This window comes from Pagrus major, chromosome 6 (assembly GCF_040436345.1).
Source record: "Pagrus major chromosome 6, Pma_NU_1.0".
Lineage (NCBI taxonomy): Eukaryota > Metazoa > Chordata > Actinopteri > Spariformes > Sparidae > Pagrus > Pagrus major.
The window spans coordinates 21277827-21422005 of record NC_133220.1 but is presented as its reverse complement, the minus strand read 5'-3'; the positions used below and the strand labels follow the sequence as shown (position 1 = coordinate 21422005).

The window sequence follows — 144179 nt, the reverse complement described above, 5'->3', positions numbered from 1 at the left end:
AAAAGCTACAAGGTTGATACAGATACAGATACAGAGAAAAGTGTGTGTGTTTGTGTGCGTGTCTGGATCAATATCAAACAGTGCTGTGATACCATATTCAGCCTGGAGGCCTATCAGAGAGAATGTCAACACCCTCCGGTGATGACCCCACCAAAGACACACACACACACACACACACACACACACACACACACACACACACACACACACACACACACACACACAGTCCCTGCGTCACCTTTTTCCCAATTCATTATTAACAAGCTCGCCAGGCCTCATTAGCACCAGGCCACACAATGCTGCTTCCACAAACAAAACAAAACGCTCCACAACAGTAATTGCCTTCTTATTCCATGTCTCCGCTTCCAAGCATCCTTCTTCAGCTGACACCTGCTGTGGAGAAGTTTAACAGGAAACAAATCGACACACACACACACACACTCTGACTAGTGATGCTTTTTTTTTTTTTTTTGACAATTTTCCTCTTTCGTTCTTAAGTTAGCCCGATAATGATTTTAAAACAATAACAACCTAATCAATTATGGTCTTGAATAAAAGTTTTTCAATATTTTTTATAAAAAGAGATGGTAAACACACGTGCAATCTCCTGGAATCTGGCACATCCGTCACCACTTGTTCTTGTAATGACAATCTCGTATATCTTCATTTCTGCCTCGACTCGAGCTGTGGACTTTTCTTTGCACTGTAGGTCTTCTGCACTACCCTTAACAAAAACATGCTTAAGAGAGATGAAATAAAATCTGAAGTAAGAAAAAGAGAAAACAGGAAAAGGGGGATGAGGGAGAGACAGCAGGAGGAACAACAAAAATAGGTAAAATAGACAGAAGGGATGCTCCACTGCTTGGCTGACACACATGGGGTCTCTGCAGACTGAGAGGATGCTAGGAGAGGAGAGGAAAGAGAGAAAGAGAGCTGTGTGGGGTGGTGAGCAGTATCCAACACCCTCCTCCCTCACTTCAAGCCTCCGCCTCCCTCTACCCCCACTGTGGAACTGTATGCTTGGCTTCTCCTGGTTTCTTTAGCATTCCTCCCCATCCTCTTCCAAAGCCTGGGAGAGGACCGAGGCAGACAGCAGGGCTTGTCATAGTCACAGGCCCAGGTCCAGGCAGTATGTGTGTGTGTGTCTATATGTGTGCATTTGTGGCGTAGGTGCATATGAATGTGTACTGTATGTGAATGCATTTATACATTTGTTTTTCTAATTATTTTGAGTATGTTGAATGCGCTACTTTGCCTGTATGCCTTAATGAAGACAGATGTGAATGGTGTTCCACAATTTTTTGGATGGAAAGAAATGTCAAAATTGTTTCAACACGTTTTCAACACGTTGAAATATGTGAAATTCATATGTGAAAAATGCAAATTACTTCTTAAAATATACAACCATATCTGAGATTATTTTATTTTCACATGTTAAAATCTTAGTTTGTGTGAAAATAGCGGCCAAAACGGCCAGCAGTAGTGCTTAAACATTGGCTTGCCAGCTGTACTTTTCCCTATAAACACAATGTTTTCTGTGGCTTGCAGCTATGTCTTGGATACATTACTTAGTTTCTGCAAAGTGGGGTTTACCATGGGGCTGCTCGCGGAGACCAGACAGGTTCACTCTCTCTTCCCCAGGAACACTATGGCTAAGAGAGAATTCGAAGGAGAAGTATAACTAAAGAAGAGCAATAGCAGGCCGGTCAGGAGGGACTGCGACAGCAGAAGAGGTCAGTGTGTTTACTGGGGAAACTTTAGGTCACAATCTCCTGTATTAGCACCAACGCTGGCTGTTCGTTATACCTTCCCCTTCTCATCCATTCTAGCGTCAACCATGACGAATTGAGCTGGAAGTACACCAACTTAAATGAATATATTTTGCGAGATCTGGCAATGGATTTGCGAGATCTTGCAAAAGTAGGTAAATTTTTAATTCAACCTTCAATTTTTTTTACACCATGTCCCTTCCAACAATCGCACGTAAAATGTGAAATTCACATTCACTGAAAAAGTAACTTTGCAATTGCAATGTTTTGTTTCCACATGTGGAAATTCTGATTCAAATGTGAAAAAAAGCTTATTGCTTGTGTCACACATTTTTACATGTTAAAATTTTCATTTGCATGTGAAGAAAATGAAAGGGAAAAAATGTCTGGTTAACATATTACATGTAAAAAGACAAATTTCACATGTGACATTTTTTGTCATTTCATTACAAAAATGTTAATGAATGTACATGCTTGTGATTGTGTGTTAATTCCATGCGAACATGCATGTGTATGCCTCAGTGTGTGAGCCAACATGTACACACAAAGTGTGCATGTGGCCTGTCAGTGTGAATGAATAGGAGATCTTAGCTGGTGGACAGCATTGGCAGAAAGACCCCTGTGACTTATAGACGCTTAAAAGCTCACACCAGGGACTTCGGCTGGACGCACACATCCTCTGCCAACAGTCGTCTCTCCAATATCTATAAATTATTCACCAAGTCTCCACTGACGGGACAGAGATCCTAATGAGAAAAATGTAGCAGGGAGACACTCAGCCGTGTCAGTGTGTGCACGTGAGTGTGCGTAAAGTGTAAATAGGCACCATGTCATTACATATGTAGAGGGTGTGTACTCGTATGTACATGTCCATGTGTGCAGGGTGTGTATTAATTAGCGATGGCGCCGCTGGACAAGAGGAATGATTAAGTCTCTCTGTGTAATTAAGTCATGGTGGAATAGGAGAAATTCACTCAGATCTTTAACACTCGCAGTCTTTAACAGAGTACATCATGCTGATGAGTAGGTACGCAAACACATGTTCTCTTTCTTTCCTTTGCTCTTAATATATATACATATATATATATATACATATATATATATATATATATATATATATACATATATATATATACATATATATATATATATAAATATATATATATACACACACATATATATATATGTATATATATATATATATATATATATATATATATATGCAAATTTTGACTACTGTGATGAGTAGGTACGCAAACACATGTTCTCTTTCTTTCCTTTGCTCTTAATATATATATATATATGCAAATTTTGACTACTGTTTTCATGCTAACAGTTTCATAGAATGAGAGGAGAAGATTGATATTAATCTCATGTCTGTGCACTATGTGCGAAGCTGGAGTCGGTAACAAGTGTAACTATTACTGAAGTCTTGTTGTCATAAAGAAGTTGGGAGGTTTAGTATCATTGTGTCTGTACAGAGAATCATTCCAAAATATGTGCTCAGTAAATGTTTCTGTTACACCCAGCTGCACTTCAGCTGCATACTTAAAAATAAGTTTGGAGGGTTACAGTTCACTGAAATTCTGTCACCTGTCCACATTAGTTTTGAAGTTATCCCCTTCTAATGACACAATAAGATAATGGGGGCAGCCATTTCTGGCATCTCTCAGCAGCAAACTTACAAGCAATTACGAGAATGTACCACAGTTGAAGCTCATCAAGGAAACATCGAATCACAAGGGGATTTTAATACTAAAAAGACATTAACTTTAGAAAATACCTTAATTACTTTGAGCTTGATTTTGTCCCAACATTTAGTTACATTAGGAAGGGATCACTTCATGGTCTTTATGGAGAAGATGTTTGATTACAGCCACCTATAGCTCTCTCAAGGAGAGAGAGTATTGTAATAAGACAGGCTTGAAAAAAAATCCAAATCTATCTTTAACACGTAGACATGAGACGTGCATCATCTAACTCTCAGAGAGAACTTTTTCTAAAATGTCGAACTTCTTTTCTTGGCCGCTAACAGTTTTGCAGTGGGACGTGGCAAAGCAAACAGACAGAAGAGCAGATGACACAAATACATTGAAGTTTCTATCTCCCCTACCTGTCGACTTTCTCCTTCTCCTCTCAACAACCCTGCACACCTCTCGCTGTCTCTCTGTTACCTTGGAGTCTGGCCGTCATGCTCCTGTGGCTCCACTCTAAAGGTTACGCTGTGTACCCACCGTCACTGCCTGTCACTCCCCCTCCACCACCACCACCACCACCACACATACACACACACATGCTCCATCAGTCCCAGGCCCTGTCAACGATATACCGTCCATAGAATCGCCAACCTACCAAGTGTTTGCCTTTGCAAAGAGGACGTTGTGGTGAATAGAGTTAGAAAGTCTGGACAGGCTACAGGTTAACAGCTCTGGTGAGAGAGGAGGTAGAGTTTGGGAGTGTATTTAGATTTAAACACTGTACAGAAGGAATGTGCACATTACACAGAGTATGCTTGTCCTTCCGCAGTCTGCTGGCCTTGGCACATGGAATTAAAATGCTGCTCACTTGACAGAAATCAAGGAGGTCCACAGAGGCCTCATCTCCTTCCCGCCTCCCTCTTCCGACATCACTCCCTCCTTTCTTTCTCAAAGATGAGTCCTCTGCAAAATGAGGAGAAGGGAGTGTCTGGTGAGGAAAAAGGGGTAAGACGAGGGGAGGAACATCATATTACAGCAGTCTGATGGGGGAAAAATGAAATGCAGTTTGTTACAAACTCTCTGTCTCTGTCAATCTGATGACAAGATATAGTCTGACAGTGTACTTAGACAATATAAGAGACCTAGTGGCTTTTATCCTGAAGATTCTTCTGCAGATAATCTTGAGTTTCTGTGTGCTTCACTATTTTATTCACTGCTAGGTATTGTATACTTGACTGCTAAATTCATGTAATGTGGGTAGAATGCGAAGACCAATTTGTATTCCAATTTATAATGTTCACAGATTCTTCAAAAATGGTTTCCAGTGATTTGTAAAGAACATTTCGTAGTGTTTATTATTGATTTCACGTAGATGTATGTGCCGGTGATGGTGGCTTTGCAGCCATTTTGCCAAGGGTTTGTTGACACTAGTTCAGACATTCCCAATATCTCGGACTCTGTATTAACACTAAGAAGCTTTTTCAGAGAGTAAACCCTGATTTTTCATGTTCCCTGCAGAATGAATTGTAATCTCTTTGACTGGCTCTCCCTTCAAAAGGTCAAACTTTTATTTGTATGATACTTTGATGTATGACCTAAATACCTGTAAAACTAATGCAATTCACAGGAGCCTCAGCTGTACTTTATGAGTAGTACTAATCTGACTAAACAGACAAGTCTCCAACTCTCCCTTCCCCCTCACTTACTTTTTACACTGCTGTGGCAAAGATGTTAGCAACATGGCTACCGCTAGCAGCCTGGAAACTGTAAAAGCGAGAGTACAAACACCTGTTTGTATTAAGTAGGCAGGTTTTGTTACCTACTGATTTTGTAGAAGGTCTCAAGTCCTGGTGGTATTGGTAAACACATATCAGTGGGGGAACAGAGATAGAGACAACACCAGCGCTCTACATCGAGTGGTTCTGGGATAGTGGCCGGGGAAAACAATGCCTATACCGGTTTTGGCTGCACTTCCTTTGTGCTGCAATATGACCTTTGTTTTTACAGGGAACCAATCTATAAGTCATTTTTTTCTACAGCTATTACACTGTCCAATCATTATTTACTTAAGAATAATGTTTTAAAACAAATACGTTGCTTTCTTGAATCTTAGAAACTTTCTCTGCTTATTATCTCAGGTCTTCTTCACACAATCTTGACTTTCAGTGGTACATTTCAATAGGGAATATTATATATTCAGAAATCAGAAACTGAGGGAGATGGAAAAAAGAAATGCTCTTTCCACATTCACAGGCCAATGGATCCATCTGAATCTGAATGTGGATTTTAATACCTGCATAGACACATTACACAAATACACACACCCACAGACATAGTTTATAAATCCTATATGTATTGAAACATCTTTGTTTTGTAATTTCTCGGTGAATGACATTTTGAACTGGGTGAAATGACACTAATCTGACCTCCGTCCTTAAAAATAAAATGCCTCACTTTCTTAAAAAAATCACACAAACAGTATCACGGCTGCTCCTTTTCGTAGCTCTGTGAAGTTCTTTGTTTTTGTTTTTTTTTAACAATAAACATTGTTTATTCATTTATCCGTCTCTCCTTCTCTTCTCCTCTCATCCTTCTACCCCCGTCTGTCTCTCCTTCATTCCTCCTCTCTGTGGGCCATCCGTGGAGCATTCAAGCGCTCTGACGACATGCACCGCTGAATTCTCAACATCTTGTCTCGTCACGGCAATTACACACACACTCACACACTCAAACACACACACACACACATACACACACTCAGCATTTAACATACTCAGTACACTCAAAACGTGTTCCAAAGTGTCTTTTTTATTGAAGTATACAGTATACTCTTTGAAGTCATATCACTTATACAAAAAAATACCTTTTCTGGTGATCCAGAATGAGAAAAACTCCTTGTATCTCAGTAGTTTCAACTTTTCCTATCCAAGAAAAGACAACCACACACTGCCTCACACTCCAGCAAGACAGATAGTTGAATTCAGTGTTGGAGAATGAGAGAGTGAGCAGGTGGTCTGAGAGGTCAGGGCAGGGACCAGTCACTGACCCCCTCCATACTACTGTGAAAGGATAAGGGTTAATTAACAGCAGACTTTAATCGCCTCTGATGAATGATTCATAGCTTCCTGGTCTATAGTCAGTATTTAAAACACACGGACGGAGCCAGAGCAGGCATGAATTATTCAGATCCTATGGTGCCCAGCGCCACATTTCACTCACACTGAGCAAAGACAGAGCTGAATTTCAGCCTGTGAGCATCTAGCTAGCCTGTTGATAAAGAGCAAACAATTAATGTTTTGCAATGCTGTGATACATTTCAAAATCTGACAAACGCAGAGAGAGAGGTTAAAGAGATAATGACTATGGCAATTTCCTGAAATGAGGCCATTGTGATGCACGGTCGTTATTAGGCAAAAACAGAGGAAGACAAAGAGAGACATGAGAGGCAAAGAGAAATGTTGGAAGACTGCCTCTGAAAAAGATAGATGAACGGAAAAAGAGAGAGGGAGTAAGTTTGGTCTGGTGAGATTTACTGTGGTGGCTGTGAATGCAGGAAATAATAAGTCACCAGCTAAGCAGCTCCGATATATTCTTAAAATCCATGGCTGTCTTGTCACTGCTTTTTCAAGACATCATTCAACGGCCTGTTCACTCCTTAGATAAACTTTGCTTCAGCCCACAAAAAGATAAAGGTCTTCAGAGAAAATATAGGCTTTATTCAAAGGCATGGTAAGGTACAGTAGTGACCAAGAAGTCAGGGGATTGGGAATTAAAGAACAAGACTAGGTAGAAACATGGTATATGGCTGGACCGTGTGTGGTCAATGTACTCTTAGGGACATAATTGTGGACTGTCTGCGCCTATTTATTTTGAAAGAACAGCAGCCAAAGCTTCATCACTCAGTAAGTCAGGACCAGGCTTAAGGCTGGCCCTGCTTTGCTGTGGTCCAGCCAAACAAACATGGTACAATGATGCAGGAGTTGATAGAAACAAAAAAAACAGAGCCAAAAGAGAGTAAATTCTGGACTTAAAGTGGCCAGAAACACAGCTCAAGTTAATGATAATGTTGCTCTACAACTGCTGGAGGTGGAGTTTAGCAGCTTAAAAGTTGTTTATAAGTCAATATTGTGCTCAAAACTTGTTTCTTCTGCCCCTTAGTGGCCACAAAATCAATTATAGCTAGTTTACTTAAACACATAATATGTAAGTCTTGTCATTCAGGGTCTCAATCCGAACAAACCAAAAGACGTTTGCCGAGTGTTGTGTGAGGAGAGGTGGGCGGGAAATGCAGAGCTGTTGCTCAGCTGCTCAGAGCCAGACCTTCTGGAGGAGTAAACGCCTGGACTCATATCAGATTCTGCTCTGATCCAGAGCCGTTTACAGATTGGAGGAGAGCTCAAAGATTACTTTTTAATTTTTTGGGTTTAAAAAGCGGAATTATCTTCACTCCCATTTATCAATCTGACCGCAACAGTGATCTGCAGAGGTGTCCTCAGTTGATGGTAATGTTGACTGCAGACTGGAGCTGGAGGGGAAATGTACTTTACTTCATGAATGTTAAGTTACAAAGAGGACACAGACACACACTCACTGGCTTTTGTTTATTTAAAGATAATTTTTTTGGCTTTTAGCCCAACAATGAAGGGCTACAGGTCTGAGGTCTCAGCCTTTTTATGTGGGGCTAATGCTCTACCAGGGTTGCAGCTAATGCACAATAAAGTAATCTGGTCATTTGGGTGAATAATAACTAACGCAAGTAAAATGATTCCAAGGTCAAACTTTATGAGTGACATACAGTGAAAATTTGAGCTCATCATTAAACAATTACCATGTTGATGAAAATCTATCTGACGTGACTCAGGAACAAAATTTTCATGGATGACGTAATGTTTTAGTTTCATTGACATATGTAGTACACAGCTCAACAAGATATACAACCAAGGTCTGTTTGTTTTTTATACATTTTGTTACATATGTTACAAATTCTATCTTTGAGCAATGCAGAGGCAAACAGCAATTAAAACCCTATTTAATGTGAAAAATACCTGAGGAATATACATTACTCCTGTTTTAGTGAGTATAAATGACAAGAATCACAAAAATGATTAAAAAAAAAACCCTCTTACATTTCTTTTTATTCTCCTCCCTGCTTCTAAACAAAACAATTTCTTCCATAATCGACAGATACAGGTTCAAAACAAACCAGACAAGAATGTGGCAAAATAGCAATGTAGACTAAATTAAGAAAGAAATCTAATGCTGCCTCACTACTACAAGTATATGCTCGGGATAATGAGAGGGCAGAAGTATAAGCCGGTTACTAATCAGGTTATGTGCTGGGGCAGAAAACTCAAGGAAAGTGATTAGTGGAGAAATGAGGGATGACAGAGTCTGGGAAATTCTGCAGAGCACACTGAAAATAGTAAAAGAGACATAATCTGATGTTTAGGAGGAAAGAGAGCGATAATACAGGAGCAATGACACCTTTTTCTTTGACATTGTACATTGGATTTTAGAGTTACAGTTGGAAGAGAAGCTGATTTCTTGTCCAGACATGGCATGATGACATGTACTTACTGCCCACTGGCCTGCTGTGGTTAATCTCTTGTTCTCCTTTGCCCCCTCATTGGGAGTCTTGAGGTAGCTTTCCTTTCTCTTAGACCCAATAGGCATTAAAGGATGAGGAATTGACATATGTTTATCCAGCTTTTTCAATACGGGTATCATTCAAATTAAATATGTCTCAGCAAAACATTATCTACAGTAAAATGCACCATTAAACAGTTATAATGTCTGATGAGTCATTGCCGTTGTCAGCTAATCACTGAAAAGATCAATAACCAGTCATGAACTCACAGGAGCCATTCATCCCTAGAGTTCCAACATGAGGAAGCCCAATTAAGCTGAGAGTGAAAAGAACAAAGCTTCTTTTGCAAGAAACTCTGAATAACCATAGCTCCAGCTATGATCATTTCCTGCACAACTGTGGCCAAAGTTTTGGTTTAGCAACCCACTCAAGCACAGGATAAATGAAATGTCGTCAACCACAAGATAAAAACAAATGAGGCCACTACACGTGTGGTTTGTGGAGAGAGCAAGAGGAAGAGAGTGAGTGCTGGAGGTAAAGCTTGAAAAGAGAGAGAACGGTTGAGACTGTGTGGGAGGAAAATAGAAATAGTGCAGGGAGGAGATTTGTTACTGTAATTGTGTCTGGAGCACTTGTTTACCCTGCAGCAAAGACAGGTAGAGGCTTCAGGTTAAGGACACAGATGGATAGATCAGTGTGAGAGACATATTATGAGATGGATAGCTTTTCACAGTTAAATTGCACACTTAGGGCAAATACAGGAAGATGGATGGCTAGTTTGCCTCAGCATGTAATGTGGATTCTTATCTGCAGACAAAAAAACATACCCACCATGTACTTGAGTGTGTTTGCATGTTGACATTACGTCTGTAATTTGGTTGAGAACTTAGTCCCAAGCTGACCTTTCAATATGTTTACATATACAGGATACTTCGCACATCTAGGGGACGAGTACACCAAAATCTGCAACCAAACTCCTACACACTGTCTAACTTACATTCGGCAAAAATACATTTATTTGCAATGTTTCTGTACAAGACCTTCATCAGATACTAGACCTTCATCAGGCAAAGATAAAAGTCTGAAAGCTGAATTCTGAAACTGAAAATGAAGTGCTTTCCAAAGCTTCAGGCGCCATCAGTCATGTGATATTCTTCATTCCATACAAGCTCCGGCACAATGTATTGAAACAGTGTGCTTCACAGGAGTGAAACTATCTTCGAAGCTTCGGTATCACCTGCCCATCTCTAGGGCCATCCACTGATATGGGCGAATGTGTAGGCTGAAGTTGCTGGAGCGTAAATGTCCTCAAACCAAATAAGCAGCAGGTCAGAGCCACTGTTGTTACTCTAAACTCTGATATAGTGACATCATGGCTCCCATCCAGTGGATGTAACATGCAATCCAAATAGCCATGTCAGCTAATGATAATCCCCTTGACCTTGGCTTACTATAAAAAACTTTTAAATATATTTTCTGTACAGTATAAGAAGTGCATGGAGCTTTGGGGTCTGAAAAGTGAAGCTAATGCAGGTCAGTTCTCAGACAGTGGTTGAAAGGACTATCAAGCTCTCTTTCTCAGGAAAACATAAGATTTTAAATAAAGATAAAAAATCACAAAGACAATACAAGGATTTGGGGTTGATTCATGGACTGAAAGGTTACACATGACTGTATCCATTTCAAAATAGATTTTTAACATCACTGAAGCAATATCAAAATAAAACAAGCTATTCAATAGATTTAACTCCTGTATATGTATTTATTTTTCCTGCTGATTCTGTGATCAGGAGCATGTCCCTCTGTGTCTTTTTCTAAGTGTTGAAAATGCTGAAACGGGATAACCCCATGTGTGCAATATGGTTTATGCCGTATGTTTCAGCATTCATAAACCAGTTCTAATGAGGTAAATCCGATTAGGAATACATCAAAATCAGATGTTTTACTGTAGATGTAATCACACAAAGCCTCCAAAGAAAAAATGTGTGTGTGTGTGTATGTGTGTGTGTATTAGAGAGCATTGTCCAGTATATCAGACAGCCCCTGTCATGTTCATGTCGCAGCAGCAGGGTATAGGAGGTGTTCTTGTCTCTGAGTGATGCGATGGCATGAACAGCATGGTTTAAGAGCTAAAAGAAGGTCATCGATGTCTCGCTTCACTATCTCTCCCTCCTTTTCTCTCCTCTCTCTGTTGCCCCTGTCATCCCTACTGGATGATCCCTCGCTCTCTCTTCCACCCCGGCTGTCTTTCTGTCCTTCGTCACGGGTTGCTGTGTTCCATTTCTTTTTCTTTTTTCCCCCCCTGCATCCTGCTCCGTTTTGAACTGCACTCCTCTGGACTGATTTTATTTGTGCTAAATTCACGGTCCATGGAAAGAAGTATTTGTAAACTGTGAAAGTGAGAACTGTTAGATATCTACAATACAGAGAAAGACAAGTGTCCCACACCAGCTCAGTTCTGTCACTCAGTCCAAGGGAATAAGACATGCTTGGAGACATCCTGCAGAGTTGCCAGATCCATCTCCTGTCATCATTTAGAGAGGCCGTGACCTCTGAGCAGCAAGGGGACCACCGCTGCTAAATTATTCACGACACAATTTAAAAAAAAAAAAAGTTTTGAGAATGAGAGGCTGTGGGTCAGTGTACGGGCAATTTGGTGGGTTTAAATGAACTGTTGACTGTTTTCACAGCCACTATATGACAGAAGACTGCATCACCTGACAGGCTCTTGCAAATGAATATCAGATTAAATTCCACTGTATCACCTCTGGACATCTTATATCTACATCTATGAATTGTAGCTGGGTGTACTACAGCGCAAGGTTGGGTGTGCAGTTTGCTTATCTAAAATGACGTGGGAAGTCAATGTGCTGCACACCAATGTGACCTGTAAATGTTGCACATAAATCAGACGAAGAGTCTTCAGCCATGCAAGCACTGTGAAAACGGTGCTTTGAGCTGAATGCTAATGCTAACATAGAAACATGCTTTACGATTTTAAAACATGCTGATGTTTAGCCAGTGTTTTGTTTAACATGTCCACAATCTTAATTTAGCATGTTAGCATGCATAACACTCGCTAATGAATGTTACTGTAATAACTTTAAGTACACTAATTGCTACATTACAATAATAATGATAAAGTTCAATCAGATATTATTTAAAATCATCTTATCTTTTGTACTAATTTAGGCACTATAAAGACAGAAATGAACATATCATAGTTTGACTTTTCACTTCCTGTCTTTGTTTGTTTTCCCGCCCTTTCTCGTACTCACCTGTGTTCTTTCAATAGTCATTCCTGTGTATTTAAGCCTGTATTTTCTCTTCACTGTTTGTCGGTTCGTCTGTGTGTCACACCTGTTGCCCGGTCCTCTGCACTCCTCGTGTCTAACCTGTGTTGGTGCTCGTTTTCCTTGTGTCTCCCTGGTTTGTACTGGTTTGGTTAGTTTTTGCACTTGTGGATCAATGTTTTTTTTGCTGCAGTTTTAATTATCTGCCTTTTGCTTTTATGGACTTTCCTTTGCCTGCCTTTTGGGTTTTCTTTTTGGATTTTGGACTTTGAAGCCTCATATATTCCTATGAAAGCTGTTTATAGTTCAACTTCCTGGGTGTAAAATTACCCAGTTTTTCTGCACTACATCCGCTTGGCATGTTTAGCCTTTCACTACTTTGAATGGGAATAAAAAAATCAAATTAGGGTTGTGTTGCTCAGAAACATGTATCCAGCATTTTACAATGGCTTCTTTTACAATTTAAGCTTATGGGAAAAAGTCTTTTTGGGTCAGTGTGCATCATTTGATGTAATTACGTGGCCAAATTGGTTTGGTTTTAAGTGATGCAAGAGCATGTGAGAAATAATTGGATGTTCTCTTTCCAGAAAATTCAATCTTTGCTTACTTACCAAACATAAAACACGTTGATTATTGAAGTTGTCAACAGAAAGCTATAAACTGACCTCTGTTTGTATAAAAAAGTCCTAGTCTTACTTTTACATGACATTTACAATGTTGCCTCACATCAGTTCCAGACTTGTGTGTATGTGTGTGTCTCATTCACCCCGTGTGGTCTTGGTTTCCCTAGGGTAGAGATTCAGAACAAAGATTCCCTGGCACGGCCAGCAGGTTGTTGGGACAGACAAGGGTTTTAATTAATGTTCATTGTGGGGTGGAGGATTTGTGACACAGTTGCTCTGTAGGGATTCAGTAGCTGATTTTGATCTGTGAGTAATGAACTGTATACATGGTACTCTTATTCTGCGTCTCAGAATTTCATTCAACTTCCTAACATGTCACTGAAACTGTGTTGCAGCTGCTAGTTTTCACACTCTGTGTTAGTCATGCTTTCAAATCTGGCACCATTAAAAGCACAAACTTTTGACATCTTATACCATAACTGAGGTGGAGCCAAAGAGGAGGGAAGTTAATAGGTGACATTTAATTTTGCTGTTTAGAAGTATTTTTTTATTTTGTCAAACAGCCATATGTCTGTGGCAAAATATCTAATTACAGAGTACCAATGCGGATATGAATTGGAGTGATAAATCATTATTTACCGATGTGAGAGGGCTTACTTAACCTTGGAGTGCTGGCAGAATTAAAATGTGGATTTCAGGGGGAAAACCCACTCAGTATGCTGACCGTGCCGTGGAAGGAGAGCAAGAGGGGGGAAAAAAAGGAGTGCAAGGGCTGAAGATGGAGATGCAAGTAAAACCGTCAGGAAAGGGAACAGGTGCAGGGCACAGAACAACACACAGAACGACAGCAAATTGAGAGACGAGTGTTGTGCGGAGAATCTTTGGAGAAGTAAGTCAGGAGGAGATAAAGGGATGAGATTGAATCAGCAGCTGGGAGGTAAGGGACAGGTAGAGGAGGGATAGTTTGGTTTGGAGGGGAGGAAGTGGGAGAGGAGGAAAGGGGAGGGTGTGTGTGGAGAGCACAAGACAGATGACAAATTGTGATTAATAGATGGGGTCCGGGGCAGCAGTGTGGAGCGCAACTCATTAATAGAGAGAATTAGAGAGGCTGTGCAACTCAATCTGCACACTGTCACTCGCAATCAAGGACCATAATCAGATCTGCACGCAGACAGAGGTAGATGTACGAGAGGAGGGGGATACATGCACACACACACACACACACACACACACACACACACACACACACACACACACACACACACACACACACACATTTTTTCCTTCCTACACAGGGATTGTCCACAGGAGCATTCAATCCCCAAGCCTAAACTATCCTGAACACTTAACCCTGTGACCAAAACCCAATCATAACTCTGCTCTTAACCTTAAACTGAACTCATGACACTAAATTGGCATTTTCAGGAGGCGAAGAAGTGAGGATTTTCCATAAACTCATTGTAATTAAATAACAAAAAGGTTGTTCACAGAACAAGCTTTACAGCTCCCTACTAAAGGGAGCTTGATTTGTCAACTAAGATCGAGAATGACCTTTCAGTCTTGAAATAACCTATAGGAGCATAGGCCACATAGGCAGGACATTATCTGTCAGTGCCTTTCTCAATGTGTATGACATTTTACAAAAAATAATTGATATGATTGATTTCTGAAAATGTTTATGCCACCCACAAAAGTCATGTTGGCTGGTGAGTTAATACTGCCATGACTGGATATTTATGTTGTGTTTAGCACAGAACAATGATGATTTCCCTTTCTGACATTTTGATTTTTTTTAGACATGTGGAAAAGTGTCCAAATGAGTGAAGATCCTTGTTAGTCAGGTCATAGCGTTTGTGAGTCTGAACAAACACTTTTACAATTGTTTTTGAGATGAGTCTTTCGTAAAATAATTTTGACCATAGTTATGTACCTTTGCCTTTTTTTTTCTTTCTGTTTACCTTTTTTTTTTGCTCTGAATCAAATGTTTTATAATCACGAATAATTTTGTAGTCGATTGCCTTGGTTCCAGCCTTGTAACTTTAAATGAGGATATTCTGAAATGCCAATGGAGTGAATGAATGGGAAATTAACTTCTGGAACCAGAGTCGTTCAAAAAAGTTCATTATTTCAGAGACTTTCCAGGGCGAGGGAAAAAAAGTTTGTAGAACTGGGCTAGCACGTGAACTTTTAGGAAGACCAGACAGAAGACCATTAGAATAGACTACCATGCTGGAATTAAGACAGAAAGTAGTTTCTCTAAATCTTGTCTGGACAAGTCTTAGACTTTTAATTCTTGCTATATATTTGAGATGATGAGATGCTGATTTAGTTACTGCCTTGATGTAGCTGTTGAAACTTAGAGTCTGTGTCTATTAAAACAAGATGATTTCTAACTTGGGTTTTCATCTTTATAGCTCTGGAATCATCAATTTCTTTCTTCCTGCTTCCAAATACAATGATATCCATCTTAATCCATCCGTATTTATTTAATTGAAGAAAATGTAAAGGCATCCAGCTATTCACCCAAATGTCATTTAACACCTTCCTCAGTAGAAGTGGGACTCAAACAGTGTTCTCCTGAATTAAAGTCACACACTTTACCATCCTCTCCACCCTCCTCAAAAACAGTCCCACATGGCACGTGCAAATTCATGAACAAGGTGAGAATCCAGGCAACAATTAAAAAGTGATGCAGTGTTAATTCAGGAAGTTTAAAGTTTACCAGAGTGGATGAAGATCATTATTTTAGTTTCTAGGTTCCTTCATTTGATTGTCCCTTGCCTCCAAGATTACAGAACAAAATGATGTTTGGCACAAAACAACATAAATTGTGTTCTGACTTAACAGATGTCGACTGTTGGTATAAAACCTGTCACTGGGCATCTGTTTCCGGCACATTCCCCTCTTCCTTCTAATACCTGCATGTTACTGTTTTCACAATCTCTGTTGCAATATGAAAAAACAACATTCTCCAAGCTAGCAACCTACACCCAACCTAACCTGTTCGCTAACAGTACAAACCTGAACAAGCAGCCATTTTAATGCTGGGGGCCCACCTCCCCACGTGAAAGACAAGTTCCCCTTTCACTATTACTAGGTGATACTAGGCAGTGGGAAGCGTAACTGCATCCTGGGTCAGGTGCCACCCACGGCGGATTCGTTTAAAAAAATACAAAAAAGCCAAAGTGCTTTTTTCCCCTGTACCAGAATGACAATTGGTGCAGCCAGATCTTTCTCCAGCGCTGCCAGCAGCAGTTCATATGTCACATATTTAAACAATGTTTGATTAAGAAACTCCACTAAGTCTTCATCATAAGACGTTTTGCAATTTTATAATGTCTCTTAACTTCCACTTTTTTCCTGGCACACAGGAGTTTGCATGGCCACAAGAGGTCCTTGCAGGTAAACATAAAAAACAGGTTTGAAGATATGTCTTCTGGTGATGACAGTCTCACCATCCCATGCAGAAAAATTTTAATTCCATTTTCCACTGGGTCGATATTCACACACTAAACAATCCGGTGTTACTGTATGCACTTCCAATGTGATGCTATGACCCCTACATTTCCATTACCCCTGCTGCCTCTCCATTCCCCATCCTTCTGACCTGTGAGATTGTAGGTCAGGTTAAGCCCTTTTCCCCAGCCACTTACTTGGCTTGTATTTGTGACTCGCTGTATTGACAGCACCTCCACCTTGAATGAGCTTGTTAAAACCATGGTAACCTCTCTGATCACATGCTGTCTCTCTGCTCACGCACTGATTGGTTTTACTGATTGTCCTAAACAGGGAGAGTGAATGTCCTGCTGATAAATCACCCCCGTCCAGCTGTATCTATGTCATCATAATGCTGTCCGAACGACCAGAGCGTATGAGCTGGAATGACTCATTCCAACACGCAGAACCTGTTTTTAATGACCATGAATCCAGTGTAACACAGTGGCCTGTTGGCCTGCAGAGACCTGGGTTCAAACTGCTGTGTTGGGAGGACATGTAACTCCTGCCGGCTCCAGGAGCTTCATTATGTCACTGAAGACAATTTCACCTAAAACGATGTAAAGGGTATCTCACATGACATAATATGATTTTAAGGATTAATATTAAGTTGATTTCCACTTTTTCACCTGAACAACAACAAAGCAAATGACAGGGGGGAAAAAAATACGATTATGCATCATCATGTTTATAATAATGTGATAAATAACCATAATTTAATGATCACAATCATGCACCAACTGTTATAATGCCACCAAATAATCGTATGAGGGTTGTAATGAAAACAGAGAAACTCCATCTGCTAAGGAAGACTGTGAGATGCAGTTAAAAGCTCTGGCCAGATTTTTTTGCCAAATTCAACACAAGAATGGCACTTAGTAGAGTGCTAACCTCCACCTAGACGCAACAGTCCTCTTTATCCACATCAAAATGTACTCACTCATAGATACCAGCCACCTATATACACCTGTTTTTTCATCAAGATCCATGTTTTATTCCGTGAAGTTTTTTTTTTCTGTAGTTTTTGTGTAAACCTTGACCTGACAAACTAACCAAGCAACACACATAATCTCCTTGGTGGAGGTAACAAAACAGTTTCGCAAGAACAAACAAGACAACTACCTTAAGGTGCACTGTGAGTTTCTCGTAGTCTCTTTTATTTCATTGTTTCCAAACACATACCACTATCGAAGTACATCCAGGGTAAGACAAACTAAAGAAAAAACCTGGAGAAACATAACAAATGCAGATGCTTTCATATGAGAAGTGTAATTGAATGCCTCGATGAGAATAAAAAACAGGATTTAATTGAACACCTAGTGGAGAACGGGAAGAGATCCAAAGAGAAAAAGGTTTATATTGGTTTTGCCTAAATTATTACCCACTTCACTATACACATTCCATTGATTTACTTTACGATGGAAATGAACACTGGTGAGACATAAACATAGATTCTGACAGAAACTGTCTTTGTGGTTATTTATTAAGGAGTAAGTTAACAGAATATTCAGGTTTCAGCTGAAAGATCAGAGCTCGATGATTATAAGGCACTCTAGTCCATAAGACAGAAAAAACAGAAACAAGAAGTGAAGGTAGAAAGAGGAACTGCGACTGAGGTCTGGCAGCTTCAGACGTATCTTGTGATTGTCGTCTAAGCCAGACAGCAGGTTGTGAAACCATCAACGCAGCACAGTGGAAAGTGTCATTAGGTCATATTCATGTCAGCACATAGAGCAAGATATATGGTTTGAGTCAAATATATATAGTTATATGATAAACTGGCATCACATATATTAATTATATGCTGCTTTTGGAGGCATAGTGAATTGTTCTGTCTGTTACTTCCCTTCTCTTCATACAGCACTATATTTACCAAGCATAGTGATTTTGATATCATTGATATTTTATTTTTATTTCTGTGCATTTTCTGCTCCTTTATACTTCTACTCCACTACACACAGAGGCAAACATTGTACTTTTCACTCCATTACATTTGTTGGATAACTTTAGCTTACTTGTACTTTGCCGAATTCATGCTGCATTAGAGCCAACGTAGAGTTTTTTCTAAATTAATTTATTACAGCAGTATGTACATTTAAAGCTGCTGCAAGCATTGTTTTCTTATTAAAATTAGTATTAAATAGCTCTATATTCCAACAGTAATCACTGTTATAGAGTGTTTGGTCAGGTACCCATGTCTCTCTTACCCCGGCTCATGCAGTAAAAGAGAAAGAAATGTTATGGTATCCCTGCCCACTTTATCCAATCAGGACAGAGAACTCCAGAAAGAGGCGGTCCTGTCTGCTCTGGGACCGGACAGAGAGCAGGATCCCCCTGGTTTTGTACCTATGGCAGGGAAAGCTACCAATTCCAGCGCTCCTGGTGACGATTTATACTATCAAACAGGCCAAGCAAAGAAAAACGCTTGATGAGAAGAAAGAGGCAAAGAGAACGGCCTCAAAAAAAAGAAAGGAGTCATGCAGCTTACAGCAGCTTTAATATCAGATACTTGAAGACTTTTGCTCAAGTACTATTCAAATGAGTGACGTTCACTTTTACCAAAGTCATATTTTAACACAGTATCTTTATTTTTACTCAAGTATGACTTTTGGGTACTTTTTACAACACTGACTGCCTGAGGGATCTCTCCTCTGTTGCTTTTTCCAAGGTTTTTCTTTTTTCTGTTTAAGTGAGTTTTTTTATTCCCACATGAAGGGGTTTGATTTTGTTTTTATTTTGGAAATTTGATATTTTGGGCTGTATAAATAGAATTGACTTGACTCGGCTTCATGGCCACGCTTGTGATTTTAATGACAAATTGTTATCCATTATATATACGTTTTACTCACCTAGAAAAATCATCCTATTTTACAAGCAGCTACCGTGTGCCCAGCTGAGTTCAGTTTTTCTCTTGCTCTGGCTTATTGACGGGGTTGAGTCAGTGGACCTTTGAGTTAGCAACAGCCAAGACTCACACAGTAACCATCAGGTCTGCAGATCTTCCAGTCTGTTGTTCCTGTATAGCCTTCATATCAATCACACCTCTGCAACTCAGACACCTGAAGGTCAGAAAAGAGATATCAGAGTCAAGAACACGAGAGGAGATGTGCCACATTACAGGGTAATAACCGATTATGAGGTTATATTTTGTCACAGAAGAGACTGAGTATTGTACAAACCAAAAGCAAAGATCAAACTGTTTGTTCATGCGAACCTTAGCTTTAATTAAACACAGGCGAGGATGATACAATGCAGACAAGAACATATAGATATCATATATCATGAGGAAACAGGGTCGGAGACAGATCTAATCGCTTCACAGCTTATATATTCATCGGCTTAGTTAATATTTCATGGGGCTTTAAAAACCTCATTCTCTCTAAATTGTCCTCCCTTCTTGGCAATAATAATTTAAATGCAGGGAGCCTCGGAGTGTGACACCAGTGTGTCGGAGCCCACATGTAAATTATATGTGTATGTGTGCACATATGTATGCATGTGGGCACTCACATGCATGCCATAAAGTCACATAAAGAAGCACTGCCAGGCATGCACACATAGAAGTGGATGAAAGCCGATAGTATGCTGTAAAAGCACATGTTCACAAATGCAGAAAATTCTTTAGCTTCTCTGCTTCAGATCTGCCAATTTCGTAAAATGTAGAGACCACACGGTTTCCCACTTTCCGACAAGCAGTAGTTATTTTCTATCTCCAAATGCAAATGTGACTAGAGGCTTGGCATCTGCCTGAGGGCTCAGTCGGCTGACAGTATGCATTCTGGGGAGTGATCTATTGATCCATATTCAATATCTGCTACTCTCTCCTGCTCAGTAAAGTTGGGAGATGAATAAATAAGAGGCAGAACTGACAGTACATACAAGTACATGTGTGCCTTAGAGAGCTAAATGGTTCACTCGCCTTTTTCTTGTGTAAATGCCCCCAAGAACAACATTTTTTCTATAAAATACATTTCAGGACAGATGTGTTTCTAGTGTCAGGGAAAGAAACACCTGAAAAAATCTAATATTTCAGAGGAGCCTCTGCTCTATAACAGCCATTAGAAATAACAAAAACAATGTCCAATTTGAGAATTAATGAAATCTATAAATGTAAAGCCAGGGAGAGAGAAAGGAGAAAGAAAAAAAATAAGAGACCAGGAGGAGATGAAGGAGGAGGAGGGGGGTTGTCAGCAGCGATACATCTTTCATCTCTAACGAGGTCTGAAAGCTACAGAAACGCACACATTGACAACAAGCCAGAGAACACCCCTATCCTTTCACCTTATCCTTCTCACTCCGCCATCCTGCCTGATGTGTGTCAGTCTCACATCTGGATAACCCACACTTTACTCACACTCCTGTCTCCTCACACCTGCTGTTCTGGCAAATACAGCTCCACAAGTAGATCTCAGTCATACCTAAAAAAAAAAATCTATGCACATGTCAACATATTAAATACTGTATGATCTGCTGTCTGGAGCATATATCAGAGTAACTGACATGTGCTGTAGCTTCAAATAAGGATGCTGTAAGAATAATATTATTTTCTGGTTGTGTGGTGCCAATAAATCTTCAATATTTGAGCGGAAATGGACAACCTATGATTGAACTATTATACTACTATAACAGATGTAGTCATTTGATTTGTGAAAAGGTCACATGCAGGATGGGACGGTGAATCAGTGTGTGTGTGTGTGCGTGCGTGTGTGTGCGTGCGTGCGTGTGTGTGCGTGTGTGTGAGGGCGGGGGGAGCAGTGGCAGGCAGATGCTGAGGAGAGAGAAGCAGGACGGAAAATACAACAAGTGAGTGAACTGTTGCTCCGCAAATAAAGTCGCTTTCTGCAGCGGGATTTCTGCACGCCGGAAGTCTGTCAAAGTAACTCGCCAGAATATGTAATTTTATTAGGAGGAGCCACTTTGTCTTTGTACTATTCTCACTCTTGTTGTTTTAATTCCTCCGTGTCTGCTCGGACTGCCTGTGAGCGCTGCCTCGAGCATCTTCGGACGGCGCGGTCTGTCCACCATGCAGCAGGAGTCCTGGATGAAATGCTGCAAGTTTAAATATTAGTGTGTGTTTGTGTGTGTGGGTGTGTGTGCGTGTGTGCGCGTGTGTTTGTGTGTGTGCGACTTTGAGTTTCTGCACCGCAGCGCAACTTCACCCGATGCCACGGTGAAGAAAGCGCTTCAGTCAGTCAGTCTTTGGGAAGGATTTCATCCCGGTCCTGGACCAGTTCTCCTGCGGCGTGTCCACCTGAACCCGCAGCATGAAAAACCCCTGAGAAGAAGAAGAGAGAGAAAAACAAACAAACAGGTGAGCTGTTTTTTTTTTGTTTTTTTTGTAGCGTGTCAAAAGTTTTCTGGTGATTCATTCTCTCATTTTGCTCTGATTAAATCCGGACCAGTGTTTAAAATTCAGGTCACTATTTTAATTAAAAAGGGAATTTGTAGCCTATTAATTAGAGTATTTTTGTGCTGTTTGTAGCATAATGAACGTATGGGCCTACACTGCGATAATATCAACATGCAGCTGTGAACCCAGCTCGTCTGATTGTTATATTAATGATGTTTCATGTCTTTACTTTTATCAATAATCATACATTTTTTACCTATAGTAAGCCATTTTCTTTAGCCTATAACATTTTATTATTTAAATTGTTGAATGCAAATTCAAATATTTATTATTTACATGAATGTTTTATCTGTTATATTTCTTCTATATTTAAGGTTAAGAGTTCACAGGTGTTATAGCAAAGGGTTTTGGTTTTATGAGTCCTTGATTGCTTATTTAATTATACATGTGTGTCTTCTTTTCCTTCCAGATCGCTGCGATAAAATGTTCCCTCTTCATCCAAGCTGCCTTTAAAACACGGGTTTCCACGTTCAGTTCACTTAGCCTTTTTATGACCTGCAACACATCTGTACTTTGAAAAGGAGGAGCAGACTGCCGAGATAAATCTAAACCAAACAACACTGATAAGGAGAAAGAGAAAGAGGTGTGAGCCCATCAAGCAGGGAGGAAGGAAGAAGAGAGCAGAAATTTAGCAGTTTCCTCGTTCTTCTCCTCTCATCCCTGGACAGACAAGTAAAGCGCCCTTCCCCATATGTGGTGGGTGAGATGAACTCCAGTGGGAATACTGTAGACCCCACCTGACAGCTCTCTGCCTGAGCAACTGAAAGCTTTTTACTGGAGCCTCCACAACCACAAAGCGGGATAAAAAAAGTAAAATTGCCGACTCAACTGAGATATAGAATATATATGCTATTTTTGGCTTGCAAAATGAGGTTTTATCTTTAGATTCAAGCAAACAAAGGATACAAAACAAACGTACTGAACACCAAGAAATGGAAAAATCCATTTGTCATTCTCCCCCCGACTTCTGATTTCCTCCTCTCTTAGACTCGCTGGCCCCGCTTCTAGAATAGCCCCCTATTTCTTTCCTCTGCCCCACACAATCACACATTTCCTTCCTACACCCTTTCAATCCTCTAGTTAATTTCTACCCAGAGTTCAGCCTGGCCGGCACAACCATTCCAGCTAAGGGGGAGGAGGACTTCCTCACACTGGCCGCCTCCCGGCTCAGCCGCAAGAAACGTGTCATCGGGGCTGGCGTCGGCGTGGCCATGGTTCTGGTCCTGCTGGTGGCCATTCCCCTATTGGTCCACACCACCAAGGGGGGAGGGTCCGGAGGAGGGGGCACGCATTACGAGATGCTTGGGAGCTGCAAGATGGTGTGTGACACTTTCACCCCCCCACAGGGAGAGCTGACAGCCGTCTCCCCTCAGCCCCCAGACTTCTCAAAAGGCAGGGGCAAACAGGGTTATAGAGGGAGCCCCGGACTTCCTGGTCCTCCAGGTCCCAAAGGGCCCCCTGGAGAGCCTGGCAAGCCCGGCCCACCTGGTCCACCAGGGCCTGGACCTGGTGGATATGGCTCATCCTTCTACAGTCCAAAAATCGCCTTCTACGCAGGCCTCCGGAAGCAACACGAAGGGAATGAAATACTGAAGTTTGACGATGTGGTGACCAACGTAGGGAACTACTACGAGCCGAGTACCGGCAAGTTCACCTGCCCTCTGCCTGGCATCTACTACTTCACCTACCATGTCCTGATGAGAGGAGGTGATGGGACGAGCATGTGGGCCGACCTTAAGAAGAACGGACAGGTGAGTGTGTCAGTGTGGGTGTTCGGTGTGTGTGTCACTCTGATATTGTGATCTGAAAATTGTTGAAAATCTCTTGCACAGGACACCAAAACAGAAACACTTTTATAATGCAAGCTAGTGAAACATCAATTATCTGGTCAAATTTAACGACAAAATACTAAGTTTGTAACTGCTCTTCAGAACTACAAAAGTTTTCTAAGGTTTGGTTAGGTTTAGACACAAAAACAAATTAGTTAAGTGGGGGCCTTCATCGTCATAGTTACAGTAATAACAACTTAGGGAACATGGTTAAGGTTACAAGAAACCAATGTTTAGTGTTAAAAGGTATAGGATCATCAGACTCCCATGTCAAAGCCCAGTGTTGAGCCATCCATCCATAACAACTTCCTCCCTCTGCAGGCTTTGTGGCACAGATGTAGATTGTCTCAACACATCTCAACTCGCTTTTCGTACCATGTACTTTTCTCTACTTCGTGTTTCACTGCAGATAGTACCCTCTCAACACAGGCAGGATTTTTAGCTGATTGTCATCTCAGGGATCATGTAAGAATCGGACCAATCAGTAGTCTGCAGTGTTCTTACATCACCTCTTTGGCATCACTCAGCTCGTCTGAGGTAAAACCAAATAAAGTACCAGGTACCAGGTACTATCCACAATGACTAAAGGAAAAAAAGCTGCAGTGTCGAGTCATGCAGAGGAAAAATGACTACCGTCACACCCTTTTCTACCAACAGACAAGGTACCTCCTACAGATCCTAGAGTTCAACCAGTCATCTAATGAGCACTGGACACCTGATCTAGGTTGACTATAATCGTTTGCCTCATGTCTTTGTCCACTCTGATTAAGACACAGTAGCGTTAAACGTCACAAAATTAAAGTTTCTAAATGTATCAGTGTGCTCCAGTCCCCTTTTTTCCTTTGAACGTTTGCTATCCTAGAGCTGAGAAGCACCTGATTCAGCTGCATTTTGCTTTAAGATGCTCAGAGAACCCTGTTTCTGATAGATGCTAGAGGGCTTTGTCACTTGAACATAAACATGTCGCTTTTGGGCGTTTGCTGACTGATGCTGTTGTTCTTCTTGGTGAGACAGTCTTTAAATTAATAGACCTCCTAAAGAAATGTCGTAGGCAACACCTCTCTGTGACAGGGTCAACAATTCTGATCTGTAAAAGTATCACAGAGGTAGTATTTATTGCAGGCCTATTGAATTAGACCCTGTTGGGTTGCACAGGTGTTGCTAGTCTTGTGTCATAGTTTGACGACCACTAAGAAAATAGTTTCTTAACAACAGAGCATTGAGAGCACCGTGATGAAGTTTTAGACAAAGAAAAGTCTGATGCAAAGGTTCCACAAAAATACCAAAAAGAATCAAAATGCTGTTTACTCAGAGCCGAATCTCAACTTTTGTATGGAACCCTCGCTGCAGTAATGCAGTTTCATCACAAAGCGTTTTTTCAGTTGTTGATTTGGAAGAAATAGAGGCAGGATGAAAGTAGAAACAGAGGTGGGACTGCTTTATATGGAAAACTGTAATTAATTGTACAACTTGCAAACAAAAGGGAGAGAGAGCGACAGAGAGAGAGAGAGAGGGAGAGACAGAGAGAGAGAGAAAGTGACAGCCAAGCGATCAAGAGGATAACAATCCTCCATGTCTCAGTGGAACAAAGCCAAAATGCAACAGCTGGCTACTGTCCTCTGAGGAACTCTGACTTTAGCTCTAATAAATAAACAAGTACAAATGTCTGGAAAAAGCCTTGAATGCTTCCATCTGGAGATCCATGACAAGCTTGAAGTACTAAGCCCTCACTCTGGTGAGGAGCCCTGATTCTGACATGTGTGCTGCAGAACAGAAGAGTGATGTCCGGGGATTACCAGAGAGGAAGAAGAAAAAAACATGCTTTGCATTGTTACAAGCCCAGTCAAACCAGGCTGGGTGTTTGATGGTACAGTTGTGGTTTCTCTACACATAATTTACATGGTACATGAACTGACAGACTAGAGCAGACTATCACCTCGCCAGGCTGCTGTTCACTGATATGCTTTACTGAATCTGCATCTTAAAGGACTGTAAATAGGCTACAGTAAGTGGTCTAATAAGACCTCAACACGGGACAGCTCAACAGTTTGCCCTGAAACCTCCTTCATTAATCCAGCGTGAAAAATGTCCAGTTTCAATTTGCTTCTCATTATATGAGCTTGCTCAGATTTTTTTTCTTTGTTAGTTGACGATGTAGAGATAGACAGGAAACAAATGGAGCAATAAAAGTTTCCAGCTTGAATCAGACATCGGACATTGCAGTTGAGAAGAAGAAGAAGCAGAAGAAGAAGCAGAAGAAGAAGAATCATCTTTATTCATCACATACATTGTACAATTTAGTGAAACTTGCTTTTGTAGTCAACTCGTCCCAGAGGAGCAGTGAGCAGCCAACACACGGCACCTGGAGACCAACTCCAGAGCTATGATACGGTCAAGGGCACAGCACGGATAATTAACCTAATATACATCGATGGTGTGGGGAAACCAGAGCACCCACAGGAAACACCTTGAAAGCTTGGGGAGAACATGCAAACTCCACGCAGAAAGGCTCTGTCCCAGCAGGGATACAAACCCATGACCTTCATGCTGTGAGGCCACAGTGTTCACCACTGTGCCACCATTCTGGTAAAAGTCTTAACCAATAGGCTACGAGAGTGAACTGGTTCCTGTGTGGGAATCAAACTGGAGCTTTACGGCTGCACCACACCTGCACAAATTATTATTTTTTGAACCTTTGAACATTAACTTGCCATTACTAAGGGCATCTTTTTGATTTTTACATTTTAGCCTCATAGCTAGCACATATCCCTTATTATCCATCACAAAAGGCAATGGAGATTGTGAAACTTTGGCTCCTTTTTATTCTTGATTTATCTTTAAGTTTGTGAAATACTTAAGAACTTAAACTTACTTAAAAATGTTTTTTAAAAATTAGCATATCACACTCTCCCAGAGAGTGTTGTATTGAGAAGCTGGAAACAGAGAATAGTGGGGATATTGGTCTAAAAGATGAAAGCATACCTCTACCAAGGCCACACAACCCACCATATTAGTGATTAACATGTTTCATCTGCTTTTGGATGTGCCACATTATGTAACTAAAATACGTAAGTGCAATAGTTCATGAAAAAACTGTGAAAAAGTTCACAATCCCTTTGATTTAAATGTTGTACATTTCTTTATAAATTCCTGTTTCTGGACCAAAAACTAATCACTTATTTGCGACCCAAGTTCACACTTGCACTGCTCAGTATCGAGTGAGCTTTTTTTTCATACAGCTTTAGTTTTATAGACTTCCCGAATACAGGCATCATTATATTGTAGATCTTTTTTGTGACTGATCAAGTCCATAAAAATAGTTATTCCCTATTTCACTGATTCGATGGGATGTGCATAAAGTGTAAAGAGGACAGACAGTTAAATGCCAGATATAATTGGGGGACTTGGTTTGTTGCGTGCCTTCACAGACATTGTCATTCCTGTCTCCTCCTGCTGTTAAATCTTTCATAGCCTTTAGATGAGATCTTCTCCCCTCCACCTGTGCCCCTCCTTCACACACACACACACACACACACACACACACACACACACACACACACACACACACACACACACACACACACACACACACACACACACACACACACACACTATAATTGTCCACACTGGCTATTGACTCCTTCCCCATTAATTATCTTTTCCATCATCTAAATTATTTAACCCAATTCAGTGCTGATCTTGCCCTCACAGTTTCATTGCTCCCATTGTTTTTTTTCTCTTGTTAATAGACAAGTGCTCTTGTAGCTGAGTGCACCAGCGAGGTCAATGACAAAAACCTTGAGGATAACACTGAAAAAGTTTGTCACTTGGGAGACACTCAGTAGAACGTTATAATTATTACAGTGTAAGTCTTTCTGAATGGATATTTTGTTCACATATATTTGAATTTGTCCATTGCGTGAGAGCATGCATTAAAGGATTTGTTTGACATTTTGGGAAATAGTTCCTTCTCTTATTCACTTTCTTGCCAAATGTTAGATGAGAGGATTGATACCGCTGTCATTTCTATGTCGTGTCATGTGTAGCCTGGACTCAAGGAGAGAAACCTCATGCATAAAAAATAGAAATAAAAAAATAAAGTGTAAGGCACAGAAAACTTAAAGGTATGGCAGTAAAACACACAGCAGTCACCTGCATGTCTAAAACAAATTCACATGCGTGTGCTCATGGTATAGTTAATGGAATAGTTTGACACTTGAAATGCACTTAATTACTTTCTTGCGGAGAGTTAGATGAGAAGTTTGATACCACTCTTACGTCTGTATGGTGAATATGTAGCAGTGGACAGAAGTCAGTTAGCTTAGCTTAGCATAAAGACTGGAAACAGAGGGAAACAGCTAGCCTGGCTTTTTAAAATTTTGAGGAACTTGTTGCACTTTACTTGAGTATTTCCATTTTCTGCTTCTCTATACTTCCACTCCCCTTAATTTTGGGGCCAAATATAGAACTTTTTACCCCACTACATTTATTTGGTAACCTTTGCAGATTACATGCTGCGTGAGAGCTGAAGTAGTGCATTTTTTAGACTTAATTAATTTTATCTACTGTCAGATAAAAGAGAAAACCAAAACACTGATTCTGACAATCAGAAAAATCCTATAATTGGGCGACCCATACTACACAGTACATACATACATGTAAATATATGTCTAATTTTACTTTTATTCGTACTTTTGACACTTACATACATTTAATATCATCATACTTTTACTCAAGTACTATTTGTTTGGCATTCACTTTTACCAAAGTAATATTTTAACACAATATCTTTACATTTATTTTAAGTATGTAAGTAGTTTTTAGAACACTGATTTTTAGGTTAATGTGGTTTATATTTTATCATTGTCCCATCCTCACAGAGAAGTTGCAGGGCTCACACATTCACATACAAAATCAGGTGATGTCCAAATATAGTCTTTGTGGGTAATATGAGAAAACCAGTGAAGAAGCCACAACATGTAAATGAGGCACAGTGGAATAAGCAACAAAAAGCCCATTTCTCTCTTCGTTTGGTGCCTTCTAACTGCATACTCACACCTCCGGCCCCTACACCATGTTAACACATCTGCCAGCAGCTGCTGCAGAGAGGCAAATTGATAAAAACCCTTCAACAAACTCCCGCTCAGACAGCGAACAAACAGACACAATAAAATGTCAAAGAAACTGCTAATCAACACATTAGATCCTGTTTGTTTACAAAAACCCAAAGCTGATGATGAAAATACGCCATTTTAGGGTGGTTATGTGTCATAGTGTTATGCTAAGCTAACAAGGTGCTGACTACACCTACATGTTTACCATATAGACGTGAGAGCTTAAAATGTCAAATAATTCCCGCAAAGTCTGTTGTGTATGTGTTTCGCAGCATTGGTGGTGGATGTTGTGTGTGTACGTGTGTGTGTAAACAACAATTGTCAGACTGATATGCATGGTGCTGATCAATGTCTTGTCAATGGGAGCTGAGAATAAGACACATCCTGCGGAGGGATCAGGCAGGACACAGACAGGAGGGCTGACAGAGAAAAAGAGATGGATGGATATTCACAGGAGAACAGACAGAGGAGGACGAGAGAGTAGGCCACATGAGAGAGAGGAGTTGAGGAGAAGAGACAAAGTTATGTAACTAGACATTTGACTGACATATATGAAACCAACCAGACTCATGTCACCAGCCGATCGTCTTCTGTTGGTTAATGAAATGTCTCGCTGACCTGCTAGTTTACACCAAGTTTGCAGAGCTGAATCCTCTTCACTCCTCGCGTCCCATAACTCATCAAAAGATTGGTGTTGAGGTAGATGACCTTTTCAATGGATATATAATTCACCACCAATATGTACTTTGCCCTTTACTGTGATGAGCATGGAGTGGGAGTATGAATATTTATAGCTGGTCCAACTGGGTTGGTCAGTTGGTCGGTCTAGCCTTACCCACACACAGACACACACATACGCTCTATAGTTTTGATGACATCTGTGTGATAGTAGTATTGCGGTATCTCATATGCTATTGGCACATGGTAACCTCATTATCTGGCCGTGGCATTAGGTTGCATCTGACCTACTGGAGGATGAAACTGGTGGACAAACCTGAGCCTTATTAAAGCCATCAAAACGTCCAACGTGTGGCTCAGTCTTAACGATTCAGGGTGTTGCAAGAAAAGACAGATGAATGAATGAATTTAAGTGGAGAATTAAGTTTTGGATTAATGGTACATTAAAGATCTCTTGGGTTAGAATAATAGATGTCATTGTTGTGAGTGGATTTTTGTCTTATTACAGTTTTGTTTTTATTGCTTACAAGCATCGGTCAATACTGAAACCACTTTCTCAAAACTCTCGGTCAAACAGCTCCAAACTCACTACAAATCTCATCACTTGTTTCAAAATAAGCTATCTCGGCCATAAAACTGGCAACAGTTCTCACTCAGAAAGCAAACATTTACTCATAACACACTGTCCTAAAACACTCTAAACAAGGGGCATTACATAAATAATTCCCTTTTACCATTGAATTTTGAATTTTGAACACCACGAGCCAAATAGGTAATTTTCTGTTTAAAACCACATTTTGTTCATTAAAGGAGACATATTATTCTCATTTCCAGGTTCAGAAGTTTACTTTGGGTTACTACTAGAACAGGTTTACATGCTTTAGCACCCAAAAACATGTTGGTTTTCTCATACTGTCCAGTGGTGCAGCTCTGTTTTCCCCCTCTGCCTGAAACGCTCTGTTTTACCTCCTGTCTCTTTAAGGGTCCCTCCTGAATGCCAAGTCTGCTCTGATTGGTCGGCTCACACATGCCTGAGCCAGCACCACTAACAACAGAGCAGCTGTGCTTAATCAACTTTATATGCCAAACTAGCTGCAAGGCATAAATTATACAAATGTGTGACATGGTGATGTAGTGTGATGTCACAAAGTCACAGAATTAAAGGCGGGACTACTGACAAGGTGTTTCAGGAGCAGTGTTTTCTGTGGGAGAGAGGATTTTCTGTTGGTGTGGACTTTGACCTTTTTAATTTTCAAGATCTTTTACATGCACCTATAAAACACTGACGTAAAGGACAAAAATGAAAAAAAAAAGCATAATAGTTGTCCTACATTTCAAAATGCAAAAAAACTTTTTCTGCATACAACTTTACAACTCAATATCAAATCCTCCTTTCAAAAAAACAGCATGTTTTCTATCCAAGAGGAGAGTCAATCATGGTGCAACGACTTTCAGGATACTACTCTAACAGTCGGCATTACAAACACTGCATTATGTTTCTGTTCTACCCTCATACAACAGACAACATGAAATCCATTGTTTTTAACAATTCAGTTATTTTTCTTTTGAATGTTGAATATTTGCCTCTTTGGCTACATGCTACACAGTATATTGTATGTAAAAGTATTTAAGTCATCTTTATAGAAAATATAAGTGACAGAGTTTAATGAGCAACATGCCGGTGATCAAAATAAAATGAATGTAAAGGTGTTCAATTCCTATGAATAAGGGATAAGCAGAAAAATTGTGTCTTTTTGGCTCTCAAGCATCAGGCAGCAATGATTATGTTGTGCAAACACTCTACACATCATTGTTTTCATGTATCTTTGTATTTAGATAAAACAATAACTAGTAAGACCTATGAGCTAATTAGATGATTTAAATATTCCACTAATAAGTTGTGGTGATGACAGGCTTGGACTCACTTAGAAGAAGGAAACAGCTCATCTTCAGTAGGTAGGTGTGATGTGGCTACTGTGAGAGGTGGAAGCTGCTAATTACAGTATGTCAGACAAGGTGTCAATATGAACCTCATGTGGTGCGTAGACAGTTTCAGATTTATTCTATTTTGGCACGTTGGGAGCCATGGTGTGTGTGTGTGTGTGTGTGTGTGTGTGTGTGTGTGTGTGTGTGTGTGTGTGTGTGTGTTGGTAGAATAATTTATAATCATAAGTAATTTTCTGTGTGATGCACTGGTTTAACGTCAGACATTGTAACATTATAATAGGGAACATTTTGTGATAGAGGATAAAAGTCCACCCTTGCAGACAACGTTTCTTGTGGCGCGAACAGACAGAATCCTCTCATATACCCTGCAGCTTGCCCTTGTTTTCTCTTCTTGCCCTTTTTCTCTGAGTCCACACACATTTATGCGCCTGTTCATGCACACAGCCATTATTTGACTATACATTTCTGTTATAATGGCTGAGGCCATTATATCCTGTTGACAAAAACGACTCGGCTGGTTGTTGCTGTGCTTTGTCATGCCTTTGTTGTGCTTTCCTCTTGCCTCCCCATTATATCATTATTTCTCCTCATCAAGGAAGCAGGATTTTGTCCCTTTCATAAACAGCAGTGTTTCAGCTGCGTTTGATAGTGGCAGAGCCGGCATGAACTCTGGTAATATGTTCACTGGATTATTATCATTTTTAAGAGGTACATCAGAATTAGAGGGATTTTAACTTCTGACCTGTGCACAGGTTTAAAATGATGAATGAGTGCTGTGTGCCCTCACTCTGAGTGTGTGTACAGGTGTAAAACACACACAGATTTTATACAAGACAGTAAACAACATTTTATAAAGGAATAGTGCAGTTTAACTTTAGAGATGAGGCTTTGCTCAAGTTGATGCTCTGCAGGTAGACCGTCCACAGACCCCATTTATATCCAATTAGAGCCTCTCCTCTCCCCTCAAAGGCTTCAGTCTAGAGCCAATTAGAGACTTTCTAATCAACATCTTGACACCTTGGGTCTTGAGTGTCATGGCAAAATATTAACATCTAGCATGCCAATTAGTGTGTGAGACTGCAGTGCAGGAGAAGGGTTACATGTCGACCCGCATAATAGAAACAGGATACCTCAGGCTGGTACACATGAATGGAGGCAGAGAGAACACTTTTACAAAAAGGGCCATTTCAATTGCCCTTCTTCTTCTCTCTCCCAGTTCACCCTTAGAGGTCCCTCAGGTAAGTTTAAGAGACCCCGTCTCAATCACCTCGCTCCGCTCTGAGAGGTCTGTACATCACAGTGAATGAATCCTGTCAGTTTTATTACCAGAGGATCAAGGCACCACTGCGAAACAAAACAAAACTGAAAAAATAACACACTACATGGACAGCCCACCTCCCCAACCTCATTTATACCCCCAGCCCCCCGCCTTCTCTGAAGCAGGCATGCTTGATCAGTTTGTTATCCAACAGGCTCCCTCGCCATCACTCAAAGCCCCTCTCAACTTTGGCTTCTTTTTACCCGAATCCTGTGCTTAGACTGTTAAAAGTGCATGCAGCTGCTCGCCCGTCTGTGTGTCCTCATCCAAATTTGTCTTCCCTTCTCCTCACCCCATTCCCTCCTTCCATCATTTTTATCTGAGACATGGCTCCGACATAAACATTATGAACAAGAACTTTGATATTGGGTCGATATGTATAGAAAAAGATGGAAGATCTTTGGCTAAATAAATTTGAAATACAGTATGTCAGCCCTTAAATATGTCACACAAATCAGTGGCACACAGCAGAAGATGTAGATTTTATTGAGCATTTAGCAATGTCAGTGAATTATTTCTGTGCTGTAAATTTCCTCTCTCTCGCTCTGTCTCGCTCTCCCCATTTAATGTTGCCCCCCTAATGAAAAGTGGAGGCAGTGTAATCTTCTCTATTGTCCCGCGGGTCTCCCTTCTCCCCAACAGCAGCAGATCAAGTCAGAACAGCGCTGGGCCAACAGACAGAAATTCACTCCCTTGTCGCTATCAATCTCTGCCGCTGTTGACAATAATCCTGATTTGCCTTTCCCTCTTGTTTTCACTCCCAAAGCCCCAGCGCCTCCTGCCCACTTTAAGACAACAAGGTTTCACTGTGATTGTTGCTGACAGCCGAACCTGCAGATTCATCAGTGCTGGTTTCTCAAAGCTCTGCGATGTCACCAGCTCAGGCTCGGTCCAAGACATTATAATATAATCCACAGTTGCGGAGGAAGTGTTCAGATGCTTCTAAAGAAAATACCAACACAAAAATGATCAATGACAAGTAAAAAAACTATCACTCAAAATTCTGTTTAAGTCGGTAGGTTTGGTAAAGTAACACATTTTAGAAACATTTAAGAAAACATTTCACAAAAAACATTTCTCAAAACAACATTTTAGAAAACCCAACATTTTCGGAAAACACAACTACATTTTATGAAATACAACATTTCACAAAATACACCATTTCTCAAAAGAATATTTTCTAAAACATATTTCATAAAAGAACAACAACATTTAGAAAACACAGCATTTTAAGAAAATAGACCATTTCTCAAAAGAACATTTTAGAAAACACAACAACATTTTCTAAAACATGTTTCATAAAAGAACATTTCTCAACACAACAACATTTAGAAAACATGAAATTTAAGAAACACATTTCTGAAAACAGCAAAATTTTACACAATTTGACGTTTCATAGAAGATAACATTTCTCAATTTTAGAAACACACAACACATTTTGGAAGACAACATTTCACAAAACACAACATTTTAAACATAAACATTTCTCTTTACAACAACATTATAGAAAACACAACATTTAAGAAGACATGACATTTTAGAAAATACGACAACATTTTAAAAAACACTACGTCTGTATTTAAATTTTTCATTTGATGTTAAGAAATATTTAATATAAACAGTTTAACCCAGAGGTGTTTCCCTCTTTGTGTTTGTTTCACTGAGAGCAACTATTAATTCATGATTAACTCATATTCCACTGTGGTGATAATCCTGTTGGATATGATAACTTTTAAATGTCACACTCTTAAAAATATGTGCATAAAATGTATATGATAGCTAACTTGTCCACTGGGTTACTGTATATACAGGAGGAGAACGTGACCATGAATGAATCATAAACACAATGCATTAAATGTCAGCATCTCCACTGTCTGAGTCGAAGCTAAGTAAACCTACGTGTCTTATAAGGAAGCCAACCATTTAAAGCCATAAATAACTATTTGTCCTTTTGGCTGGCAAATATAATTAGCTGATGTTCATGTTTTAAAGGCCATTTCAATGAAGTGGTGTGAATATCACTGCTGCAACCTTTGTTATGACCCTTAAACAAGGGTGATGCAGGTAAAGGCAGAACCCAACAGTCTTTTTTTAATGTGCTGCATTTAGTTTAATCAAATATTTTAATAGGTGGGGTTGTAATAAAGTTACCCATGCACATGTATAGAGGAAAACCAGTTTTAATTGCAATCTTATACTGAATTTATAGCAAGTTACAGCAGCCTGTCAGCCTTTAACTCAGTTGAAAATACTGTCAGGGGAATCTTGCCATTCAACCATGTAGACAGATGTTGGATGTACAAGATGTCAGAATCTCTTTACTGTTATATTTTTCCTAAAACCTATTAGGTCCCCTCATGGGAGCTGTTCACTCCCTTCAGAGCAAAGCAGTCTAACAGTATAAGATAGCAAAATGTCTCATACGCCATGTGTTTTTTCCTCAGGTATTCACTTGAGATTCATAAACAACAAAGAGGAGAGAGAGCTACTCTTGTCGACGGGATGGAGTGTGTGAATGTGTGTGTGTGAGGTGGATCTTATCCTGACCTCCTGCTAGTATTTCATGGGCCCATTTGACCACTGTAGCCTATCCTGTGCCCCCATTTATTGTGATTGTATGGAGTTATTGAGGAGTTGGACCTATTAGGCGGTGGAGCTGCCATGGCTGTCCGACTACCAATTACCGTAGCCTGCAGCCGTGTATAGCCTGCCCTGATGCATCTGGAGGTAGGGAGGGATACTGCGAGGGGGGTAGGGACAGGAGGCAGAGGGGGTCGTGTGGAGGAGGGGGTCCTCAGGAGACCTGCCACAGCAGCGCGCCGTTAATCAATCCGATTTAGACCGGACAGGGACACACTTAGTCGTTGCTCCCGCCAACACTGCCATGGCAGGGGAGAGAAAATGTGTGCGTGACCTGCATCTCATTGGAGTGTAAGGACACAAAAAGATGGATAGATGGGTCCAGAATGAAGAGATAGCGATGGGGTGGCGAATGGGAGAGGGATGATGGAAGGGGCGTGAGGTGTGGAGGGAGAGACAACAATTAATGGAGTGATGTGAGTAGAATTAAAACAAAGGAAATGTATTGATTCATTTCTGTCTGAAGGAGGGGAATAAAAATGTTCACCTTCTCTACATGGAAGACATGCTTGTATGGAGAAATATATTGAGTTAAATTGATGAAATGGGAGGGAGAAAAAACTCATTATTGGAGGATGAGGAGAAATGGGTAGTTTAGTCTTGTTTGATTTGTCTTAGTGATCACAAGAGAGTCAGAGAAGCCTGATGACTGCTGGAGATGATGGACCATATCCTCAGTCAGACCCAGAGCCGGAGACAAGGATGGAGTGAGGGTAGCAGATTTGCATTCATTAATATGTATGCGCTTGTGTACTTAATTTCCACCATTAAATGGATCGTCTGCTTGAATAGTTGGTTACTTACCCAATGATGGTGCAATTTATTATAAGCAGATTTGCTTACTGGATGCAAAAACTTAATAATAACTTACTTGGTCTTCGAACTTAGAATGTGAGCAGACAAAATAATGGAAACACAAACATCACAATTCTTCTGTTTATGTTTTAATTTTATTTTTTGTAGTTCTTGTTGCACACACTGCTTTGGTCATTTAAATGTCAGTCATGCCAGTGGTGGAATGTAACTAAGTACATTTACTTTCATGACACTACATTTATAGTCACAAATAGAGAATTTTTGCACAGAAAAACGATTGAAGAGTATATTAAATATAATGTTTAGAGTGATAAAATGTAACTAAGTAGTTTCACTTAAGTACTGTATTTGAGTACAATTTTATTAGGTATTATTTTAACTTGAGTATTTCCATTTTTTTTTTTCCACACCACTACATTTTAGAGGCAAATGTTGTACTTATCACGTACTTACCTTTTAGAATTTAATTTAATCTGCAATCAGATTTTTAAAAAAGCATTGATTCTGATTATCTTAAAATGCTGAATATCGGAGTGGGATTGTTATTCTCTGGAAGAAAAGCTAAGTCTAAAGTCTAAGAAAGAAAGATGACATAATATCACCTGTGTGGGGCTTCATCCAGCTCTTAATGAAACCTCTTCTTAATAGCAGCATGTATGGGAGGATTATGAACTTGGAATATGGGGGCATCAACTGTTATGTAAACATGTACAGTCATTGCCAGATGTAATGACTTTGTCTTAAATTACTGGCGGGACAATTACAGACCCAGCATCATGTTTAATGAGAGATCCTCTGGGTTTCTTCTAACATAAATCTGTCCACATGTACATTAGAGAGTGAAGGATGACTCATTAGACAATATTACATGTTGAAACTGTGTCAGGCTCCAGGTTCTGTGATCGTCACACCAGATATCTTCAGTGTGTTGGTTTGGAATATGGCAGACATTAATGCCAGTTTTGTGACGCTCATAATGTCAAGCTCTTGTTGGAAGTGTCTCATGGGGTTGCTTATTAAATTGTTTGGTAATTATGCAGCTACAGAATAACTGTCAAGGCTTTTGCATGTAATATTATATTATGATTTATATATATATGTGTATATATATGCGTGTGTGTGTATATATATATATATATATATATACATACATATTGCCAAAAAAAGTAGTCATATCTATTTCTTCAGAACACACGTTTCTTCGTGTTTCTTTGAAAACTCAAATGTAATATGATCAATGTTTTTATGATTACTGTGATATCTGAAGGATGTTACATCTGCATTGTGTTCTTTTTGTTTGTTTTAGCAAGCAGCTGTTGCCATTACTAAAAAGCTCCAAAAAAAAGTAAGCGACTAGCTGATAGTGGAGCATTTACTGTAGCAGCTAAAGAGAGGGGTATTTTTCTCAGGAGATGGGCACAAACATGAATTAATGCTTATGTTGCTTGTTATCTATGGGATGTGTAAATTGGAAACTGTTTGCTAAAAAAAGTTTTCCATGCTGATTAAGGAGGTGAAAAATATGCCAGCATGGCGATTCAATATTCAAGATGTTATTTGTAACCCCGGTTGTACAAGTACACTAATGTGAAATTCTTTGGCTGAGAGACTCAACTACAGAAATAGCAAATAAGTAATATGATATATACTGTATATATAAAGAAATATAGACACAGTCAAATAGCAGTAAATGTAAACAGTAAGGTATAAAAGAGAATAGGTATAAAACAGCAGGAATAAGGTGCATATGTACTGTAAATAAATAAACATGAGTACACACAAATAAAAACCCAGAATGTAATAGAAAGTAAGTATAAAGACAACAAAGAGCAATAATTTGTGCAATAGCAATCAGTATAAACAGGATATAAATAGCAATAAAAACGGGATAATATTAAAAATGTATAAAAGAAATACGTATATAAACAGGGTCCAAAAGCACTAGAAGGTTTTTTGTGATTTAACTAAGTCTTTTATGTGTTATATACAAGTGTAACACTCACCATTTACACAGCTTAACAGCAGAAAGTGTTAGTATCTAATGGTATTGATGAACAATTGTTGTGGTTCAGCTGTAACAAACAAATGTCCGTATATCGGCAGTCAGTATGCGTAAGTCTTCAAATTCATTGTGTTTGCTGTAATGACGTGACAAATGAACTGATGTCCTCCATGATGCCATCCCCGCAATCCCCATCAGAGTCTTATCTGCAACAGGTGGATCAGGTGTGAGCGTACCAATCCTCTGGAAAAATTGATAGCGGCTCAGAAAGGTTGTGCTCAGATGGAGGTTTGAGGCCAAAGATCACTGCACATCTCATCTATCTAACCAGTGGACAGGAAGGCATCTGTACTGATGACTTTACACTGAGATCACAGAATGAAACAGGAAATAAAATGGCACCTGATAAATTCAGAGACTGGTTGTTGGTGGGATACTTTGATAAGATGGTAAAGATACAGCTATTATGAGCCTCTAATGTAAACGATGGATTTCTAATAAATTGCTTGATTATTTTGATTAACCAACCTGATAATTTTGTAATTGTACCATTTATGTGTTGCATTTCATCACTGGATTGCATAATACCTGCTTTCTTCATATTAAAAACATAGAAATCCATATTTTTGTATCAATTCATATCAATCCATATGAAATAGAAACTTCATATGTGTTTCTACAACCTGGTCATTAACATTTAGATGGCTGTGGTGAACGTGCGCCATTGCAGGTGATGATTAGTGCTTTGGGACTTGCAATTCAAGTAAGAGCAGAGAGGATTGTGGGAGCTGAGGCTTGGGAGATACATGGATGAGACTAATAAATTATGAATAAAATCTTCATCTTCATACATCTAGACATGCTCACAGATAAGCAATCTGAAAAACCTGCAATTAAAATGGTTTTGTATAATTATGTATTCGACTAAGTGTTTTAATTCTTCAATTCAAAGCTTTATTGACATGAAAGTCCTGAAACAATGTCAAAGTTTTAGGAAGGTTTCCCGCTTTGACGAGTCATTACAAACAAAAACACCTTTTTTTAAGCCACCAAGTCCTTGTCATATGAAAATGTTGAGATTTAAAGATATTTAATATCAGCACAACATATAAGGTAGGAACATAGTCTTGAACTGTGGTCACCGCCTTGGCAGCCTTGTCGCCTGCATCTCCACTACACACCTCTAGATATGAAAGTCAGGTCAAAAATATGTAATGTGAATGTGATATGACACATTTTGTGGAAATGTCAATATGGTACATAACCTATGACACGTACAAATTTAAATGCATCAATGGTTTACAGAAATGTCTACTGCTAACATTTTGTCCTGGCCATGGGCTGCCTAAACACACACCACAAAACTTAATGTTCTACTTTTTCTTTATCCCTGGAGCCTGTTAACATCTTTTGTCTCTTTCTCAGGTGAGGGCCAGTGCAATCGCTCAAGATGCAGATCAGAACTACGACTACGCCTCCAACAGCGTCATCCTCCACCTGGATGTGGGAGACGAGGTGTGCGTACAGCTAGACGGGGGCAAAGTTCATGGCGGAAACACCAACAAATACAGCACCTTCTCTGGCTTCCTCATCTACCCTGACTGACAGTATACTCACATTTATATACTCTCTCTCTCTGTAATCAAGCAAAAGAAAGTTTCCTCTCCATTCTGCATCTAACACACCATGCTGCCATGATGTAATTTGTCATTTCAATGCTCTTCAGTACACGACACATGTAATAACATGATCACAGTTAACAAATAGAGTTGGAAGAGAATTTGTGTAAAAATGAATATAGTCTTGTATATATTACCAGTTAACACTTACTTCTGATACACACACTTGTGTAATCATCACTCTGCGCCATGTATAGTATGTGTGAGCATGGCTACAACACATGATTAACATCTGTTACAGACGCATACACACACAGGTGTGCACACATGCATTTCCTATCAGTTGTTACACTGAGACAAGATGACCATTTCAGCCACCGGTCGGTCTGAAATCGACTGAAATGATCTCTGAACGTAGACTGGAAATCGAAGTGTGTGTGTACTTGGCTGCAGCCTCTCGCCTTCACTGTGAGATGGATTTCCAAACGAGAAAAAAGTCATGAATATATTGATCGGCGCTGATAATACAGCCGACACCGTGTAACATAATCCAGTGTGTTGTATGTCTGCGTTTATGCCCCGTGTGTTTGTGTTGAGCCGTCAGAGCATCACGTCGCTGTTAGTTTGACTTGCACGGCCTCCGACTCCTGTTAAGGGAGGAGGCTGTCAAGTTGTTGGTAACAGTCCCTTAACACACACAGTATATTGATACTGAGGTTTAGCTTTGAGATTTTGCCTGAGCCAGAGCTTATGACTGAGCCTCATCATGTCCTGCTAATGAGGCTTCTTCTACAGCCTCATCTGCTCAGTCACACTCACACCTGGCATCTATAGCTTGCTGTAGGACTAAAATAGATACAAGTTATTTATCATTCTACAACACAGGGTTGTATGACCACACGCTCATCGCAGTCCCTTTATGCTACTGGCCAGGATGGGTGTTGTCTTTGAGCATCCGTTGTTATAGTAGTTAGAGTAGATAAACATTTCGGAATTATGCTTATTTCCTTTCTTGCCAAGAGTTAAATGAAAGGAGTGATACCCTTCTCATATCCGCCCTGTCATTATAATGCCACAGCCAACAGCTGTTTAACTTAGTGACTATAAGGGCTGAGTTATACCAGAAGAGAAGAGGTTCGTATGAAGTGTCGGCCGATCACGTTGGAAATCAAAAGGGTTTAAATCAGTTCAGAATTTCAGACAGTCTCTCCTGGAAGACGTGTTGCAGTTGCGTATGCGTACTCCTAACCTTTAAATAACGTGTTATAACTTGTTTGTTTCATATGTACAAGTGATTTGGTAGGCATGTTACAGACAGAGCCTGGCTTGTTGTTTTCAGAAGCCAGAAGCCAGAAGCCAGCTAACTGGCTTCTGGCTGTTGCATCTCGTTTACCCTACAGACATGAGAGTGGTATCGACCTTCTCATCTAATTCTCTGCAATACCCCTTTTACACTGGACAATAAACACCCATAAAAATCTGGCTTTTGTTTTTAATGGTAATGGGTAGAATCGGCCTTGTCTCTACTCCCATGTCAAATGACTCCAGCTCCAATAGGCTGTGATTACAACAAAGCCTATTGGTAGTAAAAGATATTAAAAAAAGTAACCACCATAATATTGTTACTGGCTTCCTTGTCGATACCCGATCTTTGACAGCTGCCTGATCAATACTGCACACATGCAACTCTCAACAGAGATGAGAAATAACTAGTTGTCTCACTCTTCGGTTATCAGCTCTGGAAAAAAATAATGTGTTTAATTCAGAATGTTATTGATTAAGACTTTGAACACAAGTTTAACGTCTTCTGGATGCAGTGCGATGTGGTATGTGATCTGCTGCTCAACACACGTGACACACAAGTAAAAAAAGCACAAAGGCAAACTCGTCTGGCAATGGGAAAGATGTCAATCACTTCTTTTAAGCGGGTTTACACACATTTAAAAAAATGGCATTTACCTGCTGAGTGTATTTCACAAAGGATCAAACTATTCCTTTAATTTTACCACTAAAGTTCTTATGTGAAGATGTTTTTGAAATGCTGGTGACTGTTGTCGATGTTTTACTGCCATATGCCATACCTATGGTTTTCTGTGCCTTACACTCTCTTTTTCATTTTTATTTTTTATGCATGACGTTTGTCTTGTTGAGTCCAGACTATATGAAGATGCTGGTCCGTGTGATAATTAACTGCAATCTGTATTTCAACATGGGCAGTCCATGCAAGTGTTGTCACTCACTTGATGATGCAGTTGCCAACTGAGGACATCTTTCTATCTAACTGGATGTAACTTACTGTTGTAAATAAAAGCCCCTAAAGTGGAGACTGAGGTTCATTGTGTGTGGTGGGAAACACCTGTGGGAATGAACAACAGAAGCATGTCACTGTGTGAATTAAAAATTGCATCCAGAAAAAATACAAAATGTTTATGTAACCAAATTATTATATTAAATATTTCTATTTTTTTCATGATATAGACGGGTACAATATAATCCTTTGAGCACATCTGTGGAAGAAGAGAGCTTCAAATTGGTTCAATAATACACTTGACAAAATGTGGAGGAAAGACTTGTGGCGCAGATCCAGATAGCATGACTGTATCCTGATGAGATTTGGCTGTGAACTTTACCGATGAACTCATCATTCTTGTGCTGTGAGTGAAAAGCCGTCCTGACGTTGTGTTTTGTACACACCAACCATTCTGAGTGGCTTTACATAAACTCTGTGCCACGCTGCATCCTCCTGTGTGTGTTTTCCGGCGCTGTTACCTTTGTTCACGAGCAGTGTGGATTCATTGTTGTCATTGTACTTTGCAAGCTGAGTTGTGTGTATTTGTTATGTACGAAATCAACATAGATTTTTCTCTGCCCTTGAAAACAGCGAAACACAATAAAAAAAAAGAAGAAGAAGAAAATTCGGGATTATTTTGCTGTCACTGAGTCAGAGTAACACCAGTGCTTTCTGCGTTCTTTATTCTCTTTCTGCAGGAAAACCAAGAACTCAACAGGCAGGCGTTGGCATCTGTTGTGATGAGTGATCACTGTTTATGATTACAAAGATCTGAAGATTTTATCAGAAGTTTAAAACAGCTGACAAATGTATTCCAGCACTTCAAACAAGAGCCAACAATCACCTACCTGACATATCTTTGTTATTTCCTCCATTGATAAAGAATAATGTGGTAAATTTTCTGACTTTGTGGACGTTATTGTTTTTTATTGTTATTTTTGTTGATATTTACATGAACTCTGTAAACTGAGCATAATAAACACAATGAAGCAAAAAAGGGGACAAAAAGGAAAATAAAAGAAAGAAGCAACCTGAAAACCCAATCTAAAAATGTTTTTTATTGAAAAACAGTTTGTTTTGTTTTTAAAGGTGCTATTTAACAAAGCTATTACAGTTATTAATTCATTTCCAAATCATATAACATGCTTATAGATTAGCATATTTAACACATAGTCCAGAGAGATCTCACACTTATTCCAGCACTTCAAGGCCATGCTGGAAAAATATAGATATTTTGTATAATTTGAGGTAGATTTGTGTACTTTTAGTCAAACTGAGAGCAAGAATTAAATCAGCTCAAGTAGAACTAAAAGCCTAATAATACATTATACGCAAAGTAAGTAATGGAAGTGATGCAGGGATTATACATTTCACACTGACAGTCACAATTATATGATTGTTCTTGACAAACGAGATTTAACTAACAAGCTGACATCAGGGACTGTCTCAAAAGTTTTGTCAATAGTTTTCTCTCTCTTTTTTTTTTACAGACATTTTAACTTGATTTTCATCTGGACTTCCTCTCATTGCGTGCACATTCTTCTTTTTTTGGTTATACAATATGGGCAATAAACTATGATGGTCAGTTTTTTTGTCTATAGTTATTAATTTTTATGACAACTTTACATCTTAATACACAATCTTTAGTTTTAGTTCATCTTTAGATAAATCGTGCAATATGGCCAAATATGTTAAAACTTCCTGTTGTGTTTCCTTTATTCCTCTCAATTTGGACCATTACAGCTTTTATTTATACTTTTGTGGTTTGTTTCTGTTTGATGGTGTTCATATAGCTACAAATCATGTGTTGTCATTTGATTGATTTAGGTACATGCGTAAAATATTGGGTTAATTTTGTATCAAAAAAGTGAAAAATCATAGGCACTCTTATGGCAAAATGTTTATAAAGCCTTCATTTAGATGGCAAGGCCATTTGTGCTGCTAGCCAGCTAATATTTCAATATGGATTGTCAATGTTTTCAAGAATTTCAGTATGAAATAGCCATCTAAAAAAAGGGTTTTAAACCTTTTTGCCAGAAGAGCTCCTTGGATTCTTCTCTTCCCTACCTAAGAGCACCTTCATCACATTTTGTTAGAACTTCTCGAGCACTCTGGACTTTTCCTTTCTGTAATTTTGTATATTTTGCGGGCAACTACACTTCTGTGGAGGATACTGCGAACAAAAAAGTGAACACAGAAAATAGACTGAAAATCCGAATTGTCCCTTCAAGAGAAGGCTGAACATAACTGGACAAATAACAGTAGAAATGTCTGAGACCAGACTGAATTACACCTACAGCAACCTGTTTGAAGGGAGTGTTTCCATTACAGGACTTGTTTCTGTACCTGCTGTGCAAAGCCACCCCGTGAAAATGAATCTCAGGCTGAAGGGAGTTCTCACCTCGCTGGAATAAAACAAGGAGATGGATCTTTAATTAAAGGTGAGAGGTAATACTATTCTGGATGAGGAGGGTCTTACATACAAGACGTTTGGGAGATGTTGGACTTGGGGGGTTGTATCTCCGCAGTGTCCGTCCCCCCTCCCTCTACCTCTGAGACCCAGTGCTCCCTCCTCGCAGATTCCAGCGTTAAGTTAATTGGACAGGGAGAGAGCGGCTGAGGAGGGAAGCGTTCAGCCCCATTAGCAATCCCCCTGTGGAAGGCTGAGCCGAGAGGATCACAGACTCACAAATAGGAGGATTAAAATAATCAATAGGCTTCACTCTCTCTCCTTCAGCACAGATGGGTGCACCACGCACACACTGCGTCAGGCCGTGACACAGATATGCACACACACGCACATGAGCAAATACAAACACACAGACAGTCTGAGGAATACCAGTTCAAGGAGCACTACTCTCTTCAATGTTGTCTCTGGACTTTCACAAATTAGCCTGGGTCATGTAAGATTCACACACACACACACACACACACACACACACACACACACACACACACACACACACACACACACACACACACACACACACACACACACACACACACACACACGTATTCTCTGTTAATGAAGGTTAATTTGAGCCTCTGACTAACCCAGTAAAAAGGTCAGAGACATGAAAACAGTCTGACAGTCTTTAGTTATTTCTGTTCTCTCATGTCTGCTGAAGTTCCTGGTTTTGGGGGGGGGGGGTTATATGACTTTTGGACTTTAGGACATACTTTTGAGTTTATTTAACATATTTTTCTGGATCATTATGGGAGTTTGAATGAAAAAATATAACTGAATATATTTTATGGAATATAATCTTACAGGATAGAGGCAGTTTTAATTAATTATTTTTCTTTTTTTATACATTTTCTTCACATATATTTAACATATATTTACTCAGTGGGGTCTGTAATGTTATATACAATTAAACATGATTAATCCTCTTTTTGGGCATGTTCATATAATATTAAAGTCTGTGTGAAAGCATGCAATAGTGGCCTTTGTCTCTCATTTCCTTAATCTGTTGCAGTAGTATGTACATACTGTATACAGACACACATACACATATTGTGCATATTATTTTTTTATCTACATTTATAGTAAAACAAGATCTTCACAAGAAGAAATCAAATTTAAAAATGAAGCACTTGTGACATGTTGTGAAAATGAGTTGTGTGCAGCTTCATCGTTGTTCTTTTCTAATATTTTTGGAGGCCTGAACTTAAAACAACTATACAGTTAAAAACATGTTGTGACCCTTTGAAGGGGTCCCAAAATTCCCATATTAAAAAACCACTCCCTCCAACAGTAACATGCACATGCGAAGATCACCCATACCCTAAAAAAAACCTTTAAATGGACACTAAAAATATGTTTTCCACACACATTGCCTGTATTTATCACTGTATTTAAAATTTGTTTAATTTAGCCTAAAACAAAACAACAGCAATGACACTTAAATCCAGAGGTTAAAGGTGCGGCATGTAGCTTTTCAATCAGAAGGAAAATCTTCACTGACTGAATTTAATATCTGAATAAAAAAACTGTCCTTAAGAGCAAAACAATTTTGTACTATTTTACAAACAGTGTTACCTTATTAATATTGTAAATTTTACCTTTCTGAGTTTGAATTTCTTTTCCAAAACTACATAGTGAACCTTTAAGTTGGAATTATTGAGGTCCACTGTTGTTCCTGCTGTCACACTGTGACTCAAAATAGATAAAATAAGAAGTAGGACATTGTGGATGATCCAAACTAATAGTATGAAAAATTGTGAAAACAATTATTATTAAATATATTATTAAAACTACATTTTAAGTAAATGCAATTTGAGCTCTCACAGCCTCTGAATGGTCCTTTAAACTTATTCTGATGATATGAATCCTATTTCATTCACTTGTGCATCCTGACTCACTTCCTCTTCTGTGTCTCATCAGTACAGTTGCTCAAGTCCTGCCCTAGGTGGTCACTTTATTAGTAAGGAGGTAATTGACTGCTGTTATAACAATTTAAATTTAAATCTCTTTCTCTTTTACAAGATTTACAAGTAACTGCTTTGTTTTGGTGAGTTGAATTTCACCTCCTCGTGTAGTCTATTGAAGGCGGTGACAATTAATCAACCTCTGAATCACTCTCAGCGAGGAAGCAGAAGGTGACAGACTGAAATGCTCCGAGACGGCTGCGTCATACTTCATTTTCTAATACAAGCACTTCTCTTTCAATTGCCAGTTAAACTATGCAGTGGCAGGGCTTTGAGGTGTGTTAAACTACCTGTTGATTCTGAAAATGATCTCTCTTTTTGTAGACACAGACTGACTAACCAAACTATAGGCCGTAAACATTGTATGTAGGTCTCTTTCAATGGTCCTCTGTTTTATGACGCCACTAGTGTGATCCAGTATTATGTTTGTTTGGCTCCTGAAGATTGTGCTCACAGTAAGCTGCACTGTGCGTTCAGAACATGTAGTAAACAAGTAAACTATCCAGTCTGTCTTAAAGGATTGTATGTAACAAGATCTGATGTCCGCAGTAATAAACACTGAACAGGGTGAGTTGGGAAAACATGACTGTCATATGTTGTCCCTTGTTCTCTTCAAGTGCACATAGGGCAGTGATAAAGACTGAGGACTAAACAACCCTCGCCCATTTCCTCACTCCCAAGGAAAATAAAAGGACAATGGCTGTGTTAAACGTGAGTTTATTACATGCAAGAATAATTATTTGGTGTTAAACCTCTAGTGACCAAAAAGAAGAGTTGATAATCACAACCAAGAGCTGAACTGAAGCTGCATCTTCTCTTCCCTTAGTGAACTTTAATGTTTTTTAACGAGAAAGGATCATGTAAGATTTTACATATGAAACACGTAATCATTTTATCAAATAGGATATGATGCTTTAGATTACACTGCCCAACAAAGGACCACCTCGACCGATTACAACATTCATGCACCGCTTAGCTCAGATCAATAAAGATGAGCCAATAATATGACACTGACAGGAGCCATGATAAGTACTTCTACTCTTGATACTTCAGGTACATTTTGTTCCTGAGACTTCTGCATTCAAAATGTTTGAATGCAGGACTTTTACTTGTAATAAAGTATTTTTACAATGAGGTACTGTTGGTTTTGCTTCCAAGGAAATAATCTTCTTCCACATTCTTCACATACATTTCATATATTCTGTGTATCAGATATTTTCTGTATCTGTATACTCTGTGATTTTGTTGTTCTGTATTGCATGTCTGTCCGTTCTGGGAGAAGATCCCTCCTCTGTGACTCTTCATGAGGTTTCTTCAAGGGTCGAGGGACAGAGGATGTTGTTCACTGTACAGATTGGAAAGCCCATTGAGGCAATGTGATTGTGATTTTGGGTTGTATAAATAAAATTGACTTGACAATTATTATTATCATTATTATTATTATAATGCATTTTGTTTATATAGCGCTTTTCAGGACATTAAAGACACTGTACATAATTTTAAAGTAAAACGCACTAAAGACATGTATGAAAAACAACATCAATCAGAGGATGCAGCTGCCTTTCACAGCTCTCACCGCAGATTTTAAATAAAACAGTCCTATTTAAATAGATTTGAAATAAAACTGAACATTCATGTGTCTCACATTATGAAGAAATATTTCTAGATTTATTCTCTACACAACTGCGCCACCTGCTGTACGCGTGTTGTTATTACGGCCCCTGTGTCGTCGAGCAGCTGCAGTACCAGCCTGCGACCGCTGGGCGGCAGGCGGCGTCGACTAGTTGTCTGCAGGCAAAGATGGCGGTACGGAAGAAAGACGGCGGCCCGAATGTAAAATATTTCGAAGCGTCTGATACCGTTTCTCAGTTTGATAATGTCCGCGTCTGGCTGGGGAAGAATTACAAAAAGGTACCGACCGCATGTTTTGTACCTTAACATACTGAGCTCACATTTTTCACCCTGAAATGCGGGCACTTACCTATTGGGCAGAGGCAGTGACAAAGAGAGGAGGGAGGGTGCTGCTGAACGTCCAGCTGTTTGATTCACTCGAGCCGGGATACAAAAGGATGCTGAGCCCACAGCTGCATCAGATACAGACACGACTGGCGGCATCCCTAAACGTTATTGTAGCTAAACCGATCCGAAAGCAGCACACAGTCAGACCTGGGAAGGGGGTTTTTTTGGAAAAGGGGGTGACTCTAGCCGGCCAGCCAGCTAGCTAGCTAGTTAGCTAATCGGCTAACGGTAATGCAGCTCAGATCCAGATGTTGGCTCTGTGGCGCGCCGCGCTGACTGAAGACATGGCCCGTCTGGAATCACTCTGAGCGCTGTGCTGGCGTCCACACACACTGAGACAACGAAATGACTACATTATTTATGCAACACGCCTATAATAATGAGGAAATAACGATAATCAATCCCCATTTCAGATGTTACAAACCACAATAACCCTGAATAATAAAGCATCCTCCAGTTTTTTTAGCATTAGTGAGCACGCAGATCACCTATCAGCTCACTGTAGTACAATCTGAAGTGTCCTCTCTCTGACTGTCTCTCTGTGTTGCTGTCCTCTCAGTACATCCAGGCTGAGCCCCCCACCAACAAGTCCCTGTCCAGCCTGGTGGTCCAGCTGCTCCAGTTCCAGGAGGAGGTGTTCGGTCGACATGTCAGCAACCCTCCTCTCACCAAGCTGCCGGTACGTCTCCCTTATATCCCTGTCATCACACACATGCACATAACTCTGCCCCCAGTTTGAAACGGTTTGATTTTGTGTCTGCAGATGAAGTGTTTTCTGGACTTCAAGTCAGGAGGGGCTCTCTGCCACATCCTGGCTGCTGCCTACAAGTTCAAGAGTGACCAAGGATGGTAGGACTTTCTTTCTAGCTGGTTTAAATACTTTATAAACTGAAAATTGTGTCATACATTTTCAGTGCTCCGTTGTTTTTTGGCTATGCTGCTGTTTCATGTGTAACTCCAGTCTAATTTCCTGGTAGGCGCAGGTTTGACTTCCAGAATCCGTCGAGGATGGACCGAAATGTGGAGATGTTCATGACGATCGAGAAGTCCCTAGTGCAGGTGAGTTTGCCTCAGAGCTTTTCTTTATATGTGTTTGTCACACGCGTGACCCTGACAGTCAGAGTTCTCATTTTCTGAGGTGTAATAGCAGTGTTTAGTTATTTTTTGCATCATACCCACAATTTTCCTATAATTACATCCTTGTTTTTAAGAGATCAACTGTGAGGAGTCAGTGGACGAAGCTCTGTTTGTTTTTCCCTGCTGCAGGCACCAGAGCTAAATGATTGCAAAGAAAAAAACTCAAAAGACTTAAAAAAAACTTAAAAGATTAATTTTTGAAGAGCGTCTGAAAATCAGGCTGTTTGAGCTTTAAGGTTAGAAATAATGAAGGGCACCCAGTCATGTGACTTGACCAATAATCCTACTTAATCAGTCCTGCAGTTTTACTACAAGACCATCCAGCTCTCCTAATCTGAAGAGCTCAACAGCACAGAGCATTATTAAAGAAATATATTTATATTGTCCTGCCTGTTTGAACTGCTTGTGAATGTGTCATTTGTATTTCTGCTGCATTTCTTTATTTCAGAACAACTGCCTGACGAGACCCGTCATCTACCTGAGCCCTGACATTGAGCCAAAACTGCTCGGGAAACTGAAAGACATCATCAAAAGACATCAGGTGTGTTTTTTGTTTGGTTCAAAGTGTCAGTTTTACACACAGAGTACTTGCCCACATGAGTAAAAAAGTCCTTGTGTTGTCCCCAATGAACTGAAGATGTTAGATTTTCAATTGGACTTTTTCTGTTGCAGGGCTCAGTAACTGAGGACAAAGCCGCCAGCTCACATGTCGTCGTTCCTATTCCCACCAGCCTGGAAGAAGGTGAGGCTTCAGATGTTGTGGTTAAGCACACAGTTTGTTGTTTTTTTATTGGGAGTTCTTGCTGTGTGCTGATGTATTTTTCTGTTTTTGGTCCAGAGGAGTGGGTGCGTCCCGTGATGAAGAGAGATAAGCAAGTGCTGCTCCACTGGGGATATTTTCCTGACAGGTGGGTGTTTACAGAGACATGACCACCGTTCAACTGAAAACTGTTGCTTCATCTTATTGTGGAAGTGTAACTCCACAATAACAAACCCAAGTTTGTAATCTTTCCTCTGCCTCGCCCTTTGACCCTGCTCCTCTCATCATTTAGTTATGATACCTGGATCCCAGCCAGTGAGATTGAGGCCGCGGTGGAGGATCCTCCGAGCCCAGAAAAGCCCAGGAAGGTATGACATTTATTCTCATGCTCTGTTGTTGCTTGTCTGAGGTTGACACCGAATTAGATTTTCAATATTACCATCTCAGGAAATAACACGGTTTCATGAAATCACGTTACACAATCATTTATTGGGCCTAAAAAACACTTCAAACGAGAGATTTATTAAATAATCATATATCCGTTTTTTTATGGGTGCATGATGCATCATTACATTAGATGGAAAGTTACTGATGTCTAATGCTTCATATTATATGCAAGATTTTTTTTAAATCTCCCTGATGTTAAAAAAAAATCAAGATAAATTAGAAATGAATGAGTTTAAAATTGAAAATGAAGGAATCAAGAAAATATCTAGCTTTTCTTTGCAATATGACTGTAACGATGGAAGCTAATTAAATGTATCTCAGCCTTTTTCTTCATTATACAAACCTGTCAGGGGACTGTTACACAGAGCTGATAGCATCCTAGTTTGGCAACATGACTCTGCTCAGATTTTTCTCTCTGTGCAAAATATTCAGGAATAAAGTGCCGCAGCGAATTGGCACTTGGGGCAACAGAGCTCGCAAATTCAAAGCAGTGTCAGAAGCTCTTATTGTGCATTCAGAGTGTCACTCGCTAAGGCAGTCAGCGTTTACCAGGACATGATAGTAAGAGCGGTGAAGCGTTTGAACATTTCGAGCTGCGTACACACTCTAATCAGCACACTGGGCTGGTTTTTTATGAACAATCCTGTCACTCTGTTTACTCACAGTGGAAAAGTCTCCCTCGGACCACAACTTCAAAGTGACACCATAATTTCATTCAGTGAAGACAGGCTCCTGTAGCGCACTTGTACCAAACAGAAATACCGTGTTCATCATCTGACATATGCACAAAATGTAATCATCAAAAACTTCCACTGAACACAAGTTCATCATTTATTTTCAGTATAATTCAGTCATTAATGTCTGAATTTGATTTTTCAGCCACAAAACCAACACAGGATCCAGAAAAACTCATGTTCTAAGCTACATACTGTAAATTCTGCTGTGGGTCCACTTACAGAATTAGTGTTTTCATTACATTTCTAGACTAGACTCGGCATTAAAATCCACGTATAGGAAGTTAAAATGTAACCCAAAGACTTGAGCTTATGTAGTTTATAATAATATATAATATACTGTATGGCCTTTGTTCACAGGTCCATGCCAAGTGGATCTTAGACCTGGACCAGTATAACGAGTGGATGAACGAGGAGGACTATGAGGTGGGCGAGGGCTGCCCCAAGAGGAAGAGGATCTCCGCCAAGACCCTGACAGATGAGGTGACCACGCCTGACGAGCGGAGGGACAAGAAGCCCGGCAGCGCCAAAAAGAGAAAGCGCTCGCCGTCGCCTTCTCCCACCCCTCCGCCTCAGGAGAGCAAGAAGAAGAACACCAAAAAGGGGTCTGTGATCTCATCAGCTGTAAACAAATGACAAATGATGTGTTGCTTTTTTATGCGTTTTATTATATCAGAGACATTATGCAGTATAGTGAAATAATGTCCTTTGTGTGTGTGTGTGTGGACAGGCCAACGACCCCGTACACCAAGTCTAAACGAGGCCAGAGGGAGGAGGAACAGGAGGATCTGAGTAAGGACTTGGATGAAGCGTCGCCTGTTCCAGCATCTGAAGAGGGAAACCCAGCGAAGACAAGTACGAAATTACTCTTATGTTCAAATATAAATAAAAATAACCAAACAACCAACTCCAACTTTAGATTACCATTCAAATTAACCTTAGTTGATCATTATTTAAGACTTTACAATAGTTGTTGCCATTATATTTTCATTTTGCAGATAACACCAAGAAGGACTCTGATTCGACTCCAGTCAAAGGAGGAACAGATCTGGGTAAGAAGGACGTTTTTGTAGCCACTTGTGAAAAGAAAACACCTCCTTTATGTGCAGTGCTAACACATGTAAAACAGTGGAAAAGCTGAAGGTTATAAAGCATCAGTTTACAGCTTTATCATGGATCAGGAAAAGTGCTTGTTAATGAGTCATTTGTTCATTTTGAGTGTTAACCTATTGAGAGTTCCTTTTGTGCTCAGTGTTTTCCTCACTAACATTTTTTTTGTTATTTGACCAGACGAGCAAGAGGATGAGTCCATGGAAACAACAGGCAAGGTAAGGTAGTTTGTAAAAGTGCAAAAAAATATATCTCAGTTAGGACAGTACACCTATAAATCATCTTGAGTGCATGTTTGTGTGAAAACAGGAGGAGGAGGAAGGCTCCCCGAGTGTGAAGGGTGAACCGGTGAAAGGCTCGGACCTTCACGAGGACAACGTGACTGAGCAAACTCATCACATTATTATACCGAGCTACGCTGCCTGGTTCGACTACAACAGGTGAGAACAAAAAAAACGGGCAGTGATCTAATTTCAGAGATGTGAGTGATGCAAGAGAGAAAAAACAGCTGTTGTCAGTTTTGGTTGAAATGAAAAGCAGAAAGAGAGAGTGAGTCAAAAGTGAGTCATTCAGATGTTTTTCAGCTGTGAGTCGTCATCTGTCATAATTGTTTCCCCTCAGTGTTCATGCCATCGAGCGCAGAGCCCTGCCGGAGTTCTTCAATGGGAAGAACAAATCCAAAACTCCTGAGATGTAAGTGATCAGTGCACAACAAAATCAAATGCTTACTGCATTAATATTTCTAATTCATACTGGCACTATATATGTTGGCAAAATGTAGATTATAACCCTACTTCTACATCAAATCAAACCCTACATATGACCACATAACTACTACTGTATACTCGCCTGCGGTCTTGATCAAGAAAAAGATGATTTGTCATTCTGAAATTTGGTCAAAAGTTCTCTTGAAAAAGTCTTAATAAATACATATTTGAAGATTGAATCAAATATGGTACATCAGTAGTAAGTTTTGGTTGAAGAATATCTCTGTGCACCTCCTCCTTCCAGTTACCTGGCGTACAGGAACTTCATGATTGACACCTACCGACTGAACCCTCAGGAGTACCTGACCTCCACCGCCTGCCGCAGGAACCTGGCAGGAGACGTGTGTGCGATCATGAGGTAGGTGGAGAACGAATGTGACAATTTCCAGTCAAACTGGAGTTTTAACTGCCTGCATCTACACTTGTTTTGTTCAAACTCCAGTCAGTCAGTGATAGTGTTGACAAAAATATAGATCAAAATCAGAATCAAAAAATGTCGATTCTGAATATTTAAAATCAATATTCACTTTCTGCCTGTATCAACTGTGCACTTACTCTTCTCTCTTATGGCAAGTTAACACAGGCACTTTTTCTATGAAGTATTGATGAACATCATGGTATCGAATATCAATATTTTTAAAGATACTATCTCAAAGTTAGAAATTATGGTTTGGCGACAAGACTGCTGAGTTATTGTGGATTCATGTGGTGTCGGAATAATGGGAAAAATGATTTCCTGACTGGGAAAATTCACATGAACTACTCGGAAGTACAGAAAGTACACAAAAGTCTCGGTGCACAACTTTCAGATATGCAAAAACATAGCGGACAAAAGTAAATGTTTGGTTGGTGGTTAGAAACCTTTTATTAATTCACGTGTTGCATATTACAATTTTTCTCACATGAAATTCGTAATACAGTAATATCAGTTATTGTCTGTGTAGAGTGACCTAGATTAGTTGAAAAAGTTGATTTATTATCATTAACCCTGATAAAAAGTCGGGTCAAGTAATATTTAGGTGATTTTTAGGTGAAGTCTGGTACAAAATCGCTTCGTAATGTGAAGCCTCTAACTTCAGACAACATTTTATTTAAACACTCAGTAAAATATAACACGTTATTTAAGCGGCCATGAACACACCAAAGTTGAAGAACGACTTCCCAAACGTGAAAATGGGCATGTGACTGCAGGTTTATACTCTTTGCTTCCTCTGCTGCAGAGTCCACGCCTTCCTGGAGCAGTGGGGTCTGATCAACTACCAGGTGGACTCTGAGAGCCGGCCCACACCCATGGGTCCCCCGCCCACCTCTCACTTCCACGTGCTGGCAGACACTCCCTCCAGCCTGGTGCCCCTGCAGCCCAAGACGTCCCAGGTCCACTTGCACACTAACACACGCAGACAAACAGACACAAACACACATTCTGTTTTTTTTACATGTGTCCCTATGTCATCGTGTACCTGCAGACCCCTGCCACCCAGCAGATGATGTCCTTCCCAGACAAAGTGAAGGATAAACCAGCAGATCTGCAAAACTTTGGCCTGCGGACTGACATGTACAGCAAGAAGACCGGCTCTACAAAGGTACACGTGTGAGAAGATGCAAGACAGAATGATTCTGTTGTGGTGATTTACAATGTCCTAAAATATTAACAAAGTGATTTTTGTGCACAGAGCAAGAGTGCGGCAAGCTCAATGAGGGACTGGACAGAGCAAGAAACACTACTACTACTTGAGGTACAAATGATCCTTTAAATGAACTATGCGATGATGCTGATTATTCTTTTGTGTGGAGCTTAAAGCTGCTCTCATTTCCCTCAGGGCTTGGAGATGTACAAGGACGACTGGAACAAAGTTTCAGAACACGTCGGCAGCCGCACGCAGGATGAGTGCATCCTGCACTTCCTGCGACTGCCCATCGAAGACCCTTACTTAGAGGACAACTCCTCGACCCTGGGACCGCTGGCCTACCAGCCCATACCTTTCAGCCAAGCCGGAAACCCTGTCATGAGCACGGTGGCCTTCCTCGCCTCTGTCGTCGACCCACGTGTGGCCTCAGCTGCAGCCAAGTCTGCTCTGGGTGAGAAGAAGCTTATTTTAAATCCACTGCACAGACATCGAAAACATCCTCAGCATTATTTACTGGTCATTTAGACTGATATCCTCAATTTGTGTTTCCCCTTCTCAGAGGAGTTTTCTCGTATGAAAGAGGAGGTTCCTGCGGCGCTTGTCGAGGCTCATGTGCGGCGGGTGGAGGAGGCAGCGAGGGTCAGTGGCCGACAAGACCCGCTGTATGGCCTGGAGGGCAGCGGCATTGCCGGCACCGGCCTGGAAGAGGGAGAAAGACCCGGTAGGATGGACGCAGACTCGTACAGCATACAAAAAATGCGTGAGAGGAAATATCTTTGCAGAGAGAGCTAGAAAAAGACAAAAAATAATGAGACACAATAAGCAAATAAAAGGTTCTGATTTGTCTTCTCTGTAGATGAAAGCAGCGATGAAAGTAAGAGTGACAGCCAATCAAATGAAGAGAAGAGGGAGACCAAGGTATGATGCCTGGCTGTTATGATATCGTGTTTCCATATTTGTGAGTTCTGCTGATGAACTGCAGAGAAGCTCATCCTGCTGTGTTTACTTTCCCACACAGGACAGCAAAGATGGAGCGATGGAGGAAGAGGAGAAGCAGGCGGAGAACGGGAAGAAGGAAGAAGAAAGAGGGCGAGAACAAGAGGGAGAGAGGGAGGCTGACAAAACAGATTCAGAAATGGGTACGAAATTGCATCTCAGTTACACACAGTAGATCTAGAAGTTCTTATCAAAAGTGGACAAAAATGATATTTTTCTCTTTTTGTCCTCTAGGTGATGGGGAGAAGGAGAAGGATGGAAAAGAAGGCACGGAGGACGGACAAAGAGAAGCAGAGAGTGAAATAGAAAGGAAAGCGAAGGTGGAGCGCGATGTTGGAGAGGGGAACCTGGCCACTGCTGCCGCGTCTGCGCTCGCTGCTGCTGCTGTCAAAGCCAAGGTAAAAGTTAATCGATCTCGCTGTATCCTTAATCAACTTTTTTATTTTTCATATGTTTTCTGATCTAAAGTTCCTCCTCTTCACTTTCTTTGTAGCACCTGGCTGCAGTGGAGGAGAGGAAGATCAAATCTCTTGTGGCTCTGCTGGTGGAGACCCAGATGAAGAAGTTGGAGATCAAACTGCGACACTTTGAAGAACTGGAAACCATCATGGACAGAGAGCGGGAGGCTGTGAGTGAGGGATTCTGGGACATGTAGTATCGCAAGAAAGCAGTCAACGTAATTACATTACAAAAACTTTATTTTTTTTCTGTATGTGTGTAGTTGGAGTACCAGCGTCAACAGCTGCTGGCAGACCGTCAGTCCTTCCACATGGAGCAGCTAAAGTACGCTGAGATGAGGGCCCGCCAGCAGCACTTCCAGCAGATTCAGCACCAGCAGCACAGCCAGGCCGGGGGCCCTCATGCCAACCAGGCCGCCGCCGCGCCGGCACCCCAGGGCCAGAACGTGACCCAGCCAGCTCCCAGCACACCAGCGCCACAGCCGGCCCCCAGCCCCGCGCCTCCAGCCTCTTCTGCCCCGGCTCCTGAGTCCCAACCACCTCAGAGTGCTCACACCTCGCCCCCCTGCCCTCCGAGCCAGGCCTCAGCTGCCCACTCCAGCTCCAGCTCCAGCACTACTCCTGTACTCCATGGTGAGTTTAAAGTTAAAGTACAGCATGTTGCACCTTTAATAGGTAAAGATAAAGACAGGATTTTCCTTTAATTTCCTTTTCTTTTTTAAGTTTGAATTATTGAAAAAAACCAGGGGAAAAAAAACAGGCAAATTAAGAACAAGTGCAAATACTGGGATGAAACCAAAGCAATCAAAATAAACTAAAGAAGCAGCAAACAATACGTAACAATACGTTAAAGACCAAAGAAAAGACAGAAATAGAACAAGGGAAGGCAGAAGAACAATAATATGTTAAGGATAAGAATATATCAAAAGAAGACAGTTAAGGGCGATGCTGAATAAACAAGTTTTCAGTAACAAAACAGCAGAACTCACAAGCTAATCATCCAAGAACTGCAACTGTATTATTATTAAATCTGTCTATTATTTTATGTGATGAATCAATAAATTTAGTATTCCATTAAAATGCTTGTTGTCTGACTAACAATCCATCCAAAAAATCTTTAAAGTACAATGATATAAAAACAGGCTGTTAGGTCCGCTGGGAGGTCTAGGGACTGTGGGGAGTAACACATTACAAGATAAAACTTAACTCCCAAATCAGGCTTCAGGTTTTATTACCAAAAACAAAGATTACTTCTACAAGAACACAAAATTGTAATACAAACTGAAAACTACCTTCCCTTTAAAAAACTGGGAAGCTGGTTGCACTAATCAACCAGTTTCTCCTAAAACAGTCGACAAAAAAACACAGGAAAACAATTCAGTCTGTCGACACTGCTCTCGTCTTCTGAAAACACACACAGCATGGACGCTGCTGGATGATCACTGGCCCCAGCCACGACTCCGGCCCCAGCTTAAATCTTTTCACTGATTAGTAACTGGAGACAGCCATGCACAATCACCTGCTCCAGCGGGGGAGGGCAGCACCTGGAGGACACAGAAGCACAGAAGAGAGCAGCCACACCCACACACAACCACTGACGGCTCTCAGGCTGTAACACAGCCAAAAGCAGCAACAATTTTTTGATATTTATTGTTTGATAAACGCCCTAATCGAATGAGCGATTATAAAAATGGTTGTTTCATTTTTTCTCAGTCAACTGATTAGTAAGTTAATCAATCGGACAAAGCACTATTTCAATCAGAAGTTTTAATATATCTTACGTACACTACGTTTTTCCTATTTTTCCTATTTTTTATTTTTACTTGAGGTAAACGGATTATCGGTCCTGGCTGATTATCGCATTATCATTTTTGCAGCTCGTTTTGATCAAGTAAAAGAGGCTTTGTGGCTACACTTATATATACGACAACCTTTTATTGCTCTTAACCTTCTAACTGCTAACTGCTACTATTTAAACATTTTATGAGCCACAATCGAAATTCTTACTTGTTCAGTTGTCTGACAACAGCAAAAAGAAGAATTACTACCCCAAATCACTGACATGCCAATTCACACAGGACTATTATTACCACATAACCTCTGTGTTTGGTGAAATATCGCATGTGCTATGTGGTGGAATTTTACTTTACAAATTTGCACATGATTAAAATCAAAGATGTCCGCCACAATTACTACAATTTTTTTCTCCTCTTCCCTGTCTCACCCCTCACAGAACCCACTGCCCCTCTTCCAGTGGAAACACTCCACTCCACGGCTCCGGTCCCGCCGCCACAGTGAGAGGAAACTAAATTGCCCGAGAATCCGAATGACTCTGACCACTTTGAATCCTGCCTGTATCATCCGAAATGAAGAAGTCATAAACCGAAGGAAGAGAACACATTTTACACGTTCAGCTTTTTGTTTGTTTTTTTGTTTGTTTGTTTTTTTTCCAACGGAACAATTGATGTGAGGAAAAAAAAAGATTACATCTAAATCAAGTCCTTTTCAAATTGAATCTGCCTATGAAGAAAATGTACTTTCCAACAGAAGCTGTTCACGCTGTGTGGTCGACCGGACTGGCGACATCTCACTTCATAGTCTGAAGCTTAAACACCAGAGATCTGGTAAACTTAGAGGGTCTGACCAACATGCTGGCACTCAAGGAGAAGAAGAGAAAAGACTCATCTTGTGTTTTCAGTGTTTTGGAAATTGTTGCATTTATTTTCTTTCTGCAACAGTTTGCCACAGCTCGTGAAGTCTTGTGCTTCATAATCTCTCCCCCTTGTACTGTAGGTACTAATTGAATTATATGTAAAATGCACTTTTAACATGTTTCCCTCGGTCCCATTGAAAGACTTGAAGCATCCATGAAATTGAACTTTAGCACTTATATCATCCTTTTGTTGTCTTAAATGCTTTTTCATACTGAAGGTTTTGGAAACTTGATTGGGAATATTTATCTGTATAACATGGTAAAACGGTCACGTTACAGGGTCACATGTCTAAAACCAACGTCTCTCTCCAGAGAAAAGGTTCAAAGCAGAAGCCAGATGGAAATTACAATAAGTTGGTTCGGATGCAGTTTGATAAAATGTACTGTAAACTGGATTTTCTGTTACAAACACACCTGTTGTTACCCTGTAATGATAATATTTGAAAGTACTGACAGCATGAAAAGACTTCTCTTTAAATATATCTTAATCATGTCCCTCCTTTCAACAGCACTTGTCGGTGAGGAGCTTCTGGGTGAGCTCAAAGCATCCAGGTGGTAGTTTTTTGTGAGGAATGTAGACCACGTATGTGTTTTATTCATAATTTGTGTTTATTGCTAAACCAAAATGTTTTTTATAATCATGTTTATCTCACATGTATTCGGTGAGTTTTACTGCAGTTGGGAAACGAAGAGGATTTTTTAGCAGCTTGTTTTGTCGCCGGTGCATTTCAAGTTACACGTGGAAGAAATGTTAAAGCTGTCAAAAACAAGGGAGCTCGCACCTTAAACAGCTGACAATGGAGAATTGTGTCCTTAATATCTGCAACAATATCCTCACTTTTTATCCTATCGATTTTTATATTTTTTACTGTCCGTTTTTCCATCTTCTTTTTCTTTATATGTCAACATTGTAACTGTATTATTACCTTTGTAGCCTATATTTACCCTCTCCACTGTTGTGTATGATTCGGGCAGGTCTGATCTGCCCCAGATGTGACTGTGAGCATGTGCGTATGTGAACGCATGCCATTAAGATCTGTAAACCACATTACCGTTCAGTTTTATTTCCGGTGCCATTCGCTGTGTGTCACAAAGTTTGAAGAATTAAAAAAAAAAAAAAAACATGCTTCATCCTGCACACGGCACGTCACGTCGAGCATCATGAAATATAATCCAGTCAGGTGGTGAAACTTTACAGTTAATGTCCGTCAAGCCAGTATTGCAGACCTCACCACAGTCGTGAGCCTAAATGGACTTCTTTTATCTGTGTTATAACTACATTGTGTGGATTTTGTGATATGAAATAAGTGTCCGTTCAGTTTCTGTATGTTTTTCACTATGCTGAAGGTAGCAGCAATTGCATTGATTATTATTATACAGTAGAATTCAATTTTTCCTCAGTAAATCATCACGTTAGTGCAGACAGTTACTCTGGCAGTTTGTATTAAAAAAAAAGGCAAAACAAAAGAGGTTCAGGTTTTAATTACAAAATGTTGGGAAAAAATAAAGATGTGAAGAGCAGTTGTTGTGTAGAGTGGTTTGTTTTTTGTCGTTAACTCCACAGACTGAGAACACAGATAAGAACCAGACACAAGAAGGTCAATCTGTACAAATAATAAACTCAACTACTTGTTCACAGTGTTGTAAAAAGTAGACAAAAGTCATACTTGAGTAAAAGTGAAGATATTGTGTTAAATTATGACTTTGGTTTATTGTTTATTGTTTATCAAGGATCCCCATTAGCTGGTACCTTAGTAGCCAGCTAGTCTTCCTGGGGTCCAATTGGTAAAGGTGAAAGACAACCATATCAATATTAGATTATCTGTGTAAAAGTCTTAAAGTATCTGATAGTAAATGTACTTAAGTATTGAACAAACAAGTTAAAGTCAATTATACATATATTGACATGTACTGTTAACTAACTGGTCGACCCATTATTGGACTGGCCTATAACTGGTTCGGATATTCAGCATTTTTTTTTTTAATCGGATCACTGATGAATCAAATTATTTTAATAAAAATGTGCTACTTCGGCTCTGAAGCAGCATGCCCTCTGTAAAGTAACTAGTAACTAAAGTTATCAAATATATGTAGTGATTCGAAAATACAAAATTTCCCTCCAAAATGTAGTGAAGTAGAAGTACAAAGTAGTAGAACATGATTATACTTAAGTCAAATACAAGTACCTCAAAACTGTATATAAGTACAGTACTTAATTAAATGTACTTCACATCACTGCTTGCACTAACACACACTACCTACCAAACATTTAAAAGATGTCTTTTTTGATCAAAAGCTCCAGAACACGCAAGTAAGTGGAGCTTGAGTTCAGATTTATTTGAAACTATTCATAAAAAGGATTTTACTTATAATTGCTTTTTATCTCTGATTTCGTCTTGAAGTCCTTGAACTTAAAGAATCCCTTTACATTTAATTTCAACTTCAATTTTAACATAACAGGTAAAGTCTGCTGTTTTATTATCTAAATACATTTTATACAGTTACAGTTCTTTATTACAAATAAAATTTGATTTTAAACATTTCAGTCAATACTTTGCAAGTACTTAACCACTAATAAAATTTATCTCCCATTTCTTGATGTTTTACTCATATTTCTTAAACACGTTTTAAAAAATTCACAAATGATGATTATTTCCCCCCAATATTTCAATATTTCTATGTATATTACTTATAAATCTATATCTATATATTTTAGAAATGTGTGATATCTATAACCTATGAAGAGATATTTGATGTAAGCAGGAGACTCACAGGCTGAAAGACATTTTGGAAAGCAGGATTTTTATTCAATACTGTTAAATGTAACATGTCACGTTATCATATCCATCCAAATGAAGAAAAACAACAAGACTGATGAGCTGATTTACAAAGATGGAACAGGTGGAATCATTGGGGGGAATGTTACTGCTAATTGTCACTGCGAGGCTGAACGATGTTTGGAAAATGAGATGAAAGTGTTTCTTCACATTAGACAGAAAAGGCACTTTTGAAATAAAATAAAGATGTTAAAGAAAAAGAAAACACAGACTTGTTGGAGGTAGGATGACATGGATGGAAGGGCAAGATGAGACAAACAATACAAAAATATTTAGGAATAAAATTAAAGCTGGAAGTGTGTTTCTGAGATCCTCAACCGCTCATCACCATCCGGACGAGTTCTGTTGAGAGAGAGAAGAGGAGAAACACAACATCAGCACTAAATCTGAAGGAAGTCACACAAAGGAGGAGACATGCAGGCTACAGTGAGGGGAGACAAGGGACCACGGCAGGAGAGACAGAAAATTAAAGATAAGAGAACAACAAGACTTTTTTTTGGGAGGAGCTACATTTTTGAATGAACTTAACCAAGCTGCATCCATTTACTGCTCTGGTTATGGTGTTATATTTTCTTTCTTTGTTTGGCTGTCACTGTTAGCATGATTATGTGACTCTAGCTGACTTACACAGCTGTTGTTGGAAGTCAACCAAACATCCTTTGAATGTAAGAAAGATACTTTACTTGCTATGCTGCAGGGGTTTGCGCATACCCTAAATAATGTGGCGGATAAAGGCTGTGAGACAAGAACTCCGGGTCAGTCTGCATGTAATGCAAAGACACAATGACTCCAACTGGTTTTGTTGTTTAGCTTTGAGGCGTCTGAGTAGGTCTTTCTGTATAGTGTGCAGTTTTACCTTCATAGTTAATGCAGCCATTGGCATCTTCATGTCCCGCTAAAAGTGTCTCCACCTCCTCCTCTGTCATTTTTTCACCTGGAACACAACGAAGAATTAGTTAGTGTTTTAAGATGCAATACAGGAAAAAAAGAGACAGCTTGGTCAGCTGTTATTACTGTATGAGCATTAATGACAAATCTTTGTGTTTTTCAGGTTTTTGTGGATTACCTAGTGTAGTGAGAACATGACGTAGCTCAGCTCCCATCACTGTACCGTTTCCCTCTTTGTCAAAGACACGCAGACCCTCGACGATATCTTCAAAGGAGCCCTGGTCCTTGTTCTTAGCAATGGCCTGCAGCATGGGCAGGAACTGCTCGAAGTCCAACATCTTGTAGTTCATCTCTGCAGGTGAATTAATAACAAATGGATACATAAAAGTGAAGTACCATATTTTTATATATATATATATATATATATAGTATATAGTATATATAGTATATATATATATATATATATATATATATATATATATATATATATATATATATATATATATATATACATACATACATACATACATACATACATACATACATACATATATATATATATATATATATATATATATATATATATTTTTTTATTTTTTTTATTTTTTTTTTTAAACACCCCTATAACTGTAATGAAATGGGGCAGATTTGTGTGGATGTCAAGAAGCTTGCACAGCATTTCTTCATTCCAAGCACAGACAGATAATAGAAGAACAAATGCAGTTTTCACAGTATCAGAGTTTTAGGCTGAATGCCCATTTATTTGGAAGTTCATGATGAGTCTATAACACAGTGTAGAATAAGATATACTTTGTGTACAGGTTCAAATGCCTGTTGAAAAATCAGGTTCAGGTTCAAATTATGGTTCAGGGCTGATTCCTTTCTCTATCCTACAACCAACTGCACAAATAAGCATTAATACCTGGTTCAGAAAAAGATTAGAGGAACTCTAACTCTTGCATATTTGCAAAAATCCTAATATTAGCATTGATTTAAAAAATACAAACAGTACACACCAATTCCTGACAACTTTAGATCCACATCTTAGAGGACTTGTAAAGCTTTTATCAGAGGCTTACCTTCTAACTTGGGGTTTCCCAGGACCTTGAGCACCTCGGCATTGACGGGGTTCTGTCCGAGGGCCCGCATGACATCACCACACTGGCTGTAGGTGATCTTCCCCTCACCAGTCCGGTCAAACAAAAGGAAAGCCTCCTTAAACTCTAACATGGAGACAGAGAGGTGAAATAGAAAATTAGCTTACTAAAAACTGCTCAGAAAACTTTGGATACAAAAGAAAACTTTTATGCAAAAAACAGAATGGCTTCATATCCTAGAGCTTCATGTGTAATTTTTTTGAACACATTATTTTTGGTAGTCGAACAGCTGACCCTAGTGATGCATAAATTGTTTTGACAGAAGACGCATGCAAATTAGTCTCATGGGTGGAGCAGCACCTGACATATAGGTACAGTAGGTATCCTGTCTGCTGATACTCATCTGACAAAAGCAAACAAAACCATCTTTGTGCAGTTGCATTGGCGATATTGACTAGAGCCATTAACTGCATCTGCATGATTATATACACAGGCCAATACACTTTAAATTAACTGTAAAAATAAACTTTATTTGTAGAGCACCTTAGAAGTAGAAGTAGTTACAAGATGCTGTACAATGCAAACATTGAGGCTGAATAGAGTTAAAACAGAAAATAGCTATGAAAACAATAAAAACTACACATTAGATGAGATTTACTGTGTTTTGCTTGAACACATTATCATCAAAACCTCTCATCGCCTGCAGCTACTCTGGTCTTCATCAGTAGGTGGGGGTGGTTGGAGCAAAATCCTTTACACCACAAGTTGTTTCCAAATCCAACAAGACTTCTGTCATGTTAAGCAACACCACATAGTAGCTGCTGTCTTTCATCCATGTACAGTATCTGCTCTAACAATCTGTGGCTGTTTTAACGAAAAGGCACAAAAAGGCGCAAAAGAATAGTTTCAGTGTCTTTTACCACGCTTGTAAGTAAACCAGAAAGGTGAGGTGTGGGCCCACACCCTGACATTTAAAGAGTAGTATCTCAGTCACTGTCATGCACAAACACCAACATGCTTTACTAGTTTTTTGCAGGTTAGTACAGCTTTATGTGGCACAACAAGCACTGAACACAGCAACTCTGAGCTTCACACAGCTAGAAAATGTCAAGTCTAGTGTAGCTCAGCTGAGTTACCTGAGGAGATCCAGTTGTTTGCAGAGAAAATATCCGAGCTACAGGGTCATAGTAACCATCATAAGGCTGTTTCAAATAGGTAAATTACGACGATTATATGATGCTGACATTAAAAGGGAAATCCCTTTTGCTATTCAGATGTGCACTCACCCATGATCTGGTCCTCTGTGAAGTCAGACTGGTTGAGGCAGGGTTCAAATGCACAGAGGAAGGACAGTTAGATGAAGCAGACGGTTAACAGCCTGGCATTAGTGAGCCTGACCCTCCAACAGCTCAAACATACAGTCAGAAAAAGGATTGCGGCTAAAGGCTTAACGCTGAAGCTAGCTAGAAGGAGTGAAGCAGGCCAGCAGAGATACGCAGCTAGCTTAACTGGGTTAAAGATGCGTTCACAGTCTTCAGATGAAGAACAAGGCAGTGCTATTGATTACAAATCAATCAAAAGTAGCGCTATCAATAGATTAAACGTTATCTTTTCTTACCATGATGTCTGTGTTTGGTTTGATGACAGACAGACGAGCGTCTCGTATCTTCACTCGGCTAACAGGAGACTAGCTCCGGCTTCAGCACATCACTGATGATGTCACCGCAGCTTGTATAGCAACAGCCAATCACAGGGCTCCATTTCACGCAGGCATCGCTCGCAGGTTTGCAGAGATGCAGCTGCAGCTTCAGGTCACACACACACACACACACACACACACACACACACACACACACACACACACACACACACACACACACACACACACACCTCTCTAGTCTCGTGATTTAATTATAAATAATTATAGTATTATCGTAGTGAAAGCTTTAAAAAGGATATCCTCTACTAATAATAATGATAATAATTATAGTTTTCATTCGTGGGCTTGACAGTAATCATGTAATTTAATTAAATTTAAATTGAATTATTCAACAAACACAATCTATGTTATAGTTTCAAACTATATATGTATATATATATACATACATACATATATATATACACATACATATATATATACATATATATATATGTATATATTCCCTTGCATTATGCACAATGTCTTGGGAGAATGGTTATCAGGTTGGCAAAAGTCAAGTCACATATAGACATGACCATGTTCTTCCATTAGACCTCATATGTAAATACATTTACTGAAAGGAAAACATGACAGAAATTAAAAATTGTGACAGTAGATTAGCATATTACAGTGGGTTACCTGATTAAGAGGATGTTCATATGTACAAAACAATATTTCAAAATAATATACTGATTTAATAGAAAATATAGCTGTCCAAAAGACTTAATCTAGCAGTAATGATTCAAAGTACTGAGTAGCATATACAAAAAATAATACAAGCAAAGATTTCATGAACAAAACACTTTTTATTGTTGGATTGGTAATTTCGTCTGGCACCAGTGCTGGTAGGCCTACATATACAGCTTTCAATTTCATAATGACACTGTGTGATAGTCTCTATGTTCCAGAATAAATGGGTAGTTTCCTTTCAGCTTCATATGAAATAAAGACACATGACGAATCCTGTTAGATAAATTATTTCTCTCCTCTCATTTTGCTTCTTCATTGTCTGCCTCGCCACAATGAAACCGGACAAAGTCCAGCACTCGAGCCTGCTGACCACTGAGGAACTGAGCCACAGTCCTGCTGGGGTCTCCCAGGAAGGTCTGAGGCAGCAGGCGTGTCTCACTTTCACCGCAGGGCAGGTCATCCACGTTGCCCAGCGACACAGGGGCCTCGCCCACTATATGCTGCCCCAGTTTACGTCCTAGAACTTCCTGTTCTCCCTCCTTTCCACCTTGAAATACAACCAGGGCGCCGTACCGACCCATGGCCACCTCAGTCTGGCCACTCACACCACCGTGAACATACGAGCCGATGTTCCACTCAGCAGGGACGCCTACAGTCACTGCACGCCTCACTGACATGTTCTCACCGAGGCGACCTGAGAATAAAAAAAACAGGGTTTATCGATAAATGGTACAATAACATGATTTCAGTCGAACATGCTTCATTTCAAAGATGGTAAAAAAAATCTTTTGTAGGTCTGAATTATTAGTTTTTAACCCTCCTTTCTCAAGTATTAAGTCACCTGTTTACAGTTTATTCCTGGTACAAGATTAGTTTTTGTTTGCTCTCCTTTCTTTTTGTGCCGTCAAATGACATCACTTTGTACAATTTGATGCCACATGGCAATGTCAGTATTTGATGACGTTGCCATCAAGTGTATTAACGTTATGACCACTAGGGGCAGTCAAAAAACAAAAAGAAAAAGAAGAAAACACACTTGCATATCATCTTTTAAGTTGATACTGGTGAACTTCGTTCCTGATTAATGTAAGTCAAAATACTTACTCTGTTTTAACTCTGACTCTTTAGCAGCTAAATGCTCCACCAGCTTGTCTCCAACAGTGTCTGACTGTTGTTTGGTGATGAGCAGGTTGTGTAAAGTAGCTCTTTAGAGCTTTTTAGCTGTTTTAGTGGCCTGCTGCAGCTGAAAACAGTGCAAGGACAGCAGTGAGGGTGAATCAAAATAATAAAAGGTACGAGCCAGAGAGTTAAACAATGAGCTGAAGCCCGCTTTAAAGCCAAGAGGAGCTGCTGATTTGGGGGATTGTTCTCTGTAGGTTTATCAGTAGGAGCTACTCCTTTCACATTGTTTTCACAGTGTTTCTGATACACTGTCATTATTAAAATTACAGTGATTGCAAATGAGTAACATCCAGTCTTCAGATGTCATCAGTCAGATCTACAGGTTGTCTTAATATGTACACAGTATGTCTGCGTATATGTTAGCATAATCACTTGGGTCAATTTACAGTAAATAAACATTGTGTGGAATTACCACTTCTCCAGCGGGGTACTGTAGCTGTTTTACTACCCTGTGACATAATGATGCGTTGTTTCATTACATCTAGTACTTTAATAAAATATTGGAGTGCTCACAAAGAAGAAAATTGTACATGTGAGGTCATGACTCAACTGAAGACTTAAATGATATTTCTATTAAATATTTAAATAATTATAAATGTCTGCCTCTAACAGTTATTAAATTTTTGTATTTTTCATTTGTCTTGATTTGTTTTGAAAATGTGTATTGTTTACAAATATTTGGTTTGAGTTTATTTTATTAGTGTCAGTATTAGTTTTAGTTTCATCACGGGTGGTTGAAGGATCATAGCGGGGGGGCATGTGTGTCAAACCAAACACCTAGAGATAAATGGTGTTGTCACTTAAGGTAAAAAATAAACATTTTCTTACTGACCTATTGTGAGAGCCACCTGGTCAGCTAGCGAAGCTCCTTCAGCCACACTCAGTTTGCTTAATTCTTCACCTGCCAGGACGCTCTGAAAACAAATGTTGTGTGTTAGCAGAGTCAAAGCAGAGCAAAGGAAACAGCGCTGATGCTTCCCGACATCCTGAGGTTACAGTGTTGAATACAGTTCCACAGCTGTATATTCTTTCCTACCGGCACCAAGTCTCAAGCTATATTTCACAGATGTCAGATTGCAAAAGTCTGATCTCTCTCTTGAAAAAGTGTACCTAGTGTCTCAGGTTTTCTAAAAAGCATCATGCTGTTATCCAATCACACTTCAACATGATGTCATACACAGTAGACAATGGAAAGCTCTAATTTGTAACATTTAAATTTATCTCCACAAAATCATACACTTTGGTTTCATTGTTGGTTTAGCATGACCACAATTAGCACCCCTGTGTGTTAGCCATATGCTGTAAATATGGATTTACTTGAACCCTTCCTTCATTAAGAGTGAATGTGTTGAATGCATTAAGTTTGTGCACATCTCATGACTAACCCAGCCTGAGCAGAAAGATGCAAATCACTGATGATGGAAACAAAACAAGTTCTAATAATGTAAAAGATAATCAAAAATGATTAGTGTTATAGCCTGATTAACAAAGTCTGAGGTTAGTAGTTGATTGTCCACTGCAATGTGGGGGTTACCCCTGCCACTGTGTAATTAAAAAGGCACAGATGGCAAAAGCAGGTTGGAAAAGCACAGATGTTACTTTACTGTCATTAACGATGGCTCTATTGTGTACTTAGCCGTGACAGTGAGCCAGCATTCATGATACCAGGATGCTAAAACTGATGCAGCTACATGGCAGTCAACCATTATTACTTTTATCATTTACAGTTGACCTCTTCCCTACTGTCACATCTCAAAACATGTTTATTCAATAAGGCATATCATATTAAGTTGGCTGTACTGGAAAAGAAAACTGTTGTCAAGACAAGAGAATATCCACACATCACTGCAGCAGGCAACTTTATGTGTATATTAACATATTTACAAAAAATGAAATCAAAAAGTGAACACAAGTTGCCCCCAGTACAACCCACTCTCAGTATGGGGCTTTACCTTCAAATATCCTGTCTGGCTTTGGCTTTTATTCCGATGGTGAGCCAAAGTGGCGAAGGCAACATCCTTAACCAGCTGCTGGAACTTCTCATTGCGGGCGACAAAATCTGTCTCACAGTTAACCTGCATCAGACAGACACGAAGAAAGTAAAATGAACTTGTTGAGTGTCATCATGTTCAACAAACTGGGAAGGGACCTACTGAAACCATGATGCTGGTAATTAATCCCTGCACCACAGGCCTTACCTCCACCATGACTGCTGTTTTGTCTCCTACAAACAGGCCAATCAGACCCTCTTTGGCTTTGCGACCCTCCAGCTTGTTTGCTTTGCTCCAGCCCTCCTTCTGGGCCTGCTCATGTAGCCAGCTCTCTGCCTGAAAATTCAGAAAGTAACATCAAATAAACACACAGTTAGTAGTCACCAAAGCTGTTTATATATATTGCTGTTTAGAGAGGGGTTTACCTGTGCTATGTCATTATCAAACTTCTCCAGGGCTTTCTTGCAGTTAATGAAAGTGTAGCCAGTGGTTTTCCGCAGTTTCATCAGGAGGGCTTTCTCAGTTGCCAGTAGCTGACAACCTGTGTGTAACGACTGTACATGCTGGCAAATGCTGACCTGAGGATGACAGAGGGGAGGGAGGAGCTGTAACATACAGTGTGTATTACAACTTCAAAAAGCCCAGAGCACAGGCTTACTCCGTCTGTAATACACTCGGTCTTTAGGCAAACACAAATGCCATTTTGAATACAATATTCTACATATATATTAAGCCAAAACGATATATTTTCAACATGAAATAAGAAGGAATTAGCAAAGTAACTCATTGAAACTTGCCAAGTAGCGTTAGCTGCTAAATCAGGTAGTAGGGAAGCTAACTGACAAACCAGCTCGTAACAGCTAAAGCTCAGGGTAAAATATTAAACACATGTATACATGTGAAGCTCAGCATGCTCACCTTTGCAACATCTCTTGTAACTGTTCTGAATAAAAAGCTTAACGACATCTTTACAGCCTGAACAAGCGGACTGACTTATGAGAGCTCAGAATGTCATTGACATCCACGCTGGGTAAGGAAGCCGCGGAGGGTCAAAACATGTAGCGTTACTTGTCACGGCTCAGCGCCCTCTACAGGACGGGAGTACAGCTGCGTCTGTGAAGCCTTGTCCAGATAACTGACCTCTCTTTAGAGACTGAGGTGGTACATGTTCATATTCTGTCATTTCATGATGATTTGTGGGAATTAAACAGTTTTGGATTCAGGAATCAATGTATGGTCGAGAACATAGGATGTGAGCAGAGGGGAGATTCCCCTTCACTAAGGTGTGGGGAGTTGTCAGGGTAAGAACAGGTCAGGAAGTCATATGAGGGGCATTCCTCTCCCCCTGGGGTGTTAACAGGATGGTAGATGGGATGACACTCCTGGAGAAGGCATGGACAACACAAACATAAGGGGGTCACTGTCTGGGGAAGGACTGATTAACGACTTTGATAAAATATGTAACCACTGTTCTGTTGTATTTAAGTCATTTGGAAGGCTGCAGAGAAAACTGTGGGTCTGCTCTCCATGCTGCATGTATTAAAGTGATCTGATTCACCACACCGAGTCTAGAGAATTAGCAACTCTCTACCTGAACAAGGAGAATTTGGCTTACAGATTATCTCCTCAAACATCAGTTTTTATGATTATGAAAATTAATCAAAAAGTAGAAGACTAAATAAAGACTTAGGTTATCAAAACGTATCATGTTATTACTGATCCCTTTCCTACTACAAGCACTGGTGGAATTTAACTAAGCAAATTTAATCAAGTACTATATTGTTACAATTTGAGGTGCTTTAAAATGAGTAATTTTCTTCCGCTACTTTTACGTCAGAGGGAGATATTGTAATTTAATTTCCCACAAGTGGCCCTAATGACTCCGAAACTTAGAGTTTAAAAAAAGCCTTCCTCTCCACTTCATTAGAACTGAAGAAGCCTCTTGGATGAGAGGTGAAACGTCTTCAAGAAACTGAAACAAGTCCAGTTGCCTACGATACAGCACCTAGATTTACCATGACCTGGATGACTGAGAACCTTCATCAACATAACAATAAACACTTACACATTTCAACAAAGAGTCTTCTTCAGAGCCTTCGAAATATACAGGTTCAATTCAGTAATAGAGAGCTAGAACACAGCTGGAAGTTTGACCCAGTTATTTAGAAAACCAATCACCTTTCCTATCCCATGGTTCAAGATACAGAGACCATTCACACATAACTTATATATATAATTTTAACCCCAGTACGGACAATATGAAGCCTCACAAAACTGTTTCTGGCAATCACTGATTCACTATTAATATTATTAACTAAATGTCAAAAAAGAGTCCCAACTTTAAAAGCATTTTTAAATGATTTATGCATTTCTGGCTGAAGTTATCATTAAATCCATCTGGTGTCATTGTGAGTGTATATATCCTAAACAGTTCTCATTGTTGAGCACTCCACTGAGAGTTGTTGAAGTGCAACCTCCTTTTTTAAGTCAGCACTTTAAACAACTTTGTAAAAAAAAAAAAATCAAATTGGCAACGTGATACAAAGTTACGTTAAAAAATAATACAAATAGTCACATGCCTGCAAAAAATGCCACTTTATTGCATAAAGGGCATACTTGTTCCCAGATCCTACATAAGGCAAAATAAAATAAAATAGAATAAAATATTCCATTATTCTGCAAGGACTGTCAGGCCCAACATTATTGGTAGTTTCATTAGTTAACAACATAAAATGGAAAAAAAGTAGTTTAACTGCTTGAATTACTATGCAACTATGCATCTAGTCATATTACCAGCAAGGAAAAAGAAAGAAATTCAAAATACTACTTTAACTATGTAGTTCACTACTTCCCAACACTGTTAACAATTCTCTAGTGGAATTATGTTTATGGACAGAAAGTGATTTAAAGTGAACTGACAGAAACGCAGCAATTCCCAAGATAAACTCCAACGCCACTGTTCTCTTCTGCTGTTGATTTCTCTCCGACTGTTAAGCAACACAGAGGTGATTGTGAAATGTTTAAACATTTTCTGTTAGAATGACTGTATAAATAGATTTTGCTGTATACTCTTTGCATAACTTAAAGAAAGGATCTACATGCATGTGTGCAGTGTAATATTTGCAGTGGGAACACCAGACCTGCACATGATCAGGAACACTGAGACAGGTGAGCTATTCTGAGTACTCTGAGCTATCTGAGATAAACCCTGTGAAACACAGCATCTGGTCACTTTGGCTGGAGAATTAAGGAAGGGTCATCCAGTGGAAATGTACTTTTTATACATTTCGTTCTGTACTAGACAATATAGCCTTAAAATGCAACAGGCTCAAAGAGACACTTATAGTTACAGTCATTGTTTTTATTAATAGATGTTAAATCAATAGTATAAAAAGAGAATTAATACAATCTTTAAAAAGATGGCCGTTATTATTGCAGCTTACATCTTGATATGATCTAATTCTGAGAAATTATAGCACCACCAGTGTGCCAAGCAGATGGGCCGTTTCACAAAGAAGAGATGGACAGAAGATTTAGTTACACCTCATAAAAATTATTAAGAGGTCCCGTTCTACAACATGCCAATCATTGATAAAGACTACAATCAAGAAGTTAAAATGTTGCATTTGACAGCACAAGATGTCCAAGAGACGTGATCACCACGAAGCTTGGACATCCTGACTTATGGGCTGGGTTAACGTGAGCATTGCATTTGGATTGGTCAGGTTAAACTTGCTATAAAAGGGAGACCATGATAACAGTCAGTTCACATTGTTCTCAGGTTGCAGTGGAGCCAAGATGAAGGTCATCGCTGTCCTCGCACTTTGGGTGACCCTGTTCCACCAGGGATACAGCAGTAAGACACCCCCTCTGCTTTATTATCACCACAACCTATAATTACAGGTGTATGTGTAACCATGTTATATAGTTATGAATAGCCTTTCAATGCAATGTCATGAAGACCTCGATCTGTCCTGCTGATTCTCAGACTCCCTGGACTCATGTGTGGGTCGCTGTGGTTATGGAACAGACAACAGATTCTCCTGTCAGTGTAACCCGTCCTGTGAGCGCTACAACGACTGCTGCTCTGACTACATTGACACATGTAAAGGTGAGTGACTCTAGTTTAGAAAATCTTAAATGTACCCATGTGGTAAGTGTCTTTCTTTTCCCTTCCAGAGGGAGCCAGATCCTGTAAAGGCAGATGTGGTGAGAAGTACAACAATCAGAATGAGTGCCACTGCAACTCCAAGTGCCCCCAGTACAACAACTGCTGCAGCGACTACGCAGACCTCTGTGACAGTAAGACCTCTACCATGTGTCACCTGTAGCTGACCCCATCTCATGTGCCACGCAGTGTATCACCACTGTTAGTCTGCTAGTTTCTTTCTGCGTCAACAGCTAGTCTACTTATGACAGCTGCACACTTTCACACGGTGGACACTGAATCTATGCAGTCAGCAGTCAAACATTGAGCCCTACGACACTGAAAAAGCAAAGTTTCTCTATTAGATGTCTATGAGATGCACGACCCCTCAGATTTATCTTGTGACCCTTTGGAGAACCACTGGACTAAACCACTGAACTGTATAGATTGCTTTTTCAAGGTATACCGTGGCATAAATGTATCTCCACCTCAAGCAGCAACAATAAAAGGCTACTTACACATTGATGCGTTAGTATTAATAATGTAATTGGTTTTAAAATATAATATATCAGTGGCAGGGGCTGATTTCCTGCACAACTAAACAAAAGTACATTTGCTGATAATACTTTAACCTAAATAAACGACCTGAGTACATTGCCTGTGTGGCCGCCTGTCTTGGTGGAAGCTTCTTTCAGTTAATGACCAGCAGGTGTCGCTGTTGTGCTTTACAACAAAAAGGGTTCAGTTTAATTTTCCTTCAAATGAACCTGCTACATCCCTTTACAGTGATACCCAGTGGTGGAAGAACAATTCAGATCCTTTAACTTAAGTAAAAGCAGCAATACTGCAATATACATAAATATACTCCATGACAAGTGAAAGTCTGGCTTTCAAAATTTTACTCAAGTAAAAATACAGAGTATGTATGAACAAAATGTATTTGAGGTATGAACAGCAGAAGTACTCATTATAGTACTCATTTAGAGTGTTTTATATAATTATTACTGATGTAAACAACATTTTTTAATATTGCAGCTGGTCGAGGTGGAGCTCAGTTGCGCTATTTTATATAGTCTAGTGTTTAATAATAATAATATGTTTATATTATATAATAATATGTTTAATAATACATAAATAAGAATATGTTATAGCTTCTAATAGTATTTAACATCATATTTAATTGCTGGATTATAGAGTTTGTTACATAAAATCTTAATCTTAAAAGTACCCTGGAGTAAATGGAGTAGAAGTATAAAGTAGCATTAAATGGAAGTAAAGTACCACAGATCTGTACTTAAAGCTGCTGTAAGCATTGTCCTCGTTTTAGTTAACTTCCTGTCCATTTTGCAGTTAGCAATTCCCTCCCTCCTCTCTACGTCACCACAGCAACACGGAGCGGGAATCGCCAGACATGGCAGCAAACAGGAGGATCCTGCTTTCCTCTTAATGGAGTTCTCTGTCCTGATTGGATAAAGTGGGCAGGGATACCAGACAATTTGGGTTACTGACAAACACTCTATAACAGTGATTACTGTTGGAACACAGAGCTATTTAACACTTATTCTAAGACAAATATATGACCTACAGCAACTTTCCTTCATTGGTAACACCACATGTGCTCCAGAAATGCATAAATCATTATAATAAATAAAGACATGATCTGTGTGTTTTTGTGTGTTTGTAATGATCTACAGGCACCGGAGGAGGTGAAAGCGGTGTGATCACTGATGCTGAGATCAAGGCCATCTCTGAGACGCTCTTTGCTCTGGACTCAAACAAAGCTTCAGCCTCAGAGTTGGTCATTGACCCTCAGGCTCTGGTGCACGACTCTCAGACCAGCTCCCAGTCAGATCTCTCCCCTGGACGGTGAGTCTTAGCCCTGCTCTCTCTCTCTCTCTCTCTCTCTCTCTCTCTCTCTCAGTGGCTCCAACTTTTCTTCTTGAGCTTGATGTATTTATCCCCTTTCTCTGTTTCATTTGGTGTTTTGTTTATGTGCTTCTAGCTTGTTCCGATTCTTGGATGAGCGGGCTCTGTTCTCCAAGCCCACCTTCGCTGCTCTCCTGGCTGTGCTGGACAACTACAACAGGATGACTGGGCAGAATGAGGACTTCACTTCTCAGCAGCTGGCTGAGCAGGAAACCTTTGTCAGGGAGACCATGTCCAACACTGAGCTTGGCAGAGAGCTGTTTGCTTTCCTCTACACCAAGGGTAAATACATTTATGTGTAGCATACGTGCAATGCAAGTTCTCTAGTGCAGAGGATGTCAAAGACTGTGGGCCCCCAAAACAGGAGAAGTCTTGTAAACCGCGAAATAGCATTCTCCTAAATAACTGAAGTAGATGGGGATTTGTTTGAAAGCGTAAAAAGACAACTGAAAAAAACAACAACCTTAAAATGGCTCCAAACAGCTTTCCCAGCGTAATCCAAGTCTACAGAAGCCCTGAGATTATAAAGTAATTTGAGAAGACGTTATTTACACCCTTTTCTGAGCTGAAATCTTCAGTGTATCTGCTAAGCTAAAAGCATTAGCGCAAGCCCGCCTGGAGTTGGTAAACAAGGTTGACCGCACATTGAGGGTGTAAAAAACATCTTTTCAAATTAATTTGGGATCTCAGGGCTTCTGGAGACTTGGATTATGCAGTAAAAGCTGTATGGAGTAGATGATGACTGCATTTTCATTTTTGGGTGAACTTGTCCTTTAATGGATTTTTGCCTGTCTTCATTCGGTTTGGGGGATAATCATGCTCTAAGTTTGGAAACTACAGTTTCCATAATACTGTGACAGATGGAAGCACAAAGATGTTGCTTTGGAGTTACTGAGAGTGAGCTGTGGGCTACAGCTTGAACCCAGTTTATGCTATAAGTACCTTGTTTGTCTTTTAGCTCAAGGAGTATATTTGCTTCATGTCTGTAAACCTCTGCTCCAGATCTTTAAGTGTATGTTATTCTGTATGTTAAGGTGTATATGCATCCGAGGCTGAGTTCCTCCAGGACCTGAAGATGATGTGGTTTGGTCTGTACTCCCGCAGCAGCAACAAGAAGGACTCCAGTGGCTTTGAACACATCTTTGCAGGTGAGGACAGAGCAGGTTTCTATTAACACCACACATGTTTTTGTTTGTGATTATTAATGAACATTCCGTAATAGGAGAGGTGAAGGGGGGAAAGGTGTCTGGTTTCCACAACTGGGTCCAGTTTTATCTTCTGGAGAAAAGTGGACAGCTGAACTACTACAGCCACAGCTTCAATGGGCCTGTAAGCATCCACAGTTCTGACCTCAACACTTTGATTTATTCTGTGACATGTGTAGCATTGACTTGTATCTTTCACCTGCTCTCAGTGGACTTCCTACCCTGATGTCATGGGGATGCAGTTTATGTGGGCCGGATATTTCAAGCAGGTCGGCTCTGCTATCATTGGCTGCAGCCCTGAATTTGACTTTGCCATGTACAGCCTCTGCTACATCACTCGCCCTGGAAAACAGTGAGTATACCCACGGATGTTTTCTTTTCTGATTCAGAACTTTTTAACTCAGTCTTTAAAACCAACTTTCAGTTTAATGTTGTCTCAACGTTGTCTGTTTAGGTTTAGACACAAAAATCACTTGGTTAGGGAAAATATCGTGTTTCGGGTGGTGTCTGGCTTGGCAGCCATCTTGGCGAGCTGTCACAATCACCTCCTCCTGACATGAAAGTCAGCTCGTATATGTGTAAACTACGTGATATGACACGTATTGTAGAAATGTTGATAGAAAAATAAAATGTACATTTCTAATGTATCCGTGGGTTACAGAAACATAAAATGCCAACATTTTTATTCCTGTGATTGGGCTGACCTTTTATTGTCCCTCATCCACAGGTGTCGTCTGAGCCTGGGAGGGAAGGAGCTCATTATCCAAACCTACACCTGGGAAAATTCCTTTTATGGTAATGGGAAGAAGTTCATCGGCTCCGCCTTTCCTGCAACCCCCAGGAACTGAAACTGCCATCTGCAATCAAAAAGCAACTCACGGAGGAGCTGCATGAATGCTTCAAAGAATGATATTCCTCATTCAGATTAAAAGTTCAAAGATATGAGGTGATATAAATGTCACTGTCATTCCCAAGATGTATGTAATAAATATATCTTCTCATACTGACACACACATATGCACTTGTTAAACAGTAAACCAGACAGTGGATTAATCTGCAGTGTAACCTTTCCGAGCCGTCTTACAGAGCAAGAGAATGTGGCGATCTCCCAGGGGCACGATCAAACTGTGCCTAATGGGGCAAAAAAATAGGCGTTTACACACCCCGAGCGTGCACAATACTGACACCAACCCTTCAGTAGTGAGAGCATGTGTGCATCTGACACAATCGCTTATTGTCTCATAAAACAACAAAACAAAAAAAAACAAAATGCAGCCTTTTGCAGTATGAACTATAGAAACAAAAAGACATTAACAGATCATGTTCTGCTTGACCTGCTTCAAACAGTAGCCACCAGCTAAACCTGTTCTTATCAGCTGTCCATAAAGCTCCCCAGTGTGGGGTTAAGAGTGTGTATATGTGTGTGTGTATGTGTATGTGTGTGTGCCTGTGTGAATGGGTGCATCCTTGTGTGTGTGTGTGTGTGTGTGTGTGTGTGTGTGTGTGTGTGTGTCCAGCTGGGATGGGGGTTGATTTTACTCTTTCACTCATCTAGGGTGACTAACAGGATAAATTCTGGTCTCCCGACAGAACAGGGGGACACACTTGCAGCCCTGTTTGAAGAAAGTATTACAGGAGATGGATCTGCCACTGATCCCATTGTCCACCAGTCTCTGTGCATTCATGCAAAACAAGCGCACAAGACCAGTCAGTTCGCAGCAAAACTGCGGCCTTCAGTGGTTCATTTGATTTGGGCCTCACATGCAGTCAAAGTGTCGCAGCAACATGACAATAACGTCGGCCCGGGGAAGAATTTCTCTCACTATTTTGTCAGACCATATTACATTTTCTGAGCTGGTGACTCTAGAAATTAGAAGAGTAAATCTTCTCTCTTTTCACGCTGCCCTCTTTTTTAAAGCTCCGGTGGAATCAAATTAAATCACAGTGGGGCAAATAAAAGAAAAAAAAGATTCAATTGTTTCTTTTGTCGCTCACACAACTTCATAATCGAATTATAGCTGGCCACCCGCCAGCGTGTCCTCGCATCTCCCCCAAATGGGCTCCTCCTGGCAGATCTCGTGAGCCACCTGACTTTTGTTTTGTAATTATATTATCCCGCTCTCCCTTTAGCGTGTTGTGGCTAATGGCTGCGCGGGCTAGCCCAGCTGCACATGCAGAAACAAAGCTGCTTATGGGGCCGAACAATGGACCCGTGGAAAAGGGACGCCTGAAGGCGGTCAGCCAATGAGCACGCACAACAGGGGGCCAACAGAGGGTTTAGGGAAGGGTTAAGGGGGTTTAGGGGTTCAGGCAGGGGGGGGTGACTATTTTACCCAGTAGTGGGGTCCATCAATGAGATGGTTAGCAAAAGGACACATGGTCAACATCACCCCTGTCTCCCCAGGGTCGGTGCTGGGCTGGAGGGAGGTTCAAGTTTGGCTTAGATGCCGGCCATTTCTAAAGTTGATTGGGGACCATGAAATACAGAGCAACGTTCATTCTCTGGAGGTTTTTGTGTGCTTTCCGAACAATTTGATCACCGTATTGTCATTGCTCTTACCAATGGTATAAATTTTGAAGTGGACGCAGACGGGCAGAGTGAGAGATAAAATCCTGGGGCTTCATCTTCGATTTATACTTGAACTTAGTCTTAAGATCATTTTTTACGGTCTGCTTACAATCGATCGGTAGAAGATCTTGAGCCTGTGAAACTTTGCTTAAGCATGTGCTAAGAGTCTTGTTTGTAACTTATGCACGTGATCTATCAACCTCAAATTAATTTTAACTGATGGCACATGCGTTGTGATTTTCCCTTATATGTCAGCACAAATGAGGCTTGAGTCGGGAATGAGAGAAAGAGAAAATCAGACTTTTTGGAAGACGAGACCACACTACTGGCAGAGGAGATTGAAGCCAGAAAACACATAATTTTAGGTGGACTAAATAGTGGGTTGATAAAAAAGCCAATCATGCAGGAGTGCGTCGCTGCAGTACAATCTTCATAGAGCTCATGCAAAGTTCACCACAGCCTTGGACAATATGCATCCCAACTGCAATACTAAGACATCACCAGCAGGACAGGACTCTTACGTCACGTCGACTTTGCTTAGAGATAAAATCATTTCCACATTAAAGTATGGTTTATACGTGGTTTTGTACTTACGTCTGTTTTATAAATGATTGATTGAGGTGACCTTCCTATATTACTATTATATTACTCTATCTACTTCCCTAAACATGAACACACACGCTAAAATGCACACACTCTTCGTGCTGTGGCGCTGGCATCTCTCTGAGGACTTCCAGTATGACAGATGGACAAACCTCACTTTCCCCCACTGTCACACACAGAAACTCTGGGGATTCAGAGCAGGGTCATGTTTGTGTGTGTACTGGAGTGAAGTTTTATCCGTCCTATCTGATAAACTAAATTCCTATCCGACAAACACACCTAGAAAAGGTGAGGGAGGCAGTGTCCTCTGAGCAATGTGAACATGCTGAGTGAGCTGAGCAGCCAGTGGAGGATAGATGAGCATCTGAGCCACAGACTGTTAAAATAAGAGATATGTGTTAAGCGAAGACCATCTGCAGGCATGTGTGGTCAGCACTGAGGGACCTGGGGACGTTATGGCATACATACAGCATTACACTTGAGCACCACTTGTGGAACATGAAGACTGGATGATATACAGTAAGTGGGTCAAACTGGAAATTAAAATGATAAAGGAACATATAAAAAGGCCATTTTTGTCATAACAAAAGTTGTATTTAGCAAGTTAAGATGCAACGCATACCTCAAAAACAAGATACAACTTAAATTCAAATTTGTTTTAGTATCATAAACAGTTCAGAGTGAGCGCATTGGGGACACAAGGCCTCAGCTATCATATTCCCCTGCTACTTCCACTCTGGGGATGACCCGGCTCTGCTATTCCCATTTCAGGCTGCAGGTGTGGAATAGGAAAGGCAGAGACCCAGGGGGGGAGGAGCAGTGGGGAAGGTGGTCGGCCTGGGAGTGACCGGGGAATGAGAGTTTGGGTGTGCAGATTACCTTGTAACCTACCTCGAGCATCTCTGTTGGAGCATGTGGTGCTCTGTTTCTACATCCTGCATGTCCTCTGCCTCTCTGCTCCCCACTCAGAAGAAGATATCCTGTTGTTGTTCACTTCTTTGTCACAGAACATTTGTGTGATTCAGGGACAGATTATGACTATTTATTTGTGGTGCTCTCACCTGGAATAAAATAAAATGATTTCTTACTAAAAGCAGAAATGAGTCTGTTTCAGACACAAATATCTTTAGTTCCATGTGTCCCTTTAGTCACTTATCATTCTTAGAGCAATGTTATCGTGACGGGTCAACCTCAAAGTGTTGTCTTCATTAAACAGCTCTGAAACATGAGAATACTTTGCACATTTTAAAACCATCAACTGAGGTTTATGCACAATGTCACAGTAAAAAGCCAACGCTCTACAAACACATCGGTTGGTCATGTTGTCACCTTGTGAGTCTGTGTGTCATCATGGCAAAATGTGGACCTGGAGACACCTATTGCAATGGCTTGAGCACAGAAGCAGTTTGACTAGTTTGCCGTTTGTTTATAAGCCGGTCTGTGGACAGATTTTGTCAGTGTGACACAAACGTACAAGATGCAGACACGAATATCAAAGCATCTCATTTGCACGCAGGTCATCAATGACTGACACTTTGGGTTGGCGAACCACCAAACCAAAGTGATCTGTATGGGAATGAAACGTGTTCGTATGTGAAAACCCGGAAATGAGACTCAACATTCAACCATCTGTCTCCAAAATGCTTTAGTGCACCTTTAAATGCTGTTTACATGTTAATGCATCTATGATATCAGTAATCAGTAATAATCAGTAATAATCCCTAATAATATAACATTATGAAATTGTGCATAAGTATAATGAGTACTTTACAGTACTTTTGAATACAGAACTTCTACTTGTAATGGATCATATTTTAGACTGTGGTGTTGAAAATGTTACATAATTAATGGAACATAATAATAATAATAATAATAATAATAATAATAATAATAATAATAATAATAATAATAATAAACTTTATTTGTACAGGCCCTTTCATACAAGAGATGCATCAAGTGCTTTATATAAAAATAGGGATAGCATGCCATAGATTATGCAAAATGAGATGGAAAAACTCACTTCTTAATAATATCAAAGATAAGATACAACTAAAGATGAATAAATAACATAGAATGAATAAAGTTGAAAATAAAACAGACTGAATAATAATACAAAAAAAAAATGAAATAAAAAAATAGAATACATAGAATAAAACATTTTGAAAGTGCAGCAGTGCATAAGTGTGGATGTGAGGATGTGAGCGAGTCCTGCCAGGACATCCAGTATGGGTTGAGGTGATTGAAGATGCTGAGTCCAGGACCTACATACTGCAGAGAGAGGGGCCCATTAATGAGTCCCAGAGATGACTACTGATGCTGGAACTGCACACCTCATGTGACCAAACTTACCCCGTCTGGTCAGAGCTGCCTCTTGGGTGAAATGAACTTGTTCAGCAGCCTGTCTCCGCAGTGCGGAGGGATGGATGGCTGGAAGAGGGGATGGAGCAAACACCTGCTCACATGCAACTTCAAGCTGTCACATACAGTTAGGCTCAGCCGACTGAGCGCGTCTCTCCTCCGTTCAATGCAAACGTGCTGCGGATTTGGCGGCCGCCCTCGCAGAGCAACAAAGGCCGGTGGGCCTCTCCTGTTTGTCTGCAGTGTTTCACTGAGCTTATACACATCACACACACACACACACACACACACACACACACACACACACACACACACACACACACACACACACACACACACACACAGCCACGGGCCGGCCACGCGCGAGAGGGGGAGGAGCTTTAACGTGGAGGTTAAAACCCAGAGCTCCCGCAGAGTGACCCACGCTGAGACTCTGTGGGACGGCACGGCACGGCACGGCACGGCACAACACCACAGTGTGACAGTGGACTGAGAGACCAGAACTGAAGAGAGACGTATCATCTGCCAAACTTCCTGAGGAGGTCCCGGGACACATCAGCACGGGTATGTCTCTGACAGGGTTTAAAAAGTGATTTATGGAGCCTGAGGCAGGTACAAGGTTTGATTTTTGTGCATATCTGAGCTAATCAGGCAAACAACTCTTGATTTTTATTCTTATTTTTTTTACATTGTAGTTCAGATTATTTGTTATTTACTTGACAGTTTTTGACAAACTTGCATTTTGGCACAACCCTGCAGCTTTTTTCTCCGGTTAAAACACCAAAAATCAACAAGATATGAATATATCTAATGGAGAAAACACATAAAAGGTTTATTTTTCATGCTTCAGTCGACATTTAGCAAATAGCCGCTGAAGCCCGCACTTTGTGGCCAGATATTAATATTTTCTGCGTTGGTAAATGTCTGATTTCAATTCGATCTGAGTCGACAGCCACTGATCTCAGGATGTCGATCTTTCATTTAATCCGATGGTCGTCGCTTCATCCACGGAGCAAATCCTTCCATGCCCCAGATTGAAGTCCTGTCGGTGACTTTATCTCGCCGGCCCGGGGCATTACCAGTTCACGAGTTGACCGGGATTACCCCGAGTGAGGGGGAGAGAGGGGGAATACAAACAGATAATGCACATATGACAACTCCAGACAGTCACCACTTATCATGAAGTTATGGTTTAGGTTTTCTCATCCTTGCGCTTTATTGTTTCAATGAGCAACACCTGTGGCTGAGGACAGGAGGGAGCTGTCCGGTGCTGAAACCGTCAGATTGGTTTGAGGACTGCTGACAGTCACGGTTTACAAAGTAGTTATTATTATTGTTATTATTATTATTATTATTATTAACTCACTGGCTCCAGGTTACATCCTTTACAGGGCCGTAGACAAGATTTATTTTAAATACCAATGAGTCATGAGTCCCCCGATGCCCCCCTTTACTTCCTCTGAAAAATCTGACTCTGTATTTTTCCAGTTTTATTCAGTTAACCGATAAACTGTGTTACCTGTACATTTTTATTGCTTACATGAAGGCGTAATTGCCGTCTTAATGGCCTAAAAGTAAACAAATTGAAACACATTCAGTCAAAATTTCGTGTGTGAGGGTTGCTAAAAACTCCCAAATCCTACAGAAATATAAAGAGGACTTGACCTCAATGTCCCCACAGCTGAAGATAAATTCCTGATCCTTTGCCTTGTAATAATTCATTATCATTAACAAACTTTCATATCAAACCAGGGAAGAGAAACTACCGATTCTTAAACCTGTCGTTAACGTTTGCCACGTAATCCTACTGTATAATTACATGCAGCTAGAGTTATGGTGAACCTAGAGTCTGCAAGTTTTTCAGTCTAACAAAAGCTGTCAGGTGAAAAAGGAATACAGATCCTTTATTAAAGTAAAAGTAACAAAGCCATCATGTAAAAATACAATGAAAAAGCACAATTATTTTCCCATAAGTAGTTTAGTCATATAAGTGAAGTACAAATACCTAAAAATCTGTGCTTGATCTTGCTTCAAGTTTTTTGTTTGCAATAAAAACCTGGAAAATGCTCACAGTCTATAGATAGAAGTTTACAACCATTCATTTAGAGCAGTGCTGCCCAAAGTCGGGGTTTTTTCTTTTGGCCCACGGCCCACCCTTAAGTTTTAATTTTGGTGCTCCAAGGCAAGAAGTTTGGGCAGCCCCTGATTTAGAGTATAATAATGAAATAATTACAGTAATATAGTACTACAGTAATAGAGAGCCTGTCTGCCCCACAGCACATGTGCTTGACAAAAATGTTCTCTTGTTTCCAGAGTACTATGATGATCAAGCCGTATGCGAGACAAGGCGAGGGAGAGGAGGTGGTCAGCCCTCTGCAGTGGATGGATGGAGACGTAAGCTCACCTGATGGAGATGCGTCAGTCTCATCGCATCACTACAGAGCAGGTGGAATGAACCAACAGGCCCGGGAGATGGGGAGTGAGGATGCAGAGGAAGACGAGGAGGATGAGGAGGAGTTACAAGAGGATGAGAATGAGTCCAAACGAAGGGGGCCCAAGAAAAAGCGGATGACCAAGGCCCGACAGGAGCGATTCCGTGCCAGGCGTGTGAAGGCCAACGCCAGGGAGCGCTCGCGTATGCACGGCCTGAACGATGCACTGGAGAACCTGCGCAGCATCATGCCCTGTCACTCCAAGACACAGAAACTGTCCAAGATCGAGACGTTACGGCTGGCCCGCAACTACATCTGCGCTCTGTCCGAGGCCCTGGAGGGAGGTATGTCCACGGAGAGCAGGGGTTTTATGGAGACTCTGTGTAAGGGCCTCTCACAGCCCACCTCCAACCTGGTGGCCGGCTGCTTGCAGCTGGGACCAACTGCTGGCGCTGGGATGAGGCCTGAGGACAGACACAGAGTCCGTGCTGCAGCCACTCCTCTTGGTGGCATGGTGAGCTACTCCTCTCCTGGCCTGCCGAGTCCACCGTATGGCACTTTTGACTCCGCTCACCTGCTTCACCTGAGGGCGATGAAAGGGGGAGTGTACGAGAATCACTCTCCAAATGAGTACAATGCTGGCGGTGTGGGGACACCTCCGTACGATGGTCCCCCTACACCACCACTGAGCATCAGCAGCAACCTGGTGCCCAAACAGGAGCCTACAGGCCACTACCCACCCCCACACCACTACTCCCCCTCCCCTGTGGAGCAGGGCCTGTATCAGACTCAGACCGGCTATGACGTACACTTAGAGGGGCGGTATGACTCCTACCATCCACCGCACATGCCCCCCCGACAGATAGCCTCTGTCTACAGAGACTAAGACCAATCAGGAGGCTCGATTCTGCTTCAACCGTCGATACAACCTGACTGATCGTCTTAATGAACTGACGCTGACGTCTCCTGGACTTCCAGGAGACTGTCTGCTGTAGAGGAACTGTAGACTAAAAATGGTTTGTTTACATGTGTGGTGCACTTAGACTAGCACTGCAAAACATTGTTAAAATTAGAAAATACTTGACCGATACATGTTCTTAGAAAAACGGATTACCAAATGATTTAGCAACAGGAACTGTTGCTTTGGCCATGCTGACCAGATGTCCTGTTACTGTGATGTAAGCACTTCTAATTTAGCTTTGATGACGTCAGATGTTCTACATAAATTAAAAGTATTTCTATTTATTCTCTAATTTAATACAGTGTATATGAACTTTGTTCTGATGTGTGTCTGGTTTTCCTTCTGTATATATTTGTGGTCGAGGCTTCTCTTTGTTTGCTACGTAGACTGATAGTTTATCTCTTTTATTTCTTTTGTGTTCACTTTTCTAATTACAGTATTTCATGTTTTGCACTCGAAACATATTCTGAGGTAGATATCCTGGCTAGTAGCTGATGTAGCTGATCTTTGGAAGTTTTTGTCTACAGAAGGAAGATGTTTTGATTTTTAGAAAACTGGAAGAAAAATCAAAGCGATGTGAGTGAGGGATCAAGGTGAAGAAGCAAAAATGTAATTCTCAGGTTAACATTGTTGACATTGTAATTTTCCTTTTTCTTTTAAATTTTTTTGTCTCTTTTGGAAATTTTGATGTTATTAAAATATAAAAAATTAAATCCGCCCTTGAATTCTGTGCTTACTTTTTATCAGATAGATAGATAGATAGATAGATATTCTACATCTTTTTTGTCTTATACGACAACAATTCAGCATCACCATCCTGTTTACCTCCTACTTTGTTTCTCAATTTTCTCCCCAGATCTCCGCGGTTTAGCTGCACTAATCCTTTGGCCGTCATTTAATGAAAGGGGCGGATGTGCGAGGCAGGATTGTAAGATAAAGATTTATGATTAACATGGCCGCCCGGCCACGAATGACTTTCTTCTTCACTGACACTGGGATGGCATAATCTTGTCCTGACATTCGCTCAGATCACAATTTAACCCTGTAATAAACACATGTCTGTTATTTAAACCTTTGACCTTTCACATACACACACAGACATTCAAGAACATACACATTTTTAATACCTAAATCAAGATTTATAGGGTTGGAGACACCTGACTTTCTTCTCTTTTTAGATGGAGAGCCTGGAGTGACTCTGACAAATAAAAAGATAAGGAAAACATTAAATGCCAACAGGTGAAGAAGAGAAAATTACAATAAAAAGAGCAACTGACTGAGTAGAAAAACATCAGCCTGCAAATGTACTATCAGAGTGGAGAAGACAAAGACATAAAATAACAAAGATCTGATCTAAGAGCAGCCACTTGTGTTGATTCATGGTCCAGGCTGGTCAGTGTGAGGGCCACCCACTGAGAGGTCAGTTAGAGGGGTCACAAGGTCACACCGGGTCAGGGCCCACTGGTGGGAACGGTCGCAAAGAGTCAGTTGTACCATCTTTTGGCTGGCCAACTCATCTCCCAGTGTATTTCTGCACAATGTTCACTGCTTCTTTCAGTTTAGAACAGCGAGTGTTTGGTAAGTATGATGTTGGAGGTTATATTATGAATGAAATGCTTATAATCCTGATAAACATGCTGATGAACATCCCACGCTTGACCTGCGCTGGGAGAAATATATCACTTTGTTTTCGCAAGGATTAGTATAAGCCTCTCTCTCTCTGCATGTGTGTGGTGCATCTGCACAACTAACGGGGAAACCAGGGACTAACTTTAAAGGGGCTGGATGAATAACAAAACAGGGCATCTCTCTGCTCTTTGAAGACACAGACTATCCTCAGACTGGGCATGTGACACTGGATATGTGGGTATTCCTTATTTATCCACATGATGGATTATAGACAGTTGATAGACCAATGTTTTAGGGGGACAAAAGATTTTCCATCTGAAAAGGGCACTTTTGCACCCAAGACAAATGAGGGGCTGCACTCACCCTCACCCCCTTGACCCCCTTGACTGTGACTGTGATCCAGATGAGCCTATATTGGCAGCAGAGGTGCTATAAGTCTCATGTGCGACTGCTATTTCGACCAGGACACTTGTGTAAAAGATTTTTAATCTTAATGACGCAGATCCCTTTAAATGTTAAAGGGACATTTTGATAATGTCTTTCATTTTTAAAGATCTACAATTTTCTAGAATAATTTCCTTCAGTTGCATGGGGAGAATTTGGTACTAAAAAAAGGAAAAGGAGACAGATTTCAATTGCTTCAAATCCACATATTTGATTGCATGTGTATTAGTCAGTGCACAGGTAAACTGAGCACACAAAAATGTGAGATTTGTCTATAATCACGCAAACAATTGAACATAAATGGAAGATTTACTTTCAAATTGTAAATAAAAAAACAGTGAATACTTACTTGGGTTTAAATGGAACAGTTCTTTCAAGGAAATTTCTATTTTCTTTTTATCTTTTTTAACAGATTGGGAAATGTCCACAGAAATGATGAGCCTATAAAATCAAACATGACCATTTTCTTTCTCGGTATTAAACTTGGTTGGAGAAGAACATTATCTGCAAGTCAACTATTACAGTGAATATGTTGGATTTATATATGTATATTTATTCATGTGTGGTATGTGAGTGCACTCATTGTGAGTGCATGGTTGTGTTATTTGGGATAAAACAGTATTAAGCAGCTGATCAGAGCTCAGTGTCTGAATGGTTGCATTAACTCACTAATCCTGAGAGGAGAGGGGCAGTCGGGGCAGCAGCTCCTCATCTCCTCTGCTGCACAACAGCATGCAGCCATTGTACACTCAACAACAAAGCATCTGATGGTGCTAACAGCTCACTCAGGCACGAATAAAATAATCTTAATTCAAACAAAGGTCAGGAAAAAGTAGCATCCTGTACTGAGTTTGGGGAGTGTTTTTGCTGTTATGAGACATATTTGTGAGTACTGGCTCTATAAATGTGGAGAGCAGCGCTGCACTGCCATCAGGTGGTGAAAGTTTGTTGCTGAAATGAAATCATCTGTTGGTTGAGAGATGAGCGTTGGGCCACTAGGTGTCACCGTTAGATAACCTGCAGTAACTGTGAAGTCTGACTGCGGCCTTCTGGAGATACTGTAAGGGGAAAAGAGGGACATGTTCTTCACTGTTTGGCTTTTCTGCAGTTGATGAGGGATTGAAATCCAGTCATCTGTCAGTCTGCTGAAACAGTCCTTGTAGTGTGCAAATGATATATTGTACAGTAATATTGTGCAGCACAGTGTGTAGGCTAAATAAAACAGAAAACATTTGGTGAGATCTAGTCTGTTAACACATCTGCGTGCCGGCAGAAGTGAGTGAGAAGCGGGAATAGAATTAACCTATTTACATGTAAACTGGTTGGTGGAGAGTGTTTGGATCAGAATAATCAGGCTAATGAAGGTACCTGGGGAGTCGGCTCTATCAGAAATCTGCATGCTGTCCTCTCTATCCAGCCAGCGATCATATCAAACTCTGTAATTATTTACCGTGAAAGGACATGAAAAAGGATTAATCAAGGAAATCTGACTGATTAAATCTTCAAAGGCGGCACCGAAGAGCAAGGGCTAATAAGGAAGAGGGATGTGGTCGGTGCTTTTATCCTTGAGGTGGAAAAATAGAACAAAAACAGACAGAGCTCTCCAGGACCGCTGGCACACCGGGGTAAAAAGGAGCCAAAAACATTGTAGGAAAACAACACAACTGGCACAATCTGAAGTGAAACTCTATTTTGGGTTAAATGTAGTTGTCTGATCAAATTCTCTTTGATTTCATGTGATAATGCCGTTAAAGATAATGAGACAAATGATGCGTTTAATGGTTTAATGTGGATAGGTATTATTGTTGAATCCAGGATCACCACAACATTTTACTAATTGTATAATGATAGTAATTATTACATTTCTGCACTCTGTCAGTACAAAGATGATCAAAAATGCAGCGTTTTAGTCTTACCACAATTGGCAATTTAAGCAAGGTTATGTAACTTTTCTCCAGAAAGACAGTTGACTTTTGACCCTCTTTCCATCCATCCAATCATCCATCATCACTTATCCAGGACCGCGGGGGCTGGAGTTGATCCAAGTTAATATTGGGTGAGTGGTGGGGTATACCAGTCTCATGCCCAGATCATCAAATAACAATCAAAATCTAATACCAAATTGGATCTTTGGCATTGGACCTGAACCATTCAGCCAAAGCATTGGTATTTGACGACTCAACAATCAACTATCTTTCTCCAGAATTTCTTTAATAGTTACATAATGTTGCTTTAACGTGAGACAAACAGTTCAGCTCAATATTCATTATCTAATAGAAAATGTAAAGAGAATAAAACAGATGGGCAATTACAGTGGTTGAAGTGCATTTAATCAAGTACTGCATTCAAGTATACATTTCAGGTACTTGAACTTCACCTGAGTATCTCCGTTTTTTGCAACTTACTTCTACATCACTGCAGTTTAGAAAGAAATATTGCACTTTTTACTCCACAAATCATCTATAGACAGACCGCTATAGTCACTTTGGAAAGTAAGATTTTACACAAGACAAGAGATTGTGTGCTGAAGCAAAATGATTGTTAAAGATTAACCTGCCTAGAAGTATATAAAGTAGGTAAAATCAGCTCCACTCAATCAGCAACATTAAAATGGTGCTTACATGTTTACACGTTTTTTTTGAGGGCCAAAAAATCAACGATCCATCCCTTTTTATCAACAAAACGTGTACGATAGTAACACATACATATCTATAATAAACAATTCAGGAAAACAGCTCTTTTTTTCATGTATCTTAATTATTACACACACCAATTTGCCGACCATATTCTTAATGGATGTCCGTAATTTTGAATGTCTCATTGAACCAGTTAATGATCTTCTGAAGCAGCTGGCCTTGTCCTCCGTCTGAGGACAGAAATTCCCTGCTTCAATATATATACGGTGTCCTATTACTTATAAGCTATTAATCGTCTGAGACAAAAGCCAACCTCTGCAAAAAAAGTATGTGAACAGAGAGCCGTAAAAATTTAACTGTATTACTTTGGCCAACAGTAGTTTAATTTGCTGGTTGAATGAGTTGTGACGTCAGTCCAAACAGCTCCACGTGTCAATGAGAATGAAGACGTACGTAAACATTAATGGGCCACACATAGATCAGAGAGAGGAATGTAATGTCCTGCATTACTCTGTTGGATGTTACGATAAGCATTCTTGTAAAAAATTTATTGCAGAGAGAGTCAGAGAGAGAAATGTTTCGAAAGAGAAGAGCGACCCTGAGGAGAGAGGAGGAGGTGTCTGTGTGTGTGTAACTGTATCCCTCTGGTGAAATGTGCTTACTGCTCCAGTTTGATGTCCTTCCCCACTGTCCCTTAACCTAACCCCTACACGGCATGCTGCCAGAAGGTGTTGTGTTTGTGTGTTTCCATATTATGTAAATGAAATAAAAGTGAAGGTGTCTGCCTTAAATTAAACTAGGATATGAGTTTACACAGGCATCTCTTCCTCAAAAGTCACAGCAGGATCCTGCCAAGCCTGACAGGCCGGAGCCATTACTGCTTTTTACTGCTCACATTAAACACTTGGTTTTTCTAAACAGCCTCATCTCATTTACACAAGAGCACTTCACACTCTGAATGTCATTAAACTGTCCATATAGCTTTGATAGCCTGTACTTAACCCCACATTTATCCACCATATTCTGTAGTTGAGTTGCAATGCACGAGGCACAGTAGAGCCTTTTAGCATATCAGAATTAGACTGACATTTACTCGACATTGCGCCATGCGTCAGTCTCACCTCAGGCCTCGCCTCCTGCTCCTCTACCTAATACTCTCCTCCCTGTCTGAAACGACGCTTGCAAGCACATTTATGACATCCGATCTGAATTTACACCTTAACTGGCAGCGTGGAATCGACATGCTAGGACGCAGGAGTCCAACTGGATCATGTTAGTTAATTTTGTGCGACCGTGTTCATCTCACAGCTATCCACATTTAATTTCATCATCCCAGCTATTCCAGCACTTCACTTGAGTTGTTTCATCGGATGACAAACTGAGCCGCGAAACGGGTGACTGAGAGGCTGAGGGTGTTTTGGACTTTTGCGGTGGATCAGCATTTTAAAGAAGCCCACCTGCTGCGAAGGTTGCCTCCTGATGTTTGATGCTTTGCACTGTGGGAAACTGCACCAGGAGGCCCTCATCCTCAGACAGCTGCTGAAGTGGATAAAAAGGGTTGGGAATATACAGCGTGACTGAGACAATCAGCACATCTTTATTCACAATATACTCCAATTACTATAACCAGATTAAAGCGCTTGATTGAAGTGTGTTCCTAAATTAACCTAAGTATAAAAATCTGTTTGATTGCCTGGTTAATGAAATGACTGTGTTCTGGAGAATTTTAGTGTCTTTCAGCCCATTGATTTGGTTTTACAGCCTAGCTTTACTGTTTTGATTGGCTCTCACCTCTCTCATCAGCGTAGTTTCCAGCTTCAGGCAGCTATTTTTAGTGAAAAAGCTATAATAAACCAGATAGCAATGTCTGTGTGCTGGAGGATTAAGCAAATGAATCATCTCACAAACCAAAGTATTTATCACCTTTTGCAAAAGTCAAACAAAAATTCTATGGAGCCAATCACAATATTTGTTTGCAGTAACTTTCTACGTTTTTCATAATGTTATTTCCAAGTGAATACACCTCATTCATCTAACATTTGTGCTTGAAGCTTTCATCTCAATAATCACAACACTTTCATTAACATTAGTTTGAAGACCCAATTTACCCATTGGGCCACGGACAAAAAAAATTAGAGATTGAGTTTACTCATAACTAGCAGACATTGCATTGGGTAGATATAAAAAAAGCTGGCAAAGCAACACAGTGCATCATATAAGCACAACATAAACATCAGATTGGTTGGAGCATTGTGTTTTACTATATATTTTTAAACGTTACAGTTACGCCTGAAAATGACAACAGAAATGAACAAGTCTTCACATATCTTCGAAATGCAAATCAACCAGTCGTCTACCTGGAATTTGTTGTTAGCACGACGCCACAGAAGTCACAGATGTCAAGTGATTCAGTCTATATTGCCTTAAACAGAGAAATCAAAGGGTTAGCTACCACTGCATAGTATAGTTGGCAATTGTTTCAGGGTATATACATAAATACCATCATATCTTGATAAACGTCAGTGGACTTGGATTATTAGAGCACCTTAATAACTCAAGTTCCATACTTGCAGACTTATTTGTAACATGAATCCACTTTACTATAATGCAAAAAAAGTTTTTTCCCCTCAAACCTTTGTTTAAAAGAGCCACTTGTTATTAACTTCACATTTTGACTTTCTGAAACATTTACAGAATCAAAACACCAAAAGATGGTAAGAAGAAAACTGTACACATGCCACAGCAGAAAGATTGACACATAATTCAGATTCACTGAAGTGCAAATTATAGGACTATTTCCTTAATCTGGCTGTCAACTCACAAATGTGCACGTAATCCAGTAGTTGTGTGATGCACATTTTGTCTTTTATTTTTAGAGCCACAGACTGAGACAGAAACCTGTCGGGCAGAGTAATTTGTGTGGGAACCCATTTCCAAATCAAAGAAATAAAAATAAGAAAATGACTCAACATATCTGTCTGTAAGCCATCTGTTTCATCTGCCAATCATATTTCCCTTTGCTTCCCCATGTCAACATTTTCTTCCTTTCCTTCATGTCTCTTAAGTTTCAATGACTTGCCATCCTCCTCTTCTTCATCAACAACACACGCACTCCAATCCCTGTTTCCTCTGATCTGCCATCCGTCGCTGGGTCCCCCTCCTCTCTGCCCTCCCCCTCCTTTTCCTCACACATGCTCTCTCTGCCTGTATCTCCCTCCTTCCACAGTTGTCCTCACATATTAGGTTCCCCCGTCCTAAGAAGCAGAATTAGCCTCTGGAATCTTGTGCACTTGTTTCCTTCGCTCCCAGAGAAAGAGGTGACGGCATGAAGGGAAAACACAGAGAAAAATACAGAGAAACACATAGAGGGATTTGAAGGAATCTGAAAAGAGCCGGATAAAGAGAGAGAGGAAGATACTGTGAGGAAGATGAAGACACTGAACATCAAGCCGCCTGCTGTTTGATGCAGCTACAGTGAGGGTATGTGGCTGCCTGTGCCGAGCATTTCCCCCTCCACTCTCCGGCTGACTGGTGCGAGGTCTGTCGCTCCGTGCTACTTTATTTATCTCTTCACAGTAACGTGAGCTTACCTTTATCTCTTCCACTCAAAGAGGACGTCTGTCATTACTTTATGCTGGCTGACACACTGACCTTTGGACTCTCTACTGGACAAAGAATCTGGATTCATTTCCTCGTGAAGAACAGAGGTGACCAATGTGGGGCTCAGGTAAGATCATCGCCGTCTACTGAACAATGTCAAACCACCCACAACTCTGAGCATTCCTCCTTTGATCATCTTAAAATGAACCGAGGGGCGGATAAGCCAGGATCTCCTCATTATTACAATATTCAGAGCAGAAATAAAGATCGAGTGACAGTCTTACATGAGGCTTTGATAGTTTCTCTCTTTGATGAAACGTCAGGACTCAGTGTCAGACAAGACTTTGCACTCAGACCTGGACTGACCACCGACCTTTCACACACATCATGGGTATGATGCAGGAAAGGAATGAAGGACAGGGGAAAGGGAGAAAAAGAGCGAGCTTTGGCTTAAATAAGAGGGCACTGTCAGGATACTTCAGGACCTTCCTGACCAAATTATTCCTTCATCAGCAATCACAGCAGGAGAGAAGAGTTTGGCAGACGCATGAGAAATAATGAGCAATGTGTGATACAGTGCAGGGAAGTTTTCTGTTTTGTAAGATGGGAAACAGTGGGAAACAAAAAATCAATAAAAATGCGGTACAAGGAGATCTTCGATTCCAGTGTGCTGGTACTCCTCGTATTGCAAGACTCAAATTATTGAGCAGAGTCCGCTTAAACTGTCATAACAGAAGCGGGGCACGATTTGCATATCTTGACATTTAAAAAAAAGTCAAGCAAATGAAGTAAATTTGAAAAGGAATTCGTCAGATGTCAGGATCAAGTCATCAGTGACTTTAAAAACACATTAATATGGATAAATGGCTTCCTGTAAACATGACAGAAAAAAACCTAATTCAAGATCCACTTCCTAGTTTTTCCTGGAGCTTTAAACTGCTCTTGTGGTCTTCTTCAGTAGACAGAGCTACTAGAGTTGTTATCATGTGATCCAAGTATGGAGCTGCAGTCACATGATAAGAAGTGGTTGAATCTGGAGGTAATTGTAACCCCTGTCTCAGATGTGGTTAAGAACTCTGGAAAAAGATAGTAAGTGGACCTTGAGTTAACTGCTGTTTCCTAAGTCAAGTATAAACTTTCACAGACAATTTTCATATGGCCTACGATTGCAGTTTTGAATTAAGTTTAATTGTTTTATAACTTGTTTTTTTTTTTTAAGATTTCCTGCTTTGTGTCTACATAAATACAACTTACTAAAGAGTGGATTACCATTAAGAAAAGTGTGTTCTTAGACAATAGATACTTGGAAATACTCACATAAAAAATAAGTCGTAAAAAACAGTTTTAGCTGCACACTAAACAATGACCAGTCCCCAACAAATCACATTGTTATGTACAGCACATGTGCCGGTGAACTACTTACGCACCTCCGCTGCACGCAGACATGTGTTTAGTCAAGCGTGTGTATTTGTGTGTGTATATTTATGTATAGTCTGTTCCCAGTGTCCATTCTAGCAACACCTATTTTAACCTCTGAGGTGCAGTGAACAGCCGCCCTGCACTGACCTCACTCAGAAACACACCCTGTCATGTTACACCAAATACATTTGCAGCCAAACACAGCTGACTGCTTTTTAGTTAGTGTGTTTGGTTTGGATCCAACTACAGACTCTCTGAACACAAAGCAGCAAAAGCAGAACCAGCTAAACCATTTTAAAAACCACAACACTGAATTACAATATTGTTAAGGTTTTCTCAAGAAGTATTTCCCATGAACTGATTGTGTGATTGTGTGCTGATGCGGGATAGAAAACAATAATAAGTAATGTTAGAAAACTTGAATGTTTCGTATGTTTCTTTCACCTCTTCATCATTAACCTGTAAGTGGCTGATTTAACACACGTAAGGCCGTTTCATCAGTGTCACACATCAAATGAAGACCTCATTAAACGTTGGCAAGACTCCTCAGGACTCACTCACTAACGATCGCGGCTAAAATTAGAGCTCAACAAGCCTGTCACAGAGTTATGGCCTCCTGGGGCGGCATGAGAGAATGATAGGAAGGTGGAGGTCACACGCCACATGCACACACATACACGCACTCACACACGCACATAAATACACACACACTTACAACCTTGATGAAAACTGTAATCATTACATCTAGAGATGCAACGATTAATCATCAACTATTTAGTCAATCACTAATTTTGATGATGTATTGATCGCTTTGAGTGACTTTTTTTAAAAAGTAAAAATAATCAGATTCTAATGTCTTAAAGGATAAATTCACCTCAAAATGAAAATTCAGTCTTTATCTACTCAACCCCAATGCCGAAAGAAAGTTGAGTGAAGTTTTGTAATCCACAAAACATTTCTGGAGATTCACAGCAAAACAGTGTTGCACCATTCTCCTAAACAACTGAAGTAGATGGGAATGGGGGAAAAAATAACTATTCCGCTGTAATCCAAATCTCTGGAAGCCCTGAGATTTAAAATTGTTTTGAAAAGACGTAATTTACACAAGCTGCGGTGGAGCTTGTGCACCCACTTCAGACGGAGTGCTTTAATTTAGAAGCTACCATGAAGATTTCAGCCTTTAAAAGTGTGTAAATAATGTCTTTTAAAATCCATTTACGGTCAGGCTGTATGGAGCCATTTTTTCCAGTTGTTTTTTACATTTTAAAACAAGTCCCCATCTACTTCAATTGTTTAGTAGAATGCTGCAACACTGTTTTGCCGTGAAGCTTCAGAAATGTTTTGTGGACTATAAAACTTCACCTGACTTCCATCTGCAGAAGGTGAAAGGTTTTAGTTTTGTGTGAACGCATCCTCTAAATGTAAACATTTTATCGTTTCTTTACTCCTCTATGACAGTAAACTAAATATCTTTAGGTTGTGGAAAAAACAAGGCATTTGAGGATGTAATTTTGGGCTTTGGGACACACATTTTCTGACATTTTTATAGATAAAACAACTAATCAATTGAGAGAAAATCACAAATTTAATGCAAAATTAAAGTATATTTTTGTGTGACAAGATGTAACTCTTTCAATTCCACCTCCACTGTATGTGTATTTACTGTGTTTTGCTCCAGCAGAACACGGTTATGCTGCTCACTAGACAGCATGGCACAGAATTAGCGTACTGTGTTAAATTACTTTACGGAAAAGTTCTACTAAGACAAAACAAGTCCATATTTCAAAAACAGATTCTCTCTGCAAAATTTTCATTTCTACTTTTATAAGCAAGTTTTAAAGGGACAGTTAGACTAAGACTTCCTCTTTGTCTGATATTTTGATGGACAATGACAGACGTAGTTGCGGACTCCTGCATGTTGTTTGCTTTTGTCTATATTTGAGCTTAGTGCAACTCATTCTTTCAAGGCCATAATTACATGTACTGTATTTTTTCAACTAGGCAATTACTTCTTTCAACCCTAACAGACAGTTCTTTCTCTGAGAACTAGCAAAGCGTTTTAACAAATGAGCAATTTAAAGCCTTACTATACATCCCCCGAGAGACACACACATTCACACACACATGCAGGATGGTGTGTTACCTGAGTCCAGTGGTCCGGTTTCAGTTTCCCATGGTGACATCCATTAAAGTCATGCTGTGTCTGCCCCTTCAACCTCAGACAGCCACATTAGCACCTGGCCCATTGGCCATCACAATACACCTACTTGCATTATTCAGCCCAACTCAACTAATGAGGAAACCTTATCTCACACACACACACACACACACACACACACACACACACACACACACACACACACACACACACACACATACCTTATCCTGGGTTCACACACGCTTGAACACAGACAGGTAGATTTACTGTATGTTTTGTTTTGATGACTGTTACATTACATAGAAATGGATCACTTCATTTTGCACAAAGCTGGAGGTCATGCGGTGACAGTGCTGCCTCATCTTGTGGTTGTTTGATGACATCTTGAATACACATTAGCACAGCATTCCTCTTTTTATACATTATTCTGTCAAATGTCGGTGAAGACGTGCGTGCAGTGAGCTTAGTTTTTGAGCTCATTCAGCACTCTGTGCCTGTCAAACAGCTGTCAGTGTCCTCCTGCATCCTGCTGTTCCAACACGTCTTCCACATTTCCTCACCTCACCCTTTCATCCCCAGTCAGTTTGTGTTAACCTCAATCTCTCCTCCCCTCCCTCTGACGCTTCATCGAGGCTCTTGAGCTGTCAGTCTCTGTCTTTTTGCTTTTTGTTCTGTGCACACAGTTTGTCTGGAACGGAAACTACAGTGTGAACTCGGCCAGCATTTAAAAAACATTCAGGTAGAAAGGGAGACCAGAGCAGATATGTAGCCTATGATGTTGTGAAGGCAGACTTTAACATACTCAAGACATGTTTCTGATGGTGTCGGTGTGAAGCATGAGGAAGAGGATGGAGTGAGACAAGGGGCGAGAAAAAAATCGTCAATAGTAAACAGCAGGAAAAGGGTGACAGAGGGAAAGGGAGAGCAGAATTGACAGCAGCATTATCACTCTGCCTCCTGATTCAAACACCCCAAGAAAACGCTCAGCACCGGCTGCTCTCATTGGCAGAGCCTCCAGCCAATCACAGCTCGGGAATGCAAGGTGCCTTTAGGTTATACCCAACCCCAAAATATGAGAGAGAGGGAGGGAGGGAGAGAGAGGCATGCTGTGGTGCAGAGGTTCCTCCAGTGAGGCAGGGCTCCATCTCAGCTGTATTCTCTGGTGTCCCTCCTGCTGGAGAGAATATATAATAGTGAATAAATTACAGGCTTCCTTTGCAGCAGACTGAGTGCATGTTGTGTTGCGGTCAGGGCTGCTGCTGTGCTCCTCCTCCGGCAACAGCTGGCTGAATGAGACGTGCGTCGAGATCTGAAGGGGAAGCATCTCATGTGGACGAGGCAAGCAGAAGAGACTCATCATAGGGATGCAAAGTGAAGGTTGTGATGCTGGATGTCTTTTCCACGTTGAGTCTTGAGTCACGTCAGTAGAAGATCGAGAGAGCGTGAAGAGTCGAGCGAGAAGATAACGTGGACAGAGAAGTTGACAGTGGAAGGATCCAGGATGATCTTGGGTAAGACGGTATCAGAGCGCTTTTCTCTCTTTGCTCCTATTGATCCGATTGATTTGTCTTTTACGGTCACATTCCTCCTCCGATCATTCATCTCTGGCACAAAGTTTTGGCTGCATGTGTCACTGCCTCAAACTCTGATGCATCTTAGATGATCTGATGACATTTAGTAATGACGATTAGTAGAATGGTACGCTCTTATTAATGTGATGTTCCTAATATAACTTCATTCTCATGAATCTGTATGTTTATGATTCCTGCAGTCATCAGTTATTCAGATTGAGCTTTTTTAGTTTGATAGATAATAGCCAAAGATGGAGATAGAGAAGAATTAAGTGTCTTTTTTTCCTTTTGTTTTTTAACCACGGAAAGATCTAATTACTGGAACACTGTAAAACTCATCGCATTCAATTATTAAAACAATTTAGGAAATACGCCAAAATTCTGTGGAAACATGTCCAGAAGGGGTCAAATTTCATTTTAAGTACTCTAACCTGACCCTCAGTCAACACGCTGGTTGTTTTTAGTCTAACTTCTGTAAATTATGTGATTAATCATCTCAGTTTCTCACTGTCGAAGTGCACTCACTACTGACAGGATGTCTCCATGTCATTCATCGCAATCCGTTTCCTCTTCAGCAAGCTTCATTATGAAGCAGAATCAGGAAATCGGACACCTCTGGGCTCATTTGCTCAACAACAGGCTTTATTAACCAGTCTACTTCCCTGCAGTCTGTCATTCGAACAGTTTTTATACAGACAGACATCTGTAACATACCTAGTATCTACTCAGACAAGAGTGACAATTGCACAAATGCGCATGACAGTGGATTTTCTTTCATCTTAGCACATACACGAAATAGCATTCAAAGACATACAAAAAATAGAGAGGAGGTCAAAAAGCCATATGCTTATACAGCGAACCTTCCCTTAAAAGGGTCAAAGGCTCTGTACCAAACCAGTTACTAAATATATAATAAATACATAATTAATGATGCAACAAAATTAACTTTCACTTAACTTGAGAGTAGCCAGAGACTATGATTTATTTATACTGTATTTATATGCAAATTATGTTTTGTAAAAAAGAAATTTGAGTATTCAGCTTTTCATCTTAATAATTATTTTATCCTCTGTTCACTGTTATTAAAAGAGGAGACTGTTGCATAATAAGCCTGATAAAAAGCACGTCCTGTAGTGGATTTTTTTTAAAGATTAAAATGCCGATTTTTATGTGACGCAGTTATATGCAGTAGACATTAGACTTGACCATTATACACATTTTCTGTTTCAACATTTTATCTTGTCTTCTGAACAATATCAATGTTTGCTTCTAGCCCTAAATTTGATTAACTGCAATGACCTTGTTCCACGTATGTGTGTGTTGACTAAATATTTAACCACTTTATTTTTGTTTGCTTGCTCTTGCCCCCTGCTCGAGTCTCCTTGTGATCTGAGTGTGAGTTTGAGCTCTTGGTAATCCCTCCCCCGGAGCTGAAGCTTTAGCTCTGTGTGCATTAGACATTAAACACACTGACACAAGATCACAACAACATGGGGTGATGGGGTTTTATATACTGTATTAGTTTCCTTTCACTAAGATAGAGATGTAAATCCAGAGACCAAAATAGTTTCCATGAAAGGCGATGACAGCGACGGTGCTGACAAGAGAAGATGGAGGGACAAACACAGCAGTTTCCTCTCCCCTCCATCCCCCAAATCATTCAGTGCCATCCACCGCCACCACCATCTAAATACTGTATTTCTTTTAATGAAAGGCAACATTCAAACATGTCGACACAATCAGCAATGGAGTATGAAAGAACCGGCATTAAGCTGGCTCATCTCCCTCGGTATAGAACAGTGGTAGACGCAGTTTAGTAACTCTTGTGTGATTTTAATGATGAATATTTCAGACCCAGAGGTTCAAGGTCTTTATTTATTTAAAAATTGGCCAAGGCTTCTTCTGGTCTGATGCAAAGACCTCACTCAGCACTATGAAAAAACATTTGTGGCTTGCATCACTGTTCACTCAACCAGCATGAAGTAATCCATAAATGCGTGCGCACACGTGTGTGTATGTGTGTGTGTGTGTGTGTCTCTGTGTGTGTGTGTGCAAATCTCCTCACTCATCAAAGGCCTCCAAAAGAATCACAGGTGCATGTTGTCTTAGATAAACAACATGACCTTTAAATCAAGGCAAGGCAGTGAAGAATGAGAAGTATTGAAATTAAAAACAGAAAAATGTGCCTGTCACTCTTCATGTTTGACAAACTGACATATTTCATGGCGTCTGTGAAGCCTGAAACTATTGCACAGAACAAAAGCAGCACTGGTAAGCGAAGAAGAGCAGGTCAAACAACTCTGAGGGTCTTTGGTCACAGTATATGTACTGTATACTTCAAATGCCTACAACAACTTATTTTGAACCTTTATCTGACAAGAATGTCAAGTGACAAAGTGAACAACGACTCTAATATTTAAAACTTAAGGAAAAAATTGCGTCATTTTATTAGCAATGCAATGCCTTTTATGTAGAAGCATGGGGTGGATGGATGGCCAAACAAAGCATGCAATGTGGAGACATTTTCAACTTACTATCCGCAGTCCATGTCAAGCATATTTTTCGTTCTTTCCCATCTTTACCAAGTATTTCTTCTTTTAACTGGCAACCATCCTTCCTTATCTTATCGGACTTCACCATATCTGCTGAGAATGCTCCAACCCAAGAGACTCTGATTTTCAGTAACAAAATGAGTGTTGACCAGCGTGACAGTTTCTTGCTTTATCTGGTGTAGTTTGTCACAGTGGAGGCCCAATGATGTTTCAACAAAAACGTTGGTCGCAAGAATTTAGTTGGTAGTTCACATCCAGTGTGACAACTTCTATTATGTGTCCTATGACCAGTAAGAGCACAAAGCGCTCCTCCGTGGACAACTAAACATGCTGAAGTGTAAGAGGGATGATATGGGAAATGTGTCCATGGCCACTCCTTTTCAATTACCTACAGTATGCACGTCATGCAAGGTGTGATAGACGAGTGTGTTCATGGTACATTTAGGCTCCAACGTATGGTCTACTATTAGTCTTGGCCGAACCACTCAGACCAAACAGCGTCCTTTGAGGAACTACTGGAGACGTGGTTTTGCTGTGAAAATAGAAACTGTTCGTTCAAAAAATAACAATGGCAGCTCTTTAAGAGTTTAGAGTAGATGCTACGATAGCATTAGTTACTGTATGTCAGAACTGGGGAGTATTTCTTCATTGAAAGAAGAGCAAATAATGTCATTTAAGTTTGTTCGGTTTGTTGATCTGACTGGTTGAAGTTAGCCTGTGATAGACAGAAGGTTCCAATCACCTCCTAAACACTTTCCAAGGACTTTTCCTCTGGGCAACCCTATTTCATAGCAATCTATTCAGGGGTTTCTGAGATAAAATTAAGTTAAGTCATATCGATTTTATTTTTATAGCAAAAAAATGCCTCAAGGGGCTTGACAATCTGTCCTGACTATGACAGCCTCTGTCCGTAGTCACACGATTCGGATAAGGAAAACCATCGAGAGAAAAAAATAAAACTGACCATGCATGCTTGCACAACATTTGTGCCCAACCCATCCAATAGTCAGTCAGATATTTCAGTCTGAACCAAAGTGGTGTACCGACTGACCAACATTCCTGGAGTGATGCTGCTTACATGGCTAAATATAATCTGTATTCGGATCTGACAATTAACAGGCTAGATTTTGTGCCTGAGGCTAATCACACCTTTGCAGTACTGAAAACTGATCACCAAGCAATCATATCAATCATTTTTGTGACAGCCCTACTGTATGTGACGGTGTTGGAAGACTATGTTGTCCTGGGTGTCAGGAAATGGTTATAGGTGAGGGAAGGCAAGATATATTTGTCATTTAGTTCAGAGGAATTGTTGACCATAATTATAAAAGTCGGAGACCGAACAAAACACTAACGTCTGTCATTGACTGGTTCCGAGGATCAAATGGCAGAAGGGCACACAGGGTGACCATAAAGTCTCTGTTGTTTACTGTCCTGACGGTATGCAGACCACAGCTGAGCCACAAGCCTCTTACCCTACATAACCACTGCGTGTTGCTTCACAACCGAGCTATAGCATAAAACCACACTCTGCCCTTCAGACTCCAATCAGCTCCCAAAATACAACCTGTAATTTCTGCCTCTGCGGTAAAAAACAATATGCCATATGTATTTCAGCTGCATACATCTTGTTTTTGTTCTATTTCATCATTCATTCTCTGTTTGTTGAAGATTGTTATTCATTGCCTTTGCGTGTTCTCCATTGTATAACATCATAAGGAGATGCACCTGGCTTTTGTGCGTCTGATGCCATTGTTGTGTTTTCACCCACATGTGCCTTTGTGTGTTTGCGTGCTCGCTTGTGTACTTTACATGCTCAGGTTTCTGTCAGTCTGTACCTGCAGTAGTGTGTTCTTCCAGCTCCCAGCAGGTGTGTAAATGGTTTGACAAACAGAATAATAATGTGGGGCAGGGCTGCAGGTCATGTTGACATGGAGGATCTCTAAATGGCTCTTACCACTGCTCTGCTTGGTTTCTGTGCTACATCATGACTGCAGTGTAATGAAAGAGAAAGCTGGCAGCCGGCTTCGGGATGTTCCAACACCTCCCAAAAGAGCTGAGGCCTGAGAGGAGCTACAGATAGGCAGATGTTCGTGAGCCTCTTTATGAAACAAAGCTCTCCAGTTAACATTCACACGACTGCCCAAAACTCTAAGGCACGGAGGGATTATGTGAAAATGACTAGGATTCATAAATGTACCGTTAACATAAACCTTTACCATCTGCCATCCTTCCCTGGCTTAAAGGGAAATTTCAATGTTTGTCAAGCCAGGTGTTGACCTTTATATTTTTGTCTAGAGTAATCTTTGGTTACAGGCAGGAAGCAAAGCTAAATGTAGATGTGGCATGATTATGTACAAAACTAAAGGAAAGAAGCAAGTGGGTGCAAATTAGAGCTGGGCGATATATATTGTTATTATAACGTTATCGTGATATGAGACTAAATACAGTCTTAGATTTTGGATATCGTTGTATCATGATGATGAAGTATTGTGTGTTTTAAAGGTGGAATTACAGTAAAATTATATAATTTACTGAATTTATCAGACTGTTTTAATTGTTTTAATATTTACCTTTACCCACTTGGTCATAAAATCCACATCCACTGATGATTATTTAACAAAAAACCAATTGTGTTATTATTTTGTGAAAGTACCAACAGTCCTTGGTACACTGTGCTGCTGTGGCGTCGTGACTGCCTGTCCGAATATTTAATAGTGAGTTTGGCTTTGATGGCCATCAATAATGATGATGACCTGATTTTTCTTGACCCTCGTTCACAGAGAGAGAGAGAGTGAGAGACACAGGGAAAAATAATGCCTTTCACCTGATGTTTATATTTTTTCATGTGTGACATATTCTTCGGATGCAGACATTGAAATTGTTGTGAATAATGACTATAGGTGGATCATTTTCACTGGCGCGTATGGCTCAATGGGCGTCAATTACCGTCATAATTACTACAGCCTCTAGAGGTCATTTTGGGGCATTTGAAAGTACCATCTCAAAATGTTTCATCTTGAGTAAATTCTAATCATGCAGCTTAATGAATCAAATTCATAAATGTACAGAGGCAAGGGGGGAAATAAGTGAGATGTTTGAAGAAAATAACCTGGTCTTGTTGCACAATTTGAGTCCTTGAACACACTTTTTGTTCCGACTTGCCCCATGGCTAAATGTTTGTGTAATTATTTGAAGAAAATCAGCTTGTGTTTGATGATGCAAACACAGAACAGTGTATGTGTTAAAATCCTGCAAAAAATGCACACAGCTGCAAATACACATCACAATTGGACCATATTGGCCATTTTCTCCATGTCTCAAGATTTTTGTGAATGCTGAAAACAAGACACGACACGTAGACAAACTGCAGGGAGGGCAACAAAATAACCCAAAATTGTTCATGCGTTCATGACATTTTGCATGTGACAGCCAAAGGTTAACCCTTCCAAGCAGCTGTACCAACTGGACCGATTTTACATGAGATTTTTAACACATGTACAACACAGTGTCACATGCTACTGCTCTCTGCCGTCTGTACATTAACCTGCAGGTTAACATGGCTCTTTACTTCCTCTGGTCACCTTGGACTCACCTCAAAACATGCGGCTCCCTCCCCCTCCTCAATGCTTTCCCTCTCTTTCCACCTCATCTCCCCTCCTCGTCCAGACCTCTTTTCCTCGCTCAATCGACTCCATCCTCTCAACCCCCGCTGCCATTATTTCCTACCCAGCTCCTCTTTGCTCGTAATCCGGCACTATGGAAAGACAAGACAGAATTTTTTATGAGAAATTTTTAGTGGGAAAAGTCCAAACACAGCAATGTGCTACCATCATTACATAATGATTTTAATTTTAATGAGAGCTGTTCAAAATCTGTAGGGGGAAACAAAAGTATTCAGTAACTACAAATACTGCATGAAATCAGAGAGCGGAGCTGCAGAAGGACTACAGTAGCTGATCTCGAGAGCACTGCATTAAAACACACACACACACACACACACACACACACACAAACACACATTTCCAGTGAAAGAGGACTTCTGAGAGTTCTCTGGGAGGTGGCATTTAAGCCTGGCCACTGGGGCGCAGAGCATCTATCATTAAAACAAAGTGCAGACTGAAATCAACTGTGTTCTCCTTCACCAGCACTCAGCTCTCCTCCTCACCGTGTCCTTTCCTCACAGTCCAGATCTCACACAGCCAAACACAACATTAATCAGTGTTGAGCCGAGAAGTGACTCCTTTTCAGAGCATCGTTCATTCAGACTACAAAGGCCTGTGTGTGAATGTGTGTGTATTGTCGTCTTTCCCCTGCTTATAGGTTGAAATAGCCGCCTTTGACTTGAGGGTAAGCTGAGCTGCAGTAAATTGGATTTCATGCTCAGTCCTTCACAGTAGCAGTATGCGACACTAAGACAGAGCCATCTCCCCCCTGCAATCACGACAAAGTTAACACTGCGCTTCTTCAAAGGTTGGACCCTCTAACACGGTTGCGGTGCATGTACGCCACATGGGAGAGAGCTGATGTAACAAATCATTTCAAGTATTTATTTTGCAGAGAACTGGTTATTATGTTGCCTAATGCCAAAACGTGGCAGCTCAGCATTCCTGCCACAAAACAAATAATTTGAACAGATGGCAATCATCAACATGTCATCTGCCACCGAATGTTGGATCAACTCCTTTTCACACAAAACATAGGCAAAAGACAAACAAGAGAACAGTGGATCCAGAGGTTTTCGAGTTAACAGAGCCACCACAGAGTTGTCCTTCTCTGCTGCAGGAAAAGCGAAGGGGTTTTTGTCAGGGGAAGGCTGGCTAATCTGCCACAGAAGCTCATTTCAGAGTCCTCTGTGCACAGCAGCCCATTTAGATGCAGATGTGAGGCGGCTGGCATCGTGTGCTGAGCCGGTCCTCTTGAGTGTTAAGCAGAGGGGCCCGGAACCAAAGGTGGCTGCATTTCATTTTTCTGCTATTTTTTTGGTGGGACCCTGCAGTGCTTCTGCCTCTCATCAGACTTCAATCTGCTAGACTGCATGTCAGCCAGTCTCCTGTCTGCTTCCCTCCTGGTCCCATCATGGAGCACAAAGACGGAGGCAGGCAGGGAATACAGAGAGGCTCCGGCAACGTCACTGACATTGACATTACCTCTGTGATCATTAAACCCAAATTGGCTAAATGAATTGCCAATTTGGGAAGCCTTAGTCACAGCATATTGGTGTGTGCATGCCTGTGTGTGCGCACATCTCGAGGTTTGTGAAATCAACTATGACAATAGGATTCTGTCGCTGGTTGTCTGTTTTTCTTTTTTTTGTTTTCCCCTCAGCGTCTCTTCATTTCTGTCCGAGTACCTCTCTCTCACAATCTACACAAAAATTCAATAAGCTATTACACAGGCATTGATCTTTTTCTCGCCCAAACATTTGCATTAGAAAAAAAAGGCAGTAAGATGAGGGGCAGGGTGAGACAGCGCTGTCGGTTAATTTTAGTGGAGAGAAGGAGGAATAGATGGTGAGGCCTGGATTTATAGAGTTTGGCAGCACTTTAACACTTTAACGCTCCTCAGAATGTGTCCAATCAATGCTCTCCCTCCCTGCGTGGTTGCTGTTGGGGAGACGTGGCGTTCACTTATCTGATGTCATTGTAAATCACTCAGGAGGAGGGTAGGTCAGGGGATGCTGCTGCTGCCGCTGCTACACTCATACTGCATTGAGCTGCTGTGGGATGGTGCAGAATATGACCCTGAACACAATGTGTGCCAATGCTACACACATCACTGTATTGTGAAAGTCTGCACAGTAAATGCAGATGTATAAGTAACAGCAGACAAGCTCTGACCTTTAAATTGTAATGTGGCGTAAAATGAGCTGCGGATTTAACAGAAGCATGCCAAGAGTGTGCCTCACTAACCAAAGAGGGAACACAATGATGATCCCTCCAAGCCAGGCCATAAAGCTTAAGCGTTATTGTCTTTTAACATGCTTTGTTAACCACATGCTTAATTGCATCTTCGATGATTTCCACTCCATTTTTTAGTGTTTGACACAAAAACTAGAAGCGAGAAAGCATCCATAGAATGTAATAGGTAATTTTGGTCTAGTGATCTTTATTTTTCTTCAACAAATCCCATGAGAAGACAAAAAGCCATCAATTAACTGGTCTTAACGATATCTGTGTGGCTAAAGCCTAATATATCTTTTTTACTCTGAGCCATAGAGCACTGTTGCAAACTTTGGAGTCAACCCCACATACAGCGTCCTATAAATACTCACTAGCTCACCATATGTGTATTAATCCACTGCTGAAAATAGTCCCCAACAAATACACTATTCTCTCCTGTTTTGACAAACTACGGTGCCACGCTGTTTCCGGGAAATGATAGAGCCTTTATCACGAATGAAGTATACATCAGCGACCCTACTGAAACAAATGGGCTTGAGATCCATATAGAGACTGGGAGAAAGTATGAAAAGATGGACTAACACGTTGTTAGCTTCAGTCAACAAACATACAGAGTAATACCATTCTTATCCTTTAATATTTTAATTTTTTAAACACAGGAATAAAAAAATATATCAAACTTTCTCTGATCATTTAAAAATAGTCCCAGATAGATTGGTCGTATCTGATCCTGCTATTGCTTACACTCATCCCTTCAGGATATCTGGTGTTGAGCGTTCGTTCATTCCTACATGTTCATATGTTGGTGTGAACTAAGGTGTGTTATTACCGCTGGTTTTTCACTCTGCACAAATCTTGCTGTGGCTGGTTTGGAGAGGTGATAATGGCCGCCATGTGAGCTATGGGATTTCATGGCATGTCTGAAGGACATTTAAACCGTGACCTCCACTTTTATATCTTATTCCCCTTCCTACCTTCGTTAACTCCCTCCCTCTCATGCAGGGTATGCTAAAGCAGCCAGACACAAATGACAATGGCTGCAGCTGAGCTTCAGCTGCCAAAGCCACCCTGAAACGGTCTGAAGGGGAATGCCAGAAGGAGAGACTTTCCCCTCCATCTATTTTGGATCCTGACAGCACAGTTTTTACGTCTCCCTTGCCGTCAGTGAAAGGAGCCTCCTCTGCTGTTACCAAAATAGCCTTTTCTTCCCCTCGTTTTGACAAGTGACCAATTTCTCTTTTCAAATGTAACAAAATGGTTAAGTAGTCATCACAAAGCAGTGGCAATAGAGGATGATGATTGCATATAATCTCAGGAGAAAAGATTATACAAATTCTTTCTGCATAGCTAGATTGGGCCTGAAGCGCCCTGCTGGTGTTACGCTAAAGAAGAAGAATAACTACAGGAAGCAGAAGTGGAAAGGAGAGAGCAAAACAGAAAGAGGATGAGGATGAACAAAACAGCTAGAAGGACTGGTGCTGGAGTGAGGAGAAGTACAGACTGGGGATACAGAGGCAGACAGACGGAATAAGAGACCATGAAATGAGGATAGAAAACTGTGCTTGGTGAGAGAGAGACAGAGGGAGAAATGGAGAAAAGGCGGATATCTGCAGCACCCCAGCTGCGAGGCTTAAGGAGCTTAGCCCTCCTGCCCATCACAGAAGACTCCTCAAGTGCAGGCATTCACCGCTGCTGAGCTACTACTAGGAGAAAAGTGAGCAAGAGAGAGGAGAGGTGTGGGTGGGTAGTGGGGCTGGATATGGAAAAATGACGCAGAATATGAGGGTTTATATTTTGAAAAAGGGGAGTATTAGATTTATTTAAAGAAAGGAACCCGATTTCATGGGTACATGATCTGATTTGATGATTAGCTTGAAAGGAATAATTGGACACACTCTCATTTTTCTTTCTTGTCAACAGTTAGATGAGAAGGTCAACACCACTCTCACCTCTGCATGGTAATTATATATATATATATATATATATATATATATATATATATATATATATATATATGTATGTGTGTATATATATATATATATATATATATATATATATATATATATATATATATATATATATATATATATATATATATATATATATACACACATACATATATATATATATATATATACACACATACATATATATATATATATATATATATATATATATATGTGTGTGTGTGTTAGCTTATAGCCAGCAGCTGGTTAGCTACAAACAAGACAAGATAAAGGTCCCATATTATGCTCATTTTCATGTTCAGACTTTCTGTTTTGGGTGTCCGTTATGAAATGTTTACATGCTTTGTTAAAAAACACACATTATTTTTTTCATACTGTCGGACCTCTATTCACCATGTTTGAACGCTCAGTTTTAGCTCTGCTCTCTTTCAGGCCCCACACCTCTAACAACCCAGTCTCTGATTGGTCAGCTCTGACAGGCCAGAGCAGGCACCACCCACCGTGTTTTGCAACAGCTCTGACGGTGTTTTTGAAACCATAGCTGTACTGGGGGCATAGCTGAGGCCAGTGACTGTATAGTTGTGACATTATAATCTTATAGAGATCCCGTTGGCTTGTTTAATGGCACAATTTCTGAATACGGGCTGTGTGAACTTAAACATGAATTGAGCATTTTGATGACCTAGACCTATTTTTAATTAAAGAAAGAAATGGATATATCCTTTTGTACGATATGGAACCTTTAATATGTGAACTTTAGAAGTACTGGTAGGTGGACCTTGTTGTCCTAAGCTAAGATGCTAAGCTAAGCTAAGATAACCTGCTACCAGCGGAAGCCCAAAATACCAAAATATGGCTTTAAGAAAATATTTCATTAAATGTGGTATTTGTTATCATCTTGTCACAAACAAACCTTGTGCAATGATTTCAGATTTCATTTTTGCCAATATCCAATATCTATATTTCTCAACCAATTTTTGCCAATTGCTGATGCAGTGACAATATATTCAGTATGTTTTTTTCCACCTAATTGCAGAGAACGTTAAGTCTGTTGTGTATTGGAATTAACATAGTATTATACTTACTCTTATTGTGTTGACCCACTGGCAGATGTGGACTTACAATGCTTTTTAAAATCTACACATTCACTGAGAAAAATAAGAAAAATACTTGCTGTGCTGTGCGTGCACACAATTAAAGCAACATTTTATGGATTTGTAATATCAGCAGAAATGTTTATTTCAGGCTAATGCCAATATCAAATCTTTTACTGATGCACCAATATGATCATACATCCCTATTCTCTACATTATTCGCTGTAAGTGGAACGCACATTATTTATAGGAATTTTTGCTTTTTTTCATTCTACAATGTCCCTAATTTCCCTGTTTGTGCATCTTCCACAGGAAGCGTAAACCGACCGGGGCCGGTCCCTGCCTTCCTCAGGAGCCCGTCTGTCATCCCTACCCCACTGGACATGAAGCCCTTCCTCCAGTTCCCCCTGGAGTCGCCTCACCCGGCCAGCATCGGCCTCTTCCACAACTTCAATACAGTGAGTGCTTGCAGCCTTACCTGCACACAAGCATGTATACACGTGTGCTCACACAGCGTCTGGGATTTGTTATCATCTCATTTCACTTAACAGAAGGCAGAGCTGGTATTCAGTCGAAGTTTTGGAGCGTTGCCTCCTGAGTAAAGACAAGTGATGAAGTGCTGAGGATTTATGCTGTATAATCCAAAATGATAAGGTGACAGCTGTTTACTTTTTGTTCAGCAGAGTGAGTTTCAGCATAATTGAGAAAATGCCCCGGTGACTGTTTTATTGCAATAAAATGAGTTACAGCTAATCAATTGTATAAGAGGCACAGGCTGTGTTCTCTGTAGTCAGCATTTTCTGTGGCTCCTTCTCATTTCCAGATTGGGTTTCATGTGAAGGTCAGTGTGGCCACAAACACGGATGCACGTGCACCACGCACACACACATTATCGGCTAGCTCATTTTTATGCGCTCAGGCAAAATGACCCTTCCGCAGGTTAATGATTCATCCCGCTTCGGCGAGGACATTGAGTGTGGCCACTAATGCCAGAACACCTAAATCCAAATCACTCTCTGTCCGCACAGTAAAATTCAAAAAGTCTATAACGCTGCTGTCACAGAGGGACAGAAGACTGGAGTCTTCATTCAAAGCCTGATCAGCCTGCTCGTCTCCAGAGGCTGCAGAGACAAAAAGGACACAAAGAAAAGGATGGACTGACAAAAACACTCAATTAGTGTGTTTCTGGTTTAAAACACAGCAATGCTCCAGTGTGGGTTGAAACTTTTTGTACAGTGTGGAGTTTTGTGAGTTATCTAGAGAGCTCATATCAGGTCTGACTCAACAGGATTACAAGTAATTTCCAGACACTTAAGATCCTCAGGAGTATACTGTAGGTCTCACCTGCCTGTATTGAGACATAAGCTGCACAGTGAGGCATGGTGAGTGCAGAGGGAGAAAATGAGCCTCTCCCACTCTGTTGATTTGTTACTCTCCCGAGGAAAATCATTTTTCTGTGACGCTAAAGTTTAATGTGCATGTTATTACTCCATGTCAGTTGGTTTTGGAAAGATATATCACTTTGAAGTTTAGCAATCTTTCAGTTTTTTATTGTATCAAAGATAGGCATTCTGTACATAACTGCGATTCACGATGTTATCCCGATAATCATCAAAATATTCTTAAAACTTTCAAATTAAAAACTACTAAAACAAATATTAGTATTGCCTCACAGACAGGACATACATCTTTTTGTTATGAAAAACAATCAACCAGCGAATCCTAAATAAGTAATCATAAATCATAAATGGTGGAAACCTCATCTCCCTGTCCTTATTTAGTTTGGAATCTGTAGTATTTACACACATCTGTTTTAACTTGTTATTGTGGGGGATACAATGTGCAAGCCATGCCTTCAGCCATGGTGGCAGTCTTAAGCAATTCAAAATAAATCAGGAAACCAATAAAGGACTGTAAATCAGGAAGCTAGACAGCTTTTTCTCAGCTTTTTGTCATTCATGTGAGGATATTCATGATTTTCTTGAGCCACAGTTATCCCGATAAAGTTATCTCTATAAAGTAGTTTACACTGTATCTCCCCACTTCACATTACACTCATTGGCTCTGTCGTCGAAGAGCACAACACAGGATTTAGATTTCTGGAACCAGGCTAACTGCTGTTTTTATGAAACAGCTAAAGCAATGAATCCTCTCAGCTCACAGATTAAGTGTGCTGTAAACAAATAAAAGAGTTGCTCTTCCCCTGTTGCATCTCTGACAGAGTAGCCTCTAAATTTGTGTTTTCTGCCACCAGTGGTCAATAACGTGCCATTACAAACACAACTACGGGACCTGCTGTAGGACTGAAAAAATGCATTTGTTGTTACTACCAAATCAACCAAGAGTGAAATCTTAAGGATTATAACTTTTATAATCTGAAACAAATCAATAAACAGATATCTTACAATGTGCAAGAGATTGGCTATCTCAGAATAAAGCAGCGAATGAACTCCAAACTCAGATAAACATGTGGCACACAGGCTAAAATTCTGGTGTAACAAAAGCTTCATTGTTTGATGAAGGAGAGAGTGAAAGAGGAGACAGAAAGTGGACTAATAGGTTAATGAGGTTATAACAGTAGGGACGAGAACAGGTGGTTAAATAATGGCAGCAAAAAACTCACAGTGATGGGAGGCAGAGACCACCAACGAAAGAGGGACAGGACAGTGAGAGAGAGGTTTTCGTTTTTGTCAACCTTGTTGGCTCACAAACAATGACACATAGACAACACACTCTAAACACAAAGGCTGTCAGACCTTCACCCACGCATAATTTTGGCACAGAGACAAATGTACGGATGTAAACAAACAAGGTGTTACAGGGTCTCCACATGAAGGGCACAAAACAAGAGAGGTGATTTGGAGACACGAGTCAGAGACCGGAAGCAAAAAAAAAAAAGGCAGGCTAAAGTCTATAAATATTTCTAACAATGCATTCAAACAGGGTTTAAGTTTTCAGACCAATTATACCATTTCCCCTGGTGCCTGGCGCTTGAGAGTGTAAACAGTCTCTCATTTGGCAGCGTGCGTTCACAGTCTGAGCAGGAGATGAGAGGCTGAGTAAAACCGCAGTGTGCTTTTGGCTGCTTAATGAGGGCAACACCCAGCGCTGTGGTTGTTGAACCCTGCCAATGGGTCAGAGCTCACACGAGTCCATTTGAGTTACTAAATATGAGGCAGTAAACATTTCATAAGAGAATGACGTGGCTTAAATCTGTGCTTGATCTGATAATAACAAGCTTCGTTGGTATTTTTAGCCCGTTGTTTTCAATCTGGCATTTAATTAAAGATAGTTCAGAATGACTTTTATCCCATTATTTTTATATATATACTTGTTTATTGTTTACTTTTTCCATCTTATTAAACATTTTCATTGCTGCTGTCTTTATAATATACATATTTCTCAATTCTTATGATTAATTGTTTTAGTCATATTGTGTGAATCACCAAATAGGATATGTGTTGAGCTGCTTCTAATGACAGCAATTACACCTCTGTAATGACAGAAATAGACCTCTGTATTCAAACTTAAGTCAACCCATAAATGTTGGAAATCTAATCCTCAGTTTTGTTTTTAATTAATGTACCGACAGCATATTTTTATGTTATCCCAGGCTTGTGCATATTTCACTTGGATAATTTCATTGTCAATTCTTTTACATTTTTAGTGTATTTCTGTATTTTTATCACTCACTGACTATTTAAAAAGTGAAATTCAATTTCCCTGCAGCAGAATTTGATTGCTTTTCTCCCTACAAGGATGTCATGTCCCTAAAGCAACCGTAAAGCTGAATCTTATCTAAAATACATTTGATCTCTTATCAAGGTACTTCACAGAAAACCTAGCTACTGTCTCGTGTAATACTCAGGTTAAGATGTTTTGAAAAGCAGCAGTTTTGTAGCACACAAACATAGTACAATTTTTTGGGAGATAGGGGTCTGTAATTAGGCTCTTCTAACCCCAGCATGAATTAAAGCGTTTGAGCGGCACCCAAGAACTCCGGCACAGACAGCGGCACCAGCTGCTGCTGAGAAAACACACACCCTCCTGTCCACATCAATCACTGCTCCCTCTTCAATTCACTCTTCACCACTCTTGTTTTTATCTCCCAGCTTTCTCCCCCTTCGGCAGCTCCGCCTGTCATTCACCTGCACTTTTTCTTCAAAACCTTTCTCTCTCATCCACATCCAGTGGATTAGGAGAAACACAGAAACACTGCCCTCCAAATCCTCCTGCGTTGCTGAGTCTTTGATGTGACCTCTGGCTTGTCTCTCCTCAGATGGACCCTGTCCAGAAGGCTGTGATGACGCATACCTTTGGCCCACCTATGGTGAAGACAAAGCGGCCAATCATCTCTTGCAACGTCTGCCAAATACGCTTCAACTCAGAGGTAAAAAACCTTGAATGGTTCAAATGAAGGGTTTGCTTAGACAATATCCTGCTGAGCTAATCAAGCTTTGGATTTCAAACAATACCAAATTGATATGTATGAGAAGGTAATGTGAGTGATACTTGGTATTTAAAGCGTATTAAGGCTGGTGCCTACAGCCTTAACAACAATAAAAACTACAAAAAGCAGAAGTGTAAGAAACTGATTAAATAGTGTCTTAAATGTTGGCTGCAAAAATGTTAGCACTTCAGGCTAACTTGCTTACTACTGACAGTAGTAACCAAGCACATCATTACCTAACAAGTTTGTTAGTTTACAGGTTATGTTAAAAACAAGCACATCCACTATGTAGTGCTTCCCCACAGTATTAAAGCTGGTCCCGGACACTACAATATCAGATTTAAGGCTAATGTTAGCAGCTCTGTCCTGCCCTTCACTGTATTTGATAAAGTTAGACTCCTCCAACCCCAGATGAACTCCTTACCCAAGATAGTGTTTGATAATGTTTGCAAATCACACGAGTAAGCCCTCATCCTAAAAGCCTTTATTCTTGTAACATTAAGCATAAAAACAAAGCAGCCAACCTGGGTTATGTTAGCATGAATTAACAAGTCGGTTCTCATCATTGTTCTAACCAGTTCTACTCTGCAATAAAAGAACAATGCTGTGTCTTTATTTAAAGCCTAGATGGGCCTCCTCATGCTTCCATGTTTTTTGGCCCATAGAGCCATCCATTGACATTATTTCCTGTTGGCTCCCTGCAGACATGAATGGAATAAAATCATTTAATCTTCTAGATGTTCCCAATGTTACTGGACCGAATGGACCCCAGGACAGATACAATACTGATTGTTAGTAATCAAGGAGACCTATAACGGATATATGGAACCAATACACATTTGCAGTGAAAATGAAAATCCTAGTGTCGAAATTTTTGACTGCAGACAGAGAAAGAAAGCCACATCAGAGCCAACATTTAGGCATAGGCAGGTAATCCCTAACTGTTATCATTGTAAACTAGATGTGTTCCCGATAAGAACAAACAGCTTGACAGGCATAACCACAGTAACTAAGGGGGTGGAGCTTAGTAAACAGTCTAACTGTATGCCCTGCACCTTCACTCTAATAACGTTCAATCATGACCTAAAATGTTAGTAGGCTGGACACAAAGTTAGTTGTTGATTGACTGTACAGCTGGTGCAGGTGAGAACTTGGTTCACAGTTTCTCAGCTCCAATTTTAGCTGTCCAGGAAGGAGAGTGGGGGAAGGAAGACAGAGGAAAAAACCCTGCTTGCTAAATCTGTGACTGTCCAGTCTAACTTTTTATGTGCACAATATGAGCAAAAGGAATGTTGCATAACAAAAGCAAATGGAAAGAGAGCAAGATTCAGGAAGTTTGCTGAACCTTTCCTTTTAAATGCCTACAGAGATTTTGTTTGGCTGAACCGTGTGTCAGGTTTGAAAACATATTTCAGGTGTTGATAGCGAACCTCTCAGTACAACAAGTGTTTTTCAAGTCCTCTCTGATGAGGTTTTAATGGAGCAATGTGAGACGTGTGAGGGGGGAACCACAGCTAACAGGAGCTTGTCCTCAAAGCCATACCTTAAAGCTGATTGAGCACATTTTCTGCATTTCACTCGTGACAGAGACAGGCGGCGCTATGCCAGCATAAGGCAGAGGGACTGAAATAAAAGCGTCCAGTAGTGATGAAACTCTAGAGGAATGATTTGAGTGTCCCCGTTGAAGAGGCAGTAGTGTTAACTGAAGGTGAAAAGCAAATAACTCATAATGTGGACATCGGAAACCCGGCTACGGGATGACATGATTGATGTGTTAAGAGGCTAGTGCTGGGCCTTTAACGGTGTGTATGTGTCTGTGAGTACATGTGTGCAGTGGAAATATTTTGATGGTTGGTTACAGTTCCTGGTGGCCTTCAAATGGTTCACAACTGCTCTAATGACGCTGCCTTTGTCGATTATCTACAGAAAAATAAATTTGACCTCTCCAATTATCCCACAGGAAAACAGCTCACAATATTTTCTACCGTTAATTCTATCAGAAGTTTAAAAAGTTAAACTAAACATCTTCATGCAGTGTGTATTTATCGATATTAAAAAGGCTTTTACAGATGGAAAAATCCTGGTGTTAACGACCTACAGTGTAACCTCTAACCTAAACATGAGTAGAAATCAAACAAAAACCTGACACAGAAGCCTAGCTAAAAATATAAATGCATTCCAGTGATGAAGCGCTAAATACTTGTACTCTAAATGCAGTGGTGTGTAAAGGACACAGTCAGGGAGGGAGTCATCTGAAACTGTTCTCTCTGTGAGGGGCCGCTTAATTATATCTCCCCTGCTCAGACCTGCGTGTTCTCACATGGTCTACATGAGCGTGGGGTACAGAACATGAGCGGGGATTGCTTTTATTTACTACAGCATGTTCATATTTACATACTGCATGTAAGAAAATGTATGTGCATGTTTCTAACTTGTGTCACGCATGTGCTATGCGTTGAAACCTCTAATACCGAGCCACCTGTTAGTCCTGCCTGCTGTTTTACTTGCAAGCCGCGGTGTGCATCTGCTCTACTGCAGCTCTACAGCATTTTCCACAGTAACCCGAGAGACTGGGAGCTTAAAGCACGGTGGACATTCTTTAATAATGAAGGAATACTCTGCTTACAGTTCAGTACTTGGCTTACTTGTGCTGTCTGCGCTGCAGTTAAAACGCAGACAAACATTCATTATTTTTCACACAGCACCAAAGTGCATTAATAATACCAACGTTTTCTTTAGTGTTTACGTCTGAGGCAGGCCGGTGTTGAGTGGGAGCTCTCAAGTACTTAGTGAAAGAGGCAGATTGATTGATAGTGGCTGTTCAGACGCAGGTGCTCTTCGCTGCTACTCCACTGTAGCCACACGTGTTGTAATTATAACATTGCAATTCATTTCGGGCCACAGAGGACAGATTAGCTTGCCAGTGTTTAGCTCAGCTCTGCTGCAAGGCTGACGTCACGCCGTGCTGCATTAGCCATCGTCACCACTGCAGTACCACACTGGACCCCTCTCTCTCCTTCTTCCTCTCTGTTCTTCTAAGGGCAACACCAAACCTTGTTCCATTCACATCCCCTGTCTGTTTTAGTTTGCTCACCATTTTCCCTGTCAGTTTTCATGTCTCTGCGTCTCCCTCTGTGGCATATACTGTATCATCTGTCCCCCTCTCCTTCTCTCCACCTCTCTCCAGCATCTTCCCACCCCCTCTTCCTGTCGCTGCTGCCAGTACCCCCGTACAGTAGATTTGGCTGCTAGACGCGCTCTCTCTGCTTTCTGTGCCTTTGTCGCTTTATAGATAAAACATCAAAGCACATCCTGCTTAGAGAGGAAAAGGATTTCAGGGACATTCACTTGCTCTCATTTTCTCCCCCTTAAATCCCATCTCTGCCTCTTCATTCCTCTTAATCCCCCTTTCCATAGGCGCTTTCGTAGCTTCTCTCAGTCCATTTCACCTGCTATACCAAACGTCATTTATATTTTATCATTATTCACTTTCGTCTTCACTCCAAAGATCGGATGCTTTAATCTCTTTTATATCCTATTGTCTTTGCTGCATCCCACCCCCACCTCCGAGGCTGTCAAGATTTTGAAGCCTGAATTGATGGCACATCTTCATCGATTTCTTAAGACGTGACACCGAAGGTCACAGGGAGAGTGGAAGTATCAAAGCTCAAGGGATTGGGAGTTGCAGAGAGGCAGAGGAAACTAAGAAGGACAGCAGCACAAAGTGTGGACTGCAAAGAGAAGAAGGAGCATTGAGTATTTCTGCTGTCAGTTGTTCGTGGAGTTGTTGGGCTTCATCCCCTTGTCTAATTGCAGGGCTTTGGGTAGCAGCAGCCAGAGGAGTTGGGTTACACAGGCGGAGCTATATCTGCCTTTCTGTCATCACCAATCAGGATGAGGGCTATATGGGTAACTATCATTGGCAGTTAATACCTCGAGCTTACAGAGGCATCCTGAACACGTCCCAGTGGTCCACTTGCCTCAGAGAAGCATCCCACCCTGCAGAGCCCCTGACATGTACCTGTCACGCGCCTCATGTGGGTCCCTTAGCTTCGTTATTGACATAATGCAACCTACCTAATCCCAGCAGGCCTCTTGCTTGTGCATACACATGCACGTACAGTCACACACACAATCTTGTATCATTGTATTAGCGAGAGCTTACAGGAACTATATTTGTGCCCTAACACCTCACTCACTTTCCTTTGATTTTATTTGAAGCTGACATGCACATGTATATCTAGACTCGAAGGGTAAACGCTGATTTTCCAGCCCAGTATTTTAAGGAATTATTGACATATTGGATGCTTCTGAACCTCTTGTATATGACCAGTGTCAATGTTATGTGCAGAAGGTAGTGGGTCCTATCTGTAGCAAGGCAGAAAGTTTGTTAGTTTGACAACCTAGGAATGAGACTCAGCAAAATAACATCCCTTCACACATGGCCATCACACTGGCCAAAAAACCCACTTATACCCCCTAACGTCTGGCTTTTGTGTGTTATGTGAATCTAAATTATCAGGATTTACTCCTGGGTCAATTAACCCTTCAGTAGTCACAGGTATTTATCGCCTCCGGCTCGGCCTGGCTGTGATGTGAACACAAGCCCCAGGTGAACAGACTAATTTTATTCCACTTTTCCGGCGCGATGCTATGACATGTTGAAGTTAAGTGTGTTAGATAGAGACTTAAGTTAAAGATATTAAAAAAGTAACTGTTGTTTGTGGCTTCTGTGTGGTCTGAGCCTAGTCAGCATGTGCAACTAGAAGGAAGTGAGATGTCACTTCTTTAGCAACAATTCAGTATCATGTCTTCTGGATGTAGTCTGAGGTTTATGATCTGCTGCTTTCTACTGTTCCCTGTTTTGTTTTGGCAAATTTGTGCTGACGAACAGGACACACAAGGGGAAAATAGAAAGGCAAACTTGGAGTTAATTGCTGATTATGAGTGGGTTTCAAAAAACACCTGAGATAGTTGGTACAGCCTGTAGTTCATTAAGCAGTAAAACAACATAACATACATATACTCCAACATAAGTCATGTTTATATACAAAGCTCATATAAAACAAATGTAAAGGTGATATAAATGCCAACTGCTTGGTAATGTCTTTAGCCTTGTCTTATTGGTTTTAAAGAACACAGTGCAGAAAACGTTGCACGAGTTGATTTTACTTTTTCGATTTACTGAAACTGAAACTTGTCATTTTAGACGATAAAGTTTATTGTTAGACTGTAAGATATCCTGCCTCCATTACATCTATTTTTCAAGCGTTTGAGAGATCATTGCAACAAATGTGTGTATATTGCCATATCCAAGATCACTCCCCAACCATAACCATATTATAGTTACCATGTGTAGATACGACTGTTGTCTATGACTGTGAAGCTTTTTTGATCAACAATGGCTGTCAGTACAATGCTCTTGAAAAATGGGGTTTCATTTCGGGAACATCTTAGGGATTATAACTTCAGCAAGTAACTCATCTCCTGTTACCTTAACCCAAACTCTGATGAACTGAAACCTAAACTCTACACCCACACAAATGACTGACACAAATGTCCACTCCTCTTCATATTTCCCATTTCCTGAGTTTAAACTGATCCTCTTAGGCAATCACACAAGGACAAGCAGGCAAACTCACACTCATGGGCACAAACTCTTCTTGATTTGCTCCATTTTTTCTCTCAGTAGCTGACTGTCAACTGTCACCGGTCGCCCACAGGCCTCCAGCACATTTCAGATAATCCCACCACTCAATAATCATCATCAGCTCGGCAGGCCAGTTCAGTGATTACACCAGTAGTGAAGGAAGACGAGAATATACTCGAGGGTAATCTTCCCCAACAGCCTCATCAGCACATCAGACCCGCAAACCATCAGCTAAACAAGCCATTTACTCAATTGCAACGAATATGCAGGGTACCAGAATATATTTCAGAATTTGTGAGTAGTTATTGTAGTATACTTGGGGTCAAAAAATGTGTGTGTGGGGGGTTCATTTAATTTAAAATGTATTGAGGCAGGGAGCACCCTTGGTTTTAAACTGCCACTCAGTCGTTTAGCTCCTGCTACAGTATGACATCCTCACCTGGAAGCTGCCCAGCACAACCACAGTCTTCAACTCATGGTCACTTGATAGCTCAAATGGAGATCATGGAAGTTACTGTAGGTGCTTTGTCGGGCTGCAAATACTGATTTTGTTCATTATGAAATCATCTCATTATTTTCCAAATTAATCATTATTTCTGTAAATTGTCAAATAATAAAAAATGTTAAAAAATGCGTGTTACAATTTCCCAGAGCCCAAAGTCAAACTGTCAAACCAAACAGTCCAAAACACAATGACTCTTCATTTTCTATCATAAATAACAAAGAATAACAGCAAATCTTTACATTTAAGAAGCTAGCCAGCAAAAGATTGACATTTTTGCTTAAAAAATTGAATTTGAGAATGCCCCTTTTTGGTCACAAATCTCTCAACTCTTAACAGTAAAGCAAGGGCAATTCCATGTCAAGACATTTACCTTTTGAAGGTCGAAGGTTAAAATGGGTGCAAGATATGGTGTGGGTTCACTTTACTGATCTAGGTTCACTTACTGGCTCTCTGACATCAGCTCATATGGCTGTCTAGAAGACAAAAGGAAATAAAAATTACCGACACGGTGAACTGAATGAAATGTTCTGTTAAAAAACGGAAATCCATGACTTTTAACATAAACCTTGGATATGTGTTTTTCTTCTGTCAGAGCCAGGCAGAGGCCCACTATAAGGGGAACCGCCATGCTCGGAGGGTGAAGGGGATCGAGACATCCAAGACTGCTCGTCTTCAAGATGGCGACAAGCAGCAACCTCCCCCTACTGCTTCACCCACCCCACCTGGCCCCTCGCCATCCAGCCCTGAGCCTGATCCTAATAAGCAGGGTGAGCATCACCTGTGACATATGATGTTACTCACACACACACACACACACACACACACACACAGAAATCTGTTACAGAAGGACACAGATGCACAACACAGCTGTTGTGTGAAATGATAGAAACACTAGAGAGGACTGTTGGTATCTACTAAGAAATGTAGTGTTAATATGATTGAATCGAGGGTCTAAGGACAGAGGATGTCGTGCACTGTACAGACTGTAAAGCCCATTGAGCCAATGTGATTGTGATTTTGGGCTATATAAATAAAACTTGATTTGATTTGGTTTGATGATTTCAACAGAAGAAAAAAAAAGTAAACATTTGTTGATTCAGGATTTCATCACACAGTCTAACATTAAGCTGAACTATGACAAGAGAAAAAAAAAAAAAAAAGTACAGTAGTCATACACTAAGTCTTGTCTAGCTAAGGTGTCACCACACAGGGGTGACCAGACCTGCTGGCAGGTCCAGATGGACCGACACAGCTGTATGTTCGACCTCAAAGAGGCAGAGTTTCAAGCGCAGAACTAGTACAGGAAATGCAGCATCATTATTCTCACATTTTTATACCATGATCATCAGGGTTGAGGGGTTAATTGTGTGGTTGACTTTCCAGAAATGACTCACTGACCTGAAAACTTTGTGCTGTTTACAGATGACATCCAATCCTGTCCCAACTCCAACAAGTCACCTTTGACCCCTAGCCAACTTCCAACACCCACCCTGAGCTCAGCAGATGCAGACTGTCCTCTCTTGCCTTCTGTCAGCACACCTTTGCCATCCTCTCCCTCCCCTTCTGCGGCCCTCAGCATCCTCCCTGTGGATCCAGCAGCAGCTGCTCTTCCTGACACCCCATCCCCTGCACCTAGCCCTTCTTCAGGAGAGTCAGAGGAAGAGAAAGCCAAGAAGCTTCTCTACTGCTCTCTGTGCAAAGTAGCTGTTAATTCCCTGTCACAACTGGAGGCACATAACAAAGGTAACTTCAACACAGCTTTGTCAGAGTGCACAGATACTCATGCACACGCTAGAGAAATAAGCTCAACAAACAACAACATTAAGCATTATGCACTCTTAGAAGCAACTTCAGACACCCTGAGGCATGAGGAAAAGGCCCATTAGGAGAAATTCTGCATTTGAAGTTTGAAAACTAAAGCAGGTGCGTTAGTGCCACTTAGTGGTAAGGTTAAAAACTACATGGTTTGACTGGGTGTAGATGATTAAAACCTAACCTCTTATAAGCTATGTTAAATATTGTTGCACTCAGTTAATGTAATACTCCCATCACATCCTGATTTGTTTCACAATAGTACAGAAGGATTAAGGCAGATACAGTGGGCATCTGGCTGAAACTGTGATGATATTCATTTGATTTGATTCATTTCATTATGTTTTGTTCATCATTTGTGTTGAGTCACATGAAACTAACAAATGTAGCATTTTTGTTACCTTAGATTGAGACTTTATATCTACAGATATATATGAAGTGTTGCATCACCGTGTTTCTACAGCAGCCCAGAATGGACAAAACCACATTAAAAAAAATTAGAAAAGATTATTTAAGAATTAAGAATTATTTTCAATTAGGGCCGGGCAATATATTTTATATATATTGTTATAGTGATATGACACTCAGTGATGTTGCTAGGTACACGTCCGGCCGTAAATCCGAAAGGACAACATGCCTTATTTCAGTAATTAGGGAACTCTAACCTCTGCCTCAACTCTTAACTGCCTTGTGCATGCTGATCGAGCAGGTCAAAGTCATGTGATCTGGACTTTAGTTGATGTGAGTGGAGTAATACTGACAAATGCAAATAATGTTCATACTCATGGCCACACTCTAACCATTACAAGGCAGCAATGTTGCACTGATGCATTAAAATCCAAAAGGATGCAGTGAAATCACAATCCATGCATCCAGGGAACACACACACATATTAAGTCCTTTTCAAAACACTGAGGTATACATCAGGTATGGCGATATGGCCTAAAAATATCGTTATATTAATTTAATATCACCAGCCCTATTTTCAATAAAAGTTACTTTAAAGGAGGTCCGTAAATGTCCACTGCAGCGGACACATGCATCAACGGTGTCAAAACAACTGCGCATCTTTAGTGGCCACCATAGGAGAGGGTAAGATGAGGGGTGTTCAGTTGGTTGGAGCCTCACCACTACATGCCACTAAATCCTACACACTGGACTTTTAAAGACTCCTCGTCCATGTTGGCCTAAAAGCTAAGGTTCAAGGTTCATTCTTGATCTTGGAAACAGCAGTCGAGCACATAATCTCACTGTAAAGTAAATTCAGTACTTAGTATAGTCCATATACCCCCAGTTACCTCCGTAGATTACCTTTTTCTTTTTTTTGATTCCAGGTACCAAACACAAAACCATTCTGGAGGCTCGGAGTGGACTGGGACCCATTAAAGCATACCCGCGACTGGGTCCTAAACCCAGTCCAGAGCAAGGAGGGGAGCTGTCCTCTGACCCCAACACTCAGGAACGCACCTTCCACTGTGAGATCTGCAACGTCAGAGTCAACTCAGAGCTGCAGCTTAAACAGGTGAGAAACCCACACAAAGATCCCAAGACCCCCCAAAAAGTTGTTTCCAAGCAATCCCAATATCCAATCCAATCTGTCCTTCCTCATTTTATGTTTCAGCATATATCTAGCCGGAGACATCGCGATGGAGTCGCAGGGAAACCTAATCCTCTTCTCAGTCGGCACAAGAAGCGTACAGACTTTATGGTAGAGACTCTTTTTGTTCTCACGCTCATATTTCTTAACTCTTCCTCATAGAAAAATCATCATTTCAGGTTTCAACACTCTTCATTGCATTCATACTTAAAGCCGTGTCACAATTAGTCACTATTGTTTCTTGACCTTCTTAAAGGAACTTCCTAAAACTCTGGGGGCCGGACTTTTACCAAGTCCTCTTGCTGTTGCTGCAGCAATGGCAGCTGCAGCCTCCTCCAATCAGCTGGCACTACGTCCTCCTTGCCCAACCTCCCACCCTCATCCCCATCACCACCTCCTACAGGGAACACCCCTCAGCCTGCTGAGGCCCGCTCCTGGTCCCATCCGCACCACGCACGGACCGATCCTGTTCACCCCTTACTGATGGCGCGAGAGAGAGAGTACAGGTCAGGAAGAAGCACACTGTGAAGTGGATGTCTGCAACCTTGTGCCGTCAAGAGCCAAATCAGCTGGTGTGGCTCCAGCTGGTGTTTCAATGTGATAAAAACAGTGAGCAAAATAAAAATGACTCTTCATGGTGCACACTGTGGTTGTAGACCACTACTGTTACATTGACAGGGAGAACCAGAGACAAATCTCAGACATTTCAGAGAGAACGTATGTTTCCATCCTTCCTAGTTTCCCTTCATCACTCAACTATCTGCCGATCATTAAGCAGTCTCTGAAGACAGTTTGAAGAGGAACTTATGAACAAGATTTTATCAAGCATCCTTCTTTGAGCGTCCTCCTATCTGCAACTGACTATGTATCGTCGTCTAACATATGATCCACTGTATTTGACTCAAACCCTACCTCTCTTACAGTATGTTTTAAATGTTCACCTCTGCAAGGATTCATTACATATCCAAAGCATTAATGTTATCAACAACATGCCTGCTGGGTTAGATTTAGTAGTTGCCTCTAATGTTAGCTGGTATCATGCTGTAGCTGTCACAGTATAGTGGATTGTACCACTGTAAAGTTCTGTTTTAGTGGCCTATAAAGACAAAAAGGTACCAAGAATTGATGTACTGTGTCTGCAGTTACTGGCAAACATTTCTCTGTACTGTATGTCTACATTTTCACAGCTGGCCTATATGGTCGACATTTACCTCTGTGGGACAGAAACAGGAAGTCAAAGAGGAACAGGAAAATAGTTGAAACTCTATCTTAAAGTCACTCATGCGAACATCAACCACATTTGTGGTTTGGCAAAGATGGAGATGTTATGAAGAAGTAGTTATTACTGGTGCACTATGCAGCTATCAGTGTTTATTCCTCAGTCTGTGTAAATGCAGTAAGGTTGGAGTACATTTAAAAAAAAGAATGAGAGGGAATACTCATGCTGACATAGTTTCTTTAGTGAAGATCATGCATTTCCCTAAATGGCCACTGACAACAAACATGCACCAATAAGTCCCACAAAGCACATTAAGTAAAGTCTGTGGTGAACAGTCTAACTGACGTAAATGGCTTAAATACATTTAAAGTGACCATCTCTCATTTTGTTCATCTGCACCTCACTGTGCAAAACTGAAAGGTTTCAGTGTCTTAATGGAAAAGTTTCAACACTGTGAGCGCAGCAGGACAATGGTTGATTTGTGACTTTGATAGCAGGTATTTGCAATACATGCACATTTAATTACACAGACCACATTTTCACCATACATGGAGTGTGGAAAAGAGTTGGATAGAAGACACCAGCATTATGTTATAGAAGGAAGGGAAAAGGACCACACACACACAGATGAGTAGTTGTATGCAAAAACTAACACAGCATTTTTGGTAGTATCATAGGCCTGTAGTGGGATAAAAACATTTAGTTTGTCTGCTCTGCCTCGTGTGCTCCATGACCCTGAACTATCCATGATGGCTTGTGAAACATTAGAGGGAAGCTTTAGGAAACGGAAATTGTAGCAATACTTTAAGCACTCCTGCTAACCTTTCTTGTTAACTGCAATAAAAAGAAAATGTCTACAAATGTATGAAATGTTATTTAGGAGAAGTGTATTGAAACTGTAAATGTAGATTATTAAAAAAATGAGAAAAAGTTCATGTTGGGGCTTCCTAATTGTTAAATTAAAACAAAATTATATATAAAATCATTAAACTGACTTTATGGTTGTAAGCAATGTTGATTGGTGATTTTTATTTTCTTTTTCTTTTTCAAATGTAATGAGATATGACAACAATAAATTATAAATGTAACTGGTTGTACGAGTAGTTTAGTTTAATGTGATAATGTGAAAACAAAGTGTGCGAAATGTGAGTAACGTTTAAAATATTTAAAATCACTATGTGTTTTGACATACAGAACAATAAGTAATAAGTTACTAAACACATAACATACACTAAACTATACGTGCATTTTCAAACTACTCATGATCAGAACCTTATTAAGGTCTTACAGGTTGGTGCGCTGAGCAAACAAGCATTAAGACATGAAAATGAAAACTGCAGTGTCTGTAGAGGCAACTTAGAAAAAAGAGGATGCCCATGAAAATTACACGGTAACAGGAAGCCTGGCTATTGGCAAAGAAAGATTACAGCAGATAAGGACATATGCTACAGATAAACGACTGGTGGAAGTCATCAACTTAAAGGTGAGAAATTTTACACTGAACATTTTTGTTTGTTTGAACACTTTTGTTGGCCAAAGTGATTACATTCAAAACGACAGAGGATGAAGAGCTGGATGCTGGTCTGCCATCGTTTGGGTTTTGAACTGTCAGCTAAAACAAGCAAAGACATCACTGTGGCCTGTTAGGACATGACGTGGGTATTCTAGACTAAACTACGAATCAATTTGTGAAATCTGATGGAATCAAAATTGTGAGCACATTATGCTAATACAAACATCTGGCTGAGAGACAACAGATAAGGCTGAAGTCTTTACTTTATTTAATTTTTTTACTGGACAAGTGGACTAGTTTGGTGATGATGATGAAGCTGATGTTGTTCCAAGTTTCTCCTCATTTATATATTTTTTCATTGACAATGAAAGGTACAGACGAATCAGGTGTTGATCTCTGTGTTCTGCCATCTAATAGAGTCTGCCATTTCTGCAGTGGCAAGTTGTAGTGACTCAATATCTGCTGCTGCCCGCTGACAGTAACAGCAGCATGGATAGTTAGACTGACTGTTGTCAATAGTCCAGTTACTGATGAAGTTAACGTATATGGATGGTGATCTTAACATTAATACGATTTTATTAGTCATGTCATGAGTAACAACAGTAGCCAAAATAGATAATGGAGAAATACAGAAACGACCATCCCCCACATTTCAAGGAAAGAAGAACTGTGTAATATAGTAACGTTAATGTACGAGCTATCTACCATATTTAATCAAGAGCTGCATCTCATCATTAAACACCAGTTACGTTAGTAAAAAACAAAAAATATGAATTGATGGTTTTTCCTATAGGTATTCAAGTTTATTTCATTGATCACCTGGTGATGGGCAACACAATGCCAACTACAGGTACTCATGTAGGGCCAAAATACTGTAGTAAAAACATTGTTAATGCTGACCAAAATAAACTGAACTGAAATATTGTAGGGAGATGCCACTGCAGTGATAGCGACTTTTTGGATTCTGGTATATAATGATGTTTTGCTATAATTTAGGGAAACTGGATATCTGTAAAATAATCTCTAATGTTGTTTCCTTCAGTGTGGTTTGTTGTAGTTTGTTGACCAATTTGCTTCCTGTTAGTTGACAGAATGATGATGAACCACACCAACCAAACAGAGGACTACCTCTTCTCCTGCTACAGTCCTTCAGTCGTTGGCTACCGCTACTTTGCCGTGCTGTGGGGATGTGCTGTGACCATCATAGGTACAGTGGGGAACATGATGACCATTCTGGCCTTCGTCATAGATCCTCATCTGAGGACACGCTTCAATGTGCTCATTGTCAACCTGGCTCTAGCTGATCTCCTGTACTGCACCATACTGCAGCCCATCTCAGTTGACTCCCATCTACACCTCAGATGGCGCACTGGTCAGCTGTGCTGCAGAATCTTCGGCCTGCTCCTCCTCCTCTCCAACTCTGTCTCCATTATCACCCTCTGCCTGATAGCAGGCAGCAGATATCTCATGGTCGCAAAGAGGGCTGTGTTTGACCGCGTCTTCTCTGACCTTGGTCTTTCTTTACTCATCATCTCAGCATGGGCACTAGGCCTGTCCAGCCTTTGCCCACTATGGCCTGGTTACGTGTTTGAGCCAAAGTTTTGTGTTTGCACCATCACCCGGACGACGTACCATCCCTACTCCATCATCCTGCTCTTTTTCTACTTTTTTGTCGGTCTGGGATGTGTTGGCACATTCTACCTCCTCATCTACAGACATGTCCGGATTGCATCACAATCTCTACTCCGCTATAGGTTCAGCCGCCGATCCTCCAGGAAGAAACCAGCTTCTTCAGCACTAGACACCAATGACAGTGGAGTGGAGAGCAATATGGCCAACACATGTAGCTGTGAGATGAGCAGCCAGGCAGAACTAGCCCCAACTATAGATGAGTTCAATTGTGAAAAGTCCTCTCAGTCTACTCACAGCTCTGCCACGGCCGAATCAGCAACCAAGTCTCCCCCTGATATCATCACAACACCACCTTCACCCACACCTGCTCCAACAAATGCAGCCTCCTCGTCCTACTGCACAGCCTCAGGTGATGATAAGGAAATGAAGCATGTGACACGCATGTGTTTAGCTGTTTTCCTGGGTTTTGTGGTCTGCTTTGTCCCCTTCCTGTTATTACACATAGCCGACAAACATAACCGTGCCCCACGGGTTCTGTACATGTTCTTTGGAAACCTCACCTGGCTCAACAGCTGTATCAACCCTGTGCTCTATGCTGTCATGAACAGACAGTTTCGACAGGCCTACCATGTGCTGCTCACCAGGGCTGCTGCACCGTTCACCTGCCTGTGGACCTGGTGGTCATCTCTTTGAGCGCCTGACCTCCTGGAATTGAAAGAGACAGCTCACCAAAAAATAACATCTTCTTCCTCTTACCTGTAGTACGAGTCTATCTATCGAGGCTGGAAATGTATTCTTTAAAGTGCCATCTAGATCAGATATCATCAAAACTCTGCAACTCACAACTTAATAATCTAGATGGATAAATAGCACTACAGGTAAGAAGAAAAAACATATTTTTGATTTTTTTGCAAAAGCCATTGTCATTCAGCCATTGTCAACTCTTTCTTTGTTCGTCTGGGTGATTAATTTAAAGGGTAGAGATTAGGAAGGATGGAGAAAAAGGAGAAGGAACTTGACAGGGTTTGCCTTTTAATGATCAATGATGTAAGATGTCAAGTTATAAACCACACACAAAAATGTCATCAAGCTTAATTTGAGGAATTTTAAAATATGTATCTGTCAAAATTCATGTGAATAGTTTGAACTTACTGTATATGGAGGTAGGTGAGGGAAGTTTTCACAACGAATACAGGAAATACCAATTTTACACTTGGCTGATACACAATAATATTATGACATTAACTCTCGTGTAATGTCTTACATAACTAATGATACAAAAGATTCAGGTCATCTTTAAGTCAAGCTGCAAAAACTGAACTTCGATCACACTCATCTGATGTGTATAATCACAAGCAATAAGGAACCAAACTGTGATGCACATGGTAGGTTAACTACATAGTGTGAGTAGGTGAAGAGGTGTAAACTACACAGTAACATGGCCCCAATAACAGCCAGGGTTATACCTTTATTTGTATTCCTCCTGTGTACCTGAAATGTGCTGTAACACATCTGGAGGCTCTAAAGAGAATCTCTTTATCACTTACTATATGACAATCATCAGGCTTTCGATTCGGTTTGAAGAGGAACTGATAAATACGTTTCTATCAAGCATCCTCCAATCTGCAACACATGACTCTGAATCTGCCTCAAAACCCTATGTCTCTGTTTTCATGTTTTTAATGTTAATTTTGTAATGGTTCATTACATAAGCAAAGCATCAGTGTGAACAAAAGATGCTTAATAGGTTCAACATAGAAGCTGCATACACTTTAGCTCTCTGCTTCTGCTTTTGCTGACATTTTCACACATTTACACCTGTGTGACAGACACAGGAAGTGTATGTGGAACAGCAAAAGGGTCAATTATCATGTTGTGTTTTAAAGCATTTAGTCACATGTGCCCATCACTTATTCATTATCATAGTTGCAGTGAAGAAGTAATTACCACTGGAGCTATGTTTATTTTTTGTTCTGCGCTGGATTTAAAGACAATCACAGGTAGTAAAGTATGTGAAAAGGTCAAACTTAAGAGGTAGTTTGATGAATATAAATCATCCTGGAATTGGAATAAAACTAAATTTATGGTTTTTGGTAATCGAAGAAAAGATGTTAAAATCAAAATAGTTATAGTTGATGTTCTCATTGAAAGAGTGTATGAAGCTAAATCTTTGGGAGTGATGATAGACAACAAACTTACTTGGAAACCTCATATAAAATATACAAAGAGAAAATTGAGTAAATATGTTGCCCTTTCGAACAAAACAATGGAAAGTTCAGATTTTGCTTCATCCTCACATTTATATACTAAATCTGTTTTAAGGAAATGGAAGCTGTAGCAATACTTTAAGCACTTCTGTAAACTTTTCTTGTTAACTGAAATAAAAAGAAAATGTCTACAAATGTATGAAATGTTATTTAAGTGTGTTGAAACTGTAAATGTAGATTATATAAGGGACAGATACAGGAAATCTTTCCTGCCACATGCCATCACACTGTACAATAACAGCTAAAACTCTGGTCATAACATACAGTCTCTACACACTTTATATGTCTGTACACTGTTCTGCACCTTATCTGTTCACTGCACTTTTTTTTTCTTTTGCACCACAATCAATACTGCTTATTTATACATTTTTATACATATTTTATATATATATACATTTTTATATTACATTTTATATTGCTATGTTAATATGTCTAGGTTTGTTCTATCTATCTATCTATCTATCTATCTATCTAGCATCGCGCCTGAAAGGGAGAGTAAATTAGCCTGTTCACCCAGTTGTTGTGTTCACATCAGACAAGATGAGGCCGCTGGTAGAGGCTATAAATACTCATGACTAATGCGAGTCAATTGACCAGGTAATGAATGCTGATTGTACACATTCACATTGAAGACAAAAGCCAGATGTTAACAGGTTTTAGTGGGTTGTTTGGTCAGTATAAAAGGGTTTTAAAGATACAAGTTTTCAAGACTAACATTGTAATGTAATGAGATATGACAACAATATATTAGAAATGTAATTGGTTGTACAAGTAGTTCAGTAATGTCAATATGAGTACAAATTCATTTTTTCAAATATTTCAAATCACTATGTGTTTGTATTAGGGATGCAACGGTACAGTTTTCCCACAGATTGGTATGCATCACGGTTTTTGGGCCACGGTAACGGTACGGTTTCGATATCTTAATATAAAACTACTCACACTAGCAAAGGCAATATTGCATGTAAAAATAATTAAAAGCAGATATAGTCAAACCACAAACCTTATTATAAAACTTTAACACTTATCTTAATTGCCTTCCATAAAAAACATATGCAGTATCCAATCAAGTTAAACAGCAAACATTATTGTAGTATTGTATTGTACTGTATTGTATTGTATTGTATTGTATTGTATTGTATTGTATTGTTTGCCTTTGTGTGTTGAACCTAACAGGGCGTATTGAACGGTTTGATAAAATATTGAATATTGTTGCATCCCTAATGTTTACGTCTATGTGCTATCGGGTGCTAAGAAAAAAACGAAGTCAAATTCCTTGTATGTGTTTCACATACTTGGCCAATAAAGCTGATTCTGGTTCTGATTCTGAAGTCTCCCCCTGATATCCTCACTACACCACCTTCATCCACACATGCTCCCACTGATGCAGCCTCCTCGTCCCACTGCACAGCCTCAGGAGATGATAACGAGATTAAGCATGTGACACACATGTGTTTAGCTGTTTTCCTGGGTAGAGATGTCATTCTTCTCGCAAACTAGGTACAGTAGCATTTTTCTTGTGGCACTCAAAGCACCAGAAAAATCATTTGGAAAACTCAGAAATCATTACCTGGTTACTCAAGATAATTTGCAGACCTTGTTGTGGGCAGTTTCATGTAGAAACTATTTTCTTTCTGGATCACAGCGCAGAGGGAAAGTTGCATCTACTAATGGATGAAAAGCTAGCTAACGGAACAGCTCAGCAGAGGAGGACATTATTAATGTTTACATCAGCCCTTTCACAAGCACACAAGTTTAGTGCATCTACTCAAGTCTCTCGTCCATCAGCAGATGCACTTTTATTTCTTCGTGGTTATATGATTCCTGGGTGTAGTGTAGTAGAAAGAAATAGTTCCTACATGAAACTGCTCACAACAAGGTCTTTAAAATATGCTGAGTAACCAGGTCTGATTTCTGAAGAGACATTGCTGTTGAGTTTTCAAATGTTTTTTTCGTTTTTTGGCAAGTGCCATCTAGTTCTGTTATATTCGAGAGGAGACAGACATCTCTACGTCTGATATCTCCAAAACTCTGCAAATCACACCAAAACAATTTAGATGGATAAACAGCCCAACAGGTACATGGAAAAATTAAACTGGTCTTTCTATCCATATAGTCCCCATATAATATTTTGATGAAATAATCTAGTCCAACTTGCCATCCTCTCCCTCCTCCTCCGCGGCCCTCAGCACCCCCCTGTGGATCCAGCAGCGGCTGCTCTTCCTGACACCCTGTCCCCAGCACCAAGTTCAGGAGAGTCAGAGGAAGAGAAAGCCAAGGAGCTTCTCTACTGCTCTCTGTGCAAAGTAGCTGTTAATTCCCTGTCACAACTGGAGGCATATAAAAAAGGTAACTTCAACACAGCTTTGTCAGAGTGCACAGATACTCATGCACACACTAGAGAGAAATAAGCTCAACAAACAACAGCATTAAGCATTATGCACTCTCAGAAACAACTTCAAAAACCCTGAGGCATGAGGAAAAGGCCCATTAGGAGAAATTCTGCATTTGAAGTTTGAAAACTAAAGCAGGTGCGTTAGTGCCACTTAGTGGTAAGATTAAAAACTACATGGTTTGACTGGGTGTAGATGATTAAAACCTAACCTCTTATAAGCTATGTTAAATATTGTTGCACTCAGTTAATGTAATAACAGTAATACTCCCATCTCATCCTGATATGTTTCACAATAGTCCAGTAGGATTTAGGCAGATACAGGGGCATCTGGCTGAAACTGTCTAGGCAATACAATAATATAATAACTATGTTTTCATTTGTGTAGAATCACCAGAAACTAAGAAATGTAGCGTTTTTGTCACCTTAGTTTGAGCCTTTTATATCTACAGAGGGAGCAGCTCCTATTCCACGAAGTCCAACATGTTGCACCAACAAGTGCCTGCAATAGCCCACAAGGGACAAAACCAAACAATGGCATACTGAAAATATTTCTTTGCATTATAGGGAAGAAAATAAAAATAAAAAACAAAAAAGTACTTCTATTACTACTATTACTCGTAAAATGATAGTGAAGTAAATTAGAAAACAATTAGGAAAGCAAAATAAGTTAGTAAAGTCATGTACAGACATACTGTATATACTGTACATACATATACACAGACTATCTATATAGATGCATATACATATATACATGCCATCTGTGCATACCTGCAAGTTAACTATTTAATGCATGCACTGAAGTTATATACTTCTTTATGTCTCTTTTTACTTCTGAAACAAATGAAAATCATGACAACAGCTTCTTTTCAATGAATGTTATTCTAAAGAAGGTACGTAAATGACCACTGCATCGGACACATGTATCAATGGTGTAAAGACTGATCCAAGAATAACTTTTAAATCCCTCCTCTGCAGCCTCTCCACTACATGCCACTAAATCCTACAGACTGGACTGGTCAAACATGTTGGCTTAAAAGCTAATGTTCTGTGAATTAGTCACTATTCTTCGGTGACTTTCTTAGAGGAACTTCCTGAAACTCAGTCCTCTGGCTGTTGCTGCAGCGGTGGCAGCTACTGTTACATTGACAGGGAGAACCAGAAACTGTCATGACAGCTTATGAAACATTAAAGGGAAGATTTAGAAAACAGAAACTGTAGCAATACTTTAAGCACTCCTGCTAAACTTTCTTGTTAACTGCAATAAAATGAAAATGTCCACAAATGTATGAAATGTTATTTAGGAGAAGTGTGTTGAAACTGTAAATGTAGATTATCAAAAAAAATGAGAAAAAGTTCATGTTGGGGCTTCCTAATTGTTAAATTAAAACACAATTATAAATAAAATCATTAAACTGTCTTTATGGTTGTAAGCAATGTTGATTGGTGATTTTTATTTTTATTTTCTTTCTCTTTTTCAAATGTTATGAGATATGACAACAATAAATTATAAATGTAACTGGTTGTACGAGTAGTTTAGTAATGTGATGATGTGAAAACAAAGTCTGCGAAATGTGAGGAATGTTTAAAATATTTAAAATCACTATGTGTTTTGACATACAGAACAATAAGTAATAAGTTACTAAACACATAACATACACTAAAGTATACGTGCATTTTCAAACTACTCATGATCAGAACCTGATTAAGGTCTTACAGGTTGGTGCGCTGAGCAAACAAGCATTAAGACATGGAAATGAAAACTGCAGTGTCTGTAGAGGCAACTTAGAAAAAAGAGGATACCCATGAAAATTACACGGTAACAGGAAGCCTGGCTATTGGCAAACAAAGATTACAGCAGATAAGGACATATGCTACAGATAAAAGACTGGTGGAAGTCATCAACTTAAAGGTGAGAAATTTTACACTGAACATTTTTGTTTGTTTGAACACTTTTGTTTGCTAAAGTGATTACATTCAAAACGACAGAGGATGAAGAGCTGGATGCTGGTCTGCCATCGTTTGGGTTTTGAACTGTCAGCTAAAACAAGCAAAGACATCACTGTGGCCTGTTAGGACATGACGTGGGTATTCTAGACTAAACTATGAATCAATTTGTAAAATCTAATGTAATTGAAATTGTGAGCAGCATTATGCTAATACAAACATCTGGCTGAGAGACAACAGATAAGGCTGAAGTCTTTACTTTATTTTTTTTTTTACTGGACAAGTGGACCAGTTTGGTGATGATGATGAAGCTGATGTTGTTCCAAGTTTCTACCCATTTATATGTTGTTTCATTGACAATGAAAGGTATAGACGAATCCGGCGATTGATTTGTGTGTTTTGTTCTAGTAATAATATCAATTAATCCATTAAAATCATAATATTTTTGATTAACTTCTGGCTAACATCTTAGTCCTGTACATGCCCAGGGAATGAATGTAGTCTCCGATATGGGGCACTGTTAATGAAGTAATGGCTTGTGTTTTTCACATTTATATTTTTTCCAAATTTAAAGTTTTCCACTACTTTTGAAGCAGCTGACAACTGCACAGGTTCTTGATTTCATAGACACCATGGTCAAAACTGTTGATAAAGGCTCTTAGTCATCCAGGTCATGGTAAATCTAGGTGCTGTATCGTAGGCAACTGGACTTGATCTCCTGTTCTGCCCCATACTGCATGGTCAAAACTAAATGCACATAGAAAGTTAATGTAAAAGCTGAAGATTTTTCACTTCATTCAAACACGCAGGTATTGGAAAATTGTTAATGCTGACCAAAATAAACTGAACTGAAATATTGTAGGGAGATGTCACTGCAGTGTTAGTGACTTTTTGGATTCTGGTATATAATGACGTTTTGCTATAATTTAGGGAACTTTGATATCTGTAAAATAATCTCTTCTGTTGTTTCCTTCAGTGTGGTTTGTTGACCAATTTGATTCCTGTTAGTTGACAGAATGATGACGAACCACAACAACCAAACAGAGGACGACCTCTTCTCCTGCAACATTCCTTCAGTTGTCGGCTACCACTACTTTGCTGTGCTGTGGGGATGTGCTGTGACAATCATAGGTACACCAGGCAACCTGATGACCATTCTAGCCTTCGTCATAGATCCTCATCTGAGGACACGTTTCAATGTGCTCATCGTCAACCTGGCTCTAGTTGATCTCCTGTACTGCACCATACTGCAGCCCATCTCAGTTGACTCCTATCTACACCTCGAATGGCGCACTGGTCAGCTGTGCTGCAGAATCTTCGGCCTGCTCTTCTTCCTCTTCAACTGTGTCTCCATTATCACCCTCTGCCTGATAGCAGGCAGCAGATATCTCATGGTAGCAAAGAGGGCTGTGTTTGACCGTGTCTTTTCTGACCTTGGTGTTTCTTTGCTCATCATCTCAGCATGGACAGTATAAGAATTACTAAACACATAACATACACTAAAGTATACGTGCATTTTCAAACTACTCATGATCAGAAGCTGATTAAGGTCTTACAGGTTGGTGCGCTGAGCAAACAAGCATTAAGACATGGAAATGAAAACTGCAGTGACTGTAGAGGCAACTTAGAAAAAGGAAGTTGTTCATTAAATTACACGGTAACAGGAAGCCTGGCTATTAGCAAACAAAGATTACAGCAGATAAGAACATATGCTACAGATAAACGACTGGTGGAAGTCATCAACTTAAAGGTGAGAAATTTAACACTGAACATTTTTGTTTGTTTGAACACTTTTGTTGGCCAAAGTGATTACATTCAAAACGACAGAGGATGAAGAGCTGGATGCTGGTCTGCCATCGTTTGGGTTTTGAACTGTCAGCTAAAACAAGCAAAGACATCACTGTGGCCTGTTAGGACATGACGTGGGTATTCTAGACTAAACTATGAATCAATTTGTAAAATCTAATGTAATCAAAATTGTGAGCAGCATTATGCTAATACAAACATCTGGCCGAGAGACAACAGATAAGGCTGAAGTCTTTACTTTATTTAATTTTTTTACTGGACAAGTGGACCAGTTTGGTGATGATGATGAAGCTGATGTTGTTCCAAGTTTCTCCTCATTTATATATTTTTTCATTGACAATGAAAGGTACAGACGAATCAGGTGATTGATCTCTGTGTTCTGCCATCTAATAGAGTCTGCCATTTCTGCAGTGGCAAGTTGTAGTGACTCAATATCTGCTGCTGCCCGCTGACAGTAACAGCAGCATAAGTAGTTAGACTGATGATGTTAGACTGTTGTCAATAGTCTAGTTACTGATGAAGTTAACGTATATGGATGGTGATCTTAACATTAATAGGATTTTATATATTAGTCATTAGTTACAACAGTAGCCAAAATAGATAATGGAGAAATACAGAAACGACCATCCCCCACATTTCAAGGAAAGAAGAACTGTGTAATATAGTAACGTTAATGTACGAGCTATCTACCATATTTAATCAATTTTGCTATAATTTAGGAAACTTGGATATCTGTAAAATAATCTCTTCTGTTGTTTCCTTCAGTGTGGTTTGTTGTAGTTTGTTGACCAATTTGCTTCCTGTTTATTAGTCGACAGAATGATGATGAACCACAACAACCAAACACAGGATGACCTCTTCTCCTGCTACAGTCCTTCAGTCGTCGGCTACCGTTACTTTGCTGTGCTGTGGGGATGTGCTGTGACCATCATAGGTACACCAGGCAACCTGATGACCATTCTAGCCTTCGTCATAGATCCTCATCTGAGGACACGCTTCAATGTGCTCATCGTCAACCTGGCTCTAGTTGATCTCCTGTACTGCACCATACTGCAGCCCGTCTCAGTTGACTCCTATCTACACCTCAGATGGCGCACTGGCCTGGTGTGGTGCAGCATCTTCACCCTACTCTTCTTCCTCTTCAACTGTGTCTCCATTATCACCCTCTGTCTGATAGCAGGCAGCAGATATCTCATGGTAGCAAAGAGGGCTGTGTTTGACCGTGTCTACTCTGACCTTGGTCTTTCTTTACTCATTATGTCAGCGTGGGCACTAGGCCTGTCCAGCATTGGCCCACTATGGCCTGGTTACGAGTTTGACCCAAAGTTTTGTGTTTGCACCATTGAGCGGAAGACGCACTATCCCTACCCCTACATCCTGCTCTTTTTCTACTTTTTTGTCGGTCTGGGATGTGTTGGCACATTCTACTTCCTCATCTACAGACGTGTCCGGATTGCATCACTAGCTCTACTCCGCTATAGGTTCAGCCGCCGATCCTCCAGGAAGAAACCAGCTTCTTCAGCACAAGACACCAATGACAGTGGAGTGGAGAGCAGTATGGCCAACACATGTAGCTGTGAGATGAGCAGCCAGGGAGAACTAGCCCCAACTACAGATGAGATCAATTGTGAAAAGTCCTCTCAGTCTACTCACAGCTCTGCCACGGCCAAATCAGCAACCAAGTCTCCCCCTGATATCGTCACTACATCCCCTTCACCCACACCTGCTCACTCAAATGCAGCCTCCTCGTCCCACTGCACAGCCTCAGGAGATGATAACGAGATGAAGCATGTGACACGCATGTGTTTGGCTGTTTTCCTGGGTTTTGTGGTCTGCTTTGTCCCCTACATGTTGATCAACATAGTTGACCAACATAACCGTGCCCCACGGGTTCTGCACATGTTCTGCCTAAACCTCACCTGGCTCAACAGCTGCATCAACCCTGTGCTCTATGCTGTCATGAACAGACAGTTTCGACAGGCCTACCATGTGCTGCTCACCAGGGCTGCTGCACCGTTCATCTGCCTGTGGACCTGGTGGTCATCTCTTTGAGCGCCTGACCTCCTGGAATTGAAAGAGACAGCTCACCAAAAAATAACATCTTCTTCCTCTTACCTGTAGTACGAGTCTATCTATCGAGGCTGGAAATGTATTCTTTAAAGTCCCATCTAGTTCAGATATCATCAAAACTCTGCAACTCACAACTTAATAATCTAGATGGATAAATAGCACTACAGGTAAGAAGAAAAAACATATTTTTGATTTTTTTGCAAAAGCCATTGTCATTCAGCCATTGTCAACTCTTTCTTTGTTTGTCTGGGTGATTCATTTAAAGGGTAGAGATTAGGAAGGATGGAGAAAAAGGAGAAGGAACTTGACAGGGTTTGCCTTTAAATGATCAATGATATAAGATGTCAAGTTATAAACCACACACAAAAATGTCATCAAGCTTAATTTGAGGAATTTTAAAATATGTATCTGTCAAAATTCATGTGAATAGTTTGAACTTACTGTATATGGAGGTAGGTGAGGGAAGTTTTCACAACGAATACAGCAAATACCAATTTTACACTTGGCTGATACACAATAATATTATGACATTAACTCTCGTGTAATGTCTTACATAACTAATGATACAAAAGATTCAGGTCATCTTTAAGTCAAGCTGCAAAAACTGAACTTCGAACACACTCATCTGATGTGTATAATCACAAGCAATAAGGAACCAAACTGTGATGCACATGGTAGGTTAACTACATAGTGTGAGTAGGTGAAGAGGTGTAAACTACACAGTAACATGGCCCCAATAACAGCCAGGGTTATACCTTTCTTTGTATTCCTCCCATGTACCTGAAATGTACTGTAACACATCTGGAGGCTCTAAAGAGAATCTCTTTATCACTTACTATATGACAATCATCAGGCTTTCGATTCGGTTTGAAGAGGAACTGATAAATACGTTTCTATCAAATATCCTCCAATCTGCAACACATGACTCTGAATCTGCCTCAAAACCCTATGTCTCTGTTTTCATGTTTTTAATGTTAATTTCTGTAATGCTTCATTACATAAGCAAAGCATCAGTGTGGACAAAAGATGCTTAATAGGTTCAACATAGAAGCTGCATACACTTTAGCTCTCTGCTTCTGCTTTTGCTGATATTTTTACACATTTACACCTGTGTGACAGACACAGGAAGTGTATGTGGAACAGCAAAAGGGTCAATTATCATGTTGTGTTTTAAAGCATTTAGTCACATGTGCCCATCACTTATTCATTATCATAGTTGCAGTGAAGAAGTAATTACCACTGGAGCTATGTTTATTTTTTGTTCTGCGCTGGATTTAAAGACAATCACAGGTAGTAAAGTATGTGAAAAGGTCAAATTTGAGAGATAAGTTTGATGAATATAAATCATCCTGGAATTGGAATAAAACTAAATTTACGGTTTTTGGTAATCGAAGAAAAGATGTTAAAATCAAAATAGTTATAGTTGATGTTCTCATTGAAAGAGTGTATGAAGCTAAATCTTTGGGAGTGATGATAGACAACAAACTTACTTGGAAACCTCATATAAAATATACAAAGAGAAAACTGAGTAAATATGTTGCCCTTTCGAACAAAACAATGGAAAGTTCAGATTTTGCTTCATCCTCACATTTATATACTAAATCTGTTTTAAGGAAATGGAAACTGTAGCAATACTTTAAGCACTTCTGTAAACTTTTCTTGTTAACTGAAATAAAAAGAAAATGTCTACAAATGTATGAAATGTTATTTAAGTGTGTTGAAACTGTAAATGTAGATTATTCAAAAAATGAGAAAGCGTACATGTTGGGGCATTCAAATTGTTGAATTAATGCAAAATTATGTAATGTTTTTATCTTTAAACAACACCTTCAAAAATCATTTTGATGGTACACATCATAGCATTGCGCCTGAAAGGGAGAGTAAATTAGCGTGTTCACCCAGTTGTTGTGTTCACATCAGACCAGATGAGGACGCTGGTAGAGGCTATAAATACTCATGACTAATGCGAGTCAATTGACCAGGTAATGAATGCTGATTGTACACATTCACATTGAAGACAAAAGCCAGATGTTAACAGGTTTTAGTGGGTTGTTTGGTCAGTATAAAAGGGTTTTAAAGATACAAGTTTTCAAGACTAATATTGTAATGTATTGAGATATGACAACAATAAATTAGAAATGTAATTGGTTGTACGAGTAGTTCAGTAATGTCAATTTGAGTACAAAGTCATTATTTCAAATATTTCAAATCACTATGTGTTTGTATATATAGTACAGTATAATAATAAGCAACTTAAGAACATAACAGTTATACTAAGTGTATCTGCATTCATACAGGTTAGGGCACTGAGCAAACAAGCATTAAGACATGAAAATGAAAATTCAGTGTCTGTAGAAGCAACTAAGAGAAAGAGGATGTCCTTAAAATTACACTTTAACAGGAAGACTGACTATCAGTAGTTGAGATCACTGTATACACTTCACCAACGACTGGAGGAAGTGATCAACTTAAAGGTTAGAAGTTCAACGCTGTAAATTTTGTTTCAACATGTTTGTTTGACAAAGTGATTACAGTAAAATGATGGAAGACAAATGGCTGAATGCTGTTTGCCATCGCTTGTGTCTTGAACTGTTTGTCAGGTAAAACAGGCAATTTAAAAACATCACCCTGGTGTATTAGTACATGGGATGGGCAGTTTAGACTAAACAATTCAAATGCAATCTAAATTGTGAGCAGCAAAATGTGCTAATGGCAGCATGTACAATTTATTTAGTTTAAAATAGACAACAGATCAGGCTACAGTCTTTCACTAGTTATTTTATAGGGATAGGCATGACAACTGAGTGCTCCATTTGCACATCAGGTCTGGTTAAAAAATAGAGTAATCACTTTTTCTTTATTTGTAAAAACACACACATACACACACACACACACACACATATATATACACATGCATATACATATATGTTATATATACGTATATGTATATGTATGTATATTAAATTAATATAAATGTAAGTTGACTCTATTCTATATTAAAAGTTTTTAATTAAATGACCTGCACAGTCCCAGATAATATTCAACTGTTTTAGTTTTTTTTATTCATTACTTGAGATCATAACTGGTATCAGTCGCAATACTGTGTAAAATTAGTATTGAAACTGTTTCAAACATTAAATATTGATATTTTTCAATATTTTTGACAACACTTTTGAGTAGTAAAAAGCACATCCCCATTATTTAACATCTTTATTGGACAAGTGGGCCAGTTGGTGATATTGACAAAGCTGTTCCTCCAGGACCATTTTTCTCCATTATGATGTTGGTTTTCAGATAATAGTAAGATTCATGGAACTTAAATATCAGCCTCTTGTGTTGTTTCGTTCAGTGTGGTTTGTTGTAGTTTGTTGACCAATTTGCTTCCTATTTATTAGTTGACAGAATGATGATGAACCACAACAACCAAACAGAGGACGACCTCTCCTGCTACAGTCCTTCAGTCGTCGGCTACCGCTACTTTGCTGTGCTGTGCGGATGTGCTGTGACCATCATAGGTACACCAGGCAACCTGATGACCAATCTAGCCTTCGTCATAGATCCTCATCCTCATCTACAGACATGTGCTGATTGCATCACAAGCTCTACTTCGCTATAGGTTCAGCAGCCGCCGATCCCCCAGGAAGAAACCAGTTTCTTCAACAAAAGACACCAATGACAGTGGAGTGGAGAGCAGTATGGCCAACACATGTAGCTGTGAGATGAGCAGCCAGGCAGAACTAGCCCCAACTACAGATGAGATCAATTGTGAAAAGTCCTCTCAGTCTACTCACAGCTCTGCCACGGCCGAATCAGCAACCAAGTCTCCCCCTGAGATCATCACTACATCCCCTTCACCCACACCTGATCCAACAAATGCAGCCTCCTCGTCCCACTGCACAGCCTCAAGAGATGATAAGGAGATGAAGCATGTGACACGCATGTGTTTAGCTGTTTTCCTGGGTTTTGTGTTCTGCTTTGTCCCCTTCCTGTTATTACACATAGCCGACGAACATAACCGTACCCCACGGGTTCTGTACATGTTCTGCCAAAACCTCACCTGGCTCAACAGCTGCATCAACCCTGTGCTCTATGCTGTCATGAACTAACAGTTTCGACAGGCCTACCATGTGCTGCTCACCAGGACAAAGAGACAGTTCTGCTAAAATCAAAAGTGCATATTTTTCCATTTTTCCATTTATCCACCAAGATTATATCATTGTGAGTTGCAGATCTTTGAAGTTATGGGCTGTAGAGATGTCACTCTTCTCGCAAACTAGGTACAGTAGCACTTTGCTTGTGGCACTCGAAGCACCAGAAAAATCATTTGGAAAACTCAGAAATCATTACCTGGTTACTCAAGATAATTTGCAGACCTTGTTGTGGGCAGTTTCATGTAGAAACTATTTTCTTTCTGGATCACAGCGCAGAGGGAAA

The 144179-nt window shown here is 40.2% G+C and overlaps 10 protein-coding genes across 10 annotated transcripts; 8 read left to right on the top strand and 2 right to left on the bottom strand.

Annotated features, from left to right (window-relative positions):
- Positions 1-23064: 23064 nt before the first annotated feature.
- On the top strand, positions 23065-39823 carry c1ql4b (complement component 1, q subcomponent-like 4b). Its single transcript, XM_073468885.1, has 2 exons — positions 23065-23625; positions 39644-39823. The coding sequence occupies exons 1-2, from the start codon at positions 23086-23088 to the stop codon at positions 39821-39823; spliced, it is 720 nt and encodes a 239-aa protein (XP_073324986.1). The 5' UTR covers positions 23065-23085.
- An 8535-nt stretch (positions 39824-48358) lies between these two features.
- On the top strand, positions 48359-60848 carry smarcc2 (SWI/SNF related BAF chromatin remodeling complex subunit C2). Its single transcript, XM_073469091.1, is given in 26 exon segments — positions 48359-48469; positions 49137-49256; positions 49341-49426; positions 49555-49636; positions 50163-50255; positions 50387-50456; positions 50553-50622; positions 50767-50842; positions 52016-52260; positions 52386-52510; positions 52654-52707; positions 52946-52983; positions 53075-53205; positions 53387-53458; positions 53777-53890; positions 54753-54985; positions 54988-55115; positions 55206-55268; positions 55353-55611; positions 55720-55881; positions 56017-56078; positions 56179-56299; positions 56391-56554; positions 56650-56784; positions 56878-57247; positions 58848-60848. Coding segments are annotated over 26 exon segments (3249 nt in total). The 3' UTR covers positions 58913-60848.
- A 1260-nt stretch (positions 60849-62108) lies between these two features.
- On the bottom strand, positions 62109-65851 carry myl6 (myosin, light chain 6, alkali, smooth muscle and non-muscle). The gene is made up of 6 exons (XM_073469283.1): positions 65768-65851; positions 65436-65463; positions 64132-64275; positions 63231-63404; positions 63021-63098; positions 62109-62506 (listed from the first exon to the last, which is right to left on the bottom strand). The coding sequence occupies exons 1-6, from the start codon at positions 65768-65770 to the stop codon at positions 62478-62480; spliced, it is 456 nt and encodes a 151-aa protein (XP_073325384.1). The 5' UTR covers positions 65771-65851; the 3' UTR covers positions 62109-62477.
- A 783-nt stretch (positions 65852-66634) lies between these two features.
- Positions 66635-70737, bottom strand: tsfm (Ts translation elongation factor, mitochondrial). The gene is made up of 6 exons (XM_073468258.1): positions 70630-70737; positions 70137-70289; positions 69919-70047; positions 69673-69795; positions 68553-68634; positions 66635-67232 (listed from the first exon to the last, which is right to left on the bottom strand). Exons 1-6 carry the CDS (start codon positions 70675-70677, stop codon positions 66838-66840), a joined length of 930 nt encoding a protein of 309 aa, XP_073324359.1. The 5' UTR covers positions 70678-70737; the 3' UTR covers positions 66635-66837.
- Positions 70738-73483: 2746 nt separating this feature from the next.
- On the top strand, positions 73484-77998 carry endou (endonuclease, polyU-specific). The gene is made up of 9 exons (XM_073467825.1): positions 73484-73567; positions 73700-73822; positions 73891-74013; positions 75553-75724; positions 75861-76066; positions 76819-76932; positions 77007-77113; positions 77199-77341; positions 77717-77998. Exons 1-9 carry the CDS (start codon positions 73510-73512, stop codon positions 77835-77837), a joined length of 1167 nt encoding a protein of 388 aa, XP_073323926.1. The 5' UTR covers positions 73484-73509; the 3' UTR covers positions 77838-77998.
- A 6840-nt stretch (positions 77999-84838) lies between these two features.
- Positions 84839-85837, top strand: LOC140998768 (neurogenic differentiation factor 4-like). The gene has a single exon (XM_073469141.1). The coding sequence runs from the start codon at positions 84839-84841 to the stop codon at positions 85835-85837; it is 999 nt and encodes a 332-aa protein (XP_073325242.1).
- A 23575-nt stretch (positions 85838-109412) lies between these two features.
- On the top strand, positions 109413-127123 carry LOC140997726 (zinc finger protein 385A-like). The gene is made up of 8 exons (XM_073467711.1): positions 109413-109497; positions 111198-111343; positions 115165-115275; positions 122083-122257; positions 122913-123233; positions 124637-124824; positions 124924-125010; positions 125156-127123. Exons 1-8 carry the CDS (start codon positions 109413-109415, stop codon positions 125381-125383), a joined length of 1341 nt encoding a protein of 446 aa, XP_073323812.1. The 3' UTR covers positions 125384-127123.
- Positions 127124-128723: 1600 nt separating this feature from the next.
- Positions 128724-129956, top strand: LOC140997725 (G-protein coupled receptor 84-like). The gene has a single exon (XM_073467709.1). The coding sequence runs from the start codon at positions 128724-128726 to the stop codon at positions 129954-129956; it is 1233 nt and encodes a 410-aa protein (XP_073323810.1).
- An 8538-nt stretch (positions 129957-138494) lies between these two features.
- Positions 138495-139727, top strand: LOC140997724 (G-protein coupled receptor 84-like). The gene has a single exon (XM_073467708.1). The coding sequence runs from the start codon at positions 138495-138497 to the stop codon at positions 139725-139727; it is 1233 nt and encodes a 410-aa protein (XP_073323809.1).
- Positions 139728-143148: 3421 nt separating this feature from the next.
- On the top strand, positions 143149-143851 carry LOC140997723 (uncharacterized). Its single transcript, XM_073467707.1, has 2 exons — positions 143149-143247; positions 143303-143851. Exons 1-2 carry the CDS (start codon positions 143149-143151, stop codon positions 143849-143851), a joined length of 648 nt encoding a protein of 215 aa, XP_073323808.1.
- Positions 143852-144179: the final 328 nt, after the last annotated feature.

Excerpts from the sequence above, each read along its gene's own strand:
- c1ql4b (XM_073468885.1), top strand. The coding sequence starts at position 23,086 with ATGGTTCTGGTCCTGCTGGTGGCCATTCCCCTATTGGTCCACACCACC. Across the intron at positions 23,626-39,643 it reads ACCTTAAGAAGAACGGACAG|GTGAGGGCCAGTGCAATCGC; the intron begins GTGAGTGTGTCA and ends TCTCTTTCTCAG.
- myl6 (XM_073469283.1), bottom strand. Across the intron at positions 64,276-65,435 it reads CACAGAGGACCAGATCATGG|AGTTTAAGGAGGCTTTCCTT; the intron begins GTGAGTGCACAT and ends TCTCCATGTTAG. Across the intron at positions 63,099-63,230 it reads TCATGTTCTCACTACACTAG|GTGAAAAAATGACAGAGGAG; the intron begins GTAATCCACAAA and ends GTTGTGTTCCAG.
- tsfm (XM_073468258.1), bottom strand. The coding sequence starts at position 70,677 with ATGTCGTTAAGCTTTTTATTCAGAACAGTTACAAGAGATGTTGCAAAG. Across the intron at positions 70,290-70,629 it reads TTACAAGAGATGTTGCAAAG|GTCAGCATTTGCCAGCATGT; the intron begins GTGAGCATGCTG and ends TGTCATCCTCAG. Across the intron at positions 70,048-70,136 it reads TTGATAATGACATAGCACAG|GCAGAGAGCTGGCTACATGA; the intron begins GTAAACCCCTCT and ends CTGAATTTTCAG.
- endou (XM_073467825.1), top strand. The coding sequence starts at position 73,510 with ATGAAGGTCATCGCTGTCCTCGCACTTTGGGTGACCCTGTTCCACCAG. Across the intron at positions 75,725-75,860 it reads TCAGATCTCTCCCCTGGACG|CTTGTTCCGATTCTTGGATG; the intron begins GTGAGTCTTAGC and ends ATGTGCTTCTAG. Across the intron at positions 77,114-77,198 it reads GCCACAGCTTCAATGGGCCT|TGGACTTCCTACCCTGATGT; the intron begins GTAAGCATCCAC and ends ACCTGCTCTCAG.
- LOC140998768 (XM_073469141.1), top strand. The coding sequence starts at position 84,839 with ATGATGATCAAGCCGTATGCGAGACAAGGCGAGGGAGAGGAGGTGGTC.
- LOC140997726 (XM_073467711.1), top strand. The coding sequence starts at position 109,413 with ATGGAGAAAAGGCGGATATCTGCAGCACCCCAGCTGCGAGGCTTAAGG. Across the intron at positions 123,234-124,636 it reads ACTGGAGGCACATAACAAAG|GTACCAAACACAAAACCATT; the intron begins GTAACTTCAACA and ends TTTTGATTCCAG. Across the intron at positions 125,011-125,155 it reads AGAAGCGTACAGACTTTATG|GAACTTCCTAAAACTCTGGG; the intron begins GTAGAGACTCTT and ends ACCTTCTTAAAG.
- LOC140997725 (XM_073467709.1), top strand. The coding sequence starts at position 128,724 with ATGATGATGAACCACACCAACCAAACAGAGGACTACCTCTTCTCCTGC.
- LOC140997724 (XM_073467708.1), top strand. The coding sequence starts at position 138,495 with ATGATGATGAACCACAACAACCAAACACAGGATGACCTCTTCTCCTGC.
- LOC140997723 (XM_073467707.1), top strand. The coding sequence starts at position 143,149 with ATGATGATGAACCACAACAACCAAACAGAGGACGACCTCTCCTGCTAC. Across the intron at positions 143,248-143,302 it reads CTGTGCTGTGCGGATGTGCT|ATCCTCATCCTCATCTACAG; the intron begins GTGACCATCATA and ends CCTTCGTCATAG.